Raw genomic sequence first — 144,179 nt, forward strand, 5'->3', positions numbered from 1 at the left:
ATTACAAAATGTGATAAAAAATCATTACGAATAAGGGACACATACTTTAAAGGAGAAAACAAGGTGCGTAATGATGAGTTGGAGAAAGTTTTTCTTTCTTTAGAAGAGGAATATAAAAAGAAAAAGAATAAGAAAAAAAATTTTTGAAGATGAAGATGTGATAAAGTTGGCACTTTTTTATTTTTTAGAGCATGTTTTATTTGGGAAAGAAGGAAAAAATTTAATAGATATGGAATGGGTTGCTTTGGTTGATAATTTGGAGGCTTTTAACAAGTATCCATGGGGAGGATTTGTTATGAGATGACACTATTTGGTTTGCAAAGAGCTTTGGAGAATCGGGTATCCAAACACTAATTGTTAGCACATTGATGTTGCCTTCTTTTTTTTCTGGAAGCGGCGAATAGAAAATCCTCATATTTTTTTCCCAAAAGTTTACCACAATGGATACTATGTTTTGGGTATGTGTAGTTTGAATTTTAGTTATCATTTTTAATTTTTTTTAATAATGAATCTTATGATCTTGGTTATTTATTTATGTATGTTAACTTTATTCTATGTAGCAAAATGCTCAAGCAAGATGGATTAAGCATGACAAGAAATGGAACCAATTCAAATTACCAGAGAATGACATTCTTATTGATTATGTCAATGGTTTGCAACCTCTTTATTCTGTCAAATGGCTTGATGTTGACATTGTGTATGTCTCCATCAATGTTCGAGCTAGTCATTGGGTATTAGGAGTTGTCCACCTTCATCGAAGGATTATATATGTATATGACTCATTGATGGGCATCAATAATAATGCAAGATTGCAAGTTGCCATTAAACCATTAGCCAAATTGTTGCCGCATATATTGAATGCAATAACATATTATGGGTTTCATGGTGACACAAAAGTTAACTACCAGGAATGGGAAATTGAGCGACTGCAAGATATTCCTCAACAGGAAAATGAGTAAGTGATCTTAAATTTACTTTCATATCTTATACAATTAATCCTTAATAATAGCCCTAACATTGATTATCTGTATACCATGTAGTGGTGATTGTGGCATGTTTGTTATCAAATATGTTGAATACTTAATGCACAACCATCCATTGGAGTCATTAACAAATGCTCGAATAGACTAGTTCGGCAAAAGATGGCAGCAAAGTTATTTTATATGAAATACTTGCCTATGTAATGAATTCATGTTGATATTTCATATTTTGATAATGTAGTTGGATGGTTTGTTATATGTAATTGGATAGCTTCATATATTTAGTTAGACATTTTGATAAATGTAGTTAGACAACTTGATATATATACTTGGATATTTTGATGAATGTTGTTCGATAGTTATGTATACAATTGACCTTTTAAACTAAACTTGACTGTTGTCAAGTTGTTATATGTACAAACTTGAAGGTAGTTAAGTCCACAGTCTTAATAGAACACCTGAACTTAACTACTATCAAGTTAACTGTGAACAAACTTGACAGATATTAAGTCAAAGTCTATTCCAGAATAACATATTTAATCTGGACTTAACAGGTATCAAGTTGATTTTCTATAGGCTCATAAGAAGTTGTGTCTACAGTTGCCATTTTAACCTGAACTTAACTATTGTCAAGTTGTTTTATGAACAAACTTGAAGGTAGTTAAGTCCACAGTCTTTAGACAAAACCTGAACTTAACCATTGTCAAGTTGTTTTATGTACCAACTTGAACGTAGTTAAGTCAACAGTCTTTAGAAAAAACCCGAACTTAACCATTGTCCAATTGTTTTATGTACAAACTTGAAGGTAGTTAAGTTTACAGTCTTCAGACAAAACCTAAACTTATCTATTGTCAAGTTCTTTATCAATAAACGTGAGAACAATTGAGTTCATAGTTTGAGAATAAACATGCAATTTTCATTCATACTTTATACATAACTCATCATAACATATATGTACAAAAGTAACAAATATCTCCATTTCCATGGGTATGCAAAAAAAAAGGGATCATTGTTACAATATTCATCTATGTGCTTATCCTATCACCTTATACAAAAAAAAAAAGTAACTTACATTTCCGTTCACATGGGTACTAAAAAAACAAAAAAGCTCACTATTACAATTTTCATTCCATGTAAGTTTATAAAGTGTCAAAGCTATCATGATATCAAGGGATTGGTCGTTTGCATGTTTTCTGATTATGCCCATATTGACCACATCGACTACAACGAGATATGCGCTTACCCTCTCCACCAAAAGGAATTCTTACTTTCATTGGTCTTCTTGTTGGGCATCTCGTTTTAGGTGGTAACACAACTTTGTCACGAATATGATTAGGCACTATCCAATCAATTTCATTTCCAGTTGGATAAATACACTCTGAACATGAAGATAACAATGCTTTAGTAGTAAAATACTTGGAGCACAAAGTGTAACATGAAATGTTGTAAAATCTACAAGCAGCAATAACATGTGCACATGGAATATGATCAAGATCAAATTGTCGACATGTGCATGAACGAGTGTCTAAATTCACTTGAGCACTAATGTCAGCATAGTTAACATTACACTCCTTGGAGTTGATAGGTTCCACTAGATATGTTGCTGACATATTATACCTCGAAGTTCTCCATCAGCCCACATGGTAAGTTCAGTTGACATTGACATTGCTTGTTGTTGACAAGTCACAAACCATTTTTGAAGTAAGTTTCTCAATTCTTCAACTAATTGCAAAACTGGAAGATCTCTAGCATTTTTCAACACAACATTAAGGCTTTCAACGATCCCTGTCGTCATGATATTATATATTTTTTCGGTAGAATATGAACGTGTCCATCGATCAACTCCTATATCCATTAAATATCTTGCTGCTCTTGGGTCAATCATCTTTAGTTGCCCAAATATAAAATTAAACTCTGAAACACGATAAGCATGGGCAGCATCATGGAACAACTTATGAATTGCAGGATTCTTGAACTTTGTCTTCAAATTTTGTCCAACGTGATAAGTGCAGACATCATGCCTCGCATGGGGAAATACTTTATGTACTGCTTTCTCAATGATACCATGTCGATCTGATATCAAAAACAAATCATCAATGTGTCCAAGTGCATCATCCAGTTTTTGTAAAAACCACTCCCATGAGGCATCATTTTCTTAATCACCAATCCTAAAGGCTGAAGGGTATATCTGATTGTTGCCATCTTTACACGATGCAATAAATAAAGTCCCTAAGTACTTTGCTTTCAAAAATGTCCCATCAACTGCAACCACATGCCTTATTGATGTGTGAAACCCAGTAAGAGATGCACCAATCGACATAAAAAAGTATTTGAATTGATTATCACAATCAATAACTATATCAGTAATAATACCAGGATTTTTTTGCTCTAAAACATAGCAATATGATAGTAAAGTGTTATAAGACTCCTCAGGTGATCCCCTAATAGAACCTAGAGCAAGTTCTCTGGCTCTCCACGCCTTATCATAGCCGATTTGAACGCCATACTACTTTCAAATGTCTGCTACAATGTCTTTTGGTCAAAATTCACAATCAACCCCTTGATATGTTTCTTTTATACTCTCACCAATCAACCAACTACTAGTATGTCGATTGTCACGAGACATCATATCTAACCGACAAGTGTGTGTTGAATAGAATTTCATTATTTGAAACATATTGGAAATCCCCAACTTGGTAGCAGGAACTCGCCACTTGCATTCTTTATCAAAACATTCAACAAGCAATAACTTAGTAGTGGATTAAGTTGTTTTGAACTCAAACTTCCTTTTTAGAGCCATCATATACAACTTCCTTTGTAATTCTTTCTTACTCGAGTATATTTGGTGCTCTTCTAGATGGTCATCACTAATTCCACTAATTATAGGTTGTTGCATCATGTTTTGTCTTTCATTTGCTACATCTTCAATTATAATGGGATTGTCATGTATGAAACCATCATTTGTATCAATCATGGTCAAGATTTCTGCACTTTGAGCTGAACTAGTTCTGCATGAGCCAATTTGGGTCAGTTTCTTATCATTAGTAAGGTTAGTATTCATCATATAATCCTCCTCATTAATTGCAGTCTCATTCATGTTCCAATCATGAACTCTATACCCTTCAAGTGACTCATTTTGAAATCTTGGTCCATTTTCACCATCAACAATAAGAATTTCAACTGAATCACAATGAATGTGTGTACTTTTATGCATCAACATTGAGTCCCCATTCAATTATTTATCAATCTCAGAAGGCATATGACATTCGGAATAAGAATTGCAAATTGATTTCTGATTATAATTATCAATTCTCTTTTCAACTGTGATGCACAATGGAACAGGTAGCTTACCATTTGTACAATTTAAACCAATAAAGAATTTCACATCCCCATCATCAGTTAGTTGTATAGGACTTGTGGGTATGTTGGCATTGAATACATACTTCATTGAAAGAAAACAATTCGTTGGATCTAGCTTCAGAATTTGATGGACAACCCCTAATAACTCTTTATATGATATAGTTTTCGGGATCTCAATGCCTTTACCTTTACTTCCTTTGAAATAGAAAGCATTTTCATCTCGTATCCATTCTCCTTCATATAAAAGCATTATTCATACTTCATCAACCACTGAAATAACAAATAATTCAATTAGTGGCATCAACAAACAATATTAGAATATTTTTTAGTTACATCATAGCATTAGCACCAATAAGTAGGTATTTATTTTAAAAAAACTCATTCATTATTAAATACATATTATTTCATTACACATATTTATTTTTTTAATAAACAACAAATAAGTAACATTATTAATCATCTTTACTACCTCAAATAATAACAATAATGCTATAGAAATACAATGTATATAGTTATTAAATAAATTCAGACATTGTAACTCTAAACTATTTTAAACAATAAAAATATATTTATTTACTAAAAGATTGGTTATGTTGTAATTCATTTAATGTCAAGGGTAATTTGCAAATGATTCAACTCAAATTGAGTACAATTAAATAAAATAATAAGAATATAATGTTACTATAAAATAACTATATACAATCTTAACTTACGTCAAGTTCAACTTAACACACGTCAAGTTCAACTTAATATCTATAAGGTTTTGGTATATAACTAAAAAAGATAACTTCATATATTATATCAAAACCCTATTAACACATATATTTACATCTATATAAAGAACAAATATGCAAACAATACCAAAACCATCATAAAATTCCATAAGTTTTATTACTTACCATCATTTGATTTTTCCATATTAACAATGTTTCTCCACACTACACTTTTTAAGCTGATTGTTTCCTTCTTTTAATCCCTTTTTTCATGGCTGTAAATGATATTAAAAATATTATAACAATTTCAAACTTATTTAAATATTTACTACATCTCATTAAATGTTTGAAAATATTCAATAAATAAAACATGAAAGAAAAAAATATGGAAAAATAAAAATAAACGTACACTATTTATCCAACCACAACTTAAAGTGCTTCAAGTTGAAGAAATCTGAAGAGAAACTATGTGAGACTTGAAGAAATGCACCGAAAAGAGAGAAACAGAATAACATGAGAAAATGAAAAAAAAAAAAAAAAAAAAAAAAAAAAGGAGAAAGTGGAAGAAAGAATAAAAAAAAGGTGAATGGAGGGAAATAAAATTAGAATGGAAGGGGAAAATGAGTTGATGTAGCTGAGGGGTATTTTTGTCCAGATTGGGTCATTTTGGAGGCTATTAAAAGTGGGGGGGGGGGGGGGGGGGGGGGGGGGGGTTAGTTTTACAATATTGAGGGATTTTTGTCCCTTTTGATCCGTTATCCCTTTATTTAATATGTATGTTCACAAAACAATATTATGTTAAAATTCTTCTGCAAATGACAAATGTAATATAAATTTGTTTTAGTGTGTTTGAAAACATGTCATAAAGTTTCCCTATTTTATTTTTGAAAACACATATACTTTATTTTTATTCCCCTTATTGGGCTTTAAGCTCACTCTTTTTACTAAAATGTTTTCAGGTACACCTAATTCTGACAATGGGTGACTTAGGTAGGAAGGGTTTTTAAAAGTCCATTCAGTTCTTAGTCATGAGATTAATCTCATGTTGACATTTTGCTATAGTAGCTTAATTTAATATTACTATTTTAGATAACTTGTCCTATTTGGTGTATGGATTTCGTGCGAAAGAATAATCTCTTATTAACATAGATGACTTTTTTAAGTTTTGCTTGTAAAATGACCTTGGTACTAAGCCTACGGATCAAGGATGTTACATTAGAATTACAAAGTATGACATTAATAATTTCAATGAAGTCCTATTTTTCCTTTCATTTACACAATTTTACTATGGTATGTATGCAACAGAAGTTTCATGAACAATTCCAACAAATTTACAAAAATTTGGAAAATGATATCACTTCCTTTATCATGTATGTTTTTTTTTTTTTTTTTTTTACCTCTATTTTATATAATTTAAACCTATCCAAAATTTCATCCTTAAAATATAATAAATACAAATATCAATAGTTTGGAAAATCTTAAATATTTTTTACCTCCTCTAGTAAGAGTACCATGTATATCACATACATCACCATCTATTAATTGCAATAAAGAAAATATTCTTCCAATTTTCAAAAAAGGTCTTTTTGTTGATTTTAATTAGTTTGTGCACACTCTTTTTTCATTGTTCATGCATGTCAAGCATGATCATGTATAGGCATTAATTCTAAATTAGCCATGGTTGCATGCAAAGATAAAAAGTCAACTATATATATATATATATAGACAATACAAGTTTGTTTAACTCAAATATTGATTTGAAGTCAAACTTTTTCAAATGCTAAAATTCTTCTAGAATAGTTAGAGTTTCCTTACACTTTGCCTCTTTCTTTGATCACTATAGTAGATGAGTTTCCCATGTAGTATAGTTCTATACTTCTATCGTCTACTGCTTTATATGAAATGAAATGAGAAGCTTTGATCTTTGTATACATGTTTCGTTGCACCCAAATCTATATCCACCATCCTTCATTATCTTCGTGAACATAAACCTCAAATATCATGACTATGAAATTTGATATAAATCCTTCATTTTGTTTCTTTTTTAAGATCACATTCTCTTCTATAATGACTAGTTTTCCAGATATGCACTCTTCTTCTTAGAGTTTTGATCCTTGCTAGAATAAAAATTTCTCCTTTGATTGCCTTTAATTGTTATGGTGATGAGGTTACTTAAACTCCTTTCCTTCTTATATCATATTAATCTCAAAGGACATTATGGTCCATTCCTCAATACTATTAAGTTTATACTCCTCAATGTCCTCTTCTTTATGCGTAAGACTTTTCTTTTAGTCTTTCTAGGAGGGAACGAGTTCATCAATAATAGAAGTTATAATAATTGACTCATCCATGTGCATATTATGTTGACAAAACTGACTAATAATATAAATGATCTCTTGATGAAATTATTCTATCACGCGCCTAGTGTCATCCATTTTATAGTTAAAAAAATTTAGAAGCCAAGAATTTTGTAACTTATGGTTTCCTCCATTAGATAATTATCTTCTAGAGGAATCTCATATCTCTTTGGTAGTTGCTTTATTCTGATATAGATCAAATAGAGAATCCATTGCAGCATTGCAAATGAGCAATGCAATCATCTTGCTCCCATATATGGTGTGCACAAGTGTCTATAGAAGTTTCCATATGGTTTATTTGACTGATGCGTAGAGGTGATTATTTCTTCTGCTAAATAGCATCAAATGGCCTACAGTGTAATTCAATGGGTGGAATGCCTCTGGGTCTTTTAAAAGGAATAGGATTTGGGTGATTTCTTGTGAGAGAATCAAGGGCTAACAAAGAGGACAGCCCAATTGAACACCCCACACTCTTGCGTGTAGATTGTTCCAAGTCTACGACCATACAATAAACTAGGACTATGACACATGCCCATGCCTAGTCTGAAACAGCTCATGGGGTAAACCCAATTGAGCCTATACAGCAAAAATAGAGAACGGTGGCGGAGAACACAAATTGATCTAAAGCTAGAGCATTAAGCATTCAACCCACTTATTTTCATCTAAAATTTTCAAGTTTTGAAACAAAATGAATGGAGGGTGGGAGGGGCATAGTGTTTGTTCCGGAGCAAGTCAATGGAAGTATAACTGCACAAGGTTCTTTGAGGAACATCATCTCCTGATTCTGCTCAACTCACAGCCATGAACCATCAATACAAGAGAAGAACTTCCATTATATTATAAGGAGGCTAAAACTCACAACACAAATCCAACCTGTTAGCAGTAAGGGCTCATTTGCAGTCACCCACCTATCTGATTTCTTTTAGGAATGGTTAATGAATACTGACTATTAACTGAGGATTTGGTTGGGTTTATCAATAATTCCTTTCTTATTTGGACCAGAGAGGTTCAGACCAAAATATGGAAAAAAACAAACCGACAATGTTTCTACAGATAAGCCATCAAAGAGTCTTCTACATCACTTCATTATTTCTCACAAATTGGAAATTAATGGGGATAGCAAGATTTACCCTTTTGATATTAAAAATGATGGCTCACCAACCAGATAGGCCAAGTGGATTCAGTCAAAACCTTCTTCAAAATGGAAGTTCAAAGAAATTAACCTTGTATTGTGATAGCTCGCCAAACAGAGGACCGACTCCAAGGAGAAAATTGTATTGGGCTTCCAAATCCAAGGCCATGTAAGTCATATTAGAGCTCTGTTGGCTCACACACCCCTAATCTGGAGCCATGAATTACAGGGTCCATAATCACTTCATTTCTTTCCCATATCAGGTGCAATACCACATAAATAACCTAAATGCCATCATTATTCCATCTGACCAAAATATCCTTGGTGTTCTTTTTGGCCTCCTTGCCCTTGCTTTTTGGAAGCTACTAACAGCTCTCTCTGACTCCTGCCCACCTTGCCTTTCCATTATAAAATAAATTAAAGCCCCTCAAAGAAAAAGCATTTTTAGGGTTTTCTACTGCAACCAGCACTGTTCAAGGCCAAGTGCAATTGGCTTCATTAATGGCCGGGCTTTCAAAAACTGAAGTCGGTAAGCTGCAATCTTGACACCTTCAAAGTCACCTTCCCCCCTTTTTTTTTCTTGCACAGCAATGACTTGGGTTTTCTGTCCAAGCAAATAAAAAGATGGTTTCTTTGGCACCAATTCTTTTTCCAAAACAGTAAACTATATTGCAATTTTGAGTCAAAAGTATGATTTCTTTCTGCACATTTATTTGGTAAACTATATTAAGTTTCTTTTAAATGCAAGCAAAAAAGTCTTGTCTTGCTTGTTCAGCTCAACAAAATGAGTTGGATTTGATCTCAATGCAAGCAAAGAAAATGGTTTCTTGAGCCTACATATAGTTAACACTGCGTTAGTCCTGGGAAAGTTGAGAAAAGTGATGGTTTTTTCAGCATACCCATTCCAGAAAATGACTTTGATTCAATCTCAAATCAAGCAAAAAGATGGTCTCTTGATCCACTCTCCTCTTTCTCCTCTGCTTTATTCCTCTTCCTCCCCTTCGGCTTTATCTTCCTATGATAGTAATTACCAGAAAGAATCAACCCCATCACCATCATCTGGTAGCAGAATAAGCCCAGCTGTGCTTTTCATCATAGTTATTCTAGCTGTTATATTTTTCATCTCTGGTCTCCTCCACTTGCTTGTTAGATTTCTCGTAAAGCATAGATCTTCTTCATCAATCTCTCAATCTAACAGATACCAGGAAACGTCTAGCTCTCATGCTTTCCAAAGACAGTTACAACAACTCTTCCATCTTCATGACTCAGGGCTAGATCAAGCTTTTATAGATGCTCTCCCCGTGTTCCTTTACAAAGATATAGTGGGTCTTAAAGAGCCATTTGATTGTGCTGTTTGCCTTTGTGAGTTCTCACAAGAAGATAAATTGAGATTGCTTCCCATGTGTAGTCATGCTTTTCACATTGAGTGCATAGACACATGGCTGTTATCAAATTCAACTTGCCCTCTTTGTAGAGGAACCCTCTTCAATCCTGGGCTTGCCATGGAAAATTCAGTATTTGATTTTGAAGATTCAAGGGAAGAAGGTGGCCTTTCAAGCAATGGAGATGGGGTTTCTTCTGCACAAAAACCACCTGAGGATGATATTGCTAGTGAAAAAAGGGTTTTTTCCGTGAGACTAGGCAAATTTAGAGGCTTAAATGGTGGTGGTGGAGGAGGAGGAGGAGGAGGAGAAGGAGAAGGAGAGAGAGAGAGAGGAGGGGGTGAGACAAGCTGTAGTAATTTGGATGCAAGGAGATGTTTCTCGATGGGTTCGTTCCAATATGTGGTTGCTAATTCGGACCTGCAGGTGGCCTTGTGCCCCAACAGAGCCGATGCTGGCAGTGATGCAGTTGTGAAGCTGATGAAAGGGAGAGGTGGGCACACTGGGAATTCCTCAACTGATGGCGATGTTGAAGGGAAGAAGATTAAGATTGGAAGCAAAGACGAAAGTTTTTCTGTTTCCAAAATCTGGCTCTGGCCTAAGAAGGGTAAATTTCCAAGTTCATCAGATACCCATATTGGTCCTTCTGTTAATGTTGGGTTCCCATGGACTGAGAGAACTCAGGCTTCATGAAGGTAGTTATGTTGCCTTGTACTTTCTTCATCGGTTACTTAATCCATTCATTAAAAAGCTCCCTCTCAGCTTTTACTTTTCTCTTTGCTTTAAATTTCTTTGGTGCCAAGCTCTGTGATCATGATTCTTTCGTATTAAACTTTATGGCAAATGGGTGCAATGTACTTCTATCTTTTCAGTTATTTTCTACACACTTGTAACTTTGAGAAATGCCTTTTTGTTTGCTAACCTTTAGACTTGTTTAACATTTTTGTAGTAGTCTTCATGTCTCAGTGCTGTGCATCCTGTAGAGGGCTAAACAAAATTGGGTGCTGGAGAATCAAAAAGGGTTGTATTGACCTAGAAATCCCAACACCTGATAAATGGGCGCCAAATTGTTTTTTCTATTTGGAATATGAGTGATTAGGTAGACCGGAAAGACATTTGAAAATGTCATTTTGAGTGAGATTTATTAAAGTGTGGAGTCTAAAAGCAAAATTTGCTTTTCTGGGTCTCTAGGCTTCTCTAGAACTTGTCCAGACAATGCTTAGGATGAATCCTTTACTTTTCAATCTTCTAATGGGGTACTACTGTCTCTGTCTCTGTCTGTGTCTCTTTTGGGATTGGAAAATTGTGGTGGGATCCGGGGAAAAGGCAGTGCGAGGGAGACTCCTATGGTGAGGAGCCATGATTTGAAACTTTGACATTAGCCACTGGATTGTGGGGGCGATGGACCGTTGTCCACCTCTTTGTAATGCCATCACACTCACACCACCAAGATTTCCATGAAGGACAATGCTTCCGACACTGCACTCACATTCTCTACAACCCAACCCAACACAAAGCAAAGGTGTGTCAAAGGCAGTAAGTGAGCAGATAACCAAGTGAATTCCCAGAGCTGCTGCACTTAAAAAATGAATTTTTTTTTTTTTTTTTTTATCTTCCTGGTATTCCAAAAACAAGAGAGTCTTGCCTGCAAGATCAAATAGAAGAGCCAACAATTGGCAGAGAAAACAATGATGGACACATGGTCTGAAGGGGGAGCCACATGTGAATCTGATACGGTAGATATGGGGTGAGTACAAATAGCAGATGGAGGGGGACATGAGCGGTTGGTGCATCACAATCATATATATAATACCAACTCCATAAGCCAGAGGCTCACAAAAGTCAAACTCAACGAAATCATGCTGTCCTTTCTTCTATGATGCATGCATGGTTATGTGTGCACAGAGAGACTAGTAGCGTGAGCTCGATGGAAGAATCCAAGGCCTTGCATGCTTGATTTCATTATTATATTAAACTGAAGTACAACTAAGATGGCCAGCTATCTTCTCATACAACTATACCAATTGCCCTCTTTTCTAAACACATATGTCATTCTGCGCCTCGCCTCTCCGGTTTGTCGTGAAAAAGAAAAAACACCTAATCTACTTGTTTCTTTTTTACTTTTTAGATTGAACAAGAGGTATGATGCAGGACTTTGACCAACCAATCCTTATTTAAGATTAAATGTTGAGAATTATCTTAACCCACTATTTTAGCCGAATGCGGAACATTTTTCTTTTTATGAAAAAGGGGAAAACAAAAAGATTTCTATTGTAAAGTTGATATTATTGTTATTAGTATTATTTGTTTTGCAATGTTGATGTCGCAACTCGCAACTTGCATGTAGGGCATATATGGAATTATAGGAGAGTGAAGTACCTGATGTAACGCTGGAAATTATCCAGTCGCTGTTAGGGAACAACACGAGGAGGAATATTGGGATATTTGAAAGGCCCCAATCCAGAACGACCGAGAGGGATGTGTCCATGTAAGGTCCAGTTTCAGGAATTTGTTTTCTGAATTTTCAATTTTTGTGTTGGCCTCTGTTTAAATGACCAGAATGGCCCCGAGGACCAAGACAACATCCAGAGAAAGACGCATAAATATACATACATACTAATACGCGTTACTTTCTATCCTTTGTCATCAAAGCAAAGGGCAGAAATACACATGCTGTGGAGGATATCACTTTGATTGTTTTCCGATTCCATCCTCAAAAGTACAGCGACTCCTGTGGACGTAACTACAGCATTCCCAATAATTGAGTTCAATTTTTTTACTTTTCATTGAGATTTCCATAATGGTATTCAAGCAAAATATAGGACCTGATTTAATTTTATATCTTGAAAAGGAAATTAATAAATCCAAGAATTTACAACTAGAATTGAACAAGCTACATTACTGATTTGCAATTCATTGTGGGGTTAATGAATTATGTGATCTGTAACAATAAAGCTAGCAGATGCAACTGGTCCAAGCTAAATACCAATAGCAATAGCTCAAATTTCCAGCAAATACCGTCTCCCTTCCATCTGCCTCAAATGCAAAATTCAATTTCCTCAATTTCCGTAAACAAATATTTTATCATAATGTACATTGAAACAGCTAAAGGATAGGATAGAATTGCTAAGCCATTTGGCAGACCCCAAAATTCAAGTCATACAAACGAAGTCCCAATTGCTATAGGACATACCACCCAAAAATATAAGAATTAAGCAACAGATTGCACTATGACTACAGACAACCAAAGAGACACTTCTCAGTTGAAAAAAGAAAAAGGAGAAAAAAGAGCCCATGCATCACAGCACCATCTTTACTATCTTTAAATCACCTTATAAGTCACGAGGGAAATTGTTGATTTGTCCTTCCTCCAAGACATCCTTGTTGTTCATCTTGTAAGCTATCCGTATGCGCATGACAAGAGGTTTCTGAAAGTGACAGGATTTTGTAACAATGAAGTATCTAACGAGCAAAAAAGGTTCTTAAAGAGATGAGTTTTTGCAGAGCAGAAATGACTCATGTGACTGATCCAAGAAATTAGTATAGGGTTTATTTGGTGTTACAAGATCAAGCAAACATGAAATAATTCACAGCCTATATATTGATCAGATTTATGTTAACTTCAACAGTGCATGTCAGATATTGCATTATAACTAAACAAGGCTGTTCAACCATTTGAGAAGAAAAAAGGCTCATGCAATTATTTTGTGTTCTCTAGGCAATGGCTCCTCTTTTTCCCTTGGGAATAGGGGAGAACCTGGCATACATAAGCTTGTGCCACAGCAGAGGTGGTTTCTGTGAAGTAGCATTAAACGGACTTCGAATTCTTGGAGTGACATATTGAATGAAAAGGAAGTTTCTGACCTTAAAACTGATAATTCCTACAGACAAGGTTATTCTCTCCTTCAATATCCACGAATATAATGCAAAACAACAGTCTCCCATCTGCTTCCCAACCTTTTTGTATGAGAGATGGCAGGGTAGAGGAGACTGGGAAGGGTTTAACGTTTCATGCAAAATACCAAGCACATGATGAGTGATAAAGCCACAGTGACAGGAAATATCACTTGGAAAATCCAGACACTTCAGCCACCACTGCATCATTTTATCCAATATTGTGGCATATATATCTGTATTAAATGATTTACCTCCATGAGCTTTTATTTTCTCATGCAATCCGCATATCCAACTTCCATGGCATATTTGAACCTCTTTTTCAAGTATGCCAATGCATAAATTAGAAGGCAATAACAAATGTAGACTTAGTTAGTTGTCCCTAGGATAAGCATTAACTAAAGCCTCTATCCCCACTTTCCAGTGGTTCCACTACCATGTGCCACCACATTAAGACGGAAATAATTTGCACCCTGCAGACTCATGGAGAATCAGATTTAAGGTGGTCATCTTGCAATTCAATATACAAGCCAAGCCATAAATATTATCGATTCACCCGATTCCATGTCTCAGAAGCACTTCAAGGATGCAGAATGCCATCTTAGGCACCTTAAGAATGAGACTTTGGTCAAATGATAATACATCATATTCCACTACTTTAAAAAACAAGAATTCTTTGATTTTGTTCATGCACAGATTGATGGCCTTCTACAATTTCTACTTTGTTCATGTTTGCCTTAACAGAAATTACTATCTTTTGTTTCAATGAATTGCTCTAATCAATGGGAAAATAAATTGCTAAGATATTATTTAATGAGCACATATATTAGAGAAAACACAACTCATGTACCTTCCCATGTAGGCTGTTAGTAACTCGCAAATTTTGTGTGATAGACCCATTTCCACTTGCAGGAAGTGTGTTGCCACTGGCTGAATCTAAGTGCAACTGAAGAAACTGTGACTCAAAAACACCAAAAGATATCTCAATAGCATGTATAAAAAATGTGACAATATCACATGAATTTAAATTCTCAGCATCAAACTTAACAAACTTCCAGCAATCAAAAATCAATATAGAATAGCACAAAAGCATAGCACTTGTTAAATTACATGAGATTCATGAAGACTGTAAGGTTAACTACCTGAACTCAAGCTTCTAGAACAGAAAAATGTAGGACCATGATGAGAAACCATGATTTTAGTCATACCAATTTTTTTCCACACGATTTGAAAATAAAGTGAGCAGAAAAAATTGAAACTGCAACTAGCTACCTGAAAACTACTTAATTCTTCACATAGAAACGTGAATATGCAAATTACTTTTTTGATTGGGAAAAACAGAAAGTAACATGAATTTTACTACTTGATGAAATTCTGGAAAAAGTACACATAGATGGGTCAAATTACAAATTGACATATTAACAGAAATATAAGTAATACAGTGAAGAAGAAACAGAGAGTTCAACAGATTGACAGTCATCTAGTGTTACCTTCGGGACTGCTGCCTGGAAAATAAAATCTGTAAAGATATTAGGTGACAAATTTGTAAAACTGGCCTGGACCAATGTTGTTTGCGGATTTGCAGGTGTCTTGGAGAAGTTGAATGTTAGCCTCAAGGCACTGCTCTCAAATGCGACTATAGATGGATAAACAGGACCATTGTCCTCTGTTTAAGAAGAAGATGGTAATCATTATCTTAAGAACAAACTTTACAGCCTAATAAATTTCAAGTGCTAATCAAGTGTTTACCAGGCAATGGTAGGTTGGGGGCAAAGCCATCCAACAAATCCATCATAGGAGCAGCCCCTGCAGGAGATGAGGCTTGAATGGATATTGAAGAAGGTGATGACAGTCTTTCTAATGTGGGAGCTGGCATCTTGTTATCTTGACTAGAAGATAAAATATCAGGTGTAGATAAGCTGCTTTGTGCCGGAGGAGGTGTTCCAATTGACAGAAGATCGAGGAGAACATCTGTACCAGCTTTTGGAACCTGAGTCATACCTGAAATGCAGGAGAGGGAGAGAGTCAGAATCAATATGCATTTAAGATTAAATAAGTTACCATAAAAAAATAAAATAAATAAAAAATAAAAAATGATAGAGAAAATGGAATCTTAAACAGAGCAATGAAAAATTTCAACTTCAAAACAAGCTATTACTAATTCCATAAAGGAAAATACAACCTAATAAATGGTTGTCCTCATATAGAACAAAGAAGTAGAATGCACTTTTACAAGCAGGAAAAAGCTACTCAAGCCTCTAGGATGGGCTGCAGAGGCCTTCAATATGTTGCATGAGAGCATTTGGTAGAAAGAACCACAATTGAGTTTCTGAGAGTACGTGGCAGAATCATTTTTCTTTTTTCCTCATTGTACTCCAAGAGTTCAAAGGGATAGAGTAACTAAAAAATATTAAACACCATTCATATTACAAGAGAGCAAAATATGATATCTGGCAGGCAGGCCTCATTGATTCGCATCCAATGCATTATTATTCACAGTTTTTAATATTTATACATGTGTTCATAGTAGTTTCTAATATATGTGGCTACTATTTCCAATGTGCAAGGTAGGGAGGGGCAAAATGGGGGTTGGGTTTGTTTCAACTTGGGTAGCTCTGTGGCCACATGGGGAATATCCCACACTAGGAAGTAGTAAAAGGAATAAATATAGTGATAAGTTGATCCTTCCTTGCTGTAGTAAGAAGCAAATATGAGGGAAAATAAAAAATTTTACTTCATCTTCACAAAAGAAAAGAAAAAGGTAGGAGCAATTAATTGTGACACGAAAATCATTAGTTACTTAGTCTAGTTAGTTACTAGTTTAGCTAGACTGAAGCTGAGCCACTGCCTGTTAAGATCATGAGAGTTTAAACACTTTATCTCATTAATTTAATGATCAAACAGATGAAATTTCGAAAATAGGGGCCTTAGACCAAGCCAGACTTTGGAAAATGTTAACACTTGCTTGAATGCAGCCAAAAAGAAAAAACAGAAAAAAAAAAAAAAGGCTAATACAAGTGGAAGGATAATGAATACAAAAACAGATGCATAGAGCTAGCATACATTGGAAAATAATGGGAAGAGATGCAATTTCTCAGGTGATCATGAGATATGAATCTCAAAAACTAACCTGACGATGATGAACCCACAGATAAGTCAACACCAAGAAGATCATGAAGGAAATCACCACCAGAAGAACTAGGTGCAGGGGTATCATCTAAACTTAGATCAAGTAAATCTACAAGAGGAGCAGCAGGGGGTTTGGCAACTCCATTTGGAAGATTAAGTGAAGCCCCACTTGACATTGAAACAGTTGCTGGCATAGAACCAGCCCTCCTTCCATTGTAAGTTGCCTCATCCAGAACTGGCATCCTTTCTACCAGCACAGGCCTGTAGTAGACATTCATCCAGAACTTCTTTAAAAGATGGATATGCTTTACATGTGGCAAATTTCTGGGGAAAAGACATCAAGCACTGAATGATACAAAATATTACAACTTTCAAATGCATACCTGATATTTTGATGCTTCCCAATAATGGAATTAAATTCAATGGATCTCTGCTGCAATTCAAGCACAAGGCTTCCTTTACACTGGACAATTATATCCCTTATCCTCCTATAATTAACATTTAAAGAACAATTAAAAAAAATCCATTAAAAAGTAGCTGAAGAAATTATAGTAAAATCATATGTTCGGCCTTTAACCCAACTAAGTTGACTTGATATACATAGCCAGCCCAATACCTCATGGTTTAAGCTGTTGGGTCGAATTGTTAGCATAACATGGTATCATGGCCTTGGTTTTTGGGAGGTCATAAGTTCAGACTTCAGTGCTTGTTAATTTCCAAAGAACATATGTAAGCACAAAGAAGGCCGTCAATGAGGTAGTGTATTGATGTTTTAGTCCAAGTCAGATTGATATACACTATCAGCCCATTACCTAACAACTTAAGCCTTTGGGTCATATTGGTAGCTTAACAAAGACATTGGACAAAAAAGTTGGACAAGAGATACATTAAAGGAGGTCAACATAGATAAAGATATGTACAACATATTTAACAAAGGGAGGAAAATATGATAGACTCTAAAGGTGACACAAACAAACCAGGTTTACTTTACTGAAAAATGGCAACAGCAGAAGACAAAGAAAAGGTTTCACAAATTTGACTTAGAGATGATATAAGTGGGACAACTATGAGAGATCACCACGTCCAATTAGTGGCTTGAATGTAAAAGAAAAGAGAAGGGAGCAAAAACAAAGGAATTGTAACAGGAAGCTCAGAGGATATTAAGAAAAGAGAACTGAAACTATTTTGCTTAAAAAGAAATGAAATTACTATAACTTAAGAGAAGAGAGGGCAAGAATTCATTTCTTAAAATAGATCCATCTTAAACCAGGCTATTTAAACCTTCAAAAATAGAACATGGTTAAGTGATCAATTCACTTTCAATAGAAGGCTCTGTACAGACCTGAAGTGAATCAAATTGAGAAGTAGACAAAGGACAATTTGGAAGATAAATTTCCAAATGATTTATTTGAAAATAACTAGGCCACAGTTATGAGAGTCAAGGCGCTATTGCCAGACACAAGTTCAAGCAAAATTGTCTAGAAAGAGTTTCTAAAAGAATCTATGGACCAATTAAAGGTAAGAAAAAGCCTCAGTTGCACAACTAAGCATCCAAATACACAGGAGAGCTATGACACAGGAATGAGAAAATAAACCATCTTAATAATGAAATGAAATCTATGAAGGGTAGATAGCCAAAATCAGAAAACCAACAGGATAGCCATAAACATTCCAAACTTATGCAATAGCTAGTTTGAAAACATTTACATAAGAGTCATTCACTTTCTGAAGTTTTACAAATGCTGTGCATATATTAAGGGTCAGTAGGGAAAAAGTTACATCAGGAAGATCATGGGAAATAGAACTTATAAACATTTAAATAGAAGAAAAGGCATAAACATACTCTGAACAAGATGGGAAACGACATGAAAGCTTTAAGAGAGCAATCAAAGCCATAGCTCGAGTTGTGAGATCTGAGGTATGGCGCTTAATGGCAATCTCAATGACATCCACAGCATCAGACTCTGTTACCTGCTTTACATATTCAGAAAATGATTGCTTAAAACAAGAAAATGATTACTTCAAACAAGAAAAGAAAATAAGAAATTATACATACACACACTAGCAAGTCCATGCATCCAACTTTTGCCACTAAATAGTGACATTCACATAAGATGCAGCAATGAGAACTTTTCCCACATTCATGCATGTTGGGCTGACCATTTTACAATGTTTTCAGAAAACTTATAAAAAGCAATAAAGATTTTAATAAGAAAAAAGAACCTAAAAAGGAAAACAGGAGAGAGTGACTGCTAGAGAAGACTGTATAGTCTACATCCAGCAATGGCGAAGAAAATCATCAAAGGAAGGCACAGTGAGGAATTAGAGAGGAAGGGAAGAAAACAAAGGTGAGCCCCTACAAGATGAACCCTTTTTCAAGTGGAGACTCTTAAGATGTTCAGGATTACAGTTTTAATGGAATCAACAATACACCAAGCTGGTAATAAAGTTTCAAATATTTTATGGTACAAATACATTTACGGGCATCAAAGAAAAAATTCCCTGAATTTACTTACCAGCATATTTTGAATGAAATTTTTAAATGCCAATAGCAAAATATATGTTACCGGTGTTAATGTCATTCCATTTATTGACAATTTATAATATAGTTGATTGTAAGCATTTATCTCTCTGACATATAAATGAAACACAAGGGTGAACCACCTTAGTTTATTACTGTAACCATGTAGCAGCATTTGATTTCTTAAACATTGAATACTTCAGCTGCACCCTTTCACTCTCCTTGGCATCCTTTAACAAATGTGACATTCTGATTATAAAAACCTTAGCAGAAGGTTTGAGTCAACTTCTATGATTGCAAACTTTCCATAGTGCATGCACATTCTCAAAATTTTATAATATTTCCAGCATTCTGTTGTAGACATTTACAAAAGAAACTGAACCATAGAAAATAGAAGGTGAACTCACAGTTATAGGTTCCTCTATATCAAGCATTCCAACATTATTGACTAACATTTCACCATATTCTCCAATGCACCAGACCGCCACTCGTACAAGGCATTCCTGATAAAAATATCAAAACAATCTTCTAAGAAAGAGTGAGAGAATAGATTATATGAACACTCATAGAGACTACTGGGTAGTGGAAATGGGAACAGATTTTTTTTAGAACCAAATATAAAAAAAGAAAAGAAAAATGAAAACTTAAAATGATCCAGAAAACATGTCTAATCACCCACTTTTAGAAACTGTTTTCAGAAATATCCTCCGAAAATGAATCTATCTTGGAAAACTTTAAAAACAGTTTTAATGTTCTGAAGCATGCAAACACACTAATAATTGCAAATGGTCTAAAATGAGCATGTCTTTTGCTTTTATTTTTGAAAATACATTGTTTCTGGAAAAAGAAAAAAGGCATTTACATTTCCACTACCAAATAGGCCCCTAGGTACTCAAGTATTAGGATTTCATATTAAACCTGCATACCTGTTCCACTGATGCTTGGAATGCTCTGTAAAGGGACCTTACTGTATATCCATGGAGGTCAGAAGCATTGCTTATTACAACAATAAGGGCATGCCAGACTTCATCTTTTACAAAATTTCCAGCCTATGAAGTGTAGCATAGAGATTAGTACTTTCTAGAAACAACATATAGTTTGTTATGTTAACAAATGCTCAAGAAAAAAGAAAATAGTTTCAAAGGTGACACAAATTAAAGACTAAAACAATTAGGATCAAAATGGTCCTATCTGAAAACATCATAAGAAAAAGGGAAGGTAGAGAACATGGACAAGAAGTTGCAAGGAAAAATATAACCTTTTACTCAATAGTAAATATTGCTGTAGAGTAAGCAAAACTGCCAAACACAATTTTCTTTATCTATCCCAAATATTTGATGCTTTTCCTGGCTAGAGATAAAACTAAGTGGCTATTTAATGAAAGAGCTAATCATGGAAAAATGAAAAAAAAAATGGCAGGTTTCACTTTTTAAATGTGTTTGATAACATAAATTTCATAGCACTTATCACTAAATTTTTGTCTAAAACTTAGATTTTTCAGTTAGAGCATAATGTAGTTTTTCGATTGCATTTTCATCTTTCAAAATTTATTTTAAATATTGACTCCTTTCTTAGCTTATCAATATTTTCTATGATTTTTTTCCCTGTTCTTATAAATATAAAAATAAATTATTAATATATTTTTTAAAAATTTAACTAGATTTAGTTTTTTACTTGTTCAAGTCTCCAACTATACTTAAACTCCTCTAGTTTATTCATATATTATATCAAATTAATAGCAATAACAACAACAAGAATATATCATTACTAATGTGCTACATAAATTATAAATTAAACATATATTATACTTGCAAACTAATTTTCATTCTAAATATTTATATGACAAAGGTTTTGATTTCAGTAGTTTATATAAATGCAAAATTAAAAGCACTTTATTAAAATTGAAACAATAATTTTATTGACATGTGCTCTGTTTTTCAGACAAAAAGAAAAAGATAAAAAAAAAACTTAAATAGTTATTCTAGGGACTTCATATGGATCGACTTAATATTATATTAAAATGATGCAACATTTGTTAAAATACATTACATACAAATTGATAATACTGTATTTTCCAAGTCCTATAATAAATTATTTTCAAACTTCAATCATATTTATGTTATCAAATAGTTAATTTAAATTTGCGAAGATAATTTGAGTTTTATTATGCACCCCAAGTTAATATTTCAAAAATTGAAATTCAAAAACAAGCTTCAAATATGCAATTTAGAATCAATAGATTGGACGAATTTCTGTCTTTAATGCATACCTCAGAAAGAACCTTGAGCATCTGATCAATGTACCATATTTTCTCAGGGGAAAACCTAAAACATGAATAGTAAACATTATTTGACAGAATATTACCAGAAAAAGAAAAGTTGGAAGACCAAAAGTAGTTCCAATCTTTTATTATGGTTCATTATGTCAACTAATTCTACAAATTTATGTACATTCAGATATGTGTGTAGCAAGTCATAAACTTAGTCTATACCCACAGTAGGAGAAGATATGAGGATTAAAATGAAACAAAGTGTAATCTACGTATAAGTCAGTACTAGATAATTGTGACAATCTACAGAATGCAACACACTGATAATTGACTGACCAAATTCCTAATGAATGTTGCTTTGCTAGGATGGAGGCATGGAGCATGCATCAACCCCAAAGTTTTAATAGGCAGGGAATGGTGTGTAAGAGTAGAGAGTGATGGATGTACACTACTTCAAGTCACCTACTATTTTTCCTATGCAGGGAACCATTATCAATCCAGAACCACATCAAGTTCTCATAGTAAGTAGCTTGATGCATTGAGACTACTCTTGCATATTACAGATCATACAACAAGCAGCAAGCAAACTGAAAATGCAACTTCTCAGACAAAGAAGGGTAAAAAACAACTTTAAATTAATGAACATTTTTGGTGTTTAACTTACTTTTCAACAATTGAGCAAATTTTGGCGGTCAGATCTCCCTTGAATTCTGGATCGCTTACTTCAAGATAATCAATTAGCTCTTTTGCCAAAGGCTTCACATTGCTGTCATTCACTAGAACATAAATAAGTTCAAGGGCCCTTTTCCGAATTGAAGCATCTGAATCCTGAAAGAGAATATTAAAGTTACAAGCTTTCTCTATGTATATTAGAAGTGGCTGTGGCAATTTTGACACAATCTGATAACACAACTAAAAAACTACATGAATTTTAGTAGGTTTGGGCTACGTGCAATCATGTTCATGTTATAATCATGTTGACTCATAATGATTCGTTTGATAAATGAGTCGTATTCGTGTTCGACCATTTAATCTATCTAACTCATTTAAGCTATTTGCTTAATTGTGTCAAAATGACCCATTTATGATCCAACCTGCTCATGACCCATTTAATCCATTTAATTTTTTTATTTTATATATTTTAAAAATTATAACAATTAGCACTATTTTTTTCAATTATAAATATCATATAGTTAAAAAAAAACTAAATATCTAAATAAAATTTTATAGATTTCATTATAAAGATTAAAAAATAATTTATAATTAAAACATTAAATAAAATAATAAAAAATATAAAATTAAATAATTAAATTAATTAAGATTATAAAAATTAAACCTTGAAAGTTAAATCAACTAAAAAGTATTTTTTTTAAATAAATTAAATTTTAAATTTTAAATAGATTAAATGGTTTATAATAGTGTTAATAGATTTAATAGATTAGAATTTTGTTAACGGGTTAGAATTGTGTTAACAAGTTATCTGTGTCAATTTATAACCAGTCTAACCCATTTATTAAATAGGCTAAAACAAAATGATTGTGTCTTGTTATTCATGTAATAGACAAGCTGTGTTCGTGTTAGGTTTTTTACATGATTATCAAACAGGTCGTATTTTGTTAAACTATATTCACAATATTTCTTATCTCAACATGACACGACCCATCGGTATCCCTGACTGGAAGACATACAAGAATGGGCATTTGATTTCGTGTACAAACTGCATCATGTAAAAATGTTTAAAATCATTCTATTTGATTTGATTCCAAGACATGTACTAATAACAGCTTACACTAATCAAAATGCAAGAAAATGAAAAAGTATAAAGAACGCTCATTTTGAAAAAAAAAACGGAGGAAAAAGGAAACAGAAAAAAAACCACAGATTCAATATGGGTAAAACAAAACTATTTGCTGCACTAGCAAGTGCACAGGAAGAAGTTTGCATCCCAAATTCCCAGTCAATGTTGGTCCAGGAATTACAGTATTTATTGAAGCACGAGAACATAGGCAGCCACACAATCATGTACAGTATAACTATCTTCAACTAATAATGTGTGTTTCAGTTGATAATAAACACTTTTCTTTTATAGGCCAGTCAAGAATGAAAAAAGTAAAACAAACTAAGAAAGCAGAAAAAAAGAAACTCTTTTAGAGTTTATCAATCAAGATTCCAGTAACTTGTTGAAGTGTTGATCCAGCAAGAAATTGGACATTGCCATACAATACCTTTACACATTCCAAAATTGTTGCCCGATGCCTCTGCACTGCTTGCGCATCTACTGTAATAGCCTTCATCAGCATATTCAATGCAACATATCTGACATACAACATTAGGTTCGCCCATATAAAATAGCAAAAGGGACAAGCCAATATGGAGATAGATAAGAGGAGGACAAAAATGCATGCATCCAGAATAACATTTAATGAAAAATAATCCAATCTAAGGGCTGGAATAACTATAGGGCCAAAGAATAACAGAGCATGCAATTAGTTTTAGGTTACCAAAGAATCCCTGAAAACAAATGAGAATGCAAAAATATCATTGATCAGATCATAATTTCACCTCCAACAGTGCAAACTTCGGTGGTAAAACAAATATAAGTCGACAATACCCATGCATCCACATGGTCAAATTTTAACCTAGGTGGCCATAGGTTGTTTTTCAAGCCTTATGTCAGCTATATGGCTAGAAGCAACTTTTGACTGTTACAAGCTTCAAGCTTACTTTGTTGTGACGCAATATCTCAGGGGAAAAAAGATCTCTTAACATGACATTTACAGCACAACACTATCAAGGATATTTGAACCAATCTTTAACAGGGAGAAATTATGTGCTCCTGTTCAAAAAATGTCAACCCAATGATAATAGCAACTTAGGAATCTAATCAACAAAAATAAATAGACCATATATTCATGCCTAGGTTGAACTCCAAAATAAAAAATAATGAAAATTTTACCTGATATTGTTGTCACGATTTGACAAGAATCTTCCCAAGATATTGATGGCAAGCACACGTAAGCCACTAGTATCTTCAATGCTCATAATAGTTTCAACACATTCATACAAAATGGCATTCCCAGCATTTTTGTTTGACTCAGTTTTTGTTGCTACCTAGAAAAGGAATGTAGCATGTCATGAAACCACAGTAAGTAAACTTTGTCCATCTATGCAGCGTATTTTTTTCTAGGTAAATAATAGCAACATGCACAAACACATGTAAGGTAATAAACTCTGTCCCTTTATGCAGTACATTTTTCATAGGCAAATAACAACAATCTACATGCCACACATGAAAAAAGGTGTCCAGCGAAAAGCGGGTGAACCATGGTGCACTGGGCCTCTACAAGGAAAACTAGAAGCCAAATGATTCAAAAAAGGTAGAGGGTGGGAGGTGGGGGTGGGGGTGCGGATGTGGGTGTTGGATGTAATTTTGATAGCCAATAAAGCTATAGATCCCAGAAAAAAAGGGATTGGGAGGGGTGCTTGCAAAATAGGCTGTGGGCATAAATGGATGGACTGGATTGAACTCTGCATTTCTACTATTTGATTCTATTTTTAGTGAATGAACCCAACATGTTTCTTTCAGATTTCCAGGGGCTTGAGGGAGGGTGACCCCCTTCCCCCTGTTTGTTTTAGTAATACAAGCATTTTTTTTTTTGTTTTTTGTCTTATTTCCAGCACAGTGCAGGACAGTTTTATCAGTTGGTTCAAGGCTTAGAATAGAGAAAAGAGGGTGGAGGTTTCCCATCTCCTCTTCATGAATGATATGCTACTCTTTTGTGAAGCTGGGAAAGAGCAATTAATGAACTGGAGATGGACTCTTATCTACTTTGACATAATTGCTGACCTGAAAGTCGATCTTCAGAAGAGTAAGCTTATACCAATGAGGGAGGTGCTTATTTTTGGAAGAAGGGAAGGAATTTGCTTGCTTTCTAATTGTGTCATCCATTAGGGGCTCCATTCAAGTCCTATGGTGCATGAGATCCATTAGAACAGCATTTTAAGTGGAGGCTTGCATCCTGGAAGAAGCATTACTGGTCCAAGGAGAGCTGACTGAGGTTCATCAAAGCATACTCTCTAGTTTGCTGACTAACTGTGTATCCCTTTTTTTTTTGGCTAGGGTAACGGTGTATCCCCATCTGCCATTCCTAAGACAACCATTGATCATGTCAAGAATGTTCAACACGACTTCTTGTGGGGATATCTTTTCCCCGAAGGCATCTAGTGAAGTGGATAACAGAACGTTTTTGTATAAGGGTAAAGGGGATAAGAAATAAGAAGCCTTTCTACCCTAAGTAGGACTTTACTCAAGTGGATAACAGTTTGTTTTTGTATAAGGATAAAGGGGGTAAGAAATTAGAAGCCTTTCTACCCTGAATAGGACCTAGTAAATGGTTGAGGAGGTTTGTAGCATAGCAGGATTGTCTATGGAGCTGCATTATTTTAGAAAAAATTAGGGAGATAGACAAGAGTTAGGGTTCCAAAGAGGTGGAGGAAGGGTATGGAGTGGATTTATAAAAAACTACTAGACGAAGTTGGGACGATTTCTAGCCTAGAACTAGTATTTATGTAAGGAATGGATCCAGAGCCAAGTTTTGGTTTGATGGGTGGTGTGGGGAGTATCCTCTAAAATATTGATTTTCTACGTTGCTCAGAATTGCTTTCTATTAATATGATAGGATTGTGAATATTTGGGTAGCAATGGAAGAAGAATGACATTGAAGTCCTATTGTTTTTTAGATCTTTCCATGATTAGGAGGTATAGATGGTGAATTTGCACATTCGCTCCTTGGTCACTCAAGGAATAGTGAGGACATTAGTATGGACATGTGTAAACAATGTGTGCTTTCAACTGCTCCAAAGCAGATAAAGAGTCCGCTGAACACTTGCTTCTCCACTGCTCCAAGGCAAAAATCTTGTGGCAACTAGTTTGTTCTCTATTTAGAATGGCTTGGGTGATGCAGTCCTCTATGAGAAGCAACCTCCTTAATTAGCATGATTCTTATCTTGGAGGGTCACTCCTGTGCACCTGTATTATTCGTTATGGAAAGAAAGGAGGGTGTTCAAAAACAACGAACTCAGCTTTATTTGGATGTTTTCAGGGGTACATGGGCCGGTCCAAATTAGGGAAAGAATTTTTTGACATTGTTGTGTCACATTAGAGGGATTTGGAATGACCCATGGTGATCAACGGTGATTTTAATGTAGCGAGTTTTCTAAGTAAAGGAGGAACTACCTAAGAACTGCAGTTGAAATGAGGCATTTTTCAAAAATCACTGAAGAGCTTGATTCCCTCTAGTAGGTGGAAATTTTACTGTGTGGTGATTTGAAGAATTAGTCATCATCTAGGTTGGACCACTTCCTTGTTTCTGAAGAATGTGAGAATCATTTCATTGGTCTGAACCAGAGTGTTCTGCCAAGATCAGTTTCTAATCACACTCCCATGTTACTAGATGGATGTGGGCTGAGGGATGGGTACAACGCCCTTCAAGTTTGAAAATATGTGGCTGAAAGAGAAAGGGTTTAAAGACCTAATTAGAAATTGGCGGGTGCACTACACTGTTAGGGATTCGTATAGCCACATCTAGGTAGCCAAGCTGAAACCCCTTAAGCATGATCTTTAAGCTTGGAAAAGAGAGGTATTTGCAAATGTCACTCCCAACAAAGCTGCAACTCTAAATCAGATTGGTTTTCAGGATGCAAAGGAAAGGGAACCATTCTTTCGAACAAGGCAATGAAGGAGTATTGCAAGTGGGCAGCAATGGAAGATGTCTCATAGAGGCAAAAAAACAAGAGAATTATGGCTTAAAAAGGAAGATTAAAATACAAAGTTCTTACATAAAATAGTCAATTATTTGGCTAAAATTAAGGCGAATGGAGTATTGTTGTTTGAGGATGCAAACATAAATGAGGGAGAGGTAAACACTTTTCATAGCCTTCTTTCTGAGTTGGAAGATTGGAGACCCAAGCATCAATGGAATGATTTTTGAAACTTTTGGTAGTGATGACTCAGAACATATAGAGACTCCATTTTCTTAGAAGGAGGTCTTTTCAGCACTCTCTAGGTTGTGTGTGTGTGTGTTGTGTTGTGGGGGGTAGGAGGATTTGTGCAAAGGAGAAGACAATATGGTTGATCACATCCTCCTTCACTGTTCAAAAGCAATCATGTTGTGACAGTCAAATTAGTTTGAGTCTACAAATCATTTTCGCATTCACTATGGTTGGGCCTATAATCTTTAGAAACTTTTGTTCTCCTTTAAGATTCAATGGGCATTCCCATGGTGGCTAGCACGTAAGAATTGTGGACAACCAAGGCCAGAAGATGTGAACGTGTAGGCACATCTTTATTTGGTGCATATAGAGACGGTGAAATGGCATAACTCCCAAAGAGTAAGAGCAAACTAATTAGTCATTGAAAGCCATTTTCCTCTATTCTCTTTCCAAAGGTTTAGCTTCAGGAATGCCAATATTGCACTTCTGAATTTCATTGATGGGACTGGGTAAGGGTCAAGGGTTAGCATTCTATCTTCTCTCCTTTTCTTTCTTTCTTCTTCACCCTTAAGCATTCCTAGTATTAATCCTAGGTACTTGGCACTCATCTACAAATAACTTAGACTCAGACCACAGAAAACAAACAAACTCCCTTTTCAGCTTTTGAAGAGAAAAAACCACATCACAGAAAGTAATGTTGTTCTTGGCCTTCCACACTGTTCAAAACAAACACAAAGGACTTACTTGTCAAACCTTCTTTCGCTTTTTGCCCACAAAAGAACCATGTCAACCCAGCAAAGTATCTTTAACAGACAAAGAAAGCACCCAAGACACCCCAAAAAGTACAAAAATCAGCTCCCATAAAACCCATGTCATTTCACAATGGAGTAGCAAATGATCAATAAATTCATCATGTCCAAGGCATAAAAAACACCTATTTGCTAAAGACCAACCTTTGACCCAAGGTTAAAACTTTACCCCACACTGCCTCCCAAGCAAAAAAATAAAATAAAATTTGACTGGACCCACAAAATCCAAATTCCACTCATTGTTTCTTTATTAGTGTGTGCTTTTTAGCTGCTTTCATCAGGTGAACGTATATTTTGTTTTCCTCTTAATAAAATTTCTTTATTTATAAAAGAAGATTGGAAAAACAATCAATGTTTCACTGGAATGCAGCTCATGATCATTGAGGTGAACAGACTTGCAAGCACAAATTGCCAATTACCAGAATACTATATCTCAAATAATAGAACAAAGTATGGTTGAAAGAGAAAGCATAGAAGCAACAGACCTGAGCAAGAATGTCATTCATACAGTCACTAGCATCTGCATCACCTTGGCCCAGCACCCGTAAAAGCCTAAGCAATCTGATATGGAGGAAAGGGTCTGTAATCCCAGCAATATCGTACTCAGGTGCATAAGGACTGTTCACAACATCCTTTAGAACTTTGACCAAAACCTCTGTGCACTTCTACAATAACAGAAAAATAACTTGTCACAACAGGAAAACCAATAGCATGTCAAAGCTTAGGTGGTGTTTGTTTTTTTACTTAACTCTAAATAGAACTTTAATGTTTAATAGTATTAAGTATTAGATTGTTTGTTTTAGTAATATTTTATTTCTATTAAACATTAAAAAGTAAAGAAAAATCAACATACTGCTTTTTCCATTTAGAAAAAGCCAAATATTTTGGCTTTTTCTATTCAGCAAAAAGTTTATAATAAGTTATGAAAAAGTAGAAAAACAAACAACCTAAAATCTGAAAACAAATTGCTTTCAGCAAAAATCTAAAAAAACAAACACCCTCTTAGCATCATTGGTCAGTTTCTTTCCTCAAGAAAAAATCACTAAATTTTGTAGCTAAATAAGAAACAATTCCATAGCTGATTACCAATACATGAAATAATTAAAAGATAAGCAATGAAAGAGGAAAAGGGTAGAATTTGGTATTCATTTTCAAAAAACACAAACTATGTAAAGACTCAATCTGCCCAAATAGGCATTATTGTACATCCATATATATTTTCTAAATTATAAACACAACGTTATTATTGTATATTTGTATTCAGAATGCAAGGTTAGCTAGTCTGCTGTACCCTCTTAACCTACTTCAAAACAGATGTTATCAGTTATAAGTTAAAACCAAAAAACTTTTACAGAAATGTATTTCTAGTTACACTATTAGCTGGAATGTCAAAGGTTTGTGAGATAGCAGGAAATTATGTATTTTAGGAGCATCATCAAAGAAGACTAGGCATTTCTTGTGAGAACCAAAGTGGAGGCCACAACTACTACTGTGATTGGAGACTTGTCAGAAGGAAATATGCCAATTTCTTCTATCCCAAGAAGCACTTGGTGGAATTTGTATGAAGTACGGATGTTCTTCAGCAAAGTCAGATGAAACTTCTGGAACACAAGATGGCTCTCATAGATAACTTAGGCCCAAAATGCAAATGAAATGAAAGGGACTAGAAATCTAGAATTTCCCAGCTACCACAAGCTTTATAGGAAGAAATTTCTAAATGGACAAGCACCTCAGTGAGGCATCTTAGACTTAGCCTAGTTGTTAGGAGCACAACCAAATAATTAGTAGGCTGGAGAAAATCTTAGTAGGGTAGCACAGGACAAAAATAATTCCCTTGAGTTTCAGATTAGATGCAACCAAAGGTCATCATCCTCCCAAGTGAGAATTCCCGGTGGGTAAATAATTAGTAGTTGTGGTAGAAACAAATGTGATTGCTTCCTTTTTCCTCTTTTTTTTTTTAATCTGATCAATTTCCATCCATTTTAGATTCCAATGATCAATGATTGGCAAAAAGTCTTGTCCCTTTTTCCTTCCTTAATTAAGTAATAATAAGTATTCATTCATGAATAAACAGTATACGATATGTCCATTGCAGAGAACAACATTGGCATGGATTGGGCATGAAAAGGGCTGGCCAGAAAGATATCAAATTGAAAACAAAGGATAGAAAATTAGCAAAAACAACCAAGTTCTATGAGAATCATTTACATACACTCATCAAAATTGATCCACACTGGAGCCTTAAAAAGCCATCATACTATCAATTATGTGCTCCAGTGCATAAAATTCATAGCTTCAACTGTTTGGATATCTCCTGATACAAACCTTTCCATGGATATCAAAAGGTTCTCTTTTTCTTTTCCATCTTCTTTCTTCTTTTTAATAGGCTACACTATAACTGTTTTCTGTAGAGATCAAAATGAATCTCATGAGAAAGAAAAAGGGGGGAAAAAAGGTTGCAGGTAGGCATAACCTCCAAATCCAAGCACCTTAGCCTTGGCATTTTTGGATAACCTTTGGCTGATAGACTGGGTAATATAATGAAGAAACTCTAATTATCTGTGCTCGGTTGTATGAAATGGAGTTCTTGTGCATTTTCACATGGACTTTGTTGCAGCATGACACCTCAAGCAGAACATAAGTAGCAGATATAGTCATCAATCATGTTGTCAAATGACCAACACATGGAAAGGGGAAAGGAGGGGGGAAATCAAGAGAATTTTTCCACACAATACAGGGCAGAAAGTTGCATATGATTCAATATGACAGAATGTTTGTTTCCAATATGCAGGCAACATACTGACTAGGACATGGTCAAGTTACCTTCCTAAAATGTTCAAGGGCTTCCACGCTGACTTTGCATATCTCTGTACAAAGCTGAACTCCAGTTATCAAAACTCCATGGTGCTTTTCTTTAAGTAAGTTGGTAGCAGGATGCATAAAATTTTCTGCCAGATCTGGAACTTTCCTTATAATCCTTATAGAGCATAATGCTGCCTAATTTTTACACAAAGTAGGTAATCAATTCAAAGTCAAGAAAGAATAAAGACATACAATAGACCAAATAAATAAAGAGAAACATTAAAGTATTAAACCCTAAAAAATATATATATATATATGGTTCAGGTATAATTTATTTTTTTTAAAAGCAACAACAAACATAAGAATTGCAACAAATTGACCAAAGCCTAAAGAAAATAAACCTAGCAAATAATAACAACGATGGATAGTAAATCTATCTTGAGTAGTCTAACAAAGAGTGATTGACCTTCTATTCAATGAGAGAATTATGATCTTTTTTATTTTCTTTTTTCCTATCGTGCTAAGATTGAAATTGTCAAAATACATTCTTCATAAAGCCTCCAAGAGAAAAACATAATGAAGAGGATAAAAAATCTCAATCCACTTCTAAAATGGACGAAAACGATAAGAGCACAAAAATGAGAAATAGATTGCCAATGGGCTAGTCATTCAACATTAGCAATAATATCTAAATATGAAAGTTTGTCTCCTAATAAGACCATTGGTGCCCTTCCTCCATAAGGAGGGCAAAAGGTTGACAAGTAAAAGTGAAGAATGGTTGACAAGCAACTTCATAGTCCTGATATACATCACATCCAAAAGAGGTAACTAGTCAACAAATTTAGTTATTTGAGTTGGTGAAAGGGAGACCATAGCTATGAACACGTGGATTGGGTTGGACCATGCACTAGATAGTAAGAGATTTCATACTAGATGGAGATCATGGATGAGGAGGCGTTTCTCATCAACAAGTTTTGCAATCTTGGTGAATGGAAATGACAAGGGACGATTTAAAGCAACCAGAGGATTTGGGCAAGGAGATTCTCTTTCTCCTTTCCTTTTCACCACTACAGTAGGCATTTTAAGTAGTATGCTAATACAAGTAGGGGAAAATGGTATTTTGGAAGGGTTCTTTATAAAGACTTGTTCCCAACCATGTAGATATTGTCCGCTTTGAACCCAAAAAGACCCTTACGACTTTAAAACGTGTCTACAAGGTTAAGAGGAGTCTATACTTATATAGCGTCAGGAACTTTCCCCCCTATCCGATGTGGGATGTCACAAACACCCCCCCTTCCAGACACAACATCTTTATTGTGTCCAATGGGATTGCAGGGCCAAACAGACAAACACCTCCTACGAAGCCAAACAAACCCCCATACCAAGATTGGAGATCAGCTTTGATACCATTTGTAACGACTCGCATCCAACCGTGTAGATATGATCTGCTCTGAACCCAAGGGGACCCTCACGGCTTTAAAACGCGTCTATAGGGTTAAGAGAAGTCCATAATTACATAGCATCAGGAACTTTTCCCCCTATCCAATGTGGGATGTCATATTATTAGTAGGGAGGAGTAAAACTAGAGTATTACATTTGCAATTTGCAGATGACACTATCTTTTTTTCTAATGCTAATGCAAGAGAGTTGCAAAATCTTAAGTTTCTCCTATTGATTTTTGGGCGCATTTCAATAATTAAGTTTAGGAATCAAAACAAGCCAAAATCAAATTAGTAGATTGGCTTTGTTGTTAGAATGTAAAGTTTCTAAATGACATTTACCCTATTTGGGTCTTCCACCAAAGGAGAAATCCTAAGGCTAGCATCTTAGGATTTCTCCTTTGGTGGGATATCACATTATTAGTAGGAAGGAGTAGAACAAGAGTGTTACATTTGCAATTTGCAGATAACACTATCTTTTTTTCTAATGCTAATGCAGAAGAGTTGCAAAATCTTAAGCTTCTCCTATTGATTTTTGGGCGCATTTCAAGAATTAAGTTTAGGAATCAATACAAGCCAAAATCGAATTTGTAGATTGGCTTTGTTGTTAAAATGTAAAGTTTCTAAATGACCTTTACCCTATTTGGGTCTTCCACCAAAGGAGAAATCCTTAGGCTAGCATCTTTTGGGATCCATTCATGGATAGAATTTCAAAAAAGTTGGATGAGTGTAAAAAAAGTATTTTGACTTTAGGCGGAAAAATAACTCTAATTCAATCATGTTTGTCTCACATCCCTACTTATTTCCTTTCGTTGTACAAGATCTCATCCTTAATGGCAACAAGCATTAAGAAAATGCGAAGGGGCTTTCTTTGATGAAGGTTTAGGGAGAGAAAGAAAGATCATCTTATTATTTGAATTCAAATATGCAGGCCTAAGAAGGAGGTTTAAGGTTTGGGAGAATATCTCTAAGGAATAAAGCCCTCTTAGGACTTACCCCTAGCTAGGGGGGTGTTTCACCCAGTGTGGTGGCCTGAACAACAAATACTCATCTAGGCTAGACCATTTCTTAGTCTCAGAAGAGTGGGAAAATCACTTTAATGGTCTCTCTCAGAAGTTGTTGCCTAGCCTATGTTTGATCATGCCCCCATTCTTCTAGACGAAGAAGGGAACAAGAGTTGTAAACCCCCCTTTCATTTTGAGAACATGTGTTGAGTCTCCATATATATACAACCATAAAAAAATTTAAAAAAAAAAAAAGGAATGGAAGTTAATAAGGCAATATAGTTGAGTCATCTATATAGCCCTTAAGGCCTCGCTCAGGTGGAAAAAGGTTGTGGGAGGTTCCAAATTCAAGTCCCAATAGGATAAAAATTTACTTATCAAAAAAAAAAAAAAAATTAGTTGAGTCATCTATATAAGTTTCTCCTCTTTGTTCTTTTCCAATCCTAGGTTTGCAAATATGTGGATTTTTTTTTTTTTTTTTTTTTTTTTGGGATAGGTAAGGTTTGCAAATATGTGGATTTAACCCTCTAGAATTAATATAATTATTAACGAGTTAACTAAAGTACACAAGCGATAACTCTTGAGTATTGCCAAGATCCAAATCCTATATTACTAAAGCGTCAAAGTCCTTGACTGAATATGCCCTTGAGACTTGGCTCAAGAGGCAAGGGGTGGGGTGGTAATGTGGAAGGTTCCAAGTTCAAGTCATGATAGGTACAAAAATATAAATGCTATCTATCAAAAATGAATTCTTATCCAAATGATAATAAAAGAAACCAATAGGGTCTTCTATCTACAAATAGGAGATTCTTTCAATATGTGGGTTAGGATATAGGTGGTGGGTATAGACATATGGTTGACTTCATAGATTGGTTGGGGCTTGGATGAGGGACAAAGCATTTGTTTGTGTTCTCTCTTTCCTATTTTTTTGCCAAGTGCACTTTGTATACATCCCATATACTCTTATATGCTTTTTGCGCCTTTTAATACATTCTCTTATCAAAAAAAAAAAAAGGGAATGCTTACTTTTTTCCGAATATTTGGATCTCGAAATTGCATCAATCTCTCCACTTCAGGTGCAAGATCACGAGCCATTTCTGCTGAACAAATATTTCCCAGAGCACAAAGAGCAAGTCCCACAATGTACTGGTTGTTATGATTGAGATCTCTAAATATAAGTTAAGGTTCCTGCAAAGGAGTGATGATTTTTTTTTTTTCTTTTCGACTTTGTAAGAATATCGTACCAACGATAATGTTTTTTTTTTTTTGATAGATCATACTAGTGATAAAGTTTATCTTGGTAAAGACAAGGACCAGCTGCCTGGTCTGAAATTAGTCAAGCAAATGAAAAATAAAACCTACTTAGAATTGGATACTGTTTTAATGAGTTTGTAACCAACATAAGAACTTCTTGCCTTTCATCAAGAAGCAACATGAGGCCAAGATATCCTATTCTCTTTTCCGGAAATCCAGCTGCTGCAATCAATTTCAGGCACTCCATTTGACCAAAATGTGTGGGGTAACCAAGCATGTGAATGAACATGAGCTTTGCTAGGTTACGGTGCCTATAGTCATGATCATTTTCACTGACTGATGCACGAATAGCAGCACATTCCTTTCTTACAACAGCACGTTCCTCTGCTGCGGTTTTGCAAGCACGGATAGCCCGAATCATGTCCCTACATCAAAATAGTAAACATATGTCACACGATGGATAAACATGCTCAATTTAAGAATTTTAGTTTATTAAGAATTAATATCCACTTAAGAAGAAAACATAGCAAATACATCAATAAACTGTTTGATGCAAGTAATAGCAAATATGGTTATAAACAACATGGATGGAAAATTTATGATGGAAACCATTTGAGGAGGGGAGTGGCAGGAATAGCTTTAATTTCCAATCACAACTTGTAAGAGAGGGAGAAATACTCATGCAGTGAGATTTATCACATGTTAATCCAATATGAACTACATCTATCGTAAAAGTAACTCATACTATGAAACATATCACTTTCTAGTTTATCCTCTCTCTAATACTTCATTGTAAAAGCAACATAATTAACAAATTCCAGATTCTAATTTAAATAAACTCCCTCTTGAACCTTTCAGAATCAAACAATTTCCTGAACATTGAAGATACATGAACCAGAGAAAGAGAAAGCAATTATTTTTGCAGAATTGCACTTAATGAAGATAAGTTATCTAACTGGTGTAAACAAGGAAAAAATTTCCACTGAATTCAGACTAAAAAACAGGTGTTCAAAGTGCAAATTGAAGATTCTGAAAAGATAAGCAAAATGGTGCACCAAAAATTACTTTATAATATTCAAATCCAGCTTTCATTTAATGAATGCCATGTCCTCACACCAAGCTTCCCATTATATATATTTTAATCAGATATGTATTGTTCAAGGATTAAAATTTTCGGTTCATCACTTCATCTTGCATTGATGGGAGAACTAAAAAGGTTTAGAGGAAATTCTTTTTTTTTTTTTTTGATAGGTAAATAAGATTAGTATTAAGAGAAAGAAAGTAAGGTTTAGAGGAAATTATTGTAGTTGGGAAGGGTCAATGATTTAAGTACCATTTAGATGACAGGAAGAGGCATGAGTGACAAAATCAAGCAGCCTCAAGTTGAATAAGTACTTGATCTTTTTGCATGCTAGCCTTCTAGAAAAGATCATAATAGCCTTGTGGAGGAGAGTATTAAGGTTAACTATGGCAATGTGAACTTTGTGGGAGAACATGCGACATGAACAAGGCTTATAACTTGCAGCCCTGTATAAGTACATAGGGATGTGAAAGGATGGAGTTAGAAAACTGCTCAGTATTTGATATTCCCCTTCTTATAGTCTTCCCGGTTTTTTTTCTCAAATGTTTTATTGAGATGTTGTCACTGAGTATTACGCACTACTTTTTGGAAACTAGAAATGGAGGGTGACCAATTGTCTAATTAAACTTTTTGCCACAGATTTATTGCAACTCCAATTTGGAGCACTATGAAACCTAATGTCTAATGAAAAAATAAAAAATAAATCTGAATAGCTGGGTTGCATATAAAAAAATTACTCTTAAGTTAGGCAATAACCTCCTGGCACTGAACCAATCCATACAACTTCATTCCTCTGGTTTTGTGGCACTGACACTTCCAAAGATAAACTATAACGACATCTGAGCCATGTCAAACACAATACTCTTCTGACACACTTGGCAGGCATCAGACAGACAAAACCCATAAAAAAACTAAAATATATTTTCTTGACATCCTATACATGCCCGACAGGATTCAAACACACCCAGGACCTCTCAGGAGAATCAGGACATGGCTATTTCATTGACAACAAAATATAATGGACATTGAGTCTTTGAAAATTTAAAAGCACTCAATCTGATTACTCAATTAATCAGATAAGATAACCAGATAGAGAATCTGGTTAGTAGTAGCGAATATGAAAAAATACACTCAATTAATCAATCTGAGCACTCCCACATCCTAGCCATATCCGTGTGGAGTCAGTAATGAAGATGTCAATCAATAACAGTCATTCACAATAATCCTTCAATGAGAAAACTGATGATCCTACCCAAAGCTACAAGCATTACACTAATTTATTACTGAAAAACGAAACCTATCACATCCTACAAATCGACTACCAATGAATCCAATAACGGAAAAAATGCACGTATCCACTAAGACTCGGACACAATCTTCTCCAATTTTGTGAATTCAAGCCGAAAACCATGTATTTCTTCAAATTCCCCAATCAAGGCGACCAAACAAACCGAAAACCAAGCAACCTCGCCACAACACACCTCAATTAAAGGGCATAACAACAAATTCCTCCTAAGTCTCACGCACTTGACCTGATAAAACAAGAAGATGAAGACCCGTGGCTCACCTCAGGCGCGTTCCGGACGAGAAGGGATTCATGATTGGGTCCGTCGTGAAGCTTCTCGCGAGCTCGATCGGATCCGGAATGGACGAGGAGCAGGGACCGGTAGATCAGAAAGGAATCGTATAAATAGATAATCTGAATGAGGGAATCGAGATCCGGATGCGTTAATTCGGAGATCTGAGGGATTTGGATCTGAGCGGATGAAACTTCTAACGAATAAATCTGCAAAGAGGCTCTCCCCTGCAATCACAACGAATTGCCTCTTCTTTCCTTTGTGAGCGTATTTTCGTTTTGTAAGCAAATGGAAACAAGAGCACCAGCTCCGGACTTCCACTGGGAAGGTGCGTCTATCACCTGCTGGGGACGCAGCTGGATCACTTCTTCAACGTGATTGGCCCATGTGAAATGAACCCGTGAGAAAAACGTTTCATTTTTGTTTCTGATTTTCCTTCAAGCGGGTGAAGGTGAAATTTTATTTGTTGGTGAGGTAAGGTAGATACCCTCTGCGCCACACGAACGAAAATGGGTTTTTTTATTTTTACTTGTTATTAAACGTGATCGTGACAATCAATTTGAAATTTCACAGGGGTACTTCTACAAATCGGAACTATATTATTGATAAGACTTCAAATGTCATAAAATAAATATTATTTCATATTATTACATTTTAGAAATTATACATATAAGTTTTTATTACTTGATTATACAAAGAATATTTAAACCATCTAAAAATCAACTATTAATAACAATTCCACCATTCTTTTCCCTTTCTATCATCCATCAATAACAAATATCATGTCACATAAGTTTCATCGAACCAGAAAGTGAAAAGAGGAAACAAAAAGTGAGTGGAGATTCGAGGTTTAGGGTGTAAATATAAGGAAGTAGGAAATATTTTCTATGGTATGGTTGTGGTATAATGGAAATATTATCTCTTATTCATGGATGTAGACATGATTGATCAAACCATGTTAATATCCATTATATTCATTGTTTTATTTTTGTATCTACTAGCACAACAATAACTTTAAAGTTTTAAACATTAAAAAAAAATTAAAATATAACTTTTAATTTTATTTACAATAAATATTCTTGAAGGAAATAATTATCGTCGTATCTCCCCTGTACTATTATTCTTACTATCTTATATTATAAATAATAAATAATAATTAATTACATTGAATAAATTATGATCATATACTTTATATTTAATTATCACCTATCATGTAAGTAAATGGTAAAAAAAAAAAAATTCATGATAAAAGTAATGATTTATTTAATTATTATCTATCAAAAGAATTATTTTCAAATATGAGAAAGATTAAAAATATTTTATAAAATCAATAACAAATAAATTTTAAATAATTGATAAATTCTTAAAATTATTTTTAAAAATTTTAAAAACCACTTGAATAGATTTCTGGATAATTATTTTTAAAATTTTATTTTTTATTATATAATATTTTATTAAAAAAAACTGTAAATATATATTTTTAAAGGTACACGTAAATATTATTTTCTAAAAATATTTCTAATAAAAATGGACATGATAAAAGCAGTGCCGATAAAACTCTAAAAACGTTGGTACGTGACCCCCGATTGACAATGCCGACGGTCGCCGGATAGGCCATCGATCTTCTCATTATCTTTATTATTCTAAAATAATTTTCCTTATGCCAGTGGTGTGACGAGGTTCGCATCTGCGGATGGCTCCACCTTGGGCACCCAACACTAAATCCTCGCATACTCCATTTTCCGAAGTCATTCATAGCTTGAATGACTTGGTGGATGAATGTCTTCCATCACATGTCGGTGTGACCCTTGGGTCCATTTAACTTCCCAGCTTGGAAGGCATAAAGATTTCTCAGTCAATGCGAGGAAAAGAATCAAACTTAGCCTAAGAGTATTTGTAGTTATTCTTGAAGGGTTGAAAGTGCATGTTAATGTTTAGCAAACACTTTCCTTATAAAAAATCAAGTCGAATAAAATCCCTTGAATTGATTTTTAACTTGACATTTAATAAATATCTTTTACAAAAGTTTTTTTTCTAATGTATGTTATTGCTGAAAATATTCTTATGATTTATATCTAAATTATCAATAAAAGTATTTCTAATAGAAATGTTATTAGGAAAACTACTATCGGTCAAATGAGTTGAAGACTTTAGTAATTATGTTTCAGGTTTGAATTTTAGTCCAAGTAACGGCAAATTCAACTTAAATTTAGTTGGATAGGATCTAAAAAGTGATCAAATAATTCTTGAAAATAACTCGAAGCTATCGAGTGAACTTCCAAAGTAAAAAAGAGAACCTAGGTAAATGCTTGAATATCCATCTAGAAGCTTGAATATCCATCTAGTGATTCTTGAGTAGGTATTTTTCTAGAGATTCTTGAGTAGATATTTTTCTCAACAAAGTTTTCCAAAAATTAAACAAAAAATGCAATTTTCTAAATATCAAGTTTCCTAAGTGTACTTGAATTATATAGTAGGTTTGCATATAGAAACAAAAAGAAAATAACATTTGTGGAGAGCCTCCGAAAAAGAATAAATTGCCATTGTTCTACCTCAAGATTTGAACTCTCTAAAGTGTTTCAAGAAGGCTCTTCAAAGTCCTTTTGGATAGAAACATAAGAGTTAGTATTTGACCGATTTGATCTATTGTACTAAAATGCTTAAGCCTTGTATGTAGCAATTTTAGTCTAAAAAAACTAGAGAAAAAGTTATTACAACTTCTATAGTATTTCGGGTATCATCCTCAGAGACTAGCTTATGAAATTTGTGTTAAATGAGTTGCTTTTATTTTTATCCTAAAGTACAAAACAATATATGAATTAATTTTTTATGAAGTGAAATTAAGTGAAAGAAAGTAAATTAATAATAAAGCGAATATTAATTTTTAATTCAATTGATTCAAGTTTGAAGTCTTTCACATTCCAACTTTAGGTATAGAAATTAAAGGGAATAAGAGTTTCTTAGATAGAGTGATCTTAGAGTTTTGGGATCCTTGGTCATTCGCACAATCAACCTAAGCTATGAACTCATAATTGCATCTAAAATCTTTTTTTTTTCTTTTTAAAATAGATTCTAAAACCATCAAATGAATTAGATTGATTACCGGTTCAAGTTTCAACTTTTTAACTTTTCTTACTTCTTATAACTTTGTTTTAGGACAGATAAAGATATGGAAAATTAGGATAACCAATGATTAAGAGTTACAAAACATCACTAGTATTGAGCAATAACTTACCATATCATTCCCTAAAATAATCACAAAGATAGGATTGAAAATTGATAAATTATAACCTAACCACTAATTAATCTCATCGTCACAATAATTCACCCAATGTCCCTATAAGTTTTCTAGCCCTTAAGTTTTCATACTTCAACCCCTAAGTTGGATTTTTAACCTTTCATAGAGGTGATATTAATTCACAATCCATAATGGAGTAAAAATTCATAATTTGAATAAAAAGAATTAAAAACAATAAATTAAATAAATAAATAAATAAACTGAAGATGTTGTTTTCTTTCACAATAAACGTCAATAACCCGAAAAACAGGGCAGCGGATAGACACTCGAGAAAAACAAGTTATTCAACAAGTTTCAAAAAGAGTTTTTTAACAAAGAAAAAAATTATTTAACACATACAAGATGACGAAAACACATCTGAAGGTTAGAAAACAATTTAGAATAAGCAAAAAAATCCAAAATTTTAAAAATATTTTGGCACTCAAAAACAAGGCAATAAAGAGTCAATGCTCAACAAACATGACATGTAGGCTTAAACATTAGCCTAAATTATCTTTCATGAACAAATCAACATTTCAACCCTCTAATGAGCATGACAAATGGTTCATAAGGGATGAATAATCTCATTAATTTCAAATTTGCAAGGATAGTTCATGTCACTAAAATTAAGAAAAATTGAAAATCAAATGTTTAAGGACACTACAAAAAAAAAGTTTCTTGACTTAAAAGAAGCATATGTTAATGATATATACTAAAATGGATAACCATGACATATAAAACTTAGATGAAACCAATAATGTCATATGTAAAATTGATTAAAAGCTATCATGACTTATAAAGATCCAAGCTTGACAGCAAAATTATAAGGTATAGTAAAATAATGGTGTAGTTGGAAGAATCGCTATGACTTACAATTTATATATCAAGGTTAGCCATATTTTCACATCATTCAAGGTTGATTATAGTATAAATAGAAATGCTTGACTTCATTCCTCTCCAAACCCGATATTTATATCTAAAGCAGATTAAACGAGAAACCCTTAGGCATCCGCTACCTTACTTGGCCACCATCAGCCACCATTGCCGATCACTACTTGTCATCATAGTCGGCCACCACTAGCCACTATAGTCAAGTCCTACAAGTCACCATAAAGGACCACTACCAATTATTATTCAATGACTACCAACCATAAATCTCATTGTGTCGGCTCACCATGACTTCAACAAAGGTCTTTCTCTCATTAGGGTTTTCATCTCGAAATAAGGTAGTTTTCTTTGATTGACATCTCACTTCAACTTCTGTGCTTTTTATTCTCGAGAAATTCTTTAACGATGAGTTCTTTGATGTTTGTCTAACTAGCATATTTCCATTATTGCACCACATTTCAAGGTGTTGTGCTCGTTATTTGGAATTTGGGCCTAATATCTTATTCAAATTGAAACCCAAACCAAGGGACTCAAAAGAATGAGCCTAAAATAAGTGTTAGAAATGGAATTAACAAATTTTGGGATTTATACTATATTTTTGGATTTTTAGAAATCATAACTTAAAAATATGATTTTGTTTGAATTTTTTTTAAAGGATTTTATCTTATTTTCAAGAGACAATTTTAGCTATATATATATATATATATATATATATATATATATATATATATATATATTTAGAAATCATCTCTTCAAGAAATGATTTTATTTTGTTTTGTTTTGTTTTTTTTTTAAAGAATTTTTATAAATTGTCTTTTTAAGAGATGAATTTGATCTATATTATTATTATTATTTTTAAATCATCTCTTCAAAAGATGATTTTTGTTTGAATCAATTTACCTGACAACCCTCATTTGTTGGTAAAAACTAATAGATTTGGAAATATTTTTTTACACTCATAGTTTATAAATTATTTTTTTAAACTACCTTGTAAACATAAAAAAACTTGTAGTTCTCTCATTGATTAGAGTGTTGCAATAACCATTTTCTTTTGTATCCATAACTTAAATTAATATCAATTTGATAGAAAGAATTACTTACCAAATAATTACTCATATTTATCATAACTCCCTTCAATAGGAAATATTATCATATCACAAGTAAACTACCTTTACCTTCAACTCTTATTTATTTTCCTATTTTTTTCTACAAATTTCATTAGGTTACATGGCCTTATGAAAGTTCCCCAAACTGCCTTACCCAATCTCTTCCAGCCACCTTGCAATCCCAAGTCATTTCCTATTGTCATTTATATTTTTAGTTTATATATATATATATATATATATATATATATATATATATTGATTGGAAACGACACAAAGATTTATTGATAGATAAAAATAAGTACAAAAGAAGGATGAGGAATTCTCCCGCCAAAGAAAGCTAAACTATAGAAAAATACACTGAAAAACAAGCGAACACTCTAAAAAGACCACTCCTTATGGAGTACACACTGCTATCCAATCAAGTTGTATCATATTAAGGGGAGTCCCCTTAAAAACCTTGGAACAATAAGCCCAAAGAGAAGTAAGGAAAACAATAGAGTCACAAAGATACTCTGAATTCCTTGTTTTATCCTCAAAAATCCTCGCATTTCTTTCCCACCACACAATCCGAATAAGAGCAATGTTTGTAGCTTGCCACAAGGCTATCCCCCTCTTAGACGAACCAAATCCATTAAATTTGATGGACATCATGTCAAGGATGCTCCTCGGGGGGACCCAATCCATCTTAGCTAACTGAAATAACATGTGCCACAACCCAATCGTTAAGGAGCAATGAAGAAAAATATGATCAGCTGATTCCCCATGCTTCATGCACAGAATACAAATATCAGGATTAAGGACTTTGTAGGGTCTTCTCACTTGTAACATGTCATTAGTATTCACCTTCTTGTGTGCCACTAATCAGACAAAGGACTTCACTTTGAAAGGAACTTGAGAATTCCAAACGAACTTAGAAGGAAAAACCTAAGGAGATCCAAAAAATTAGGATAAAGTTAGAAAGAAGGATTTAACTGAAAAAAGCCCTGAAGAATATAAAAGCCAAAATCTAGCATCTGGAACCGAAGGAGATAAATGCAATCCATCGAGAGATCGCATGAGGCCTTCTAAGTCCTCTATCTCAGAATCTGACAGGTTGCGACGGAAATTTAAATTCCAAGAGAAAGGACGAGTAGGACCGAGAACTGAAGAAATAGGTATGTTTTTATCCAAGACTACTCTAAATAGTCTTGGATATTGGGTTCCCAAAGGTTGGTCCCCCCACCACAAATCTTCCCAGAACCGAATTCTTTCCCCGTTTCCTACCACAAACCGAGTAAACGAGGAAAACTCCTGAAAGACTTGAGTAATAGCCTTCCAAGGACAGCGATGTGACCATCTGACTAATGTGTTAGCATCCCAACCATTGGAGTGTGAACCATAAATGCTTAGTATGACCTAATGCCATAGAGCTGAACCCTCTCTAGGGTACCTCCACAACCATTTCCCTAAAAGAGCGAGATTCCTCAGAGAAATATTCCCAAAACCCAAACCCCCTATTTCCTTCGGTTTACACACGACATCCCACCTGACTAAATGATCTCTTTTGCCTTCCTCAATCCCTGACCATAAAAAATCCCTTTGCAACCTCTCGATTTTTGCAGCGACTGAAGCGGGTAACTTAAATAAAGAAAGAAAGTAACAGGGCATATGGGTAAGGCAAGATTGGATGAGAGTTATCCTTCATTCGAAGGATAGGTATGCCTTTCGCCATCCATCTAATCTTCTTGAAATTCTCTCAATCACTGGATCTCAAAATCCACCTGCCTTGGGGTTCCCACCCAAAGGAAGACCCAGATAGAGTATAAGCCAGCCAAAAGCCTTGCATTCAAGCGTCTCAGCCAATCTTGAAATATGAACTTGATTCAAATTGATACCATAAATATTACTCTTTTCAAGATTGACCTTAAGCCCATAAATATGCCCAAATGCTAACAAAAGACTCTTGAGAGTCTGCAAGTCTTCCTCCCTAGTGTTAGAAAAGAAAATGGTGTCATCGGCAAATTGCAAATGAGATACCCTAGTTCTGTTTCTACCCACCCTGAAACCCTCCGACATATTTCTTTCATCTGCTCTCAAAAGCATCCTACTCAATACATCTACTACTAAAGTAAACAAAAAGGGGGATAAAGGGTCACATTGTCTTAATCCTCTCGATGCCTTAACCCAACCTTTAGCGTTACCATTCACCAATACTGCATAAGATACCGAGGACAAACATCGACTCATCCATTTCCTTCATTTAGGACTGAACCCCATCTTCTCCAACACTTGATCTAAAAAATCCCACCTTACGTGATCGTAAGCCTTTTCAAAGTCAATTTTGAAGATGACACCTTCCTCCCCTAATCGTCTTCTCTCATCCACTATCTCATTTGCTATGAGAACCGCATCCATTATTTGTCTCCCTTGAACAAAAACGCCTTGAGTAAAGTGGATGGTTTCATGTAAAACCCCTCTTAGACGCCCTGAGAGCACTTTGGCTATTATCTTATAGAGACTAGTGATCAAACTAATGGGTCTAAAATCTGAGATTTTCTTTGTCGTACTCTTTTTGGGCAGAAGAACAATGAAAGAGGCATTAGTGCTTTGATTGATAACTCCGCTCCTATGAAATTCTGCGAACACTCCCACTAGATCCTCTTTAATCACATCCCAATTGTCTTGGAATACTGCAATAGTAAAGCCATCAGGCCCCGGAGCCTTGTCCCTATCCATCTAAAAAATGGCCTTAGAAATCTCTTCTTCAGTGAAAGGGGCATCCAAACTTATCGCACTCTCTTCCGAAATAAGAGACCAATCTAATCCTTCAATACTCCAAGACTCTCCTATAGGACTCGCGTAGAGTTTTTCAAAGTAAAGTAAGATCTCCTCTGTGATTCTCTCGGCATTATTTAACACTAAACCCCTTTCATTTTCCAACGCCTTGATATATTTCCTATTTCGCCTGCCATTAGCCACTTTATGAAAATACTTAAGAGTTGCAATCCCCTTCCTTAACCCATTTCACCCTAGTTTTTTTGTCTCCAATGGATTTCCTCCCTCAAAATTAATTCCTCTAGCTCCCCTTTTCTTAAGGCTCTTTGATCTAACAATTCAGATGTGAGACCCCCATCCTGCTCAATGGCGTCAAAGTTAGCTAAATCATTGAGGATACTTTTTTTCTTTTCATTAAGCTCTCCAAAAGAAAGCTTATTACATTCCTTCAATTTGGCTTTAACAAATTGTAATCTCCTCATGAACTTGTGGTCTTCCCATCCGTTTCCTTGAAAACCCCTCCACCAATTTCTAAAGTTTTCCTTGAAACTAGGATGTTGCAGCCACATGTTCTCAAATCTAAAAGGTGTTGGGTTGGTATCCAAAGTAATTGGCCAATGATCCGAGGTCCTTCTGATAAGGGTTTCTTGAAGGCCTTGGGGAAAGAGCTACCCCCACTCATTTGAGTAAAGAAAACGGTCTAATCTCTTACACACGGGAGACTCTTGCATATTTGACCAAGTGAATGATGCGTTCCGAAGAGGTGGATCAAGCAATTCACATTCTCTAATAAAACTATCAAAGTCCCTCATGCTTGAAGTTAGCCTAGAGCCCCCCAATTTTTCTGAACTTCTCCTTATGACATTAAAATCACCGCCCACACACCATAACGGAAAAGTTAGACCATAAATGTCATAAAGTTCCACCCAAAAATCCTTCCTAAGTGAGAGACTATTTGAACCATAAACTACAGAAATCCAAAGAGGTCCACAGCCCTCCAAGGCGAACTTGACCGATATCGAGAAAGAGCCTAATACCACCTCCTCCTTGAACAACTTTTTTGAGTCCCAAATGAACAAAATCCCTCCTGAAGCCCCACACGCGGGGAGAATAACCCAATCCTTATTTCTGACCGTCTAGACACTGCCCACTAACCTTCTGTCACACTTCTTCTTTTTTGTTTCCTGAATCATCACAACATCTGGATTCTCTAACCTAAGGAAATCTTTAATCACCTTTCGCTTATTACTTGAACCCAAACCCCTGACATTCCAACTGATAATTTTCATGGAAAAACACTCAGGCCCTAACCCTCCAAACCAAATCCACCTGGATTCAATCGCCTATGGGCCTCTATTCTTCCTCTTAGAGTACACCTTGATGTCCAGAGAGCATAGAACCTCTCGCACTTTAGCCATTTTCCTAGGGGACAGGCCATCGATAAGAAAGTCTTCCAGTGGGGATGCCGCATTAACCCCCGGACTACCTAACATCAGGTTAGAAGACTTCCTAGGGGTAGATCTCTCGGATACCTGGTTAGAAACAACTCTCTGATTCTCCTCCTCAACACGGACAGGGATGCCAAAAAAATTTAAGGGGCCAACATCGCCTATTTCAGGAAAAATTTTAAATTTACCTTGATTTACCGAAGGAGACTGGGAAAGAAAATCTGAATTTGGGAGATAAGGACCAGAGGGACTCGGTAGATGCTTTTCCAGATTACAGAAAGGAGATGAATAAGGCTCAGGTGGCTGAGAAGAAAAAAACAGACTTTTTCCATGTTTTCCATTCTCGGAATTTCACAATTGCCTTCCAAAATGATTTCTTTACCTCTGGTTCTTGGAATAGAAGGTGAATCTGTGACTAAAGAACCACAAGGATCGTACCACGCTCGGCCCGTAAATCCTCCTTTGTCATCTTCGAGTTGGGATTTTCGCGAGTCCATCTCTCTTCTTGACGTCGAGGTCTCTTCCTTCGACCAGCTCTTGCATTTCCTTGACAGAAGAAAACGGAAAATGGGACTCTCTCTAATACCTCGTATCTGTTGAGATCCCATCCCGCCATCCACTTCTAGATTGCGGACTTCGTTAAATGGCGATGTGCTCCCTAGGGGAAGAGGCTCGCTGCTACTCCGTTGTCCATGACGGTGAGCCGCGCTTGGAAGGAAGAGGTTGGACCACATCTTCCTTGAATCCATCGTATTTTCCCCTTGCGTGAAGTCTCCCATCTGAACCATTGGAGCTTTCCCCTTTCTCGCTGCACTTTCTTCCTCTCGAGACCTACCTTTCATGCCAGAGGACTTCAATCCTCCTAGAAATTGGTCCAACCCCGACGGGCCTTTTGACTTACAACCTATAATTTGACGCCCGTAACTAACATCTTCTATCTCTGAAGGTGGGCTAGGGTTGGATAAAGTCTGGGCCTGTAACTCATCGGCCCGACTATCCTCTCCATGTATAACCTCAACGTCGGCCCTCTCATCGCCTGAACGAGGCTGCGTGGTCGCTTTTGCAGAGGAACCCACTCGCTGGAGAGATGAAGAGGATGCCGCTATGTCATGGGCTTGAGAGGCATCTGGGCCAGCGTGAAGCCCACGACTCATTCTCCCTCTTTGGGCCCTTACTGGATGGGCTTTAGTAGAAGTCTCAGGCTCTATGGGCCTAAGAATGTTTTCTTCTACTAGGCCCAATCTGCTCCCTTCCCATCATTTCTCCCTTTTGGCCGCCATACTTGTACTTGAGCACTGATAACGTGCCCGAGGAAGAAGCTCCCTACTATAGCACTCATTGCCCCTGATACTACCTCGTAGCCCCTCTGCAAATTTTGTCGTCTGAGAGACGCAATCCCCCTCTTTCAACCACTCGTACCTGCAGTGGGTTGTCTCGAACGTGACAGTGTCATCTTCACCCTCTTCTCCGATGACTGAAACTGCTACTGTATATTTCCAGGCCCCGTCTTCCACCTCAAGCAACACTGGAAGCACGACATTAGGATGCATCTCCACCCACAGCTTCACCTTCATTAAGTCCAACAGCTTCACGGCTTCCCTTGCTACCTCCGTCACCCTTCCCCACTTCTTTAAGATGAATTTCAGTTGGTCTTCCTCCCACAAATGAAAAGGAAGACCTTTCAACTCTAACCAACCCCTTCTGAATTTTCCGTGAATAATCATATTTTCTCTTGGCGACCATCTTCTTAGGAGAACAAACCTTTCTTTCACTAAAAGTCTTTCCTGCTCTTGGAACCATCTTGCTCTTCCTACTGAACTCACAAAGAAACACCCTTTGAAAGCGGAAATGGGATTTATAGACACCACACCTTTCACACCCATCATCCTCGCAATGGCCTTGCCTTCATGAGTCAAGTCTTAGACTTTTTCTTTACATTCACATATTACGGCTCTGACCCATTTTCCAGCTGATAATGGAACTCCACTCTTAAGTCCATCCTCTGCAACCACCTCTGCGTATGACCGACCACCTCTATATATGCTTTTACTCATCTGAGTATTGCCAAACGTCTTCTTCAACACTTCTCCGACTTGAACAGAATAATCTTGCACTGAAAGAATCGCCCTCCTAAGGACTTCCCATCCATTACCTTTAACACCCTCGGGAATGACAAGAAGTAAAGGTTTCCTTCTTGTAGCAATCTCGGTGATTTTCATGAATCGCCCTCTATTGTTGAAGCAAATCTCCAACAAGTGAATCTTATTCTCACCCCTGAACTTTCATGTAAATCCCCTGGTATCCTCCAACTCCACAGCTTTCTTCAAATGCTCCGTCAACCAATCCAACTCCTCATTTCCAAATCCTACTGATACAACAAAACCACGGCTCCTTTCTGTTACTAAAGTGCCACCATTCGATCCTTCGAACTTTACCTGAAAAGATTTTTTTTCCACTTCAAACTTTTCAACTTTGCACTTCATCATGCCTCAGTTCATCTCGTACTGTTACTCCCTCTATTCTTTATTCTTTCTTACATCCCAATTTGCCTCATAAATACTATATATTAATATCCATGAATAAAAATGCAAGTATAAATTATAAAAAAAACTTAAATTAAAAGAAAATTTTCGAATAGTTTTAAAGTTGTGCGAGTCTCGGGTTAGTACTCATTTAGTTTGAAAGAGTTGACCTTATTTGATCATAACAAATTTAGTAATCTATCAAAATTTGAGTTCAAAAATAAACTAATCGGATGTTTTCTATTATAAATTTTGAATATTATTTTTTAACCATAAAATAATTAATAGAGTATTTATATTAATTTAAAAATCAAGTTATTTTAAAAAATTTAACTTATTTTTAATTATTATATTATATTATTTTAAATTACTTTACTTCTAGTCAAGGTCACAATGAAAATAATTTATATAGAATTGTTAAATTAAACCTCCGGTTAATCAAGATGAACATCGAAAAGTGTGGTCCAGTAAGTGACATAAGATTTTAGATTCGGATCCTATCACCGATAATACCTTAAATTTATTGAATGTCATGGATGATACACTTAATTAATTTGGTGTTGAGTGTTAACTGCACCTCGAGACTTAATTATGGAAGGTTTTTAGTTATTAAAAATATAATTGTTAAATTAGGATGAATGTAGTTTTTTTTTTTTTTTTTTTTTCTATTTGAGGTTATCAATACTAATTAGTAATTTATTATTAACTTAAAATTATTTTAAATTAATTAAGATGTCATTTTGTAACTTTTTACTCTAGGTAAAAATTTAAGCCAATTTTTTATTTTTAAATAGTAATATTAATATTTCAAACAATTTCGTTAAATATGAATATAAAATAAAATATTACTCCTATGATAAATAATTCTTTTTATTTTTATATTAAATGCTTTTTTAAGTCATAAGTATTCTTAATAAAATTACTGAAATAGGCATGAAAAAAAAACTTTTATTAAGATTAAAAAGGAGCTTTGAAGTTATTAATTTACTTGATTAGGGTTAATTTGTCTAATGAAAATTAATTAATAAATAATTTTGTAATTATGTGAAAGTAATTTAAATATTATTTAAAGTTAGCATGATTGAATAAATGGTTAACAAAAATTGTAGAAAAGTAGCAGAGAATCCAAAACTTTAGGGAATAAAAAAAAAAAAAATCAAAAGCAAAGCAGCTGGTTGGTTGTGGAAAAGCTACCCACGACTTTCTCTGCGTCTCCATTTCACAAAAAGCAAAGCTTGCTTCCACCGCTGGCAATCTCTGCAGCTTGGCTCCATGGCTACATACTCGCAGTCACTCTCCCTCTTCATCGTCTTTACCATCGCTGCAATTCACGGTACTGTCAACATGTCCAAACGCACCCTTTTCTGTTTTTCCTAGTTCTATATCTAATAATTGCTGAAAACCCCCTCAATCTTCTCATATTTTCTCAGGTTCTGCCGACCTCGTTCTGGAAGATGGATATACAGTGCGTACAGTGTTCGATGGTCACAAGCTTGAGATAAACCCTCACTCCATCCTCCCTCGATACGGATCGTCGGATTTCATCATCCTCGATTCGTCCAAGAGTGTTTTCTACACTGTTACCTCTCCCCTATCCCAAGGTACCCATCCTGTTTTCGTTTTAATAAAGAGGTAACTGTGGCTCACTAGGGTTTTCCTAACTTCTTGTTTTTTTTTGTTTTTTTTTTTTTTTCAGAGAGTGAAATTAAGCGGTTATCCGGCAGTAGCGCCGGATTCTCGGATGGCGATTCGGCGTCGGCCATGTTCAGTAAGCCGCGAAGCTTTGCGGTTGATCTGAAAGGGAATGTTTATGTCGCCGATCAGAGCAATGGCGTTATTCGGAAGATCACCAACAGAGGTACTTTGTTTGTAAATGTGTTGTGAACGCGCATGTGCTTCAACTGATGATTTTTATTTTATTTTATTTAGGCGTGACTACCACAATTGCTGGAGGTTACGCGCAGAAGACGGGCAAAGTGGATGGGCCTGCACAGAATGCTTCCTTCTCTAAAGATTTTGAGCTGGTTTTTGTTCCTGAAAAATGCGCGGTGCTGGTCTCGGACCGTGGGAGTCAATTGGTTCGCCAGATTGATCTGAAGGTGGAGGATTGCCGTAGGAGCCCTCAATCTGGTAAGCTCTTGGATGTTATTGTAAGGTGCTTTTTTCTAGAGAAGATGCATTAGTTATTTTGCTTGCAAAACCTAGATGACTGTATGTGCAGAGATGCATAAGTCATTTTGCCTGGAAAATCAGGTATCTAGTAGGCTTTTGGTTTGACAATAGTTCTATTCAAAGTGCGTTTTGCAGCGATTATAGAAAGTGTTTCTAGCATTTTTAATTATTGAATGATGAACATTTCCTAGTGTTACAAAGATTAGAAACACTTCTTAGAATCACTATCAAACGCACTTTAAGAGTTCATTTGATAGTGATTCTAAGAAGCACTTTTAATGTTTTTAATACTTGATTTTTATCATTTAAGTGTTAGGAATGCTAGAAATGATTTTTTTAGAATCACTCCTAAACGCACTCTCAGAGTGCAATTGGTAGTGATTTTAGAAAACATTTAGAGTGTGTTTGAGAGTGATTCTAGAAAACGTTTATAGTATTTCTAACACTAAGAATGATACAAATTTTAAAGTGATAGAAAGTTTGGAAACACTTCCTAAAATAACTACCAAACAGGTTCTAAGAGCTCGTTTGGTAGTGATTCTAAAAAGCTTTCTAACATTTCTAATATTTGAAAATTTTTATCATTCAAGTGTTAAAAAAGCTAAAAACGTTTCTTGGAATCTCTACCAAACACACTCTAAAAGCCCGTTTGGTAGTGATTCTAAGAAACGATTCTAATATTTCTAGCACTTAAATTTTTTTTATTTTTCAAGTGTTAGAAGGGGTAGAAACACTTCCTAAAATTACTACCAAACAAGCTTAATAGTTCAAGGTTTCTTTGAACATGATTCTTATTTCTTTGTATGATCTCGTTTTTTATATCTGAATATCCTTTCTTTCTACCTTCATTCAATGTTCCAAATTTAACCATACACTTCAAAGGTATAGTTCATATTCAGTAACTTAGCATTTTCAACACGAGTCCTTTACCCAGCCCTGTGGGAATATAATAGTTTGTCATTCCATGATGCTTGGTTATGAGTCATGGTTTCCAATTTTTGGCAACAATGGATGAATTTACCGAATGAGAAAGCCAAAAAAAATAAGGGTACAGATGGCACTTGTTATCTTGAGGTTTATTCTATGAAGTCTATTATCTCAACTGGAGGGAACTAATTGTTATTTTTCATTTTTTGCAGTATTAGGAGGGGCCTTCCTTTGGGTTCTTCTGGGACTTGGAGTTTCATGTTTAGTTGGCTTTATTGTTGGGATCATAAGTCGTCCTTATGTAATTCCTCATGTAAGTGTCCCTATGGAATATATTCTATGTTAGTATTGAATTTCTTAAATCTTGTTAACCGAATTCTGTAGACAGGAAGTCTTCTGCCCACTCTTTTTCAGCAAGACGTGGAAGCATTGCCTAATCCATCTGGGGAAACAAGTACTGATGCTCTGCTTCGACATCAGAAGCGTAATTGCTAGCTCCATGTTTTATGCACTCCTAAGGAGGCTCATTTCGTTGAGCTTATCCCATCTTTCTCTCATGTTCAGAATAAATATATTAGAATCTCAGTTTTCACGGAAGGAATCTGTATCCTTGCTTGATTCTGATGACTCATGTATTAGTGAACCAACAATACCGCAAATGAAGGATTTGGCAAGCTTTGATAGAAGCTTGCAATTACCAGACACAAGCAGTAAAATATTCATGCAGAAAAAATCACATAGGTTTGCAGATCAATTGGAGGACTTGATGACTTTTAATGGAAGCTCAGAATTATCAAATGCGACTGACAGAATCTTCAAGGAAGGAGATGATGATCAAGGAAAGAGAGATATTTCACCTGAAACCTGTGGAAGGATAGAAAGCATGATAGAGGCTAATTTTATGGGTTTTGTGGAGCAGGCTAAAGTTACCACTCCTGTGGAGTTGTGTTCATCAGGCAATACAGGTTTAGTCAAGAGGAGATGAAAGTGGTTAAAGGCTTTGTCCATGTTGAATCCCTTTTCTCTACTTGTGTGAAGTGTTTTAATTTTCTGAACATGATTATGCTGCTTAAATGATATGTAAATAGTTGGATTTTCCGCCTGTTCCTTCTATTTTGTTCATTATTCAGGTAGGGGGTAGGAGGGGAATCTGGCTGAAACAGGAATGCATCATTGCAAAACAGCTGGGTCCTGGACTTATCACCCTCGTGTTTTCTGGGCAGATGCGGTATTACCCTATTATAATGGATGTTTGCCTGCTTGGGAAGCATGCAAGCCACTTCTGCATTAAGACATCCTAAGGCAGAGCAATAACTATGGACTTCATTATCTGTCAGGCCACGCCAAGAAGTTGATGAAACTTCGCTTCTGATTATATCTGGTGATTAATGGGAACAAATACGGATTCTACAAATCAAATGTTACACATTAATTTGCAAGATTATTCATTGCTGGAACGCATTTTTGGTTCAGTTCTTATCAATGCCACGGGAGGGTGAGCTCCATCAAGGGCACAGAGGCACTCAGTCACCATTGAATTGAAACAGGTGAATGACCGGACTGCTTCTTTCCCCTTGGGAGGTCGTGAGAGAGACAGCTAGCTAACCCTTACCCAAACATTACATGGTGCGTGTTTCATCCGAAATTTAGTCGTTTCCAGGGATAATTGAAATGTGAAAGGCTGAAATGCTCCTCTGACAAGGGACATTTCTTCATACAGTGGTGCTGAGAGGAAAATGTGACTGATGGTTTGTGCGGAGGTTTTAGGTTATTGCAACTTGTGCAACAGCGCCACGAACTTGAAAATCTTCTAGTCCAACTAATAAATGAAGACTAATGAAAAGCTCAGAAAACCCGGTGAGAAGATGCAACAGCCTATGGTTTAAAGGGTCGTCCATGCATCAAGCTGAGAGCTGAAAGGCCAAAAAGAATCATGAAAGACCCCCAAGGCCGCTTTTAAAACTTGTTTTCAATAAACACAGACAACACAAACTAAAGTTAAGGTATGTGGACTTAAAAAAGCAGTCAAGCTAGGATTACCCTACCTAATTGTCAGTATTTCAGTACAAAACAACAGTTGCAGCATCAACATTAATTCATGACCCATTGCCTTATTGTTTCTGTGCGTTTTAATTGCCAAGAAAAGGATCACTAGTTTTCTGAGACCCGTTAAAGCTTAAAATGAAAGAGCATTCCATATATCTTCAAACCATTTTTATAGGAGCAAACATTTCCAAACACAGGCTACAATGTTTTGGCAAGACAGAGTAAACCTTACATGGTGTTTTAAGTTGCTCCTTCATTCCATTCATCAAAAAGGAATCTTGATACCACCTATAACTAAATCCCCAGGGAGGCATATCGAAATGGAATGAGACTAGAATACTAAAATCTCATATGTATATATGATCAATAGCCCTGGGTGTAACCCTTTGAATGGATACGAGAGCGAATATTGTGATGATCATAGATGGGATCTCCATAGTTCACAGGCTTTATATCCACAGGTTCACGCCGGACTTGCTGCTCCTGAACAGCCCCAAAGACAATCTCATTGGTTTTCTCACAGGTCTGCTCATAATAAGTATGCGGGGTGGAAGAATAATGGCGATGATGATGTTGTTTCTGCTGTTGCTGGAAATCACCATCCCACCCACTTACAAAAGCACGGCTTTGTCTGATTTGATGCATCTTTTCTGCATCCTTGGACATGAATGGATAGGTTTTTCGCGGAGTAGGGGTCCTAGTATCAATAGAGGGGGGCTCATCCTCATCAGGTATCACAAAGCTCTCTTGCAATGGCCAAGCATTAGAATGTTTTTGTGGTTGCTGGTAATTTTGTTGGTTTTGGTATTGATAGCTGTGTGGCTTCTTCTTCAATCCTGGAATCATTCCTCCAAAGATTTCTGCAATACATGCCCCAGCATAGACAAAAAGCTTCCCAAGGGACCCAAAGAAGCCTTCTTCTTGCCTTTCCATCTCATCTTCAGTAGGGATTAGCGGTGGCCTGACTGATTTCAGAGGCTTTTGATATGTACTATGGGCAATACTTGGATTTGCCTGATCCTTCAAGAGCAAGAGATAAAATATAACATAAAACATGTCATGTGGTTGAAAAAGATGTTAGGAAACTTCTTGTATCCCTCATGGGGAGTATAAGCTGTATTCACACTTTGGACTAGTAGTTCTGTATCCACTTTCCCATTTTTTTTTATTTTGATAAGTGTACCACTTTCCCATTTTGAAACTCAGCTAAATCAAACTGCAACTTTGAGTAAAATCATGAAGAATCATAAATTCGAGCATAGATTATGTAATCTAGAAATTATCTGAGGCTGATACTACTGGATTATTAAGAAAACAAAAAGACTGAAAACAAGATGGGTACTCACATTTTCAGAGGACACAATTGTGCCCACTCTACGTTGCAGAAGTGCCAGCATGTAACCAAAAAACCCAGCAGCAATAAGCACTGCAATCCCTGCAATCATGGAGAACATTTCACATGGATTTGTCAAGATTGAGAAGTATCAAAGATCAATACTGGATGGATTGGTTTACCTAGAGGGAAACCACTTCCATATTGATAAGCACAGTCATCAAAATGAAGTTGGATCTCCCGAATTGCCTGGTTTCCTCTGTCTATGACAAGTAGGGAGCAACTGCTGCCAATGTACACCACATCAAAATCATTAGAAAACTTTGCATCTTCACTTGGCCCATCTACATGCCCCCCTCCACGGCCCAGCTTCCCCCCTGCAATTGTTGTAACCCCTGCAGGTAGAAAATTCAACAATATTAGCATTGAAGATCTCTCATTCTGTGATGTTTAACACAGAAGATCACAACTCTAAACTGTTACACTGGAAACAACCCCATATATACAACTTAGTCATATTATGTTTCCAATAAACAACAACATGATTGCCAAGGTTGTTGTGTGGCAATACCGTGTTTCTTTAGAGAGAAGGACACAAAAGTTGTTTTATAATAAACTAAATTTCATCTATACCATCATGAATGGGGAAAAGAGGATCCATTCCATTTTCATTTTCCTATACCTTAACTTAAGGGACATCAGTGAACAGGAAAATATTCTTCTGGGTACATATGCTCAAACAAAATACAGGCCTGCATTACTTATCCTCATTTGCATTTACCTGCATCACTTATCTTCCTGATGGCCATATTCAAGGTATCTGCAACATAAATGTTTCCTCTGTCATCCACAGTAAGCCCCTTTGGATGATTCATCCTTGCCTCTCTGAGCCTCCCATCTACATGTCCAGAGTATCCTTCAGCGGATCCAGTGACCAGCTTTGGTCTGGTATCTGCATGATTTCCAGTGAGAATTATTTCAAGAAACAAATATACACAAAAAAATTATAAGAGACCAAAACAATAACATGAGAATGAACTTCAATCATCATAGAAAACTTCAATATGAGATAAAGTGCTATCAAAGAAAATTATTGTAAAACACAATCAGAGTAAATAGATGTTCAATAAACATGAATGTCAATCTGAATAAAAATTGTTTTACATAAACAACATAACTCAAGGTTGCTATATGTATAGAGATAGAATCTGACTCAGTAAAAATAAATAAAGGAAATGGTTCTAATAAATCCAGCATATTTTTGTATTTTCAACACAATAAAGGTTTTTCATTGGTCTTCCGGAAAAAATGCTTGTGCCATATCTCACTTATAGCAAATAATACTAATAGGTAAGCTAACTAATATAATATAGAAAGTTATAACCACACAAAAATTATCGAATTTTTTATAATCTCCTAGCAAAATTGGATTTAAATTCTTGCAGAAGCTCTCCCATTGAGACAACTGGACTAAAAACGACATCAGAATTGTATATTAAATTTCCTTTAAACATTGAGAGGGATGTTCCAGAAGCTTAGCTAAATGGTGCATTGTAGTTCTGAAGTGGATTCTGCTACTACAGAAAAGCAAATTGATATCCTCAGCAAAAGCTAAAAGGTACATTGTCCTTATAATAATGAAGTTGAGTTCTACATTTACGCACAAAAAGATGGAAATAAGGACAAGATAGTTCAACAACATAGAGCCAAATTTTTGCATAAAAGAAAAAGGGGACTTGATCATAATGCAAAATCTTGTGGAAAGAAGCTGAAGCTATGTTTTTGGCCCTAACAAATGAAAACCAATAGATTTCTAGGCACCGGACTCAGGAACTTCACAAAAACACATCCTCAACGAGAATCTTAAACAAATTACAAACAAATGTTTCACAAAACAAGACCGAATCAAGCAAAGATTCCAAGTTATTACAATAAATCCACTTACATTGAGACAGTGAGGAAGAGATCTTGTACAGGTTACTGTTAGCAGAATCCAGAATCAGAAGTTCCCCACTGCCCAAAACCTCAATTGAGTAGGGTTCAATTCCAAGCTTGCTTCCATCAAACACGGTCTCAACTGTGTACCCACTCTCAAACTTCATCATCGACCGGCTAGAAATCGCTGCAAACAAAAATCCCAAGAACCGCACCGTAGCATCAACACTCCAGAATTCCCAATAACCAATACCCAGAAAAAGGAAATTCCAAATCCAAAAAAAAAAAAAAAAAAAAAAGGGAAGGAAGCAGCCAATGCGTGTAGTATCCAAGATCTCTACCTGTTTTGGTGGTAGCTTTAAGAGACCAGAGCCATTTCATCACAACAGGAACAGCATCTGAGACAAACCCAGTAACAATCTCTGCCCAATGTCGCCAACAAACACAGATTCAATCTCTAAAAACACAACCAGATCAAACTGAAAAATGCTTCCAAAAAGCTCATCTACACTTACTCGCAGGAGAAGCAGTAGCCGAAGCTGATGAGACCCCGCCAGACAAAACCACAAGAGTGAGAACCAACACCAAACCACTCTTACCCATCACTGCTGCACTCAAGAAAAAAGTCCCAAACAGTTCAATAACAAGTCAGAAGTGAAGACGAAATGCGTGCATTGGCCAAAAACCCTAATTCACATCTGGGCTTATGGCATTCATCAAAAGTAGAGTGTCTCCAAGAAGAGTGAGTGTGCAGTCCAGAGAAAAAAGTTGAAAGAGACAAACGAAAAAAGAGAGGAGGAAAGGGTAAAGCAAGAGTGGGGGTCAGTGGGGGCGCTCAGCATTAGGGAAGACAGAATCGGATGCTGTGATTATGTCTTAATACCCAAAAATCTTAATTCCATTCAGGTTTAACAATCCATGTCCTACATTTACTTCCTATGTCTGTCTTCTGCGCACCACATTCAAATGCCAGCTGTACGTTAAAAAATAATAATAATTATCAATTTTATTTACTCATTTCTACTATATATATTTCAATGTAATAACTTCAGCATTTTTGAAGGCTATAATTGTAAAAATACTAATAACAATGAGAGATGAAATTCATACTTATCCAATACAGCTGTACATGGCTCGGCTTCACATGGCTAGCAATTCGGGAATTTTTCAAATCTATCTACATTGACCCTCACTTGTCATTTTTTTGATTGAGGATGTTTGTTTGTGCTTTCCAAATGTTTAAACGGTTGAGTTGTGAAGTTGGTGGGATTCATCAAGTTTGAATGTGTGGTGACAGGTGAGGATTCGCCAAATAGAGCCTACTGTTAACATCAGCAGGCCTCAACGGTCTTCTAAGTTCTAACAGAAACGTAACAGAGATTATGCGAGTTGACACAAACCTTTGGACTTTACCCCATGCCCTTACTCCACACCTGACCCACCCACGTTCATATACTTTTTAAATCACAACCATAGATGCCTAATTCATACTAAATTTCATATTTTTTTAATTATCGTATTTCAAATATGCGATATTTAAACCGGTTCAATCATATTGCACAAATGATATTAGAATCCACCCCCAAGACTTCTGTGAAACTTTATTTGTCCAATTTAAAAAAAGAGTGACATATTTTCAAATTGTGATAGATTTATTGGGTCCAAAAAAAAAATAAAAAAATCTACATTTTTCTAAAAATTTGTTATAAAATATGTTTTTTCTCCTTGGTTTATTGGTCACCTGCTGCAAGGCACCCGGCCCAAACTTTGAATAAGGGTGAGCATTTTATAAGCCCGCAGTCCTAGAATGGGCCTGAACTAGGAGACCACGGGCCAAGAGAAGCTTGGAGCCTGTTCCGCCAGGTGATTTCAGAACTGTTTTTTAAAAATGTGTATAATTAATAATTGTAATCTGAAAATATTTTTAAGATAGGAAATAATTTTTTAAAAAATAAATAAAAGTTGTTTTCAGTTTTTCACAAAAATTTAAAAATAAAAAATAATTTTATTTTTCTTGAAATTCTTTTAACATTAAAAATGATTTTTTTTTTAATTCTTTTAACATAAAAATAATTTTAAAAACAAGTATATAAAAAAAACGTGGTAAAATCTAGGAGTTTTTGTGAATGTAAAGTGGAACTAAAACATAAATAAGGTAGAAGAAAATAAAAACCCTAAACCTCTCACCTCGAAAGGGGCTATAAAAAGTAAAAACTCCCAACTTCCGAAGCCGGGGTTTGACTAGCCTTAAAGTTTGCTGCTTTTGTCAGGGAAGGAGTTTGGACGCCTAAAAGATAGCATAAATTTCTGCCTAAATCTTCCTCTTCCCTCCGCCGCTCCACCACCACTCCTCTACCACCGCCGGCGCCGTCCATGGGAGGCGTACCTGATCCAAAATCGAAGCCCTCCCACTCTCACCCTAAGGATGACGAATATCTTAGTTGCGTCATTCCCAAGCGCATAGCCGTCTTCGAATCCATCAAAGCTCAACAAATCGCTCATCGCCAATCCATTTCCGGCGACTCCATCAAGTAATCTATCTATTTCTCTGTTTTATACATATATATGTTTTTTTATTTTTTTTTGGTATTGTTGGTTGATGTTTGATATATCTGTGGTCAAGGATAACTTTGCCGGACGGGACAGTGAAGGAAGGGAAGAAATGGGCGACTACACCTCTAGATATTGCCAGAGAGATATCAAAAGGTTTGGCCTCCAATGCGTTGATTTCTCAAGTGAATGGAGTTTTGTGGGACATGTCCAGGCCCCTGGAGGGCGACTGCGAGCTTAAGTTGTTCACATTCGATAGTGATGAAGGTCGGGACACTTTTTGGCATTCGAGTGCACACATTCTGGGACAGGTTCTAGCAGTTGCCTTTGTTCAATTTTGTTTTCGGAAAAAAATATTGTTTGGGTAATTGGATTGATAGCTCATGTAATGGTGCAGGCCCTTGAAGTGGCATATGGTTGCAAATTGTGCATTGGGCCCTGTACCACAAGAGGAGAGGTATGTTATAAGCATGTTTAGTTTTGGAAGCTAATCTGATTACCATTTTTTTTCATGTTATTTTAAATATTAATTTTTTGTTTAATTAATTTCACCTTCTTGTCACTTTTATTTAGTATTTGAATTTTGGTATAGTGGTAAATATATGCACCTTGGTCAGTTCTATTTGAATTGGGTGTTGGGTTTAGTGTATGTTTGGTTCTTTTCTCTCCAATGTTGCATTCTGTGATCATGATTGATCGACCATTTCTGCTTAATTTGAGTGGTATATGACAATAGTCATTAGTCACCTTACACTTCTTATACACTTACGTTATTTCATTTGGTTTGGTGTGTCTTTCCTATATATCTTTGTTAATCCTGCTGTGTAATATTTGGGTTTGTAGTTAGTAATATATGGGGATTGGATCAATTTTATGTGATGGGGCATTGAAGTTTTAGGTTTTGGTTTACTCATCAATGTTCTTCCCCATATAGCATGTTTGAGTTGGTTGCCATCATGAAAGTTCCTGATTGATTTGATTGGTATTTGTTGACAATCACACTACACTTGAAATGCAGGAATCAAGATTGCTAAACTATTATTAGGAATTTCCTCTTCCAATCTTCCCTTTGTCATAGATATACTTTTTGATAAGCAAAGATAATATTTTATAATATAAATAAACAAGCACCAAGAAACTGTGCTCCATCATACATAGGATGCATACAGTGAGTGTTAAAGGATGAACAAAAACACCCTGCCTTAGCTGGAGCCCAACCAATCAACAAAATCTATTAAAGACATGGTATTAGAACTATGTGCATCTTTACCCACAACAAATGATTACTAAGAACCTTCATTATAGATATCACTCTAGGATAGCAAAAAGGTCACTTTTTGGATCTATATTGGCCTTCAATTTTCTATTGAAGAAAGCCTCTATTATTAGGTTTTGATAGAGAAGCCTCTATTATTAGGTGTTGATAGGGAAAGTTGTTTTTCCTAAATAGAAGGTTGCTTCACAAACAGAAGGTTGTTTGACAAACATGGAAAACCTGGATTTTTTTTAATTTTTAAACTTTAATTTTCAAACTTTTTTCGTGCCCATGTGGGTAATTTTTTTATTTTTTATTTTTTTATATCTGAACTATTTGTGTATGTTGTTTAAATTTCAAGTCTAAAGTACCCTACCAAAAGGAATGTTGTGATAGATGATAAGTTTGCCTATGGATGTTGTAAAAGAGGGAAATGCTAAAAGTCGATTACTAGGGTTGAGAAAGAGGAAAGAGACTTGATATTTATCTTACACTAGGAAATAATTTGGCATTGCCATCCTGTTCTTTAATCATGAGCTTTGGTGCATGGTAAGGCAGATTAGGCCATTACGGGGTAGGGGGATTTGTTAAAAGTAAGAATCATGTGAACGCTCCTAGGTTATTCTTTTCCTATTCTATTTACAGTTTTTTTATAGGGAAATTGTGTATGCACACAATATCTTAGTACCTAGGAAGTGTACAAGGATCATTTAAGAACAGAAGGAGAAAGAAAGAAACAAGGGTTGATAGGCACAAGAATGGCCTTATTGCATGCTGTCAAAAAAATCTAGAAAAGACACATTCACAAACCTGGAAGGACCTCTCAATTGTGCAAATAGAGACCTTTTTTTTTTGGTAGGCAAAGGCAGAAATATATTAGAAAAGGGCACCAAGAGGAAAACCCAATAGCATACGGGGAGTATACAAAAGGCCCCTTAAGGCACACACAAAAGAAGAGAAAAAACAAACCCGACCCTCATCTAGCGCCTAGCCAATCAATAAAACTAGGTAAAGTAAGAGGACCTTCATTTACAATTGATTTTGTCCACACCCAAAGATTACAAACAAAAGAATTTTTCAACCTATGAACCGAAAAGTCCTCATTATCGAAAGCAATCCTGTTTCTTTCCAACCAAATCGCCCAAAAAAGGCACAACGGGGCTGGCTTCCACACCTTTCTATGCTTCTTGCCCAACATAAAGCCCCTCCATTCAATAAGGGTCTCTCTAGCCGAAGATGGGAGGACCCAACACACTCCAAAAAGGGCAAGCAGTAAATCCCATAAAGCTCTTGCCTTGGAGCAATGTATAAGAATGTGATCAATTGACTCCTCTTCCTCACAGCACATAAAACATCTGTTAGCAACAGCCCACCCCCTCTTTTTAAGCTGATCCATAGTGAGCACCTTACCCCAAGAAGCCTCCCAAGCAAAGAAGCTCACTTTGGAAGGCACACTAGGGTTCCATATCAAACCATGAGGGAAAAGACCAGCTCTTCTTGAGAAGATCATTATAGAGTGATTTAACTGAAAAAATCCATTCGAATTCACCTTCCACATTAATCTATCTTCCATAAGAGGACTAAGCCTTGCACCTCGGATTGCCAAAAGAAGCCTCTCCACCTCCTCCACCTCCCAATCATTGAATGTTTGAAACAATCAAAGGTAATTCGATTTCACTTGTCCAAACACTGCAGACAAACACAATGAGCTATTCTCCACACTTGCCTTCAACTCTTTCCAACAAAATTGTCATGCCAATTAGGTAATTCACTTTTGGAAAAATGGTGTACCATCCAACACACATTAAACAAAGATAAATGATGGAGCCCAAAAAATGTGCGCATGCTCAGAGGGGTAAGGGTATGGTTAATTTGTTATTCTATTTATTTATACAGGAAATGTCAATAAACAAGAGACATCCCATCTCACTAGGTGAGCAGTGTATGTTTTCTCTTGCACTTCCTTTGTCGCAACTATCCCCAACTCCCTAAGGACAGGGATTTGTAAAATGACTTCATAGATAAAGAATCTAAATCTTTGAGGTTTGCTGTTAACTTATTTTCTCTCCCCTACACAAGATAGTAGTTTAAATGTCATGTAGGTAAGACTTTGGAAACTCTAGCCCTAATTATGAATATCCTTTAGGAACCTTATATTCTAGTGCCCCTGACCATTCTTGTTTGCTATATATTAACCTTCCGATTGTGTTTTTGATTGTAGTATGTTTAGTAGGTTCAGCAAACAGCGTTTCAAAGGAAGCTCCCTACCCCAAACATGGTACCAAATTTCATTCTGAGTCCATTTCCCACAAAATGCTAGTGCAAGAGTGGAAAGCAACCCAACCATGCTTAATGACCTTCCAAAAGCATAACATATAAGCCTCCCTTCTCCCGTTATAGCACAAGCTGTCTTTCTCTTAGAAATTTCCCAAACTCAGCTGCTACAACAAATATTAAGTTTAATACCAACCTCTAAAATCACATTTTTTGGATAGGCAAATTAAAGAATAATATAAAAAGGTGTCTAATAAAACAAGAAGGTGCAAGCTAGGTATACATGAAAAACACAAGGGGCCAAAAGAAAGAAAAGCATGAACTAGCTGGTTCAACTCAAACAAAGCTTTTATTTATTATTTATTTAGTTTTTATTTTTTTAATTAACAAATCAAAAACAACAATTTATTTCAAAGCATGAAGTGAGGATACAAGGGAGGATAAATTGTCCTAAAAAGTATACAAAAATTGATCAAAAGATGGGAAACAAAATTTTAGCGGGGTTAAGAACCATAAACATGATCATAACAAGAAATGTCCTCACATTTACCTATTAAAAATAAAGGAAAAAAAAAAAAAAACAAGAAATGTTCTCACATTCATCAAAAACCAAACCAAAGACTAAGAAACAAGATGGTTAAGGTGGCATGGATTTGTCAAGAAGAATCTCTAAGCTAGAAATATTATGCTTAGCTATAGAATCTGCCTAGTGGTTAGAGAAGCATGAAATCTATTAAAAGGAGCAATTAATCTCAATGAACAAATTAGTACTTTGGTGTGCTCTCTTTTTGGTGCTTTTAATGCATTTTTTGTTTGCCTATTAAAAAAAAATAAAAAAAAATCCCAATGGACAAATTAAGCATCCTTTGCAACCAAAGTTTCTAAAGGTGAAAGTGTAAGGTGAGATGTTTTAGTGCCCTTGAGGCACTGTGTGAGCTTTGAGGTGTAAGCCTTTTGGAACTCTAATTTTCATAATTAATAAATATTTAAAAATAATTTAAAACATGCAAAAATAAAATAAAGACAAAATAAGTGATAGACATGATAAGAAGTCAATTTAAGTGGCAAAAAAATAATTGAATTGCATGAATATTTTGCTACATGAAAAAAAGAAAAATTAAATTGCATATTTTTTTTTTTTGTAATTTTTTTGTTACATGAAAAAGAAAGAGTAATTAAATTGCATAAATTTTTTGCTATGTGTAAAAAAAGAAAACAAAGTACCTATCAAAAAAAGAAAAAAAAAGAAAAGGAAAACAAAGAAGTTGGTGGACTAGAAAGAATTTCATGAATAGTATAGAAGAGAGTACCTAAATAAAAGCAAACTAATTAAATAAATAAAAATCTGAATGAAAAAAATGCATAAAACCTAAATGCTCGACTGAGTTGTGAGTGTGTGAGAGGAGGAGTTATGTGAATGTGTTGAGAAGAGGTGGGACTTATAAATCTAAATAAAAAGTTCAATTGTTTTTTGTTTTCAATAATTTCTAATTTAGTTTCTCCCTGTCTCTTCCAAAGCTAACTCTCTCATGGCTTCATCAAATAGTTGTCAATACCACCATCACTATTAAAAAAAAGAATTTTATTTTTGATTGGAACACACATTTTATTATCATGGATTAAGGAAATATAAAGAAGGATGAGAATTCCTTCCCCCAATTTTCAACACCACCATCACTATTAAAAAAAAGAATTTTATTTTTGATTGGAACACACATTTTATTATCATGGATTAAGGAAATATAAAGAAGGATGAGAATTCCTTCCCCCAATCAAAATCACTACATAGCTTTGGTCAAAAGTGAGAAAAATTTATCTACTCTAGATGATGGAAATGTACATCTAAAAGTAGTTACAAATACAAACTCATAAGCGTTGTTGGGGAAAGACAGAGGTGGGGGGTAGAAAATCCCTTACAAGAGAAATTAACTGATTGACATTTTTTTTTTGCTAACATATTTGCCACATGGTTAGCTGCCTGAGGAATCTAGCAAAATGAACACCTTAACTTTAGAGTAATATGGCACAACCATCCATCAAACCTCCACAAGCTTCTCTCCTTCTCATATACCTAGGATAGGACTACTGCAAAATCCCCCTCTACTCAAAGGTTGAATAGCAAGCTTAAGGCCTTCCAATAGTGCTAATATATTTGCCTCAATGGCTAGACCTGCTCCAGCATTCTTAGAGAAGACTTTCACTAATGTTTCATGATGATCCAGAAGCTCTAATTTCCAACTGGCTAGAGTTACCGAAAGAGCATTTGTCAAAATTCAACTTGATGTGCCCATTGGAGGAGGCATTCATATGGGGAGCATTTCCTCAACCATCCTAGTAGATTTGCTTACTAGGTTCCAATCTAGCGATATAATGGTCAAAATGGTGCATATGGTGCTCTAGTTAATGACTAAAGAGATGAGTTGCTAACAGTGCCTTAGCAAAGGGTGCACCAAAGAGTAGATTAGAGTGCTTCAAAGGCCAAATCTGTATAGCCAGGAAAGTGGATGGCAATTGTTTTTTTGGGCAAAAAATGGATATATAGTAATAGTGCCTAAGCAAGGGTGCACCAAAGTACACATGATGTGTAGGATAGGCATCAATAGACAAACAAAAAGAAGAGAGTGAATGATAAACACACAAGGGCTAGAGTTCCTATCATTAGAAATACACATGGGCTAAAGTTGACATAAGGAGAGTAAGTTTCTCAATTTGCTCGGTCAGAAAGGTTGTGCTGGAAATTGAAATTTGAAGACAAAATGAGAGGGGATGAGATCAAAGTGAAGAGACACAAGAATCTCTTGACCTCACTAATTTGAATGTTGGTGTTCCATCTAATGACCTTGTACCAAAGAACATTACACTCTCTTTGGGGTCTTCACAACAATTTTTTGTAAGGGCTTTATTTCTCAAGGAAACTCCACTAAAGCTTTGTCTCCCTTCACTTTTTGGCCTATAGATCTGCTTTCATCCTATCAAATTATCTTTCTTCCCTTCCTTCAGCTCAACTATAGAAATTCCAGTTGTGTTATCTCATGATGTCTATAAAGGAGAGATCAGCAACCATTACTTTTTTTTTTTTTTTTGATAAGTAAGTCAAATATGTATTAAAATAGAGGCCAATAGCCACACCGCATACAGGAGATATACAAGATAACTATAGCCTCTCTACAAAAAACAAAAGAGACCAAGAAGACCTCACCCCCCCTAAATGGAAGCTATCCACTCTAGAAAGCCTATAAGGGAGAGGGAGTCATCTCCAATATCCAATCTAGACCAACCCCACAAATTACATACAAAAAAATTCTTTAGCTTTTGAATATGTAGCACACCCCCCTTGAATGCTAATCTATTCCTCTCTTTCCAAACCGTCCAAAAAATACATAACGGAATGGACTTCCAAATCTTTTTCCTTTTTTTTCCCACAAAAGAACCTCTCCAGCTAAATAGGACCTCCTTTACAGTTTCTGGAAAGACCCACTTAACACCTACAAGCCCAAGGACTATCTCCCAAAGGGCTCTAACCACTATACAATGAATAAGAATATGATTTACAGATTCTTCTGCACACCCACACAAAAAACAACAATTAGGGAATTGCCATCCTCTTCTTTGGAGTTTGTCAAGCGTTAGCACCTTCCCCCACGTAGCCTCCCACGCAAAGAAAGCGACTTTGGTAGGAACACCATCCACCCAAATGCATTTTTCCGGAAAAACGGTGTCAATGGGATTGACTAAACAACTGTACGCTTTCTTGACTTTAAATTGACCATTTTTTCCTCCCTTCCAAGAGACTGAGTCTTCCTCCAAAGACGGCCTAAGCCCTCTTAGCTTAAGGAGCAGATCTCCTACCATGCCCACCTCCCAGTCATTAAAATTCCTCAAAAATCTTAGATTCCACCCTCCTTGATCAGAATTCTGGTCCCACATCTCCTCCACCGTAGCATTCCTGTTGGCAGCCAAGGCATAGAGGTGCGGGAAAGATTGGGACAGCGCTGTACCCGCACACCACATATCAGTCCAGAATCTGATTTTAGTGCCCTTCCCCACCATAAACTCTAAATTATCCCAATACCAATCAGATTCCTTCATGATCTCCTTCCACACCCCTACTCCAAACGCCCCATTCGGCTTTTTAGCCCTCCATCCATAATCTTCTTGCCCAAATTTTGCCAAAATCACCTGCTTCCAGAGATTCTCTCTATCACAAGCAAACCTCCATATCCATTTACCAAGCAAAGCTTTGTTCAGGATTCCCATCTTCCTCAACCCAAGCCCACCCCTCCCTTTGTCCCCACACACTATCTCCCATTTCACTAAGTGAACTTTCCTCTTCATATTTCCCCCTCCCCATAGGAAGTCTCTTTGCAATTTTTCTAGCCTTCTAACAACGATCTTAGGCATCCGGAAAAGAGACATTTGATAAATGGGTATACTGGCCAAAGTGCTTTTAACAAGAGTGATTCTACCATCTTTGGAGAGGAATTGCCTTTTCCAAAGCGCAAGTCTTCTCCTCATTCTTTCTTCCACCCCATCCCACACCGAAGAGGCCTTGTTAGGAGCCCCTAAAGGTAGTCCCAAATACTGAGACGGCAAAGATCCCACCCGACACCCTAACTCCACTGCCAACTCCTCAATATCATCCACCTCACCCACCGGGATGATTTCACTTTTGCCCAAATTAATCTTTAGCCCCGAAGCAGCTTCAAACCAGAAGAGGATCCAACTTAAATGACTTAGCTGCTCTTTATTAGCCTCACAGAAAATAATTGTATCATCAGCAAAAAATAAATGAGAGATGTTCAAAGCATTCCTTCCGCCCTCCCGAATACTACACCTTGATAGGAATCCCCCTTCAACAGCTCTCCTGATAAGGATACCCAACACTTCCATTCCCATGACAAAGAGGTAAGGAGATAGAGGGTCTCCTTGGCGAAGCCCCTTAGTACTCGGGAAAAAACCAGCAGGAACCCCATTTACTAGGACAGAAAATTTTGCTGAAGATATGCACCTCCACATCCAACCCAACCATTTTGTCCCAAAGCCCATTTTTTGGAGAACCTTCATTAAGAACTGCCAATTCAAGCTATCATAAGCTTTCTCAATGTCCAATTTGCAAATGACCCCCTTCTCTCTTCTTTTTTGCCACGAGTCTATCACCTCATTTGCAATTAGGGAGGCATCAAGAATCTGTCTGCCCATTACAAAAGCATTTTGAGCAGGGGAAACCACTTTCCCAATCATCAGCAACCATTACTAAAATTCTGGACTACAAAAACATGAGTTTGAATAAATGGTTTTTTCACAATCAACATTGATTGGTCAAATGCTTGTTCCTTCATTACAATATTGTCCAAAGAAAAGAGAAAGGAACCATTTTCCACTCCACTTTGCAGCTCTTTTCATTGAAATTGATGTGCCAATCCAGCAAAACATTTCTAGCTACCTGGGGAAGCATTTGAAGTGGCTTAAAAAGGAAAACCGACAAAGATCACAAAGTAGAAGCTCATTGAAGATGAATTAGAATATAATATGCCTTTTTCCTACTTTTGATTGCATAGATAATACCTTCTAGTCATAGTTCTAGAACCTCATAAGTGGATCAATTGTTAGGGCCCAATTCAGCAACAAAAGACTTCTGATCCAATCTATCCTTTGTTGGTAAGATCTAGAACAAAGAGTCAGCCACCTAAGCACATACGTTATATGACCTCCATTTTATGTTTTATCTAGCCATTATAAAACTTGCCATCAGAAGTTATGCCTGCGAATAGCTAAACAACTGAAATTACATTGACCAAAAGTCAATATTGTCCAAAAAAGAGGGTTCTTGTAAGAAAAATTTGATTATACAGATTTCTAAATTGACATAAAAATGACATGTAAGTGTGTGTTATTCAATAGTTCTAGTTTTGATGGAGATTCCTGACACTATTTTTTATTGCATTGTCCCATCTTTGCCCCTTCTATTCTGAAAGTATTTTCTCCTGTTAGCTATTAGTCTACTGGAGGTGCTCACTAGAAAACTTCTTGTGAAAAAATCGTGGTACATTTGGTAAAAGGTCCTTCATTTACCTATTAACTTCCCACCTGGAAGTGCACCATCAATATATAATCACTGAACTGACAATTAGGATCTGCAAATCTTTTCTTTATTTATTTATTTTTCTGTTTTGTATTTGTTTGTTTGTTTGTTTTTGTGTTTTTGTGTGTGTGTGTTTGGCATTTTGACTGTAAATGTAATTATCTGATTAGGTACCTTTGTACTTGTATTTGAGGTTGTATACATGTTCTGCCATTTCTCTATGTACGGAGAGATGTTTCTGAATGATATTATCATTGTCTTCTATTTGGTGCATGTGATATGTTGTAATGCTATATCTTTATTTATTTGATGTTTTAAGCTTAACTTTTGTGATGTAAAGAATTGTATGAGTTTCATTTCATCTAGTTCTTTACTTGTATGTATGTTATTGGTTATGAAGTCAAATTTAAGTTGGCATCTTGTGGTGTAGGGTTTCTATTATGATGCATTTTATGGTGAACTGGGCTTGAATGAAGATCACTTCAAAGAAATTGAATCAGGCGCATTGAAAGCTGTTGGGGTATTGTTCTCTTAGCACTTGACCTATTACCCCAAGTATGGAGATTGAGGCTTTCTTGAGTTTAGTATTAATAATGAAAATGATGGGCCATAGTAATGATATTCTAATAAATAGCATGACTTGCTTTTACAGTTTTCCTTTGTCATTTACCCATTTATTGTGAATCTTGTGATTGATGAATTTGCTAATTGTTGTCACACATTGAGATGTGAAAGGGATAGGTGAAGATTTTATTATAAATTTGTTAGTTACTTCTAAAAATTGAGAAACATCTTATAAATTTAAACTTCGGTAATCATGTTGATTTAGTTTAATTTAGGAATCAATCCCAACCTTGTTTGAACCCCTTGGATACATATGGTTTAGATCTTTGCCATTTTGGTATGAGATTTCTTATTGAGTGATCGACCTCTCTTTAAGTCTACATTTATAAGCTGGGAACCCAGGAATTTTATTCAATATATTAATAATGCCTAACAAGGGCCCGCACAAGATGCCAAAAGGCTACACAAAGAAAAAAGGGGGGGTGTAAAGTGGTACACAAAAACCGACTCCCCATATTACTTAGAGCTCAACCAATCTATAAAGTTCATCATGGACAAATAAAGTTCTCTTATCTATGCTCTAAAAAATTATAAATAAATGATCGTTTGATTGTATGGTCCTCTTTTTTGGTATTATCAAACTTTCTCTTATTTCTCTCCTTCAATATGGTCCAAAATAGGCATGAGAGAGCAGTTCCCTAGCTTTTCTCTCTCTCTCTCTCTCTCTTTTTTTTTTTTTTTTTTTGCAGCAAAGGATTCATGCAAGAGGGCATTCTTTATTGTGGTGTGCATTACCCACTCTATTCTAAAAAGAGCATAAATCGGCTGTCATAAGATGATGACTTTTGAGTAGTGGAGGAGGATGTGACTAACCATTTATTTTTCTCTTTTGTACATATAACATCCATTTGACATCTTCCATCCGGTTCTTTTGAGCTAATTTGACATCAATATCTTTCCCTCACAAGTTCCTAAGCTAAAAAACTGACTCCCAAAGGAATCCAAGGATTCCAAACAATATTGGATGGGAAACCTTTGTTCTTCCATTGGATAAAGAGTAGTAGAGAGCTTTAACTAAAAAAATTCCACACTTTGAGTTTAACCAAACTGTTTTATCTTTGTGTCCTTACAAATTGTTTTCGCTTGCAATCCCCTAAAAAAGACCTCCACCTCATTTACCTCCTAGTCATGGATTTGTTTTGAGAAACAATGGTTCCACAAGCCCCTTTCCCCTCCTGCTCTCACACCTCAACTACCCATGCATCTTTGGTGGTGGCTATGGAAAACAAAGCAAGAAAAGCTTCTCCTAGGGTAAGTCACCATACCAATCATCCTTCCTAAATTTCAACCTTTGCTTGTTGCCCACTGTGAAACTGATTCTACTATTAGAAGCCCCTCGCCTCCTTCTGATAGCTTGCAATACTCCTATCTTATACCTTTCCCTTACCTCTCTTGAGCACTATCCTCCCTCTTCCTCCTCATACTTCCTTGTAATAACCCTCTTTAAAAAAGAATGCCTCGCAATCGTAAATCTCCAATATCATTTGCCAAGAAGAGCCTTGTTAAGATTGGATAGACTTCAAAAACCTAAGTCCCCCTATCTCTTGTCCAAGCAAATTATTAACCAATTTACCATATGCGACCTTTTTACTAGAGTTCTTTCACTTAAAAGAAATCCTTTTGAATCTTTTTCAGCCTTAACCTCACCTTTCTTGGGATGACAAATAATGATATGAAGTAAATTTGCAAGATAGAAAAAGCGTTTTTTTATTAGAGTTATTTTTTCTCTTTTTGATAGGTGCTCTCTCTTCCATAAAATGAGTCGTTTCTGAAATATTTCCTTCACCACATTCCAAACCCCTGAAGATATGAACGGGGCTCCCAATGGAAGGCTTAAGTAATTGATGGGGAGGGTAACCACCCCCCTTTCCCTTTCCATTTCTCCCTTCCTTCAATTAAGATCAAGTTACTTTTCTCGAAATTGATTTTTAAACCTGAAATTTTGCTCAAATCACATGAATTACCAACTTAAATGCTTCATATGCTCCTTACTGGCATTGCATAGGATGAGCGTATCATCAACAAATAACAGGTAGGATAATTCCATTCCTTCACATCGTCTTCCACAAACTGAAATGTCCACTAAGAAGCCCCTTTCTATAGCCCTGTTTAGGATATGGGAGAGCGCTTCCATGACCATGATGAATAGGTATGGAGATAGTGGGTCTCCCCATCTCAAGTCTCTAGTACACTAGAAAAAACTGGTTGGGTTCCCATGAACAAAGATGGAGGAGTGTTTCATAAAATTGCACCACTTAATCTATCTAATCCACTTCAAACCTAAACCTATTTTTCCAAAGACTAACAACAAAACACTCTAATTAAGATGATCACATGCCTTCTTCATATCTAACTTACATAGGATCTTACTTTTGGTGCTCTTTAGCCTTGTGTTGATTGGTTCATTTGCTATGAAGAAAACAACAATGATTTGTTTACTCTCCACAAATGCATGCTGAGAAGCTGAAACCACTTTTTCCATCACTTCTTTTAGTCTATTTGCCCAACTTTTGCTAGAAGCTTGTATAGCTCACCCATGAAACTGATGGGTTTGAAGTCTTTTAAATCTTCTGCATCCTTTTTTTTTGGGACTAACATTATAAAAGTGACATTTAGGCTTCTTTTGAAAAAGCTTAGCTCAAAGAACTTTGCAAATAATACCATCACTTCACTTTTCACAAAGTCCTAACAAAACTACCAAAAGGCCTTGAAAAAGCCTGGGCTTTATCCCCACACAAACTTAAGAGGACTTAATAGCCTTTTCCTCAAAGAATAGAGTCTCCAAGGACTCAGAATCTTCTCTACTCAAAATTTCAAATGACATCCCATTGATATTGGGTCTCCACTCCGGGTCTCCACTCCATTGTCTTAGAAACAAGATTATGGAAAAAATTTGTCACTCCATCCTTTACATTTGTGTCCTCTGATAATGTTTCTCTATTCACCCTTATTTTAACCAAATAGTTTTTTCTTTTATGAGCATTGCCCATTTTATGGAAGAATTTTGTGTTTTTATCTCCCTTTTTTAGCCATAATTCTCTTGATTTCTGCCTTTAAGAGGCTCCTTCCATTGTTGTCTACTTTCTAAACTCATTTATTGCCTTCGTCCTAGCCCTAACCTCCTTAGCTAAAAAATGACTTCCCTTTCATTAGCATCCTAGGAATCCCTTGGAAACATTGAGACAAACTTGTCCTCATAGTTTTTGAATCGTTAAGAGATTGAAAATGCCCCCACTTGCATATCAATTAACTCCAACACCCTATTGTCCCAATAAAGCAAATCCCTCTTGCTTGATCCTTGGCTTCCATAGCACCCAAGAACCTTCCTACACCTAAACTCTTCACAATCTGCTTTGATATCTGTTGGACCTTTGTTTTTTGTAAACATACAAACTCTACCATTTGTGATTTGATTAGGGGATTTAATGACTATTTGCTTTCCCTCCTTATTGACCCTCTCTAGCCTCCCAACCTACTTTCTTTCTCTCTTTGTGATTCCCAAGAGAGTGTGTGCAAGGCTCGAAAAGATTCAAAGGGATTTCTTATGGGGTGGAGGCGCCTTAGAGAATAGACCTCACTTGGTGAGTTGGAAGATTATTTGTGTTGCTAAAAAGGATGGAAGCCTAGGCATCCGCAACCTAGCTGCCTTTAATAAGGCCTTACTTGGGAAGTGGTTGTGGAGATTTGCTAATGAGAATGATCCCCTATGGAAGCAAATTATCACCGGAAAGTACGACCTTCAAGAGGGGGGGTGGTGCTCCAAAGGTGTAAGAGACCGTTATGGTGTGGGGGTTTGGAAGGCCATAAAAAATGGTTGGGGGAACATTAGAACTCACTCCCGCTTCATCGTAGGGGATGGTACTAGAGTGAAATTTTGGAAGGACTTGTGGTGTGAAAATCAATCTCTGGAAGATGCTTTCCCAAACTTGTTTAATTTAGTAGTCAACAAAGAAGGATGGGTTGCTGAGACTTGGGAGGAGGATGGAGTTGGGGGCTACGTTTTAATAGACACCTAAATGATTGGGAGGTGGGGAAAGTAGAAAGCTTGTTAAGTAAGCTTCATCCTTTGACCATTAGATGAGGAGTGGATGACTTGCTTTGGTGGAGAGAGAACAAGAATGGGACTTTCTCAGTCAAGTCTTTTTATGACTCGTTCTCAAGGGACACTAGACCTCTTTTCCCAGCTAGAGTTATCTGGACGCCTTGGGTTCCAATTAGGGCTAGCTTCTTTGGTTGGGAGGTGGCTTGGAGCAGACTACTCACCATTGATTGCCTAAAGAGAAGTGGTTGGAACATCCCCAACAGGTGCTATCTGTGCAAAAATGAAGAGGAAACCACAAATCGCCTTCTTTTGTTTTGTGAGAAGGCTAGAATGTTATGACTTTTGATCTTCTCCCTTTTTGGGGTGCAATGGGTGATGCACTCCTCTGTTAGGAGGGACCTCTTGGGATGACATGGTTCTTTTGTGGGCAAAAAAAGGGAGAAAGCTTGGAGAGCTGTCCGCCTCTGCTTGTTGTGGACCATTTGGAAAGAAAGGAATAGGAGGGTCTTCGACGATGTTGAGAGGAATGACCAAGAAATTAAATCTATTTTTTTGTACACTTTTGTGAACTGGGCTAGGGTGTATATAGAGGAACACACTTTCTCTTTGATTGATTTTGTAGATTGGTTAGCTACCAAGTAAGGGACAGGCTTGTTGCCTTGTTGTTTTTTGTTCTTTTGTTCCTTGGTATACTTCGTGTATACTCTTTAGCCTCTTTGGCTTTTAATGAAATTTTCCTTTACCTATCAAAAAAATAAAAATAAAAATGTGAAGCTTCATCAGCTAATTGTGGTTATCTCCCAACTGCTTTTTCCATTCCTTCCTTTGCCTAAAGCAGAACTATAATGGATGGAGCACTTTGTCTTGTGGAGTTCTCTCTCAAATCTAGACCAAGAGGTGATTTCTTTTTAATCCCCATATCAGAGACTTGGCCCTTTCTCCTAAACTCCATTCTCATTGAGAGAGCGAAGATTTCTCCTTCAAATTTAGCAATTGGCATCCTTGTGAAGCTATTGAAAAGGGCAACCTTATTGAAGCATCCAAAGAGGTGTGGAAATCCCTTTTAGAACGTGGGTGGGAGGTTGCAATAGTCCCACCCTCTAACTACACTAATTCTGTGTCAACAATGCTTCTCATGACATTTTCCATGAACTTCATTGGCGACACTCAAATTGTGTAGAGGTCCATTTGCCACTCCATCGGGCTCAACAGAATGCACTCCAACTTGCTCCCTCCAACAAAACAGACTCCCCATTACCCCTTCATTTGGCTCTTTCCATTATAAAGAGAGGAAAAGGAGAGGACTGAGGAGGCCTTGCAAGCCAAGAAGGAAGGAGAGGGAGGAGCTATACCTGGGAAGTGTGACACTTCTACCACGGAAGCTCTGTTGATTGGAGTAGGTCTCTCTTACGTTGCTTTGCATTAGTCATCTTCTTTACTATGTGATAGTGACTACTCATAGTCCCCATTGTTGCACAATTGGTTGTTTGAGTTGCACCTTTTTGTGTGATGGCTAGGGCTTGTGGGGGTGAGCTTCTGAGAGTGGGTGGAGGACTCATTTGTTGCTTGAGAGGCCCAATTTGAAAGAACACCCCCCTAGGTTAGGATCTACCCCTTTTAAAATTGTAAGGCTTAAGCTCTTTTGGTCTAATCCTCCATTAAATCTTTTAAGGCCCAATCCTACATAACCCCCCTCCTCATGTTGGGCCATAATCTATAAGATTGGGCCTTTCTTACCCTTTCTCCCCGTAATCTCCCTCCTCCCCTCCCTTGGGCCTAAGACTTCTAACTCTTTTCTGGCCTCACTAAGGGTAAGGTCTAACATTCTCCTTAGGCTACATCCACCCATCTGGCCTGCACCACTCCTTCAGCATAATTCATTTTGTTTAGCCCAGATCCAATCTTCTGGTTTGTCAAATCTTCGGCTTCACCACACCGCACAACCTAAGCACCCCCTTCTGATATGTGTGCCCATTCCTGCTGCATGTAGGCTCGACAGAGCTTACCCATGCAGGGCACTTTATCGCTATGCACTGACATGTTATTCCCTAGCTTTTTCTGATGAAGAACCAAGGCCCTAACTCTCCATGGCAGGTGAAAGACCCACCAACTTGAGAAAGCCACAGTGGGATCTCCCGCGATAGTTAAATGGCAAAAGAAGAAAGTCCCACCACTACTTGCAGTTTTCTTGACACCCTAACCCTCGCTCATTGCAAATTGGGCCTCTTTGCACTATCTTTATCTACTATCATGAAGCCCTCAAATGCATCTCCCAATTGCTTAAAAAACTTATTTTCCCATAAGAAAACCAGCAGCGCCACAATTCTCACCCAAGTTCCTTTGCATGGACTCCTTTGAAACAACCTACCTCAAGGATCCACTTACCCAACTACTTTTTCTTAAAAATTCTGTGCTCCTCTTGAAGAACCCTCTCTGCTTCGATGACCTCTTCAAACTCAAACAGAATGAGAGATCCTCCCATCAATGCTAAATGGAGGTTTCTTTGTAATCACCAGTTAAACATAGCCCATGCCTTTAAGGAGGGCAAGAAGAGGGTGTGGTCTAAGAAGTTATCCCATCTACCCATTAGGCAACAATGTAGGGACTCCATCTTGCTGAAAGCATCGACCCCCCACCCCTCCAATCTGAATCCACGCTTCTCCCACCTCCAATGGGTCCTTTTTCACCATGGCTGCATAGGATTCTCCCACTTTTGAAACCTTTACCCCACTCCCCACACCAGAGAACATACAAACTAGAGCTGCCTCAGTGAGACATAGAGGATACACAACCCTAAGATGACTCAGTTCACATGAGATTTCTTATTGAGTAATAAACTGTTCTTTAGGCTCCACATACTTTTGCTGGGAATCTAGGAAATTTTCTCTTTTTTTCTTTCTTTCTCTTCTGTGTGCTAACATAGATCTAATGAAAGTCATTATGTTGGTTGTTTTTGGTCTTAAAATTAATTTTCTCATTCATGTTTTATCATCCGTTAGGTATTTCAGTGCTTGATCATGTTAATTTTTATTGCACTCGCCCCTTGTGCTTGGGACACCTACTTTCAACCTAATGAATCCTTTGCTGAATTTTTGTAATTTAGAATTCCTATAAAGGCAATTATGCAGATGAGCATTGCTATTCATAACAATCACAGTGCTCCTAAAATTTAATATCTCTTGAAATTGATATCAAGGGAAGTTTAGTATGGAAGAATACAATTTATTTCACAATGGAGTTGGAGCTGGGTATAGAATGGTGTGTTTTGCAATAATGGTAAGATAATAGTAATCAAGATTCAGATTAATTTGTAATTGAAAATAAAGCTAAAGGATTTCTTATGTAAAGGACTCAGTACTAGGACTGACACTTCTTAGTTTTAGATTTGGATTGTAAATTTGAGTCTGGAAAAATGCAAGACTTTTCAGAACCATGAAATAATACTGTCATTGGTCTCCTGTCTGTCCAATATTTGGCAGATTGATTTTCATGTTTGCTCTTAAAACATTTTCAGAAGAATGCTTTTCTGTGAAAATATGTTACTTGATATTTTTTTATATTTCAGGAAAAGCAACCTTTTGAGCGCATTGAAGTGTCAAGGAATCAGGCTCTTGAGTTGTTTTCTGAAAATAGTTTTAAGGTAAGTGAAGCTCCATTTTTATATCATCCACACCATTTGACCTATCTTTAGCCACTTCCTTATTTTCTTACTATTCTGATCCTCACTCATATGGGTTGTTTATCATCTCCCTTAATCAGATTGAAATCATCAATGACTTACCTGAAGACAAAACTATCACAGTATACAGATGTGGGCCATTGGTTGATCTGTGCCGTGGACCCCATATACCAAATACATCTTTTGTTAAAGCATTTGCCTGTTTGAAGGTTTGTTGCGTAAAGGACCTGTAGTTGGGAGTTAATTTCATTTGTGCTTGCAAATCTATTTTCTGTTTTACTTAGGCATCTGTAATTTCCAGGCTTCATCAGCTTACTGGAGAGGAAATAAAGATCGTGAGAGTTTGCAAAGAGTTTATGGGATATCTTATCCTGATTCAAAACGATTGAAGGTAATATCATTTTTGGCCTTTTTTTTGTATGTATGATTTATTTCTTCTGATTTGCTTTGTTAGTTGGTCAGTTGTCTTGTTGAACTGCTGGATATATAGATTTTTCATTTTCTTTTATTCAATTTGAAAGCCGCACGACATGTGGGGCTGGTTTAGATATTCTCCTTTGACAAGGAGGTAATCTTGTTTTCTATCAAGTTCAGATTTGGGTTTGACCAAGATAAGAACACTGAAATTTAAAGCCAGTTTGGTACTGTTTTATATTTTAGAATATCACTTTTAACCATGTTAAAAGAAAGATCAATTACGATGTAAAGCAACTAATCATTTGGTAAACTGCAGTCTCAAAATTGTAGTGAGTTTAAAAAATAACATTTAAGTGTTTGGTGAATGAAGTTGTTTGATCATTGTGAATATGTGTGGTAATTAAAAAAGGGACGTTCGAAATTTGATCAAAATAAGGATTTAAAAAATTTAACCATTTTGCTTTACTTTGTTATAAAAATCAACGTTTAATTAAAAAATCATTGCATCATGTAAAAAGCAATTCTTAGTATTTCCAACAATTATAAAAAATTAAAAAAACTTATCAAAAAAAAAAAAAACAATTCTTAGTATTTCCATTTTCTTTTTTATTTCTTGTAGTACTTTCATTTTTCTATTTTAACTGAATTTGAGCAAATATGTTTTTAATAATTATTTTTTCTTTTACATTTTAGGACAAATAGCATCAAGTATAAATCATAACAAATATTACACATCAATGATAACAATGTTTCAACTAACATTTAATATATGCACTCATTAAAGTTACAACGATATTATTCTTTTAATGATTTTCCTTTTTCTTATTAATATATTCTCTTCTGTGTTTACCCATCAAAAATGTTATTTTTTAAATGATTCATTTATTGTGATTGTAGATTATTAATAATTAAGTTTAGATAACAAAGATTTTGATCCCAAAAAAAAGAAAAAAATTATTGAGGAAAAAAGAAATAATAAGTTGTCTAATGGATAATCACACCTATTTCAGCTCATTTTTCTTCCATTCAACTTATATGCCTAAGTAATAAATGATATAAAAAATTGAATAAATCAAATAGTAGAATGAGAGAAAGAGACAATGACACCAAATTTTAATGTGGAAAATCTCTAAAGAGATGAAAAACCATGGGCCTACAACCAATCGAAAACATCCACTATGAAGAACAAAAACTGAATACAAGGTTTTACCTATTTCAAGTTTACCAATTTTTCCTAGACCACTTGACTAGGACCTTTTCACTTTCAACTTCACACCTTTTTCTTTTAGAGCACACTTGGAGTCCTCACCAAGTTCGATCTCGGCCTCTTCTTGAATCCACACAAGAAGAAAATGGGTTTTTGCCCAAAACCCAATTAACTGAGAAAATAAGAGATGAATGAATAGGAAGAATCAACCTATTTTTAAGAAAATTTGATGAAATCTGTGTGGAAATCAAAGGTTAAAGGGGATTTTCTTGGTTGCCAAACACCCCAAATTTGGTAAGAAAAGAGAGTTCAAGAGGGTAAGGAAAAAAATAGTTGCTAGTCTCTCCTCTCCAAAACAGGAAGCAATTTTGGGTTTTAAAAGGAAAGAAGCCCTTAATTCAATGGTTAAGAAAACATCAAGAAAAAACAACCTGAATCGATCTGACCCAAATTTGGATCGATCTTTGAACAGGGCAATTAAACACTTAAACAAAAAAAAAATGTTGTCCTAGCCTCCTCAGCTCTTTTTAGAAACAAATAGTCCAAGAAGAAAACAATTTGAAAAACTTGGTTGATTCCATTTCATCCATCTACAACCTCATGTACATACCTTGGTCTCTTAGCAAATTTAACATTTTGATCTTCATTAGGCAAGTAGTCTGAGGAAGGATTTGGAAAAACCAAGTTAGGAGACACTTAGAAATTTTGTTTGGAATTGTCAACCTAGCTAAACACTCACAAATAATATAATATAATATAATACCGATTTATTATATTCAATATTAAATAATAATATTATCAGTAAAGAAATAAAAAATAAATTATGATCTAATTGTTGATATTTTATCTAATACTCTACATTTGTCTTAAGTGTAAAGTTGATATTTCACAAATTATTTGAGGGTGTATTGGATAATTTAAAATATCATTAAGGAAAATATTCCAATTCTTGCAAAATCACTTTTAAAAAAATACCTCTTGCTTCTCAAAATAGTTGCCAAAGTAGATGATAGAGTCACTTTTCTTTATTTTACCAAACACATTAGCCATAAAAAGTATATGAAAAGTGATTCTAAGGGGTTTAAGATCAAACCCAAATGGGCCCTTAGTGTGAAAGGTTCCACTTGGTTCATGGTTGTATGCATCAGTGTTGGCCTTGCATTGGCAAAATGTTTTACAATACAGTACCAGCTGAAATTCAGTATATATGCATGTAGCAACTCTATGACAGTATAGCCAGGAGGTTGGTTATCTTGGCAATTCCACATGTTGCCAAACCATTGAACATTTGAAGCTTAAGCCTCAATTTACCCTAGACCGAGGCTATAGCCACAAGGCTAATTCATAGTCTTCCTCTAAACTGTAGGGTTTGAGTCTTGATAGCCTTTTAAAATACTGGTTAATATAGTGTTTGAGTTTTTCCTTTTATGGTTTTTTTGAGTGTATAGGATTGTGTAAGGCCTCTAAAGTGACTTTCCCATCCCTCTGACACTAGGAAACAATCTAATCTGGAGGACTGGTTGTTCTGCCCACCTCGCCATGTAAAAGGACCCCCTACCATCAGAAGATTCCTTAGTTCTAACTCATTGATGATTTCGGTGAATCTCCTCATTGACACAGTCAATCCAAAGCCCCTATATGCTCCGCAAGGAACCTTTTCCTTTGGGGATTAATTTTTTTTTTTGATGGATAAACACACAAGGATATATTAGATAAAGGGAGCTTGAAAGGTGACCCAGAGCATACAGGGAGTATACAATTGCCACATAAAAACAAAAAAATAAAAGGGAAGAACCCTCACCAGCCCTTAACAAGAACCCAATCAATCCACAAAGTTAAACAAAGTTAAGGGGCCTACAACTATAGAAGATTTAGCCCAAGAAAAGAGATTACAAATAAAGGAATTTTTCAATCTTTGAACCACCAGGACCTCATTATAAAAAACTATCCTATTTCTTTCCTTCCAAACCGTCCAAAATAAGCAAAGAGGAGCTGCCTGCCAAACCTTTCTATGCTTCTTGTCCTTAAATGTAATATGCCAACCTAAAAGCGTGTCTCTAGCCGTGAGTGGAAGGACCCAATTAACACCAAAAAGAGAAATCACGAGATCCCACAAAATCTTCGCCTTAGAGCAATGGATAAGAATGTGGTTTATGGTCTTCTCTTCAGCACAACACAAGGAACATCTGTTAGCTAAATACCAGCCCCTCCTCTTGAGCTGGTCTTGGGTAAGAACCTTCCCCCATGAAGCTTCCCAAGCAAAAAAACCCACCTTTGTAGGAACATACGGACACCAAATAATCTTCCACGGAAACAAGACTGCACTGCTCTGATCAAGAGAGTTGTAAAGGGACATTACAGTGAAATTTTCATTTTTCGTCTCTTTCTACACCATCCTATCCTCCACATCAGCAATCAGCCTCTTTCCCTGAATGGTCGAAAGGAATCTTTTCCTTTGGGGATTATTTGGAATTCCTAGGTTCCTTCTAAGGTGAGTTTCTTTGCTTGGGAAGCTTGTTGGGCGAAAGTGTTGACTTTGGACCAACTCCAAAGAAGAGGTTGGTTGTTAGTCAACATGTGTGCTATTTGCGAAGAGGAGTTGGAATCCATTGACCACATTTTTCTTCATTGTGCTATGGCAAGGATCATATGGTCGTTGGTGTTTTCTTTATTTGGGATCTCTTGGGTTATTTCTGCCTCAGTATGGGACACCCTACTAGGGTGGCAAGGTTCTTTTGTGGGAAGAAAGCATAGGAAAGCTTGGAGAGTGGCCCCTTTATGTAATTTTTGGACTATATGGAAGGAAAGAAATGGAAAAGTGTTTGAATTTTTTTTTTTTGATAAACCAAGAGAAAAATCATATTAAAACACACCAAAACAGGGGGCGCTCCCTAAGTACACCGATAGTATACAAAGAAGGCCTAACCCAAGGCAACAAAGGAGAAAAACAAAAACCTAGAAAAGCCAAATAAGACCAACAAGTCAACCACCCAACAAATTCATAAAAGAGAAATAGTCCACGTCCATGAATTGTTGAGACCATTCAAGAAGAGCCCGAAGGAAGAAATTCTTCAAACTCATATCTGACTTCTCTTCTTCTTGAAGCATTCTTCTATTCCGCTCTCCCCAAATACACCAAAACAAACATATAGGTGCCATTTTCCAAACTACACTCCTCTTCTTTTCTAGGCCCTTAATCAGAAAAGTGTTTGAAGATGAGGAGATGCCAGGTCAAAGTCTTAAAAGTTATTTCCTTAAAAATCTTGCTTTGTGGATTCGGGTGTACATTAATGGGAGATCTTTGTCCTTAATTGATTGTGTAGATTGGTTAGGTTCTTGTTGAGGGAGGGAGTAGTTTTTTTGTTTACCCCATTTTTTTGTTATGTTTTTTTTTTAACTCTTTGTATACACCTTGTGTACTCTTGTGTGCTTTTATGTACTTTTAATACATTTTCTTACTTATCAAAAATAAAATGTTTTGTGCATCCTTTACATATTATTTGTTTTGTAGGTGCTACTTCTAGAAGGCCTTAGTGAGACTAGTTTTTTTTTTTTTTTTAATCTCTTCCTTCAATATTTTCTCTTTCTTATGTTAGTGCCATATATGTCTGTTTCAAATGATATTGTGTACTTATTAGTACTTAATGATTGTCATCTTGGTCAGGAATATATTGCTCGAATTGAAGAAGCAAAGAAATATGACCACAGATTGTTGGGTGTAAAACAGGAGCTTTTCTTCTGTCACCCACTTAGGTATAAGAAAGCTGGTTAAGTTAATATTATATTCACATGATTATATTGTAAATGATATTCATTTTATATATGAATTTCAGCCCAGGAAGTTGGTTCTTCCTTCCACATGGGGGTCGAATTTACAACAAGTTGATGGAGTTTATAAAAGCTCAATACAAGGAAAGAGGTTACCATGAGGTTAATGGACTAACTCTGTAGTTGTTGTAATGCCAGAATATTTATAATGAAAAAATTTCTAATATTACTTGCTTTGGCAGGTTTTCTCACCAACTATGTATAATATGCAACTTTGGGAAACATCTGGTCATGCTGCTAATTACAAGGAGAATATGTTTGTATTTGAGGTGTGGTTTTTCAACAAAATCTTTTCTAGAATAGTCATATTTCTTTACATTGTTGTCTTCAATGGCCAGAAAACCAATTTCTTGTGAAAGTGAAAGTAGGAGGATGGAGAGACTTTAATATATTCCATCCCTCTTTTTTTTTTTTGATAGGCAAATAAGATCCCTCTTTCTCTATATGTCCTATATGTCATATATCTATATACCTATATATATATATATATATCCCTAGTTTTTTTCTTTCTAAGTGAATGCAGGAGAAAGAAATTTTAGTTCAAAAATAGATTTTATCTTTTTGGGATTTGAATTAGAAAGAGGGAGGGAAATTTTCATGATGTGGAGTGCATGTGCTAGGTGTAGGCCTGTTGCTTTTAATAGAAGTATACTATTATAAGTATTCCAATCCTTGCATTGGAGGGTATGTATTTTATGGTTTTTGTTGTTATCGTTAATGCATCATTACTATTGTTGTTTAAAAGAAATCAGTGAAGTGGTTTAGGGTTTTAGAAGGTGAAGGAGTATGTATATACCAAGATCTATTTCTTAAACATTTATCTCATCCTTGGAGAAGTATTTCTTTATATCTTATGTTCCTGGATCATGTTTACTTTGTTATGAAACTGCATCTAGTTTTTGGTGTAGGTTGAAAAACAAGAGTTTGGGCTTAAGCCAATGAATTGCCCAGGGCACTGTTTGATGTTTGAACATAGAGTTCGTTCATATAGAGGTGAGTGCATTTGGTTCCTTATATATTTATCTTAAATAGCATAACATGGTGCTTGTTTGCTCTTCAAGGCTCCATCCTAGATTGAGGCAAACTAAAATTTTTTTGAAGCTAGGCTACTTTTGATCCATAGTGATTCAAAAGGTTGGAAGCAGGTGTTCAAAACCTAAATTACCCTGATCTTGATGTACTTCAATATGTTTATAATTAGTTATACAGATTAAAATTGTTCTCTGCTGCAATTTTTAGTTATCTTAACTTGTATGGATTTTCTTTTACCTTTGCAGTTTGAATAAAGAAAAAAGATATAGCAATTGTTAGAAGTGCTTCTCTTGTTTTAGTAGTTTTAGTAGTTTTCCTATGGGTTTCTTTAGGGACTGAACTATGTATGCTTTGATCTCTGAGGGTGCTGTGGCTTGTGTTTTACTTTGAATAAAGGTGGTACATAACTTTTAGCTAATTAATTCCATATGTTGATTTACTTTTTAAAAGTAAACCTCACCCCAAATAAGCCTTTCTTTATACAAGGCTACCTTGTCTGCTGATTTATAAAGCGTATGTCTTATCCTATTATGGAACCATTCTTGTTTTTTCCATGCCTGTAAATTTGACCATGTTTTGCCTTACTGGTGTCATCTGTTTGTTGTGGACGCAGCTTATTTGACATGATAATGCAGCTGTAAATTATCATCCTCCACCAAGAAAGATAACGACGAAGTGTAGTTATTTTTATTTGTTTGTGTCTAAATCTAGGTTTAGACAATGAGACAATGAGCCTATGTACAATTTCTCAGGAGTTATGAGTTTGTGAATTTTTATAAATCCTGGTCGATCTCTCTAGTTCTTTATATCATCCAATTGTAAATAATATTCCTTTGGCATCCTTTCATCCCCACATGATGGTTTTTCAGAACTTCCTCTTCGGCTAGCCGATTTTGGGGTGTTGCATCGAAATGAAGCCAGTGGTGCACTTACTGGATTAACTCGTGTCAGGAGGTTTCAACAGGTATTCTTTTGGTTTGTTGTAGTTTATTGATATCAGAATTTGGTGAAAATTATATTGTGCTGGCTCCCTCTATGTTATTTTGGAGCCTTCCTGTACTCTGCCCTCACATAGCTATTAACTTTGGTTGCTGGCTATCTTATGTGCCTTAACTTTTATGGTTTTCTTGGGTCTGAAGTGCCATATGTTGTGCAAAGTCCCATATAATTTTGATATGGCTGAGAATTATAACACTGAAAGTTCATAATTTATATCTTTAGAAGCTACTTTTTTTTCCAACCATATTTGGTCCCTGTTTTGATGCAGGATGATGCGCATATCTTCTGCAGGGAATCCCAGGTGATTTTAGAATTAATGATATGTAGCTAAATGTTGGTGTTTACTCTCTTTTTGTTTTCTGCACCTTGGCTGATTGTTTTTACTTAAAATTTTCAGATAAAGGATGAAGTCATGGGCGTCTTGGAGTTCATCAATTATGCCTATAACATATTTGGGTTCACTTATGAGCTGAAGCTATCAACAGTATGCATCTGAACCTTGTTTCTGCTTAAAATATTGAGCCTTTTGACTTTCATGTTTATTTCTAGAATCTATTAATGGTGATTCTCCTCATTGATCAACAAATGTGAATTTATTTATTTTTTGATAGGCTCAACAAATGTGAATTTATGATGGTGCTGGTTTTCACATATTGATGTCCACTCCAATATAATTACATGAAATTTATTTATTTATTTTGATAGGTAAGATCAGTGAATATATAAATAAAAAAGGATGCATCAAAACAGCATCTCCAAGTATACATGAATACATCGGCCACCCAGTAGCTTACCCAAAAGGGAGAGGGAGAGAAACAAAAAACATCACCTGCCCTCACTTAGAACCAAGCCAATCAATAAAGCTAACAAGGGAAATATATCCCATATTTACAGACGCCCTAGACCAAGACCACAAGTTACATAAAAAAGAATATTTCATTCTATGGATCAAAATCTCTGCATTTTCAAATGCTAGCAAGTTCCTTTCTTTCCACACTATCCAAAAAATACATAGGGGAGCCACCTTCCATGCCTTCTTGCGGGCTTTACCCACAAGGAACCATGCCACCCAAGGAGTGTCTCCTTAACCAAGGAGGAGATAACCCAAGCCAGACCAAAGAGAGAAAAGAGCAGCTGCCATAGGATCCAACACTTTGCACAGTGAGGAAGAATGTGATCAACAGTTTCTCCTTCAGTGGCAAAGAAAACATCTATTCGCCAATAAAAAACCCCTTCCTTTGGGCCTGATCCAAAGCTAGGATTCTCCCCCCAAGTATCCTCCCACGCAAAAAAAGCCACCTTAGGTGGTGCACCAGATCTCCAAATGATGCTTCTTGGGAATTCAAGAGGGTTACCGGGCTCCAAAGCATGGAAGAGAGATCCATAAAATAACAATAATTTCGATGCTTTATTTTTTATTATCAGCTGTAGATCATTATGCAGTTGCTTTTCAAATTCCTAGCTTCTAGGGCCATTAGGGAAGCCGTCGATGATTACCCTAGGAAAACTGGACTGATTGCCTGTGTGAACACAAAGGTTAAATGTTCAGTTTGGGGTGCATATTCTTTTTTGGGGTAAAATTGGAACTGTCTCAAGATATCTGTTGGCAAAGATGGCTTAAGTGTGCTATCATTTCTTGTTTATAATTAGTTTATCCCCTAATTAGGGTGGTACCTAAAGTTTAAAGTTTTGAAACCCTTTTCTGAAATAGTCTCAGGTCTTTGTTAACACAGATGGGTAGAAATTAGAAGCATAGTATTATTTTTGAGTGATTATAAATTTGTCCCCTAATTAGGTGGTGCCTGAAACTTAAAATTTTGAAACTCTTTTCTGAAAGAAATGATAGATAGAATATGTAAAGTAATTGAATCTAGTAGGAAAGACAATTAAACTCTCTAATATAATTTAAATTGTGGTTTACATTAATTCTTTTCTGGAATGAAATTTGGATACTTCTTTCCTTGTAGAAGATGAAAAAGAACAGGGATATCAAAGATGACATGCACATTCCTTGCAATTAATTTTTTTGTATTGACTCATGGAGCATCCATTTATACAGGTTTGTCTTGATGCTTGGTTCATGTTGCAAGGGGTTGGCCTGGGTAGTGGGGAGGTTCTAGGTTTGATTTTGTGTAATGGCCCCACACAGAAAACAAGGGGGAAAGAAAGCAAAAAAAGAAACATAAATTGAGAAGGTTGTCTTCAAGTTGAGGATCAGTAAGAAAAATAACTACAAAAATTGATGGGTCATACTTGGTCCATAAGTGGACCAAATACTTGAGATAATGCATGATGGTTCTGATTTATACAGAAGAAACATCTGAGCCCAAGTTACTTTGAATCTTTGGATACTTCAATGTCTGGATAAAGGGAAGTCCCTTGCTGGCTTTTGGGGATATGGTCTTACTGTTTCCTTTCTTCTCAACTAGAATAATATTTTGATTTTGTTAGTAAGTTGGAATGCTTTCTGTGATTTTGACTAACATTTTTTGGGCAGTTGGTGTCAGTTGCTTCTCAAAATGTTTGGCACATGGTTTTATTTTACATATTATTATAATATTTTGATTGTCCTAATTGTTCCTCTATTCTATAACAGAATTTTATAATAGACCTGTTTCTAACTTAGTTAAGCAATTTTGAGGTCATTTTGAGCTTGAAAGGAATAAGCTATCAAACCTTGTAAAGCTGTAAACTGTAATAACTGATTCCAGTTGCATCTACTCTGATGAGCTTCCAGCTTACGACTACAAGGGTGGTTTAAGGCCTGTTTCAACCTCCTTTCCTCCCTCTACTTGCCCTTCCTTTCCTACAGCATAACTTAACGGAAGTTTCTTTACCAGTTTACCCATAGTAGTTATGTTTAATATCCACAACATTTTGTATAGTTAGTCAATAAAGGGTCAACTGATCATGTTTCCTTTTAGAGATTGTAATTGAGTTGATTTCTATACATCCCTGGATGGTTATAGAATGTCTACTTTTAAAGACGTGGGGATGGTTGGAAAAGGGATGATAGGATCCTTTATTTTGGTTCCATATATGATGCCGATTCTTTAGAAATATAATGTGGAGTGAGTAATATTGTCATTCCATGTTTAGCAATGTCCATTAGGACTTTGAAGAGATGTAAAACCCTGATTTAATGATGTCCTGATATTTTGTGTTCCAGTGTGTGCTTTTTAAAGGCTTCTTATGCACAATTGCTTTGTTTCATACCCATACTTTTGTTTAGTTAGCGAATAAAGGGGTCCAATGATCATGTTTCCTTGTATAGCTTGTAACTTGAGTTTGATCTTACACGGATGGTTACACAACATGTACTTTTGAAAATTTACATATTGTTGGACTAATAGAATTCTTTATTCTTGTTCTATGTATCATGCTATCTTTTAGATTATAATGTGGAGGAGTGAGGAATATTTCATCATTCTGTGTAACACTTTTTTTGTAATGTAGAGGCCAGAGAAATACCTTGGAGATTTAGAAACATGGGAAAAAGCTGAGGCTGCACTCACGGAAGCTTTGAATCAGAGTGGGAAGCCGTGGGAGGTAATATTGCAATAAATTATCCTGTACCATTTCCATATTTGATGTTCTCTTGCTTATTATCTGAGTCATGCTGTACAGATAAATGAAGGGGATGGTGCCTTTTATGGACCAAAGATAGACATTAGTGTTTCTGATGCATTAAGTAGGAAATTCCAGTGTGCAACATTACAGGTTTATCATGTTCACTTGCTCTTGTTCATTCTTTAGCGTGCTGCTACACTTGTGCCTTCTTGTGCAGAATTAGGTTTTAATTGTTGGATAATGTGCTTGCAGCTGGACTTTCAGCTTCCTTCTCGTTTTGATTTATCTTACTCAGCTGAGGATGAAGCTAAGAGGGAGAGACCTGTCATGATACACCGAGCCATCCTAGGGTCTGTTGAGCGTATGTTTGCTATACTTTTGGAGCACTACAAGGGGAAATGGCCCTTCTGGCTTAGTCCACGTCAGGCGATTGTTTGCCCTGTGTCAGAGAAATCTCAGCCATATGCACTTAAGGTAGTTTTGCTGTATGCAAATTTAGCAATTTCTGGTAATGTCTATAATATTTTATAATTTGATTGCTCACTCTAAACTTTCTGGAAATCTATGCTGATGCATACACATGCCATGGGACTAGGTAAATTTGACCTTTTTTTTAAAAAAAAAATTTAAAACATAGTGAATTTTTTGTTTCCTATATGTTGGATGTATTCATTTAGATATTTGCACAAGTCCTTCTGATGCAGTTGCATTATTCTCTTCTCAATAATGGTTGTGCCTTGTCTGCTTCTTCAGATTATGAAATGATATTACAATCCTTTTCTGCTTATTTCCCCAATAACTTGCTCCATTTTTCATTTATTTATGTTGGTTGGGTCATTTGAGGTATTCACCTACCTCAGAGGAATGGTTCTAAGAAACAGTGGTGAAATATGATGATTACAATATGTTTTTTACTTGTTGAGTAAGAGTATGGTGTGGAGCAGACATTTAAAAAATTGTTACCTTATCAGTCCTGTCTCTTCCCATATGCACAATTAAAAAGTCAAAGGATATAATTTTTCCTCATTTTTGCTGCATTCTCATAGGTAAGGGATCAGATTCATCAAGCTGGTTATTATGTTGATGTCGATACAACTGATAGAAAGATCCAGAAAAAGGTGTGTTTACCACTTTCCTCATCATTGAAATTCCATACTGAAAATGATCTTAATATGCTTTAGTGATCTTACTTATTTAAGACATGTTTATTAAATATTAATGGAAGGGTATACTTGGTTTTACAAAATTATATACTCTTTCTTTCCTCTGGAATTATAGCTTCTGCTTTAATTGTTGTTTAAAAGCTTCATTCAAGATTTCAATTTCTAGTGTCTTAGAAGAGGGGTTCATGAAGAATTTCTGAATTCCTTTTATTGATTCTTTAGGTACACACCATACACATATATATACACAACTGACTGAATAAGAAAAAATCAATCTAGCTTGATTCTCTCCTAAAATTAGGAAACTGAATCATCCTAAATGATCTCTCCTTCTTTATTCCTAAAATACTTTCCTAAATTAAAAAACCCTAACTTTGAATGCCAAATTTCAACACTCCCCCTCAAGCTGGAGAATATATATCATATAATCCCAGCTTGCAAGTTAAGTCTTCAAAGTTAGGCCTAGGTAAAGCTTTGGTGAGGATGTCTGCGGTTTGGTGCTTGGTAGGAACATAGTTCAATCTAACCGTCTCACTAGTCACCTTCTCTGTGATGAAGTGTCTGTCAATCTCAATGTGCTTGGTCCTGTCATGATGCACGGGGTTCTTTGCTATGCTTATAGCTGCCTGATTATCACACATCATCAGAATTGGAGATGAACTGTAACGTTTGCCCCAGTTCACTAAGAACCCTTTTATCCAAATCCCTTCACAGATTCCCTGTGCAAGAGCTCTGTACTCAGCTTCTGCACTACTTCTGGCTACAACTGATTGCTTCTTACTCCTCCAGGTAACAAGATTTCCCCAGACAAAAGAACAATATCCAGAAGTAGACCGCCTGTCAATGATGTTTCCTGCCCAATCCGCATCTGAGTATACTTCAGTGTCACGGTTCTCTGTCTTTCTGAAGAATAGACCTTTCCCTGGTGTCATTTTTAAATATCTAAGAATCCTGTAGACTGCTTCCATGTGTTCCTCAGTGGGGCTGTGCATGAATTGACTTACAGCACTCACTGCAAAGCCAATATCTGGCCGAGTGTGTGAGAGATAAATCAAGCGCCCGACAAGCCGCTGATATCTCCCCCTATCTACCGGTGTACTTTCTTTCTCGATACCAAGTTTCTTCTGACTATCCATAGGAGTATCAATTGGTTTGCATCCAAGCATACCGGTCTCCTTAAGAAGATCGAGTATGTATTTTCTTTGAGAGACTACGATTCCCTTCCTTGATCTAGCCACTTCCATACCAAGGAAATATTTCAAATTTCCAAGGTCTTTAACTTCAAACTCCTCTGACAAATACTTCTTCAAATTCTGTAATTCCTCCATATCATTCCCAGATAGAATAATATCATCAACATAGACTATCAATATGGCCATTTTCCCGGCATGAGACTTCTTGACAAATAGAGTATGATCAGCCTGACCTTGTTTATAGCCCAGCTTCAGGACTGCTTTTGTGAATCTATCAAACCAGGCTCGGGGAGATTGTTTAAGGCCGTACAAGGATTTTTGGAGTTTGCAAACCTGATTCTTTGCCATACTTCCTTCGAAACCAGGTGGTATTTCCATGTAGACTTCCTCTTCTAGGTCACCATTTAGAAACGCATTTTTTATGTCCAGTTGTTGCAAGCACCAATCTTGATTGACAGCCAATGAGAGAAGAATCCTGATAGTGTTCAGTTTTGCAACAGGAGCAAAAGTCTCCTGATAGTCTATCCCATAGGATTGCGTAAACCCTCTAGCTACCAAACGAGCCTTGAATCTCTCGACTGATCCATCTGCTTTGTATTTTATGGTGAAAATCCACTTGCACCCCACGGGCCTCTTCCCAACCGGCAAATCTGTGATAGTCCACGTCCCATTCTTCTCAAGTGCATCAATCTCATCTTGTACTGCCTTCTTCCATTCTGAAATTTTTAATGCCTCTTGTATTGTGTTGGGAACCTGAGTATCATCAAGAGAAGTAGCAAATGCTCTGTAAGATGGTGATAGCCCTTCATATGTAACATAATTCCCAATTGGGTGATCTGTACATCTCCTAACACCCTTCCTCAATGCAATCGGCAGAGTAGAATCATCAATGCTGGGAATTAACACCTCTCCAGCCCTATCCTCACCTATGTTCTCTTCAGGAAGACTTGAATTGGAGTCAATATATTGGCCACATGTTGACTGTGATCCGTGCTCTAATTCCTGTCTTTTCCTCCTCCTGATGTAAACTTGTAAGTTCTCATTAGCAAGTTGTGGGGCTATAGGTTGAATAGGCATGGGAGACTGGATGGTCACAGGAGATGGCTGGACTGATGACGGTATGGGTGTGGACAACTCAGTGGGCACGAATTGAAGAGGATTTGGTGACTCTGAGTGAAAAGAAGGTACACCCTCAAGAAGAGACTCCCAAACTTGATGTTCATTCATGCTCTCCCCCTGAACATGAGATTTGGGATAGAAGAAGACATGTTCAAAGAAAGAGACGTCCATGGTGGTGTAAAATCTTTTGTTGGTTGGAGAATAGCATTTGTACCCTTTTTGGGTTGGAGAATACCCTAGGAAAATGCACTTATTCGCTCGAGGAGCAAATTTGCTACGATTTTGAGGATACACATGAACGAATGCCGTGCAACCAAATACTTTGAGTGGTAAATCAGAAGAGGCTGCACGGGTGTGAGGAAATTGTTTTAAGAAAAGTTGACGTGGGGATTGAAAGGTAAGCACCCTGGATGGCATACGGTTAATCAAATAAGTAGCTGTGAGAATAGCTTCCCCCAGAAATAGTTTGGAACATTAGAGGAAAACATAAGGCACCGGGCAACCTCCAAGAGATGTCTATTCTTGCGTTCAGCCACCCCATTTTGTTGTGGGGTGTCAACGCAAGAACTTATGTGGATAATGCCGTGATTTTGAAGATAAGTACTGAGACTACTAGTAAAGTATTCCTTTGCATTATCTGACTTGAGGACTTGAATTTTGGAATTGAATTGATTTTGAACCATAAGATGGAAGGTTTGAAAAATGTGCCCGACCTCTGACTTTTCTTTCATAAGGAAAACCCATGTTACCCGTGTATGATCATCAACGAATGTCACAAACCATCGAGTGCCAGAAATATTTTTTATCCGGGAGGGACCCCACACATCACTATGTACTAGAGAGAAAACAGTCGAAGGTTTGTATGGGATTTGAGGATAGACTGTTCGAGTATGCTTTGCAAACTGACAAATTTCACAGTGATAAGATGCTGGATTTTTATTGATAAATAATTTGGGAAACAATTTTGCAAGGTAAACAAAGCTAGGATGACCAAGGCGATAGTGTAACATTATAATCTCACTATCTTTATTGACCTTAGAATTTGACACAGAATTGAAAGACTCTAACATACTCTGAGACTGTACGCAACTTGCTTGAGAGACTTGGTTTGAGAATTGGCCACATGAGAGGAGGTAGAGCCCGGAACACAGTTCAGCACTGCCAATCATCTTCCCCGATTTCAAGTCCTGAAAAACACACAAGTTTGGATAAAATTTAGTAACACATTGGAGATCACGGGCCAATTTGCTAATGGACAAAAGATTACAATCCAAGTTTGGAACATGGAGAACAGAGTCAAGATATAAGTCTTTAGTAAGTTTTATAGAACCTGTCCCGGCAATTTTTGACTTTGAACCATCAGCAATATGGACGGATGAATGACCATTACTTGGCTTGTAATTTTGAAGAATGGTAGCATCTCCTGTCATGTGATCAGAAGCACCTGTGTCCACTATCCACGACTTCATTCCTCCTCGATTAGCAGTGAAGGCTACACCGGTAGTACTGCCACTGCCAACTTGGCTTAATAGTTTCTGTAGCATCTCCATCTGCTCTTTGTTGAATGGACTCGGCTCGGGAACAGAGGTGCTCTCAGAGTTGGCAGCCACGTGTGCTCTGCCATCTCTGTCAGACCGTGGCTTTGGTTTCCAATCAGCCGGTTTGCCATGAAGCTTCCAGCAAGTCTCCTTATAATGGCCTGGTTTCTTACAATAATCACACCAAGGCCTATCCCGTTTCTGACGATCTCCACCACTACTATTAAATGACCGAGTCGCAAGGGCAGAGGCATCCAATGTTGGGGCAGGTTGCTCTTTGGATCCCATCATCACTTTCTTTCTACTTTCTTCACGCCTAACCTCTGAAAAAGCCTCCCTGAGACTGGGCAGGGGTTTAATGCCCATGATTCGGCCTCTAACATCATCCAATTCCCTGTTTAGTCCTAGGAAAAACTTGAACAGTCTCTTTTGTTCCACAATTTTCCTGTATGTTGCTGCATCATCAGGACATTCCATGAGTGAGTCTCGAATAAGTCAAGGTGCTGCCAATACCTTGTGAGTGTGTTGTAATACTGAGTAACTGTCTGCTCTCCTTGGCGGAAGTCATGTAGGGCTGATTCAACCTGAAAAAGTTCTGAAATATTTTCAGAACTTGAGTAAGTTTCTTTGGCTGCATCCCATATGTCCTTTGCAGTCCTAAACAACAAGAAATTTTCACCTATGTCATTATTCATGGAATTGATAAGCCATGACATGATCATGCTATTTTCAATCTTCCACTTCCTGAAACCCGGTTCTGTAGTTTCTGGCATGACTGCTTCTCCAGTGAGGTACTCATCCTTTCCTTTACCGCAAATGAACAGCAACACAGATTGTGACCACTGTAAGTAGTTATGGCCATTTAATTTGTGTCCTGTGATGAGAATAGGAGAGGAATCACTACCACCAAGGTTTGGAATTTCAGATCTGCCTCCTAATTCTGGTGACGTGACGCTGGATACTTGTGATGATGCCATTCCGTATTTCGTCATGGACCGGAAAGGTAGAAGAACACTTCCCAAGGCACGTGCAGGGATTGGAGTTGAGGAAAAATAGCCGGAGGACGTCGGAAAAGCTGATCGGAGGGCTCGCGGAGGCAAAAAGACCCCAAAAGAGGCACGTGCAGGGCTTGGATGGCAGAAACAGGTACGTAGGGTGGCTGGTCGGCGTCAGGCGAGCTTGGAGTAGGAAGCGCGTCGCCGGAAAGTGGCTCACGCGCCCTCACGCGCCGGCGCGTGAGATGCAGTCGCCGGCCGGAAAAACGCGCGTGGGAGGCGCGTGGATGGTTTTTTGGCTCTGGTGTTTTTGGAAAAGTTGTAGATCTCTTCCAGACGCTCCTTGTGGTGTGAAAAAAACCGTCGCCGGAAAAGTTCGCCGGAAAAGTTCGCCAGCGGTGAATGTTTTTCTGACGACGATTCGACCGACCGGAAAGCGTTTTCCCCCTTGGCTCTGAGAACAGGGACTGATGACCGGAATGAGAGATGGTCGGATTGAGAGATGGCCAGAGAGATTTGGCCGGAATGAATGATGGCCTGAATACGAGGTGGCCAGAAGGGATTAGGGTTTCAGAAAACTGGCTCTGATACCATGAAGAATTTCTGAATTCCTTTTATTGATTCTTTAGGTACACACCATACACATATATATACACAACTGACTGAATAAGAAAAAATCAATCTAGCTTGATTCTCTCCTAAAATTAGGAAACTGAATCATCCTAAATGATCTCTCCTTCTTTATTCCTAAAATACTTTCCTAAATTAAAAAACCCTAACTTTGAATGCCAAATTTCAACAGTTCAGTATTGTGCTAATAACTTCTGCTAAAACTGCATACATTGTAAAATGAAAGTACTAATGTAAATTGGCATTGAGGGATTGTAATACTTCTCAAATAACTAAAATTTCAAGCTTGAAGTATCACTAATTACTTCTGATAAAAAAAAAAAAGGTTATTTCTAATTACTGCAAATATAACTCTTGGAAAGGAAACTGTTCCACTGATTGGATAATAAATGCCATAATACCTGTTTCTCTGTTGTTCTCTTTGATGGAAGTTGGCATATTCATATCCTGGTAATGGATATAACCTTTTTAGTTGATCACTTATATAAAGTATTGTAGACAGCAAAGGAACTAGATGATACTTGTGAATGACATATTGAGCATGGTATATTGTGGGGGAAGCCTGTAATTTTCACTTTGTATCAAGCTCTGTAGTTTGTCCAAATCCCACTAATTCACTGACAAGACCTAATAAATACCTTCTTACACTTGTTTGAATCCCCTTCTATCATTTATTGTGTTCACATTGATGTTCATGGTAATTATTAGGCTATGTTGCATGGGTTCGGGTGCTGTCTGATATGGGTTTATGTGCAGGTGTCTTTTTCTTCATACTTTAAATTTTTAAGATACATGGAGTTGACTAAAAAAGATTTAAATAATGGGTATAAACACTTGGATACTATATAATAGAAAGAAAAAAAAAGAAGAGAAACTTTAATTAAAAATCAATTAAAAATAGAGAGATCGTTATAAGTACCGCCACATTTTTTTTTTTAGTTTTTTGTCCCCATTTTTTTTTTTTTTAAATTTTTTATCTCAAAATATTTTTATAAAAGTCCAATTGCCAACAAACTTTGATCGATTAAAAATAGGGATCTTTAAACTCTCTCCTTTTTTAAAAAAATAAAAAGAATATATCTAATCTGCTAAGACCACATTTTAAGCAAAGTATGACCATCCCATAAAGATCTCACACTCAAACTTGTGTCATGTCACATAGTTAAACGTGATGAAGTTGGATAGTCTGGGTATAGTTTTAAAACTTAAAATTGCTTCAGCATTAGTTTATTTTGCCAAAATAAACTTTAAATGAAAAATCCTAGTTCTTTACATAATATCTCCAACATTTAAATATCTTGAATCATCATTTTTTTGGTCACACATGCCTGTTGAAAGTTGCTTTTTTATTGTTTAATAATAATAGATAAGATCTACTCATTACTTACTTTGGCTACCTACAGGTACGAGAAGCTCAGTTGGCCCAGTACAACTATATATTGGTTGTTGGCGAGGAGGAAGCCAATACGGGACAGGTTTGACATATCATAATTGAATTCATATAGTTTAGGTGCCTTTTGATGCATTGCTGAATTTTTATACAATTTAGCTATTAAATTTGAGACAGTTTGCACCTTTCTGTTGCATGGGTGTGTATGAGTTGGTCAACTCATTCTTGATCTGTGGTGAGCTCTGAGCCATGTTGTCTTGGCACAGTGCATGGATATAGAGTGTCTAGGTGCCCCAAGTATATAGGATGTTTAAACTTCCCATATCTTTGTATGATGACCTTGGCATATACAAATTTGTCAGATGCATACATTACCCTTAGCCCTAAACTCACTAGATAATTGATGAGAAATATTATATAGAAAGCTTGATTTATGAACAACTTGGAAAGCATTCAATTATGTTATACTTAAGATTAATTTTATGCTTGATGTAAGCAAAGGACGGAAGCGTGCTCCAAGATGGGAGTTAGGTCACCAACCATTTAATGATGGCCATTCATGAATTAAAACCAAGTATAAATTGATTTATATATCCTTCTCCCATAAGACTTTGATGTAATTGAACCGTATATTTATCCCAAAATGTGAGTGTTTTGTAAGTTCCTCACAGGTGTTTGGACATATTTTTTGTGCTCTGTATCTTAATTAGTTTGATAACCACCCCAACCCTCCAATCCCGAACCCCACTCCAATTGATGAGGTTTAGACATGTACTCTTTTCCATTTTTAGATTGATGGTGGGAAGGGATATTAAGAACCTTTATCTTATTCCCATAAGGATGGCATTAGAGGTATAGGGATACTTAATTTTTCCAGGTATGTCTAGTAGCCAATGCTGCTGGAAACTCTAGTTTTCCTGTGTCACCTTATGAGTTATGTGATTTCTGGTTCCAAGTATTCTGGATATTATATTTTTAGCTTCTTTGTGAGGTAGAACCCTTCTCATAAATATGTTTGGAATATACCTTTTATCACCTGGTTGCTGATTTTTGCTAATAGTTCCCCTTGTCCTTTTCTATGCATACTTTGTATCATCTAAGATGGTTGTGGATGTCTGAATATTCTGAATCTTGGAATTAATTTTTTATTTTCTCCATTATCCTTATTATTCCCAGGTGAGTGTCCGGGTAAGAGATAAGGGAGACCATTCGGTTATGAGCATGGAAAACCTCCTCAGTTACTTCAAGAGTGAAATTGCAGCTTTTCATTAGGTTCTCATGGAAAGGAAATGGGTTCAGAAAAGATGGATCAATATGCAAGTGATTTTAAGAATTCAGCCTACAGATCAGACGGGCTTATTGTTTATCTGAATATTACTACCTTCTTGTATTTTGATTTGCCATTTATTTATAATTAACAACTGTTTTGTGCTATGTGATATTTGGTTTAACATTAGTATTTTGGTTCACCTTGTATTGGCAAATAAAAGTTGTTTCTTGCTATGAGAACTTGGCAATTATTTTTTTTAATTTTTATTTATTTTTAGTTAATATTGCTTTTGTCGATAAGCAACAGTTGTGCAATGACATGACCCATCAGTGAACTTGAACCCAATTTGGATTCAGGCTCTTAAAAATGTTAAGCTGTATTGAGAGAGAGCATCATCTCTCAAATCTCTTTATGATATATGCTGTGTGTACATTTAAAAATGAAAAAACAAAACAGAGAAAGAATGCAGACGATCTTTCCACCTTGTTAAACCCCCAGTTGGGATGTGACTATTAAGCCTGTGCTTCTACGCAAACAGAAATGTGGAATTTAAGCTCCAGAAGTTTTTTAAGATTAAGTACTCTGCAGAAGATGAAAAAGCTTCCCATGAGCTCATCTTGGACAAATTCATGGGTTATTCTCTAAAATCATAATCCTCCGCATGGCAATGCTATAAAATCCAAAGTCATTAAATGAAACAAAGCAAATTTCATTTTACTGATCTATATATTGGGTCCTCAGTTTCATTTGCTGGAAGCCTGGTGCTGATGCCCACTCAGACCACATCAAGATGAGAGGTTTGTGTTGTGGTCAATGGTCATATCATATGCTAACAAAACTGTTACAACATGCATCGCCCCTCGTCCCTCCTTCTCTTGGCCCAAGAGTGATTCTTCCTTCAGAACTCTCCTGAACCATCCCTGGTTCCTGGATCAAAATTCTCTGAGCCTAGCTTTTGCTCCCTATCATATGCCACTTGCCAGGGCCTCCTTAGATGACCGGATATATACTAGGCAGTCTCATCAAAAGTTGCTCCTCTGTGTGCGGCTCCGCCCATAACCTAGTCAATAAAAAAAGCCATTTTTCATCCTAAGACTAATAGATGCGCAAAATTTTTTTACTGCTACAGTGGTATGCTTCAGAGACTAAGTTCCGTTCCAATTGTTTATTATTGGGGAATATTATCCTAGTTGTAACGTTGCAGTAATTAGTATTTGTAAACATCAAATATAGTCACCCCATTGACCACAAACTTCTCTCTATTCGATTAGAGAAAAAAAAACATTAAACATGGTTGTCTATACTTATATTGGAACTGAACTGGGAGATTCATTATCACACCCTACGATAGAGAGAGCTCTTCCACAGCAAGGAAAGCTACAAATTACGCCCACTGAGGCTGAAACAAAGATGACATTAGCTACAACGTTAGAAATCAATCTCTGACTCCTTCAATCTAATACTTGTGTTACTAGTTATATTCAGATGTGATGATGATGAAAATGGTGCTGGTGACGATAAGCTGATATGGAACTGCTGCTCTCACCCACATCCTTTTCATGTCTGTACTCCTGATCGTCGATCTCTTCCTTGGTTACCTTCTCCATTCCCAGCAGTTCCAAAGGCCTCTGAGATGATAGAAACTGTGGCTGTGATTCACAGTAGCCTGATGTTGGCTGTGATGAGACTGGCACAACAGAAGGGAGTTTTGATAGAAGGGCTTCAAGGCTACTCATGGAAGGGGTTATCTTCATTGGCTGATTGAAGTGGTCATAGAATTCTGGTGCAGGAGCAGGAGTTCCTTGGAAGTGCCATGCGTCCGGTGCACCGTACCCATCGACTTTGAATGGGAAAGGCGAAGGTGATGGGTGTGGCAACAGCACTCCTGGGATGCTTTCAATGTAACCAAACTTCTTTCTTAGTAGAACGACATAACTCAGGTCTTCAATCACCTTGAATTCCATGAATGAGAGAAAATAAATGGCAAAATGGTACTTGTAAGTACTTGATGGAGAGAGAGGGAGAGTACTGAGAAGAGAGAGAGAGAGAGAGAGTACTGAGTAGAGAGAGAGAGAGAGAGAGAGGACCTTGTGAACAGCTCCTAATTGAATGACACCTTCTCTAACTGCAATCAGCGCAATCGTCTGCAAAATGTTTGAATCAAACCAGGAAAGCACGTCTCTAACTATCAATCTTTGGATGTGATGCTTAATTCTAATGCTATACCTTTACCCCAGACTGGAATTGAGCTTCCCATGTCCTTGGATACTGTTAAGAAACATTACTTAGTATGAAGCTGACAGACCTTCTGCGAGTAAATATAGAACATAAAATTACGAACCAGTGTAAGCAAGGATAAGAGAAATACTAACCGAATCTGCTGAGTTGTGCCATGCAGACAAGAAGTTGATTTCTTGTTCATTTGGTTCTTTGTAGACCCACTTATGACTCTGATCTGCAGCCACTTTTCCGATCAAACTGTTGACAGGATTGAATCTTCTTCGATTACTTGTGAAATCACTAGCAGGGCGAATGATCAATCAACATCTATATAGAAGAAAAATGAAGTGGCGATTCTTTATTACCCTTCCCCATAGTTGTAGATTTCATGGGACATCTTGAAGAAGAGCTCTGGTTGGAGTCCTTGAAAGTGTTGAAATTCACAGTTGCCATAGACTGATGAGCCCACACAGTCGCTGGAGTTGATCTCGGCTGTTGAGGCAGCAAAGTTGCAGAAACCATCCTCCCAGACTAATATCCTGTCATGTATATAGTATGAGATCATCAACAAGATGCAAAATGCATGGTTTATTTTTTGCCTAAAGAAATATACCAGTTCCTCCTATTTCCTCTTGACCTATCATAGGCTCCTGCTTGGCCATCCCATCTAATAGAGAGAGAAAGAAATAGTTCATATATTAGAAAAATATGGTTAAAATAAGGAACAAAAGGATATATGCTTTCTAGAATGAACTTAGATTTGTGGGATTCTTTTCTAAAACAGATATTTCCCCAAAATTCTTTTTCTTTCTTCTCACTTGGGTGGTGGATAGTTTCTAGGCAAGATCCTCCAAAAGACTGCATAAACCCATTGAGAGTTTTCGTGAATACACAAGCTTCTCAGAGTGTGTTGAAGGAGATGAGTAACAGCTAATGGGCCGAGATGTTCTTCCATCAATCCCTAAAATCTTCTCTTGATCTCCTTTCCCAGCTGTATCTTTACAAGGAGGAAAATCACAACATCCTAACCTCCCCTTTATATAATGCTAGAGCAACAAGAAAATCCCCCATTTATACCTCTCTCTCTCTCTCTCTCTCTTCCTCCCTCTCTCTCTCTATTGTATTTATTATTTAATCTTGCTTTAAATTTTACCAAAAATGATTTCCTGAGGGCCACCCTTTTCCTTCCCGGTTCCCAACGGTCTCTTTTTCAATCCTCCATTCAAAACTACACTACTTTTTAGCTCCCCTCCATCATCCCTGTCATGAATTATCAGAATGACCAAACCTTATTATTTCTGAGTTTAGATCCTCTCCTCTCCTCTTCATATCTTTGAAGAGTCCAACCTCACTGCTTTAATTTCTTTACTAGTCATTTCAGTCTCAGGTTAGCTTCCCACCACCGCATTCATTTATTCAATCTCTCTTTATGAGATGACTCCACCGCCCGTTGATTTTTCCGGAGATCTTCATTAATTATTTGAACTTCAACTAAATTCACGACCATATACGTCATCAGGTTGTTTTATATACTTATGCTGGTATGCAGCCAAGATGCCAATAGTCCAAGTGTCGGTGTGATTAGTTTTTGGCTACAATCTAGCCCTGGATCGTACTAAAACAACAGTTGATAGACAAATTCTTTGGAAATAACTAACTCCTCTGATCATAGTAGTTCTTGATGGTTTTACATTAAATTTTTTTTGTATGGAATACGGGTGGATATGTGTATCATGTGTTATTTTACCTAACATGCATGTGATCATAGGTAAATCTATTGAGTCTGCCTAACTTGAGGCTGGGGATCAGAGTTGACTGATCGATCAAGTCTTCTAATTATTAATCTTGGAAATTTTGTTACCTATAGTTTTAATTATAAGTATAGGTTTTGTGTGTATATAAATATTGGTGAAATTTTCTGCCAAGAAAAGCTATAAACCACCTACAGGGGAGTCACTCATTTGAGTCCAAACTCTATTATTGGCTTGCCCTCTCTCACTCCTTTTGTTTCACTGTATTGTAATCTTATAAACAGCACCAACAGTTGACGCAATTGTTTTTTTGTTCTCTTTTTTGAGTACTTTACCAAATGGTAGATGAATGTTGGAGTTTAACACACGAGTTGTGAATTCAAATGTCACACATGGTTGGGTCACAAACCACTGGGGAAGAGGAAGATTGTCCACTATTCTAGTGGTGGAAAGTGGGAAGTCTCCAACCTGGTGGTTTTCTAGAAACCCAGATCGAACAAGTAATACAAAGTCCAAACCTACCATCAAGGAAAGTCCTCAGAATTCTGACATGTAGATACGAGCATATACAAGGTGGGATGTTATGATCCACCACCCACCAACACCAACCTTATCATTTTCTAAATACATCCACCATGTTCTCACTTGTCCTCATAGATTGTACACCGCCATTGATAGATTCAGTGCACAAAAATCACATGATGCTACATCTCTTTGTGTGTGTTTTGTTGACCACAGTAATTTCTCTTTAGACTAGCTAGCTCAGCCAAGAAATGTGGCATTGATCATATGAAAACCTAAAGTTTTTTGGATGTTAGAAATTAGAATTTCATGCCAGACAATGTTGACCTGCAGCTATATATCATCATCCTTGTTTACAATTTTATACATCACTTGCTTTCATTCGCAAATGTACGTAGATGCAGATACGCAAATATACGAATGGCAGGACGCCAACCGACGCCAATTTACCAGAGGTACCACGCTAGAAGAGAAATTGAAGGCTAAGGGAGGAGATAGAAGAAAGATGACTCGTGAGTTTCAGGAAAATCTCTCTCTCTCTCTCTCTCTCTCTCTCTCTCTCTCTCTCTCCTCTCTGTGAATTACATGATTACTAAAAGAAGCTTTCAGTGCTTTCATTTCTCTTCCCTGACACCAAGAAAGCTTGGCAGACCATTACACTATCTTTGACCGCGCGTCCATTAACAAGAAACTATATATGCTCCCATTACCGATCCCATTTTTTTTTTTTTAAAAAAAAAGAAGAGAAGAAAAGGAAATAATTTAGAATGAGACCCAGCATTTGTGTCCTGCATTGGCTGACAGTGACAGACATTGCTATCTTCATAATTTTCTCTTTGGCTTCTTCCTAGGAACGCAACTCCATTTGTTAGAGAGAGAGAGAGAGATGGGTTCTGTCATTCTTGTTTTTAAATTGTGTTGTGCATGAATGTACGACCCCTTATGCAGAGCGAAATAGTAGAGTTGGCGACAGAGTCTGATGCGATGATGTATGCAAAAGAGGGGGGTGTAATTGAATGGAGTTTGGATTTATTGGTTGGTAGTGATGGCCGGGTCGAATTGTAGTGGCAGTGGCACATATATAATATATAGGGGGTTGTTCTTATTCAATGAGGCACAAACAATTTTATATTGCATGGAATTGTTGAAGTTGGTATGGGAGGAGAGGACTGGCAGAAGAGTCTTTGGTCAAGATAACAGGTGTGGGAGCGCCCCATCCTTTTCCTCCATTAAGCAAGTGGAATCTCTGCTCTTCCCATCCCTCCCATTCTCCCCATTTCATATTTTAAATACTCAACTCCCTCATCAACTCAATAAAATAATTGAAAAATGGATACATCATTAGCAGACAATACAACATAACGCCCACTCAAAAGGCAGGCAAATCTCCCTCTCCCTCCCCCAATTCCTGCATAATTTTCTTTAATAAAAACCTACTCTCTTTTTGTAATGTTGGGTATTATTTTATAGTATATGAAGGGTAGGGCTAGCTTTCCTTTTTTGTATCAAGAAACAGGAGCACTCAGTGCTGCTTTAGTTAATTGGTTTTGTTTGAAAAGGTTGGTAATTAGGTGTTGGTGAGTGATGTCCAAAACCATCTAAATTTCAGTGTTGGTCGGGTTGATGGCAATGTCTTTATCCTTGAAACAAATTGCCGTATTTTCATCCATATATAAAATGGAATCTACGATTTCCAACATGGGTCTCTGGGATTCACATGGAATTAACTTCATATATGATATTTACTTGTGCGTGCAGGAGGATTGAATGTTCATGCATGTGCATGCATGTGATGATGTAACAATGTCTCCTGTGACATCCTACTCTATGCACCTTCCTAAACCCAACCCCCCCCTCTTCCCAACAACCCCCACAAATCCAAAAAAAAAAAAAAAAAAATTTAATATAATTTTTACTTTTTATTCCCCTCCTCACAATTTCCATGACCCAAACGTAGCATAAAGGGAATTAAACGATAAAATAATCAAATCTCTCACATAAAATAAATGTAGATGTAAGACATATTATGTATGTTATTAATTTATTAAATATTAAATACTATTATTTCAAAGTTAAAACTCCTGTTTTCGAGTAAAATAAATTTAAAATATTTGTTTCGATCCAATGAAACTGTGGTTTAAGTAGTGGTTGAATAAAAGATATAAATGAAAATACTAAAAATTGGTTATATAATGCATTTAATATTATTTTTATTTCGTGCATTTTTTATAAAAATTTAGTTAAATTACTATTATTTTATCATTAAATGAACAATTTTAATAAAATGGTGTTGCACAAATAATTGCAATAATATAAACGTGCAAGAAATTAGAATCTTAGGCATTATAAAGCCTTAAAAACAGTTTTATATTTAAAAATAGAAAACTAATTTTAAAAATCAAAATGGTTTTTAGAGCCAAAATGAAATGAAGAACAATTTTTAGAGAATAAATATAAATTTTTTTTATCAATTTTTTTAGAGGAAAATATTGAGAAATCAAATAAACTCTAAATTAAGCAAGACTCAAAGGCAAATAAATTTAAAATTAAGTAAGACTTAATACATCATATTTATTGATAAGTTTATTAATTTTTAAAAATAATTTAAAACTCAAATAGTGAACCAATTAATACATAAAATTATATGGATAAAAATTGGTTTAAAATGGCTCTATAGTTTCTCTAATAATTATTTTTCAAAACTTAATGTTTTGAATTTATTACCGAGTATAGTAATATTAAAAAATAATTTAAAATTTAAATAATAAGCCTATGAAGACTAAAAATTTATGAATAAAAATTGGTTTAGAAGGACTCTATTGTTTCTCTTTCACAAAAAAAATCATTAATTTTCAATTAAATAAAACTTAATGCATTGGATGCATTAACAAATTTAGTAATTTTTAAAAATAACTTAAAACTTAAATACTAAACCAATTAATACAAAAAATTTATGGACAAAAATTGGTTTGAAATAACTTTATTATTTCTCTTCTATATAAAATCATTAAATGTTAAATTAAATAAGACTTAATGTGTTTGATTTATTAACAAGTTTAGTAATTTTTAGAAATAATTTGAAACTCAAATAATAAACTTATTAATACAAAAAATTTATGGATAAAAATTAGTTTATAATGACTTTATTATTACTAGTTTGCACATAAATATATTTTTATAAATTTTCTTACTAGAAAAATAAACTTCAAATTAAGTGATACTTTGTATTAAATATATTAATAGATATAACAATTTTTAAAAATAATTTGGAACTAAAAAATTATATCTATTCATTAAAAAAAAAAAAAGAGACGAAAACTGATATATTGTGAGTCATGACTTTATTGTTACTCCTATATATACAACTATATTTTTTTGAATCTAGATAAATGGATTATAAATTAAGAAATAATTAATAATTTAAAATTTTCATGAATTTTTAAATTTTTAAGAATAATTTGGGAACTTAAAAAATCGATCTAATTAATTACAGATTAAATTAAAACATTATAAAACATTATGTTAGTAATTTAGTACTAAATTTGTATATGAAATGAAAAACTTCACTCATATACATGTTAAAATGATTAAACTTTATTCCTTATTCATTTTAAATAAAATATTATTAAAAAATATTATTTTACATTGTTATTATTCATTTTTAACAAAACAAATTTACAAAGATGTTAATATTCTTATGTTTCTAACATATACTAAAATAGTATTTTTTTTAAAAAAAAAAACATAATTTATGATTTTATTATAATAATATTATTCATGTTTTACTAAAAAAATATTTATTTTTTAATTTATTTGTTATTATAATTATTTTAAATAAGACTTGAATTAAATTTAAGTAATATTATATAAATTGAATTTGCAATGTTATTACCAAATAAAAAAAAGAAAAAAAAATAAAAACAGTTTATTCAAATAAGTTTTTTGTTTCTCATATTTAAAAATTGTTTTTAAAACCAACTTACCAAACACCCTTATTTTTATAAAACACAAAAATCTTTTTTTTTTTTTTTTAATTTAAAAACAAGTTTTAGAAAATATGGTGAAATAAACCCTTAATTTTTTTTATATATATAATTAACTATAATGTTTTGAATATTACTTTTACTTTATGCATTTGTTATATGAAAGTAAATTACTATTTTATTTTATATTAAATCAATAATCTTAACAAACAAACTTAAATAACATAAAAGTATAAGAATAATGTATAAAAACTATGGGTTTGTTTGATAACTATTTTAAAAAATAATTCTAAAAAACAACTTTTAATAATAATTTTTTAAAAATGATTCCTTAATGTTTTATAGAACAAAAGCATGTTTGAGAATTTAAAATATTTTTAATGTTTTTAAATATATTTTAAAAATAATTTTTATATTTAACATCTTATTTTTAATCATTCATATGTTTGTATGATTATTTTTTTTTAAAACAATATCAAGAAAAAAAAAAGTAAAAACAATTAAAAAATGTTCTTTAATTTTTTTTTTTTTTTTAAGAACAAAAAATAGAAAACAGGTTTCTGATTCCTTATTTTTTTTTTGAGAACAAAAAACTGTTTTAAAAAATAGTTGTTAAACAAAGCCTACAAGTCAATGATGATAAATTTTAAGTTAAACTTTTAATTATTTTCAAGATCAGAATTTGTTTGGGAACTCAATTAGGATGGTACATTTACGAATAATACCTCAGAATGTTATGCCATAAAAATACTTAAAATTCATTTAAAAATAATATTAATAGTAAATTTAAACGAAAATAAAGTTCATAAAAAAGCTAATATTCAAGCTATAAATGTAATGCTTGGAATATCCATTTGTACTGAAGCCATGATTTTTAGATGTGGTTTCTAAATATATTCCGAAATGACAGTTTTTTTCTTTGTAAAAATAAAAAATAAAAAACCCATTACGGTTTTAATTTAAGTTTTTTAAAAATAATAAAATAATTTTGTTGCTTTTGTTTGGAGTATTTGGAGGCCAACTTTTTGAACAAAAACATCAGAATTGTTAATGATTTTGGTGGCCAAAATGGCATTTTGACTGGAAACTCCAGAGCCTTATAATCCCGGTACCTCATCATTTCCTCAGTATTTATCATCATCATCATCAGCATATTAAATTACAAACAAACCCATCTCCCTTCATTCTGTCTGCATCTTTGGTTGTACACAACTGGATTTGATTTGAATATCAACTCTTGTGGGACTTGAAGTCCATTTGGATTTCTGAATGTAGGGAAAATAGCATATGGAGAAGGGTACTTCCTTTATCCTAATTTCCAAGTTGCATGTCAGAGACACAAGTGGGAGACTTTGTTTGCCAATAATCATGGTTTTAGTGGAATGACAATTTTGAGGGAGCTGGACACCATATCATACACCATGAATCTAGCTAGCTCTCACCAATTACAAGGTGTGGGGTATGAGGGGAGGAAATGGAAAATATTGGAGGTAGAAGCAGAGGAGGGGGTACCCTTTAAAATTGATGAGGCAAAGATGTTGAAAAAGAGGGGTTTGGTGTGGTCAAAATGCATCCACACGCTGCCAATTCTAACTTTCCCCCACTGGGAAAAACTCCAAGTCATCACGTGAAGGCATTGGAGGTCACAATCTTGGCCTATTAAAAAAAAATAAAAATTGAAAGGCTTTGTGTGGTGTGCACCCATCCAAACACCCAAAAGAAAAGAGAAGAAAAAAAAGAAAGAAAAGAAAGATAGTCAGTCACCTTTTCTCTAGCCTTTTCATTGCTGTAAAACAAGACTTTCTTTTAAACAACTCCAGTAATCCTTGACTTGCCTCATCCCCCACTCCCACCCTTTCCATATCATCAATGTTATTAAAAAGACCCCTTTCCCTGGTACTTCAACGGTGGGCATAAAATCTAACCCACCATAAAAGGACTTTTTTTAAGTACCACTCCCTCTTTAATCTACGCCGTCCAACCAGCTGACGACTCTCTTCCTCGTGATGATGATCATGTGCATTTATTTGATCAAATTAGTCCCATTCTTTTATTTGTTTATTTTGTTTCTAAAGGACAACTAGAAAGCGATCTATCAAACTTTGATGATCACCCACCAATGCAGTCTATCTATTGGACGCTCCAGATGAGGGTCCGCTTACCCTCGTTGCATAACAGAGATATGGAACACAAAAATCCACTCATAGGTTTAGAGAAGATTTTTGCCTTCTCTTATTATCTGTATAACCTCGCCCTTTGCCTTCATCATCATAAACTATCAACGTCAACTCAATAAAAGCAACCTAGAGAATCAAGACACAACTGATTAATAATATTGATCCCACTTCTATGCCATAATCATATATGCCTGTATGCCTGTACGGTTCCACGAGTCTGGCCATGTGGTTAGGCCGACGTGCTTCACTAAATCAGGACACCTGGGTGCCAAACCCCATAAATCTTGATGACTTGATACTCGATTACTTTAGTCGTAAACATGAAAACAACACATACTTAAAAGGCAGAATGCAAAACGGCCCCTTAATTTGTAGCATGAAGTTGAGTTTGTCAATTGAATTAGGGTAGAAATCATTGTTTAGAAAGAGTTTGGTTTTGAAGCAAGATTGCTATGATTGCACCACTTGAATGTGGGGCACATTGATGATGCTAGCTTGTTTAGCCAACAGAGTAGTGAAAGGGACTCACAATCATAGAGAGATGGAATAGGCATCTAAGCTCTGTGATCGAGGACAACATGACTGAGATATGTGGGGTTCAAGAGAGGGACATTAGATCAATCACCCAAAAAGTGCTCCCCCCTTCCCTCTCCTTCTTTTCTCCTTATGCACTCAGGGCCTACCCTGCAGCTCCAAGGAGGAAGAGAGGGAGAGAGAGAGAGAGATGCGACCCCGTTTGGGAGACCTCAAAAGGGGCATTACAAATCAAAGGCACCTTACATCTTCTCCCTAACTACCAACCATAGTATGTCTGAAAACCTCACTCTAGGATGTCTCCAACTATATGTCATTTCATGTCAATAAAATGGCACCAGTGCTATGTTTTTCTCCTTTTAATTTTTTAATTAGCTTTCTGTCACTTTACAGAAGGGATGGCACATGGAAGCATGGTCATAGTGTAGTTGAGATGCTCTTTGTTCTCCAACACTCGAAAGGAAATTTGAATATATGGGGGGAGTTGGTTTGGGAGTGGGTATATTCCCCCTCCCCCATGTTCACACCCATTTCTCTGGTGGTGCTTGATTAGATTCTCTCTCAATCAGGCCCAGTGATTTGGGCCCTTACAATGTCCTTAATTACGTGTGGAACATGGTACCATGAGTACCATGCTTAACTAGTAAGGAGGAGTGATGGCTACAGACCCACCTCTTTAATGGGCCACGGCCCAAATTCACGACCCCACACTTGCAATCTTCAAATCCGATGGTTGTGAAGACTGAGGAATAATCTAGTGTAGTGCAGCTAGAATGGGACCAATCTAAGGGCCTGTGGGGGCCCAGTAGTACAATGGTGCCACTTTTCTAATGGTTTAAGAGAGAGGGGTGGGGTAAAGTACTTGGGTACTAGAGCCAATGGGAAGCACTGAGTGGTCTCTGTCTTCTCTGTCAGCTAACCACGTCAATCAGAGTGGATCAACCAGTACTTCTAAGGACTCCTTTTGTGGCCAGACAGTAGCATCCCCGCTCCACACTCTCCCTCTTTCATCACATGTGACTTCCACGTGTTTGACATTGACTTCTGCCACTTGGCATCCTTCCTTCCGTTACCCACCCAACTGCAACCCTACTCTTGTTCCCTGGCTGCCATTCTCCATTTCCCATGCCAGTTATTCACCTCATTATCTCAAGTTTACTCGTTTTCCACTGGGTTTAAGGTCATCATAATTTAACTTAAAAAGAACGGTTTCAACTTTGAATTTTCCCTGCAACATGTGGCTTCCTGTGCGATGGAGTTCAGTAGTTAGTCACATTAAGATATATCATTGACTTTGAATGTGGGTGGATGAGGTTTAGAATGACTTCATGATCAGTTACTAAACATTGGACTTGATACTTCGTTGAGGTTGTTTTTATCAGCCAATAACATCTGGAAGTTCGAAGTAAAAGTAGTTTTAAACCTGGAAAAAAAGTAGCTAGAGATATGACTGTTGTGGAATCTAGGCAGCATTCTTATCATATTATAGTGGAAGTGTTCCTATCAGATCATCATTCTTCATCTATTGGACGGACAACTGGGCCTCGGGACATGCTGCTATTGTCCAGTACAACCAATCATCTTGGGGACAATATTAAAAATAATGGTAGAGTAGTTGCTGGATTTGATTCTTGCGACAAAATAGAATGATGCAGTTTAATTCATTTTTTGTGCTCTCTCTTGCCTTCTTGCCTTCTTGCCTTCTTGCCTTCATGTATATGTAATATCAAATTCTCTGCTTAAATCAGCAAAAATCTAATTTACCTGATCAGGAAGGTGGTCTTAATCCCAGATAATCTAGATACTAGCTCTGACACTTTCGAGGCAGACCTGATGAATTAAAAGAGCCTAGAAAAGATAAAAAATAAAGATCAAGTGATATGTCAATAATGTAACACCATGAGATCGGCCACACAAATTGTGAGCATGTGTGTGCCAAGGTCCATGACTGATGAGTTCCAGCAGATGAGTGGATTGAGGAAATGGCATGACGTTTACAGCTGTCTGGAGATAAGCATGCATGTCAATGTTAAGCTGCTTGAGTCAAGCTCAAAAAAAAAAAAAATATGTGAATCAACTTAGCATCATTTGGTAACACTATGTGTCTCCTTAGTTGCTTATGCTGATGAGGATCCAGCTGTAAGGGAAACTTGCTTATGGATTTCACAACGAAAAAGTTAAGTGAAAAGGGTAACTTTTAATGCCGACTGATGTTGAATTTTTACCTGAACAAACTAAGTGGAGGAAATCAAGGCTGACACCAATAAAATTGGCTTCTTAGCGAAGTGGGGGCCAATCTGCTCCTCAAGACATTAAGCCAAAGACAGCTAAGCACCATTTGCTTGCTCAACACCAACATACACAAAGTCTGTAATTTTACTTTTTGTAATGCAAATAATTCAGAGGCGCCACTTACATCTCTTCTAATCTTTCGATCAATGTTCGGATACCCTCACAAGGACTTTTCATTATCATCTCGTCCTCCCTATTGCAGACTGCTTTGAATTTAATTTCATTTCCAGGCTATGTAAAGTGTAAACTAGCTAAATGATATCTCAGAGGAAACCCCAGAGATGAAGGGGAGGGCAAGTATGCAGATTGGTCATTGTACCTTGCCCATGTAAAGCTGATCTGAGGCCACCACTAGCAGGAAATTGCCAATTGATACCCAAAAGAATGGTACTCCATAAAGTCATTCAGACCTTTGGACCACATTGAACAGATAAAAGATATGATGGTCCAAACCCTAAGCCCCCTAAAACTGACACGTGCATTAAAGCCAAACATGATTTACTTCCATAAAGCAATTCATGCCCATGAACATATATATCAAATTTCAAACTTTCAATGTATGTGTCAACAACAATTCCAATTAAATTCCTTTCTCAAATATGATGGTTTCCGCTATCTGACACATGCATTAATGCCCCTTTTGTTCTACTGCAGCGGCATCTGATGTCTACATAGCTCTAACTACTGTAGATTTGCTCCACAGGAAGCCTTTTACGTACTTGTAAGACATTAAAACAAATTCTACAACCATCTAACATGAAGGCAAGTAGGGTCATTCGTTTATTATTTAGATGTAACATTCACCCCAGGTTGTGCCTATACTTCAATGCACAATAACAACACGGAGAATGATTAGGATATAGACCTCTGTCAATAGCATTGATACTCTTCCTTGCTTTCCTTCTTGATCTCCCATGTAAAGGAGAAAATTAACCAGATTATGACCATCCAAAAACTAGCCAGAACAGATATCATATCACTGTATTCAATCACTTTCAAAAGTTTCCTTTTATATTTACTTTTACCAACCCCTATTGTGCTTACCCTCGATACCATCACATACACTATAATCCTGTCAATGTTGGGGTAAAGTAGATATGATCTCCTGCAAAAGGGAGTTGGAAATTCCACAAAATTCTTGTGCATGCATCAGAATCACAAAAAAATAAAATAAAATTTGTTGTAATCTATGCTGCTTTCTCAGAAGGATGAAGACAGTTCATTAATTCCACGCTCCTGTTGTAATCTAAAGAGATTAGATAGGGCCAAGAAGTCAGCATTTCAGAAAGATTTGTTGCATAAATTTTCTGATGAAATATTTCCACATCGATCCTCCACCTTTTCCTCTCCAGAATTTAATTATTAAAGCATTTACCTTTTGCCTACTATGAAAAAAGTTTCTGATACAGTCATATCACCGCCAGAAAGGATAGAGTAGGAGCTAGGGAGATTCCACCAAGACACAATGTAGGTGATAGGAAAATGAGTAGAAAACAATGGAAATCCCATATAAGGTTCTTGTTATAACAAAGACCATCATTTTCTGTGCATGTTTATGAGCTAGCATATATACTAGCGTTCACAATCTGTTCCTTCTTCTCTGCTCATGGCTGCAAAAACTTACATTTCTCCGTTTTCTCTATGTTTATGAGTCCGCTATCCTATGGGCTCAAGGCTCACAAACTTGGGCCAGGTATGCTACAAACTACAACACCCCCAAGTGGCTCCTCTTGAACTCAATTTGTTTCTGGAGAGCCTCTCCCTTCAATCAAACTCTCATAAGCTTCGGCCCAGTTGAATGTCTACATCAATTTGTCTGAGCTGGGCCTGGAGAAGCTAAACTAGAACACCCGGCCGGAGCCAGTTCAAACAACGTGCCTATAAGCGACGTATGGAGAAGAGAGACGAAACTAACAGAGAAGAAAATTGCGGAAAGTTTCTCTGTTTGTTTTCTGTATATCCTCATACATTCTTTATCACATCTGAGCCCTAACTAACTTACACACTCAGCTTTATTTCCTACACATCTGTTGTAAGATGATAATCAACTCAGTTAGGCCGTTAGATTAGTTGGTAGAATACTTAGATTCTGTTAGATTGTTAGAACCACTGTAACTATCTTCCCAATATCTTCTCATGTATTCTTGAATCATATAAATAAAGGAAAAGCTCTGTTGAGGTTTTTCATGAACAGAGCATTAGATCCTCACCTCTTCTCTTATATGTCTCATGGTATCAAAGCTCTAAACCTTACAATGGTTGAAAACACTTCTCCTTCCTCCACAACTTCTTCAAATCCACTTGAATCAAATCCTTCCCAATATTCTAATTAGATCTTGCCTTGACTGAATCACACCTTATCAGTGAAACTCAATCGAAACAATTATCTGCTATGAAGAGAGCAGATGCTAAATGTGATCATATCAAGTGGTCTAGAAGACTTGATTGATGACGCACGATCTTGTCCTGAGAAGAATCTTCCTAGATCTATGGTGGTGAATCTGGAGGACACTCTTTGGCAAAGACAAAACAGGTTGCTGATGGGTTGGATTTACTCAACATTGACTGAATCCATCATGTCTCAAATTATTGGAATCACCACAGCACAATCAGTTTGGAACTCTCTTGAAAGGATGTCCACTGCAATTAATCGTGCTCGATTAATGGAGCTTCGATTCATGCTTCAAACTGTTATTATGGAATTATCACAAATGTATGGTCAAATAATTATGTATAATAAATAAACGAGAAGGTAAGTAAATATTGAATCTTACTAACGGTTGATCGATGCTAGAGTTTGACTCTATGCCCTTAAGGCGAATTTGTTCCGCACTTGTGCTTACGGTTTGTTGACAATCGTCTCCCAGGATAAAAACTCCAAATCACAAGAAACAACGAATCACTTGATGACTTGAACTCTATTGAATACCAAGAACTTGGAAGAAAAGAGAAGAAATGGAGAGAATTGATGATGAAATGAATGAGAAATGCATGGGGGGGGGGGGGGGGGGGTTTTGGTGACTCTTAGAAATGATGTGTCTTGAATACTTGTCATTTCCTTTGACACAAGTTGTGTCTAATTGAAACGGTATGTCTTAATTTCCATTCACCTATAAATATTCCAACAATCCCCCACATGAATGGAAATTGACTTAAAAAAGGCAAATGGAAAACTAAACAATCAAGAGAGTACAAAATTGGAAAGTGATTGCACCAGGATAGGTAGTTTGTGGCTTTGAACTTTCCTTAGTGAAATATTATCGAATTTACTAGCTAATCAATGAATGTGATGTCTTGAACTGTTCAGCTATTGATGTAAATCAAGATAATAGTATTCACACAATTCCTTTTCGGATCACCATTGATTCTCACGGTTGTGTTCATTCTGGCCTTGAACAATTCCCGGTTTCATGAGTGCTTTAGAGAATTTTAGCCTTAAAAATTCTCATAGAAATGACCCCATTTCACACTCACATAGGTGATTCCTTTGGCAAGTATTCTACTATACTCCACTTGAACTCTTTCAAATGATTAGAATCATTAAAAGCATAGATTATTCTAAACACATCTTGTATAGCACTAGTTCATCATAGGAATGGGTAGGAATTTATTTTTCCCTAGTGCTCTTCACAGAGTATTTCATAATTTAGTTGTCCTCATTGAACCTAGATCTTGGGATCTCCAGTCAGTTAGGTTAGGTTTTCATTATGAAACTCTTTCGTGATAGGCCTTAATTTAATTCCCCTCGATGAGCAATTTACTTGATCTTTAGAGGATCCTTTAGTTAGTGGATCCGCCAGGTTGTCCTTTGACTTAACATAATCAATGGAAATAATTCCATTTGCAAGTAACTGCCTTATAGGATTATGTCTGCAACGGATGTGTCGAGACTTACCATTGTATATGCTACTTTGTGCCCTTCCAATCGCTGATTGGCTATCACAATGTATTCATATTGCAGACACTGGTTTTGGCCAGCATGGAATGTCTTCTAGAAAATTATGAAGCCATTCTACTTATTCCCCTATTTTATCTAAAGCAATAAATTCAGATTCCATCGTTGATATTGCAATACATGTTTGTTTAGATGACTTCCATCGCAGCGCCACCAATTGTGAATACATATCCATTAGTGGACTTTGAGTCTTTTGTATCAGATATCCAATTTGCATCACTATATCCTTCTAGTACGACTAGATACCTTAAATAATGAAGTTCATAATTTAGGGTGTATCTTAGATATCTAAGAACCCTAACCAATGCCTTCTAATGGTCTTTTCCCGGATTATTAGTGAACCTACTTAGTTTATTAACTGCGTAGACTATGTCTGGACGCGTGCAATTCATGACATACATTAAACTACCAATGATACGAGAATATTCCAACTGGTCAATTGCTGGACCATTATTTTTAGCTAAATGTAGATTTAAATCTATTGGTGTCTTAATTGGACTATCATCATATTGGTTAAACCGTTTAAGAATTTTCTCAATGTAATGACATTGAGATAATATTAGTCCACTAGATGTCTTGACCATTTTTATACCTAAGATCATGTCTACGACACCCATGTCTTTCATATCAAAATAACTGGTCAGCATTTTCTTGGTAGCTTTAATGACATCATTATTGCTACCAATAATTAACATATCATCCATGTACAAGCACACAATGACATACTCACTTTGTGTATTCTTTGTATATACACATTTATTACATTCATTAATTTTAAAATCATTTGACAACATTACTTTGTCAAATTTCTCATGCCATTGTTTTGGTGCTTGTTTTTATGCCATATAAGGACTTTATTAGGTTACACACCTTCTTTTCTTGTCCAGGAGCAACAAAACCTTCAGGTTGTTCCATTTATATTTCTTTTTCTAACTCGCCATTTAAAAAGGCTGTCTTCACATCCATTTGATGAATTTCCAAATTATGCAATACTACGATTGTAATTAACACTCTAATAAATGTTATTCTCGTAACTAGTGAATATGTATCAAAGATATCAAGGCCTTCCTTTTGTTTAAATCCTTTGGCTACCAATCTAGCCTTGTACTTATCTATTGTTCCATCAGGCTTCATATTTTTCTTGAAGATCCATTTGTAACCCAAAAGTTTATTTCCTGGTGGTAAATCCACCAATTTCCATGTGTGGTTATGCATGATGGATTCAATTTCACTATTGATAGCCTCTTTCCAAAATGGGGCTTTTGGTGTTGACATTGCTTCTTTGAATGTCTTGGGTTCGTTATCTAACATGTAAGTTAGATAATCTAGGCCAAAAGACTTTGTCTTCTTGGCTCTCTTATTGTGTCTTGGTTCTTTCTCATTTTGATGATTACCATTTGCAGTATCATAAGTTCTCTTATTTGACCTTACTTATTGTTTTTCTTTACAAGGAAAAATATTCTAAAAAATGACGCATTCCTAGACTCAATAATTGTATCTTCATGTATATCAGGAATGCCATACTTATGTATAAGAAAACAATATGCACTACTATTGTTTGCATATCCAATAAATATACAATCAATAGTTTTAGGCTTAATTTTAACTTGTTTAGGTTTTGGCACTCCTACTTTAGCCAAACACTCCAACACTTTCAAATATTTGTAAGAGGGTTTGTGACCCTTCCATAACTCATATGAAGTTACATCCTTATTTTTGCGTGGTATCTTGTTAATAATGTGGTTTGCAGAAAGAATTGCTTTTCCCCATAAGTTTTGGGGTAGACCCGAACTTATCAACATAGCATTCACCATTTCCTTTAATGTACGGTTCTTGCTCTCAACAACACCGTTCGATTGAGGTGAATAAGGAGCAATAGTTTGGTGGATTATTCCATGTTTTGAACAAAATTCTCCAAAAAGAGCTTCATACTCTCCACCTCTATCACTTCTTACTGCCTTAATCTTTCTGCTAAGTTGATTTTCAACCTCATTCTTGTAGTGTTTAAACACATCTAAGGTCTCATCTTTGCTTCTTAGAAAATACACATAACAGTATATTGTACAATCATCTATAAAGGTAATAAAATACTTTTTCCCTCATCTTATTTGTACAAACTTTAAGTCACAAATGTCACTATGAATTAAATCCAGAGGTTCTGTGTTCCTTTCAATTGAATGAAACAGAGGCTTAGCCATCTTGGCTTCCACACACACTTCACATTTATGTTTAAAATCAATGCTATAAGAAGGCAACAAAATCATGTTAATCAACATTTTTAAAGTTTTATTGTTAATATGTCCTAAACTATCATGCCACAAAGTAAAATACTCAATCAAGTAAACATAAGTACTTGCTTTATTATTATTGAAATCACGCTTAACAATCATTACATTCATCTTAAACAAGCCATTGGTCATATACCCCTTGCTCATGTACATCCCATTTTTCATGAATACAAATTTGTCAGACTTGAAAACTAACTTGAACCCATTTTTGCTAAGCATAGAACCAGAAACAAGATTCTTGCGAATATCAGGCACATGTAGCACATCTATGAGAACAAGTTCTTTTCCAGAAGTCATCTTTAGTACCACTTTTCCAATTCCCACAACCCTAGATGTGACAGAATTTCCCATGATCAAATTTCTACCATTGACTGGTACATATGTAGAGAACATGTTTCTTTCTCCACAATGATGGGTGACACCTGTGTCAACCCACCATTTGTTTGGGTTATCTACCATGTTGGCTTCAAACAGTACTAATGCAGAAAACATGTTTGCCAACTCCTCTTCCTCGGTCACATGTGCTTTATTTTTCGTACTTTGTTATTTCAAGCGACAATCCTTGGCCATATGGCCTTGCTTATTGCAAATGTAACACTTCCTAGCAAACTTCTTGTATTTGTTCTTCCTTTGACTTGGACCTTCACCAAAGTGCTTTTTATTTTTATTTGCCTTTGGTTCCATCAAGTTTGCCTTGGACTCCATGGGATGTTTTCCCACTTTCTTCTCAGAGACACGATTATCTTCCTCAATTTTCAGTTTCATAATCAAGTCCCCAAACCCTATTTTCTTGCGCCTGTGTTTCAGATAATTCTTGAAGTCCTTCCAAGATGGTGGTAGCTTTTCAACAATTTCTGCAACTTGAAAGGACTTACTTAATTCCATCTTTTCAGCATGTAATTCATGCAGAATTATTTGAAGCTCTTGGACTTGGCTTGTCATTGTCTTGGAGTAAACCATTTTGTAATCTAGAAATCTGCTAACTATGAATTTTTTCATGCAAGCATCTTCAGTCTTGTATTTCTTCTCTAAAGACCCCCACAGCTCCTTGGTTGTCTTCACTTGACTATACACATTATACATCGTGTTGTCAAGTCCATTAAGGATGTAATTTTTGCATAGAAAATCTGAATGTTTCCATGCTTCAACTGCTGCCACAATTTGCTTGTCAGTTTCTCCTTATTTTAAGGTAAGTGCATCTTCATGAAACACTTTGGCCAAGTTAAGTGTTGTGAGATAAAACATCTTTTGTTACCACCGCTTGAAGTCCAACCTAGTGAATTTATCTGGTTTCTCACCATGGGTAGTAGTAGGTGTAACAACAAGGGTATCAATAATATTTGTAAATGTCATGTTAATAATTGTATTAAAAACACATATATAAACAAAAGATTAAAAAGAAATTCATCTTAAGATTGTTATTCTGGAATTATCACAAATGTATGGTCAAATAATTATGTATAATAAATAAACGAGTAGGTAAGTAAATATTGAATCTTACAAACGATTGATCGAGGCTAGAGTTTGACTCTATGCCCTTAAGACGAATTTGTCCCGCACTGGTGCTTACGGTTTGCTGACAATCATCTCCTAGGATACAACGATCACTTTCTTGTGATAGTAGCACTCCAAATCACAAGAAATAACGAATCACTTGATGACTTGAACTTTCTTGAATACCAAGAACTTGGAAGAAAGGAGAAGAAGTTGAAAGAATTGATGATGGAATGAATGAGAAATGCCATGGGGGGAGGGAGGCTATTTATAGGTTTTTTGGTGACTCTTAGAAGAGACGTGTCTTAAATACTTGACATATCCTTTGACACAAATTGTGTCCATTAGGAAGAGTTGTGTCTAATTGAAATGGTAGGTCTTAATTTCCATTCACCTATAAATATCCCAACACAAACAACCAAGAAAGGAAACATGAAGATGATGGATTACATCTTAACGATCCAAGGCATAATAGGTAATCTTGTTGCTACTGGTGAGAATTTCTGACACTAATCATATCTTGTATCTTTTAGGTAGATTAGGTGCAAAATATAATTCCTTTGTTGTGACTATGACTACAAGACCTGATGACATTAGTCTTGAACAAATTCACATTATGTTACTTACCTATGAAAATAGGTAGATTAGATCAACAAAATTCCATTAATGACAACAACTTGATTCAAGTAAAAACTGCTACCTATCATAGTAGTAACAGAAAGAAAAGAAAATTCCAGCAACCTTTCTATGGCCATTTTCATCAATCATATGGTCAAGGAAATCAACAACCTAACACCTTATCTGGCCATTTTGGATAAAACCCTGTTAATATGAAGTTCTAGCAGTATGCCAACACATAAAATGCTAACATGACATCTTACCAGTCCAAAGCAACACCTCTTAAGGCAAGCCTTAATGTTAGGTTTGCAAGAAATTCGGACATGAAGAATTAGACTGCTGCCATCGCTTTGATAACAACTATAGCTCCCTAAGAAACTCACAGATGATTGTTCTTGCAACCCCAAACATAACAGCTGACAATTACAATTCTTGGTATATGGATTCTGGTACTACTCATCACATCACTCATGATCTAACCAGCTTGAACAACACCAATCCATTTTCTGGAGCAGACAAAGTCTTAGTTAGCAATGGTAAAACTCTAGAAATTTCCAATACTACCCAATTTATCATTCCATCTAAGATTTATCCTATTACTTTAAATAAAGTCTTAAATGTCCCACAAATCTCAACAAATCTTTTTAAGGTTAATAAACTTTGCTATGATAACAATGTTTTTGTTAAATTTTATGCCAACTCTTTCTTTGTCAAGGATCTATCGTCGAAATAGGTATTTCTTCAATGCCAGCTTGATCGAGGTCTTTACAAGGTTTCCTCATCAAATTCTACAGCCTTTAGTTCAGGTCCTCTATTTTTCATTTTAATTAATCCATCTGCTTTCATTGTTTGGAAAAAGAATTGCCATCTTTGGCATTCTTATTTGGGCCATCTTGTTGATCCCATTGTTAGTCGTGTTTTACAACTCTTTAATGAGCCTCCTATTATTTCAAATTTAGTTTGTGAAACTTGTCAAACGGCCAAGAGTCATCGGTTACCCTTTGTTGTATCTAATTCTAGAGCAATAAAATCATTTTCTTTAGTGCACATTGATCTTTGGGTCCTTCTCTAGTAGAATCTATAGATGGTGCTCACCATTTCTTATTGTTTGTTGATGATCATACTTACTTCTCTTGGCTCTATTTATTGAAAACTAAAGATGAGGCTTTCACCCATTTTCTACACTTTCAAGCTATGGTTGAAAAACAATTTGAGGCAAGAGATTAGGGCCTTTACAAATCACCTACTCAATCATGGTATTACTCATAGAGTTTCATGCTCTTATATACCATAACAGAATAGTAGAGTTGAGAGAAAAAATAAACATGTAGTTAAGATGCGACTTAGCTTGCTGGCTCATTTTAAAATGCCTTTATCATATTGACCTTATGCTTTTCAAACTATTTCTAACGTTTCTTCCTGTCAAACATTGTATGTTGTACCAAATTATTCTTTTTTAAAAGTCTTTGGTTGTTCTAATTTTCCTTTCCTTAGGCCCTATAATCAACACAAGTTACAATTTCGGTTAGTTAAGTGTGTTTTCCTAGGTTGTAACTCCAAACATAAGGGTTATTTGTGTTTGGATATACTTTTTGGTAAAATTTACATTTCCAGACACGTTATTTTTTTACGAAGTTTTTCCATTTTCTGATGCTCCTATTGCTTTATCTGGTTCATCTCCACCTAATATTTTCCCCCCTACACATTCTTCTTTACTGTCTCTTCCTATTTCACCCACTGTTCTAGCTTCCATAACAATTCCCTGTCCTAATTCTATTGCTTTGCATCTATCTTTTGGTTCACCTTTTCTTCCAGATTTAACTCATCTAACTGAATTAGTTTCTCCATCTAGCTCAGAACCAACAAATCTATCTCCAATTTCTCATTCTATGTTTCACAATACTCATCCAATGGTCACCCGCTCTAAGAATGGTATTCCTAAACCTAAAGTTTTCCTAACTACTCATCTTTCTGTTTTTTCACCTTCCACTTATAAACAAGTTGTAACTAAGAATTGGGTTCAAGCTATGCAAGTTGAGTATGATGCTTTACAAAAACACAATACCTGGACATTGGTTCCACCCATTTCTAATCACAATATTATTAGATGTAAATAGGTTTATAAGCTTAAATATAAAGTTGATGGTAACATCGAGAAGTACAAAGCTCATCTTGTGGCCAAGGGTTTTCATCAAACTCAAGGAATTGACTATGTTGAGACATTTAGCCTCATTGTCAAGCCTCTTACTATTCAAATTATTCTAATCTTAGCATTGTCCAAGGGTTGGCTCATTCATCAGTTGGATGTGAATAATGCATTCCTTAATGGTGATCTTGATGAAGTTGTTTTTATGTCACAACCACAAGGATTTGAATGTTCTATCTATCCTCATTATGTTTGTCAATTAAACAAAGCTCTCTATGGCCTTAAATAGGGCCAAGAGCTTGGTTTACTATGTTAAGTAGATTTTTATTAGAGCAAGGCTTTCATAACTCTAAGTTAGATTCCTTTATGTTTCTTTATACTAGTGATTGTGCTATGATTGTGTTGCTCATATATGTTGATGACATTCTTGTTACTGACATACTAGTGATTCAACCTTGGTGCATAGCCTAATTAATGACTTGAATTCCAAATTTGCCTTAAAATATCTTGGTTGTGACATTCCACATCGGATAAGAGGGAAAGTTCTTGACATTATATAAGTATGGATTCTTCTTAACCCTATAGAGGTCCTTTTGAGCATAGAATAGATAATATTTACACAACTGGATGCGAGTCTTTATAGAATGATATTAGAGTTGATCATCGACTCTGATATGAGGGATTGTTTGGCCCCATGAGGGGTATTTGTTTGTTTGACTTAATAATCCCGTGAGACACAACAAGGATGCTATGTTTGCATGACAAGGTGTTTATAATGTTGCATATCGGATAGGGGGGAAGTTACTAAGGTTATATATGTATACACTTCTTTTAACTTTGTAAATGTGTTTTAAAATCATGAAAACTCATTTGGGCTTAGAGCTAACAATATTTATACGATTAGGTATAGGTCATTTTGTAATGACCTGCATCAAATTGAACATCTCATATAACTTATACCATTTCTTATCGTATGGATAACAAATTAAAACACAATAAGAGATTTTTGTATCAAACTTGGTTTTTGCAGCACTAGTATTGGTTGATAAACACACACAACCAAACACTCTCAAATGATTATAAGAGGAATGGATCCAAAAAGCAACTCATAAGGTGTTTTTCTTGAAAGGAGAGGGGTAGGAGTTCTATTATCATGTATTTGATAGTCAAAACATGCTCACTCCAAAAATGAATTGGGAGGTTAGCTTGAAAATGCAAGGCTCTAGCAATATTTAAACCATGTTTGCTCTCCACGACTCCATTTTGTTGAGGGTTGTTAGTGCAAGTTGTTTCATGGATAATTCCCTTATTTTGATAAAACTCTTTCATGTCAAATTCGAACTCATTATTGGAACGAATAATTTTAATTTTCCTACAAAATTGAGTTTCAACATAAGCATGAAATGTAAAGTAGGCTAGTTTTCAAGTACCCCTTGTATAATTATCCATAATAGTAAGAAACTCATGAGCCCTACTAGAAGAAGTTGCATAGTGTTTTCCCAAAATATCGCAATGAAGAAAACTAGGGTGTCCTAAATGTTGATGCCACAAGGTAGGATTTGAAGAAAATGTGACTTGAGAACATTTGTGTGTATTAGGGAATGGCTTCACAACAAATAAACCATCATCTAATCTACCCACTCTAATTGTCTTCTTCAAGGACCAAGCTTGTATAAGATAAGAATTAGCGTAAAAAACAACCACATAATTAACATCTCGGATAATTTTTGCAACAAATATCAAGTTGACATTAAAACTTGGCACACACAGCACATTTTTTTAAAACAATATTGGAAGTCAAATGAACGATTCCAATGTGAGTTATGGATGATTTTGAACCATTTGGTAGTTGAACATTTTTAGAGTAATGTGAGGTGATATGAGAAAGTAATGAAGGAGAAGACACTATGTGTTTAGTTTCACTTAAATCAATAATCCAAAAAATGGAGTGTGAAGAGGAGATGACATTTAAAGCAATACCTAAAATAGATTACTTTATGGAAAGGTGTTACAGACGAAGTTTGAACTTGGTTGTGAACCAATTAAGGTCAAAATTTGTTGGCATTGCTCTGGAGTGAAGGGAAAAGCTTGAGGGGTGGACATGGTAGTAGAAAAGGACTAGTTTTCTTAGTTTGGTCCCTTGTAGAGCTTGTGGCTTGGCGAAAAATAGGAATCCTAAATATTTCTTACCAATTAGTAAAAGTACATAGAGAAACTTTATTTGGGACGTTTCACTCTAACGAAAAAAAGATAGAAAAAATTTGGGGAGAGATGGAAAATAAGGAGGAAAAAATAGCAAATATAAGGTTTGTAGGTTTTTGTAAGCGATTTATTATTATTATTATTAAGTCATGTGGCAAATATCTAGCTACTTGGTAAATACAAATGCATGTGGAAGGTTTAATTGACAAGATGAAGAGTAAAATGGTAATCGAAAACACAAGCTAGTTAAAAGTGCATAAAACACGCAATATTTTGGAATTACATTACGAACTTTGAAATATGAAAAAATAGGTGTTAGAAATATTAGGCTAATCCAACCTATGGTAATCATCCTAGGGGGAGAGGGGGGTGAATAGGGTGATGGTCTCTTTTTGCAAATTTAAACAAATGAATGCAAGAGACAATTATATGCAAGTATATAATAAGCAATATATAGACAATTGCATATAAATTAAAGAATAGGGAAGAGAGAATGCAAACACAAGAGTTTATAGTGGTTTGGCGCAAATCGACCTACATCCACTCTCCTCTAACTTCAATCCCGAGCTTGAGGTTCCACTAATTCAAGGCTTCCAAACCAAGCCTTCAAGTAATACAATTGGATTATGGTTCCAATTCACCATCTTATACTTTTGGCTCCAAGTACCCTTTACACTTCTCAAGAGATATCCCACTCTTGAACAACCCCTCAAGTGATACCCCACACTTGAGAAACTTCCTCTCAAAGATTTACAAATAAAAGATCTAAAAAAAAATCCTAGCACAAGAACTTTAAGTTTAAATGATACAAGAAAACTAGGATTGAAAGGTGCACTAAGGATATGCAAGTTGTAGAACAATGGTACACTAAAAAACACTTTTCCAAGGCTCAAATATAATCAAGAAAGGTTTGGGAAGGTTAAACTATAGAAACAATGAAGATTGAAGCCTTTTTATAGAAGAAAAAAGCCAAACTAGTTGTTGGGGGTTCGACCGGTCGAGCTAGGGGTCGACCGGTTGACTAGTCGTTAGCATTTAATGCTTGGTAGGTGACCGTTGGGCCTCAATCGAACCTCAATCGGTTGAGGTTCAACCTTGATCGGTTGAACAACCCTTCTGGAAGAAAGAGAAAGTTTTTTGCACCCTCGACCGATTGAACTGGGGGTCTACCCGGGCCTCGACCGATTGAACTGTGGGTCGACCCGGACCTTGACCGGTTGAGCTGGGGGTTGACCCAGACCTCGACCGGTTGAGCTTGCGGTCGATTGGTTCCTCACCCGGTTTAACCAGTTGAGCCATTTTTTGGTTTAACAACCAACTTTTTCAACTTAAAACCTTTTAAAACAAGTTTGAAAGATATTTAACACAAGGTTTTAGTTGAAAACATGAAATCATCCAATTCTTAAGATATTTAAAACAATATTACTTTTGGATGATTTTGGTGCATAAATAAAGAATGAAATGCATGAAAGTCCTAGTGCATCAACAACCTTACAAAGAGATCTTATGAAGTTTGGGTCTTGAAAAACACTTCTCTTTGAGGTGGTCTTCTTCTTTATGATTTCTTCTTGGCTTGATTTGTCTTTGTGATTGCCACTTTGAAAATCGTCTTGCCTAATCACTCTTGAAATATAGTCATTAGTTCTAAACCTTGTTTTGTTATCATCAAAATCAACATTAACCAAACCTTGGTTTCACAATAGGTTATCATTTTTCTAATATTTTGGTACCATCATATGAAAACATATACATTTTTCCCAAATTCTATTCTTGTCCAAGATATCATCTTCTTGACATAGTCACAAAAGATCAAGAAAAACCCTTCAAAGAGTCTTCCACCAGGGTCAAAGGAAACCTGCCTTGATAGACATATGTGAAAAAAAGAAAGAAATTGTGAGCCTCGAAAGGATCGAGATCCTCACACATGCATGTAAAGTCCGTGAAGCAATATATCTATAAATATATATACACCAAGAAATCAAGAACAACTCAACTCAAACTTCACCCAAGAAATTTGCATATTGAACAAGCATATTGATCACCAGATGCAAATTGCATAAAAAAAATTACATCATTCAATTAAGGTGTAATGTTTTGTGGACATGAGTTGTATAATCTATCATAGGCATTCCTAAAGGGCTTAGATTGGGCATAACTGAAGGAGTCAAATTAGTCAACTTTCCTTAGACATTTTTCTAGGCAAATTAAGATTGTAAATGTGTTATACATTGAGTTCCTTTGTACTTTTTTAAAACAACAATTGTGTATACAGATTCCATATATACAAATTTTTCCTTTCTCGTCAACATGGTATCAAAACAGGTTTGTTTTTGCTCTTTGGTATCAATTTCTTGATTCTACCCAACCCCGACAACCTAACAACGACCCAAAAAAATGTCTAAATCAAACTCTTAGACAAAAATGTCTCCACTAACAACAACCTCTATTTTATCAGAACTCACCATGAAGATGGCTGAGGTGCTGAGCAAGGCCAAAGCAGCGGCAGATACTGTCTCTATCAGCATAAAACTCGATGGATCGAATTATGCACTATGGTCCCAAGTTGTGGAGATGTTTATCTCTGGGAGAGACAAATTAGGGTACATTAACGGTGATTTACCCCAACCTGATCTGACTAATCCATTATTCCGACGATGGAGAACCAAAAACGCAGTCGTTAAAGGCTGGCTCATTAACACCATGGATTCATCCCTTGGTAGCATGTTCATCCGATATCCCACTACGAAAGAGGTTTGGGACACCATTGCTATCACTTTCTTCGACGGGAGTGACATTGCTCAGGTGTACGAGCTTTGACGATGGGTGAGTAGGCTACGACAAAATGGTGGATTTTTGAAGAAATTTTATAACGAGGTGCAAGGCTTGTGAAAGGAAATAGATTTTTGGTGACCAAACCCCATAGAGTGCCCTAAGGATGTGCAACGGTACACCGCAATTCTCTAGGAAGAAAGGGTTTATGTGTTCCTCGATGGCCTTGATGATCGACTCGACCAAGTCAGGAGCACTGTGCTACAGATGCAACCATTTCCAACAATTGAGCAAGCTTGCGCGTGAGTCTGGCGGGAAATGGTGCGACAGACAGTGTTAGGGAATGGTTCTGATGAAGGGATGAGAATTGGGTTGGCTTTCAACGGGCTGAAAACTGGTCCCAACCCATTTGGCAAAGATGGAGTTCTAGTACTCAATAAATCTAATCCCACTGGTCTAAATTCAAAGCAACGGACAAAAGACTTAAAGTGCTCCCATTGTGGAAATTCGAAACACACACGGGACACTTGCTTTAAGCTCCATGGATACCCAGACTGGTGGCATGAGCTCCAAGCTAAAAAGAAACGTAATGGCACCAATATTGAGCCCGATACTGGTAAAACGATAATAGAAGCAGCAGAACCCCAATTGTCTCTAATTCCTACTGACTCTACTAGCAACACGCTAGGTATAACATCTCTTAGATTTATTAGAAGCAGTGAATGCAACTTGTGGATCTTGGATTCCGGAGCCATGGATCATATGACATTTGATGCACAGGACTTTTGTTAGCATACCGCTCCTAGGCGGACTAGCATTGTGAATGCTAATGACATTATTTCATTGGTACAAGGGGTTGGAACTGTGATGCAATCACCAGCCCTGTCACTCTCCAATACATTATTTGTGCCATCCATATCTCATAAACTGCTTTCTTTTAGTCAACTTACTAAGGACTTAAATTGTACAGCACTGATGTACCCTGATTTTTGCCTTATCCAAGATATTCTCACGAAGAAAATTATTGGATGTGGTACTAAGAAAGAGGGACTTTACTATATGGAGGACTTCAAAATGGGACAGACACATCATGTGGGACAATTGGGTAATTCCATAATAGAATAGATTTGGCTTTAGCATCGATGACTCGACCATCCGTCATTTGGATATTTGAAGCATTTACTACCTAGTTTATTTTCTTATTTCTCCATCTCAGATTTTCAATGTGAAACCTGTATTTTGGCCAAAAGTCACCGGACAATTTTTTCTTTACATAACAATAAGAGTGATGTACCTTTTAGCTTAATTCATTATGATGTGTGGGGGCCATCCCCAAAATCTACTCTATCGGGTTATCGTTGGTTTGTTTTATTTGTTGATGATTGTACTCGAATGATGTGACTCTACCTAATGAAAAATAAAGATGAGGTTTTTATTGTTTTCTGCTCTTTTCACACAATGATTCAAACCCAATTTTCTGCCAAACTCAGAGTCCTTCGCTTTGATAATGGTGGTGAATACATGAATCGACAATTCTTGGAGTACTTCGACCAGCATGGGTTGATACATCAAACCTCGTGTCCTTATACTCCATAGCAAAACAGTGTAGTAGAATGTAAGAATCGTCATATTCTTGAGACCACATGTGCCCTCTTATTAGGTGCACAGTTCTCACTGGCATGATGCGGTTACAACTACCGTGCATCTCAGCAATAGAATGTCATCTCGGATTCTGGGTTTCAAAACACCTCTATAGGCCTTAACCGTGAGTATATGAGTACTTTTGGCTACAACGCTTCCTTCCCGAACCTTTGGATGCATTGTCTATGTTCATCTTCACCGCAACCAACGCACTAAACTCGACCTTTGTGCTCGTCGTTGTCTCTTTCAGGCTATGCCACCAATTAGAAAGGTTACCAGTGCTATGATCCAACAAACATGTGGCTCTATGTTACTATGGATGTAACCTTCCTCGAGTTCGAGATGTTCTATCATCCATCCAATTCTTTTCTTCAAGGTAAGACACACGATGAAGAGTTGAATTGGTTCAATGACATCCCAGACATCCCATTGACTACAGAGCTACCAACTATCATGGGTATGGAATAGACTATAGAGCCATCGACTACCATGGGTATGGAACAAATTACAGAGCCACCAATGTTGACTACTGAGACACCGACTTCGATTGCTGAGACACCCCCTCATTCTACAGTACCTCATGACCCAACTTTTGAGAATATTCCTGAAGAGATTCCTGAGGTAAGTTCTCCTTTTGTCACAAAACATTTAACTGACCATGGTTATCAGTTACCTCCCAAGCACAATCGTGGCAAACCACCAAAATGCTACTCTCCAGATATTGAGATACACAAATCAAAGTACCCAATTGCCAATTACGTCTCAATAGAGAAGCTCTCAAAATCCTTAAAGAGTTTTTCTAATGCATTATCGACGCATCACATTCCTACATGAGTAGAGGAGGCTCTACAAGACCCTAAGTGGGTCCAAGTGATGAAGGAAGAGACGAAAGCATTGTTGAAAAAAAAAGACATGGATTCTTGTCTCTTTACCAGAAGGCCACAAGACAGTGAGGTGCAAATGGGTATTTTCCATCAAATACAAGGCGGATGGGTCGATTGAGCGCTACAAAGTGAGACTTGTAGCAAAAAGATATACGCAGACTTACGAAGTTGACTATGTGGAGACCTTCTCACTTGTAGCCAAGTTGAACACTGTAAGAGTCCTTTTATCCCTTGCAGCGAACCTTGATTGGCCGCTACTGCAATTTGATGTAAAGAATGCGTTCTTCCACGGTGACCTCGAGGAAGAAATTTATATGGATATTCCCCCTAGGTACATTGAAACGTTTGGTAAGACGGTGTGTAAATTGCAACGCACCCTGCACGGCTTGAAACAATCTCTACGAGCTTGGTTTGGACGCCTCAACCTAGCAATGAGAAAGTATGGGTTTCAACAGAGCAATTTTGATCACACACTATTTCTAAAGTGTCGACAAGGTAAGATAACAACACTAATAGTGTATGTAGATGATATGATCATCACAAGAAATGATACCGAGGAAGTTGTGAAACTTCAAAAACAATTGGCAGCAAAGTTTGAAATGAAGAGTTTGGGTGGGTTGAATACTTTCTAGGAATTGTGGTAGCTTAATCTAAACGAGGTATCTTTCTTTCCCAATGAAAGTATACTCTCGATCTATTATCAGAAGTTGGATTGCTAGACTATAAACCTGCAGATGTTCCAATACAACAAGATCACAGGCTTGGAGAATACCCTGACCAGTGTCCCGCTGATAAAGACAGATATCAGAGATTGGTTGGAAAACTAATTTATTTTTCACATACTTGACCTGATATTATCTATGCGGTCAGTGTAGTGAGTCAGCTCATGCATTGCCCTAGTGAAGATCATATGAATGCAATGACTCAAATTTTGAGATACCTTAAAGGAACCTCATGGAAGGGAATTATGTTCTCAAAGAATGAGCCTTTGGAAATTACGGGGTACACCTATGCTGATTGGGCAGGAAATATCTCCGACAGGAAATCCACATCAGGCTACTTCACATTTGTTGGAGGAAACTTGGTAACATGGAGAAGTAAAAAATAGAAAGTCGTAGCACTATCTAGTGCAGAGGCGAAGTTTCGAGGAATGGCTAAGGGGTTGTGTGAGTTACTCTGGTTGAGAAGATTGTTGACAGAAATTGGCTTTCCCTCCTAGTTGCGAGATGAACTTGTTTTGTGATGACAAGGCAGCCATTGATATTGCTCATAACCCAGTCCAACATGATCGAACTAAGCATGTGGAAGTAAACCGACATTTTATCAAGTAGAACTTAGAAGCTAAGATAATCCGATTCTCACTTGTCAAATCATAAGACCAACTAGCAGACATCCTCACTAAGGCTGTATGCAGTAAAGTCTTTCACAACTCACTTGACAAGTTGGGCATCAGCGACATCTATGCACCAACTTGAGGGGGAGTGTGGACATGAGTTGAATAATCCGTTACAAGCATAACTGAAGGGATCAGATTAGTCAACTTTCCTTAGACATTTTTCTAGGCAAATTAAGATCGTAAATGTGTTATATATTGATCTCCTTTGTACTTTTTTAAAACAACAATTGTGTATACAGATTCCATATATACAAAATTTTCCTTTCTCGTCAACATGTTCCACCATTTTGGTGACACGCCCCATCTTGAAAGCTCCTAGATAATATTTCAACCCTCCATAGAATAAAGCATAAGATCTGAAAATTTTAGTATTAATTTGAATTAGTAATAATGAGATCAAGGAGAAACACATGAATAAGCGTCTACTGGGCAAAATGCCAAATTTTTGCCTTACAAGTTCAAAGAAAAATGGAGGGCTACAGAGAAAGGAACGTGTGTAACCCTCCAACGCAAAAGAGTGATAAGGAATAAAACAGAAACCCACCAGATAGTGAAGGCAAGGGAGGAAAGCTGGCTTGATGCCTTGTAACTCTATCTTTTACCAAGTGACGTGGAACTTAATTTGAGGGCCACCGAAAAGACTTAGAACCACTGTGGATTGCAAAAAAATATCCACCTCGAACTTAGACTAGAGGTGCTTCAACTCTCTCTCTCAGTTACTCCACACACCTTGATAAAAATCCAGTAATTTAATTATGGCCAATTCCTTTGTAAAAAGCAATACCAATCACTCTATACCTTTACTCTTTGAAAGCAAATTCCATATATGTATGCTACGGTGGATGGATTAAGAGCAGAAGAGAGAAACTAGAGAGATGTGGAGTTCAGATCTTATGGCACTCATGTTGATAATAGAGTGCTTGGAGGTTGGCTTAAGCACATTAAGCAAAGCAGCCATGAGGAGAGGAATGAGTGACTTCGTCTTTGTGGTTTACTCTAACGCCCTTTCTGTTCCTATCCTTCTGTTTTGCTGTCTTCTGTTTCACAGGTTCCTTTTCTTCTTCTTCTTCTTCGTCTTCTTCTTCCTTATGTAGATTTCTCTTTTCCAACCAACACTTTCTCATGCATAAACAGAAGAAGACTCCCTCCTCCACTCACGCTTTCGATCCTTTGTAGAATCTTTATTTTGGGCTTCATCAGGTAATTTTAGCTTTCAAATTATCAACTGGGTCTTTTTTCTGAATTTATCATACAAACAATTAATTCGTGGTCTTTTTTAAGTTCTAATTAATTGTGTATATGTGCAAAGTTGTTCAACACAGATGTTTTTGTTTATTGGAATAAGATATAGCTCTCCTACTTTAGCCTCAGCCATGACTGATCTTGTCCCTGCTTTTACCTTCATACTCGCCATCATTTCCAGGTATGTGTTTGTATGTATATAAATAGTTCTGGACCAAATGGTAGAATTTGTCATATGGGTTTGCACCATAAATTTACATTTCTTACTTAAGACTGAGTGAAGATGCTCATCCTTCCACGAATTCTGAGTATAATTCAGAATTTTTAACTTCAAGCCAGTTAGATTACTGCACTTTCAGAAAATAAAAGGGGAAAAATATACTTGTGATCAACTCATCCTGCACCATAATTACCACTTTGATTGGATTTGTCCATCCTCTTTCATCAACAGCTACAGCAGTCACTTTCCTTGGGATTCACTCAATCTGAGTTACTTTCCTTTGGACGCATTCAACCGCGCCAGCTCATACTCCCATTACAGTGTCTAGCCAGGCCCACTTGAAAGGACTTTTGTTTGGAAAATGGCAACATATATATTTTCAACTTTCAAAGATGCTTACATTTTTTATTTTGAGCTAGACTTTTTCCTCCCTGTCTCAATTAACCCATCAACTTCATCTTGTAAGAAGATTTTAATTTCAGTTTTGTGACCATCATCATGATGTTAATCTAGTTGCATTAAAAAAAATAGAACATAGTAGAGAAAACCCAAGTCAGTCTCCCCAAATTTCTGAAAAATCTTAATGCGACTTAAAATTTTAAGTTGATATAGGTAATACTCCTTGTTCGCAAGTGCTGATAACTAATCTTGAATCAAATGGATGGTGATTATTAGGATGGAAAAGTTAGACTTGAAAGCTGGAAGCTGTCGTGCCAAATGTATTGGTACCATAGTATCAATCATAGGGGCGCTCATCGTGACTATATACAAAGGCCCCCAAATTGCTTTTGCATCATCCGCTTTTAAAATACTGGATGAGAATCTTAGGTCGCAGATATCAAACTGGGTCATTGGAGGGTTTCTCCTTGCAATTTCTGCCATCTCGATTGCACTCTTTTATGTTGTTCAGGTAAACCTTACCAAAGCATTCAAAACTCCTGTTATCTGAAAAACCTAACCCTTTTCTATTTACATTTTCAGACCTCCATCATTAGAGACTACCCTGCAGAGCTGATGTTAACATTCATTTGTCACATCTTTGTGACCATGCAATCTTCCATTGTCTCTCTGATTGCAGAAAGAGATCCAAGTGCTTGGAGATTAAAGCCTGATGTGGAGTTGATAGCTGTTGGATACTCAGTAAGCATATATATATATATATATATATATATATGAAGAAGCTTAATTAACTTGTCTGTGCCATCATAAATTTTCTTCACTTGGATCCATATGCGGTTGTTCTTTATTCCCCTTTATTTTTTCCAACATAGATATTCTCTTCCGCGGGATCTGTAAATTGTAGTAACTTGACATGTTGTTAATCCTTAGGCAGTACTGGTGCTTGCATTTCGTGGTACTGCTTACGCATGGGTTCTGCACAAAAAGGGGCCTGTCTTTGTAGCCATGTTTAAGCCAGTCGCGATCGTTATTGCAGTTGTCATGGGGGTTACTTTTCTCGGGGATGTTCTCCATCTTGGCAGGTACAATTCTTTATCTTCAATTCTAGGTGGGTGTGTATATAATGGAATTGGGGTTGATAAGCATGAAACCCTTCACTAAACACGTGGTCCGTCTTTGGAGAACCAGTGATTGAAGTATGAAGGTATCTGAACTGAAAAGGCCATGGTTTAATTAAAATGTACGCTTTGCAGTGTAATTGGAGCTGCCATAATAGCTTTTGGGTTTTATACTGTGATGTGGGGGAAAGCCAAAGAAGAGATTGAAGACATGACAACCAGTGGCATTGACTCATCCTCCCATAAAGATCCTCTTCTACAAAACAAGAGCACCCAAGTGTAGAGTTATTATTAGAAAGACAAATCGAAACCATCTTTGTATTGGTAAATTTTTATTTAAATTAGTTTTTGTTGGAAGGTGTCCACATTTTTAATTAGTGTTGTAGATAATATTGTACATAATACTTTTTAAGTTGATATATTATTGTAATATTAGATTTCCTTATAAAATAAGAAAAGTTGTTGCAAATATCTTATTAAACATTTAAGAAAGAAGTTATGAGATGAAGGTTTGTTTGTACATACTATTAGGTGGACAAATGTGTGAAGAACAATGAGAGACATCCCATAGAGTGAGGGGTTCATGGTTCAAGGTGTAGGGAAATATGAAATATTTTGGAAATCTAATAGTTAGTTGTAACTTGTTCAAAATGTAAAAAAAAAAAAAAAAAAGAAATTAGAGAGAAAAATAGAAGGAAAGAAAAAAAAAAAAATAGGTTTAAATTTAATAAATTATTTTTATACATTTCTTCAAACTCATCTTACTTATTTATTTATATTATAGCAAGATTAAATAATTATAAAATATATAAATTTCAAAGTAATTTTAATTATGTTTGATTTTTTTATTTTATATAGTGAAATCAAACATAAAAAAACCATTTTCTTTAATATTTTTTTTTCTTTCTCTAATAATACTTTCCGGAAACCAAATATAACCTAATTTTTATTTCACACATTTAATTATATTTTCACTTTCAAGCAACCAGGATGTATTGTGTGCAATACAACATCATTCCATTAGCACAATAAAATGTCAATTAGCATACCTCAACACAATAAAACAGTCTCAATCAAAATGTCACTAATAAGCAATAACAATATAAAAATTTTATATACAAATTTAATAATTATTTTTACAATTTAACTCAATCTTTCTAGTATATAATTTATACAAATTATATCCATTAACAATAATAAATGTTGAACAAAATATTTTGAGAAATAATTACAACATCAAAATACCCACAAACAATCACACTATATACAAACAATACTAAATCAACATGTAGAGTAGTTAAAATACCAAAGCAAAATTTATTACAATGAGAATATATATAAAACATACCACTCTTCCCGAAGAATTTAGAACAAATTGCTGAAAAGGGAATTTTTCTTTTTTTCTTTTTTATTAAAAAAAAAAAGGCAAATAAGAGATTATGTTCTAACTTAGAAATGTCTATTTGAAGAGTTGGATTGATAGTACTTTCTAAAAATGCTTCTAGTATACAAAATACTTTTGAAGAAATGATTTGATAAAATTTAGAAAATCCTTTTAAAAAATTAAAAAATCACTTATAATGTTTTTTGAAAAAACACTAAAGAGAAGATAATTTGAAAAATGTATATTTTTTTATAAAAAAGAAAAAAAGAAAAATTATTTTCACTGAATGAAAACATTGTTAAATGTATTTAAAATAGTTGGAAGATTAAAATAAAGACTAAAAAGGATATTAGTCATGTTATAGAAAGTATGACATCCTTCCTTCCCAAAAGATGGAGATGAGACTCTGTTGGTCATGATGAAGGGACATGAGTGATCAACTAAGACACTCGAGCTTGCCATTTTTATATTTTTATTTTATTATTCTTTTATTTTTATTTTTATTTTTTATCTTGCGGTACCTACCCACATTTGACCCCACTAATAAGATGTCATGTGTAAAGTGCATGTCATTAAAAAAACTTATCAAAACAGTAAAGGTAAGCAATTGGTGAGAAAGAATCACATGCATCTCATACATATCTATATATTATAATTTATTATTTAATGAAATACCTAACATTTATCTAGAATAAGAAAATCCTACCAACTACCCTTATACTCTCATTATTCAAATATACAAAAAGAGATACCAATTTAATATGAAAATTAAATAGCTTCTATTACCATATTGAAAAACCTGTGGGATGTATTTTGATAAATCGAATTTGAAGATTAAGTTTGAAATTTATTGAGGAAGGAAATAAAAAAAAAAAATTGTATTTCATAAAGAATATGAAGAATTTCAAATGATTATAAGTGCTAAAGATAATATTTGATATCTTTTTATTTAAATATAAATTTGTAGGTAGGAATGTCATGTTAAATAACATTTGAATATGTAATGATTTATAAAATTTAGATTTTAGAATTTTTTGTTATCAAATTGTTATCAATTTTTTTTTGTGTTCATAGATTAAATTTGAAGATTAAGTTTTATGTCTTGAATAAGGGAAACAAGAATTTTTGTTTCTTAAGAAGATATTATATAAAGGATTTCAAGTGATTACAAGTAATAAAGGTAACATTTGACTTTTTTTTATTTAAATATAAATTTTGTAGGTAGAAATGTCATGTTAAATAATATTTGAATATGTAATTATTTATAAGATTTAGATTTTAGAATTTTTTTTATGAGTTATTATTAATCAAATTGAGATAATTTAGTCATTTGTTATGACATTGGTATCAATATTTGTATATCATTTTTTTTTTGTGTTCATAGATCAAATTTGAACATGAAGTTTTATACGTCTTGAAGAAGGAGAACAAGAATTTTGGTTTCTTAAGAAGATATTATATAAATGATTTCAAGTGATTAAAAGTGTTAAAGGTAATATTTTATTTTATTTTATTTAAATATAAATTTTTTAGGTAGAAATGTCATGTTAAATAGCATTTGAATATGTAATGATTTATGTATAAGATTTGGATTTTAGAATTTTTTTTTATGGCTTGTTATTAATGAAATTTAGATAATTTAGTCATTTGTTATCAAATAGTTTTCAACATGTGAAAGAGGGTATGCAAAATGTGAGAAAGTGTACAAATAATGTAAATAGCGGTAAATGTGAAATGGTATATGAATAATATGAGAGGAGGTACAAATAATATAAGAGGATATACGAACAATATAAGGGGGAGTACGAAGAATATGAGAGGAAGTACCAACAATGTGAGAGAGGGTACGAATAACATGAGAAATGATATAAACAATGTGAGAGGAAGTATGAATAATGTGAGAGATGGTACGAATAATGTGAGAGATATGATACAAACAATGTGAGGTGAGATACAAATAATGCGAGAGAAGATATGAACAATGTGAGATAAGGTATTGACAATATGAGAAAATGAATGAAAAATGTGAGAAGTGGTACAGAAAATATGAGAAATGGTGCGAACAATGTGAGAAAATGGTATGAATAATGTGAGAAATGGTATAAAAAAGTGAGAGATGGTATAAACAAATTTGAGATGGGGTACAACCAATGTTAGAGATGGTACAAATAATGTGAGAAAGTGTATGAATAATGTGAGAGAGGGTATGAATAATGTGAAAGAGAGTACCAACAATGTGAGAGATTATATAAATAATTACCTTAGGTTGGGATGGTTAGAATCCTAATACATGTAATACAAGATTTGTAGCAATGAAAAATATGAGATGAGATACTAATAATGTGAGAAATGGTACGAATAATGTGAGACAGGACATGAACAATATGAGAAGGGGTATAAACAATGTGAGATGAGGTACAAACAGTGTGAGAAATGGTATGAGCAATGTGAGAAGTGGTATGAACAATATGAAAAAGTATACGAACAATGTGAAAGATGGTACGAACAATGTGAGAGAGGGTACAAAAAAAGTGAGAGACAATATGAAAAATGTGAGACAAGGTATGAACAATATGAAAAATGGTACGAATAATATGAAAGATGGTACGAACAATGTGAAAGAATGCATAGATAATGTGAAAAAGGGTGCGAACAATGTAAAAAGGAGTACAAACAATGTGATAGAGGGTATGAACAACGTAAGAGGGAGTGCAAAGAATGTGATGGGGACTATGAGGAATGTGAGAGATGGTACAAACAATGTGAGAGAATGTACGGATGATGTGAGAAATGACATGAGTAATGTGATATAGGGTATGGAAAATGTGAGAAATGACATGGAGGGTACGAACAATGTGAGAGATGGTACAAATAATGTGAAAAAATGTACAAAAAAATATAAGAAATGGTATGAACAATGTGAGAAATGATACAAACAATGTGAGAAGATGTACAAATAATGTGAAAGAGGGTATGAATAATTACCTTAGGTTGATATGGCTAGAATCCTAACATATGCAATACAAGATTTATAGTAAATTGTAGTGTACTTACATTCTCACACCAAACCATAGGTATTTTAGTTTTAGCTACCTTTAACTTCTCAAGCAAAGAAGTTAATCGAGTTAATTCTAACACAATGTTAGTAAAACTTTTATATTCAAGCTCTGTAGATGAATAAGAAATATCATGCTACTTTTTTTACATGACACCAAGTTTTACCAAGAAACACACAATAACTTGATATAGTTAGACTTCTTGTCATTTGGATTTGTGGCTCAATCAACATCATAAAATCTTTCTAAGCCAAGCTGATCTTTTAAGGTATAGGCCATAATCCAAAGTTCCACCCAAGCATCTTAGTATCCTCTTAATTGACTTCCATTGAGATTCAAGTGAATTTTGCATGAACTGACACACCCTATTGACACAATAAGAGATTTTTGGTCTAGTAATGGTTACATATTGCAAGGCTCTAACTATACTTTGATATAATTGCCAATTCTTCATAAGATCACTTCCATAAGCAAATAATTTGAGGTCAGTTATCATTGGTGTACTATCCCAGGTTCAAGTTAGGTGAATGAATTTTTTCCTTAAGTCTCTAGATCTAAGCAATAGAAGCAAAAAAGACACTTTTTAACACAAAAGGATCTAAATCAATGCTTTAGAAAACATTGCTTTTGATTTGGATGTTCCCAAATCAATTCCTTATGGTGAAGGTTAAGCTTGAAGTCTCTAATAGTCTTATACACCTAAGATCTTTTGTTTGATAACTCTCCATTTTCCTTAGCACAAATAGTGGCGGGTTTAAGATGGTGGAAGTTAGGATTCTCTCTTTGAATGGTGGAAGACTAAAAAAAAAAAAAAAATAGAAACCCTAACCCCTAAAAGGGGTATTTATATGGTTTCCTATTGGGTTTAAGTAACTTGAATCCAATAATGGCTTGAATCACTTAATCTATCCCAAAAAAAGGTCCTAATTAATTTATTAACTCAATAGGATCAGATCATCCAATAAATCAATTAACCCAATCTAGAAATATTGTTAACTAACCCTGTGCAACCTTGAAAATTACCAAAATGCCCTTATGCACATAAGTGAACCAAGAATCGATCCAATGCTTTAAAATAATCCTAACAAGGTATATGAGGTCAAATGAGGACCACTAGGACCCATAAGACAATATTAACTCTCTTAGAATCCAATTATGAAGTTGATTCAATATCCCACTATAAAGAATCAACTACATTCCAGTACTCTATGTAAATGATAATGGACACTAAGTTCTCAGGTCTATGACCTCCAATCAGTTGCTTACAATTTCCCCATGAATTGGTGTCCATAGCCTAATGAGGTGACAACTATCAACCTTTCAAGACTACTTCTACTACCCTTAAGTTATAAATCATCCTATTGTGTGATCAATTGATAGGTCTTAACTCACAAAGAACTTACGTCAAATTCCACTTAAGAAACTATAATTATTATAGTTTACATTAACACGCCTCCTTAGGATCACCCAAAAAGACACTTTATCTCAATCCTATGTGATATCATAGTGCCTTTAGAATACCTATTGCATATATACATATATAATCACTTTAAGATCTCATCCATTGGTCAAAGCCACTGTAATTTTAGCATAATGTCCCAGACTTAGTCTTTTCCTAAGATTGTGAGGGACTTAGACAAACCAAACTCTTGATCTTGCTAAGTCAGCCTTACTCCTGATGCTTAGCTTCCTAAGCTAAGATGCTCACGACTTGGAAACTTTAGAAGATGTAGTAGGTAACTTTTAAAGAATGGAAGCTTTTATTGCTCAAATGAGGCTTTACAAGTGCTTTGGAGCTCACTTGCTTGGCTGGTTAGGTTCTTAGGTGGTGCCTTGGCCAAATGAGACCTTAACCTATTTATAGGCACCTTAGGAAGTCTCTAGAACCTTGAAGGGTTCCTTACAAATTAAGAATAATCTAGAAGCTCTTACACTAGTCTATGTACAAGGGTATGTACAAGATGACTTTCAAAGATTTTAGAACATCCCACACTATTCCAATGCTCTCTTAGCCAAGTGTAAAGATGCATGGACATCTCTAGCCCTTTCTAGAAGTTTCCATACTCTTCCACTTTATAGCTAAGTGTAGATGTCTCTAGGGGTTTCTAGAAGCTTCTCACCTCCTATATAAGCCCGTAGGGAGGGTCATTTGAAGCATCTCGTGACAATAAGCTCAATATTTTATTTTTTTTAAAGTTGAGAGACAACACAATGAAACAACTTGATGAAGTCATGACTACTTGATAGTCTTATATCATAACTTATCGTAGACCTTATCCAATGTGAACTATACACATTAGTGCAACTCATCTTGGAAGCCTATCCCAATGGCCAGGAGTAGTCATCCCTCAAATTATGAAGTAGTGAATTACAACCTTTAATGGGTTGCTTAAGCCCATGAACTAACTATGGACAATTCATTAACTTATAAAGAACTTGTGAATTAGATCTTCCATACAACTACTAATGCACCTAAATCACATATAATGTAAGAGGTGTAGACCAGAATGCTCATAAGGTACAATGTATGGAATGAAGATAGATGAAAGTGAAATTGAAACTTTATAAAAAAAAATAAAAATAAATTTCACATTCATTATATCATGTCATGCTTTTAAGGGTTTTATTCTTAAAAAAAGAAAAAAAAGAAAAAAAAGAAAAAAGAATATGCAATTGTATAATATATTTAATACTAATGCCAAATGGGTATAAAAAGACGCTTCTAACACTAATAATTTTATTATAAATTTCATGTACGATACAAATGCATCACATTTATTGTATAATTATATCAACATTAGGATGCACTACAACATGACTTAATTAGGAATATGATCAAACCCAAAATTTCAAGATTGAATTAAAACAAAGTTACAACATAAAGATGATGCTGGAACAATATTGAAATATAAGACCTAGACTCACATCAGTAAATGTAAAAAATAAATAGACTCATTAAATTGTCAAAACAAAGTTAGGGATCTTCTGCAAGTTTTTTTTTCAAGTCTATCGTTCTTATTCCTAATGGGACAAGTTTAGGATGAAAATTAATGAGTTAATAATAGGTTTAGAATTTTTTGAAACCGGGGATGGTTTGATTATTGTATTGTCAAGCCTTGCTCTATCTTGCTCGGGCCCACTTTACCCTAACCCAATTATATATAAATTAAATTAAATTAAAATTTAAAATTAAATTTTCAGTATTTTTCCATTTTTAACATATAAAATAATTGAAACACTACTTTTTAAAAAAATCATAAAATTTTTAAATATTTTATTTATTTATAAAATATTTATTTTTAATGTAAAATTTTTTTAAAAAAAAAATTCGCGTGCTTGCCTCATTGTGTTTAAAATTTTTATTGAGTCGAGAATGATAATAGGTTTACATAAAAGGGATGGGGTGAAAATTCGAAGAGTTTCATACAAACGGAGCATGGTGAATGCGGCATATTGCCATCCTTAGTTGAATAATGTTGAATGGGTCTGACCCGAGTAACAGCTCGACCCGCTGGCTGCTTGGGGGCGTCCCAGCCACGTGTCCTTCTAATGGAATGGCCCCTTCACAAAAGCTATTTTCCGAGAAGGTCGAGACTCCTAACGGGTCCATGCTAAAATGTATTCCTATAATTAATAATTGCCTGAGAAATGGTGACAAAAGCTTTCCATTTAATTATTAATTTTGTGAGACTTTTAATGATAAGTGCCAAATAATCATTAATTTTAATGAAAAAAAAAAAAGAGAAGATAGTACGAGATAGTGGAAGTAGGGGCAACTCTCTACAAACAAAATAATGAATTCTACGTAGAACAGAAATCCCAATCCATAATGGTAGCAGCCACACAAGGATGGCATTTTCTTTGGTGTCTTTGGTGCCATCTAACATGATCTTGACCCCGAGGTGACATAGGACCGTGAGGGGGAGCACCCCCAGAATCAATCTGCCTTGGAACAAAATATCTTTTATATCCAACTGCTTCAGTATTAATTCTCTTAAAAGTTAAAACTAGTTCCATTGCATCACTGGGGGACAATCAAATCGTTGATCTTACTTTGATTAAAATTTAGTTACGGGCTTACAACCAATTACCCCTCTCCCATCTCTCCCATCTCCCCCATCTTTCAATTGTTTTGGTGTATGCCATAAGAGAGAAAGATGTGGAGTTCAGAACTCACGGCAGTGATATTGTTGACGATAGAGTGCTTGGATGTGGGTTTAATCACGTTGAGCAAAGCAGCCATGAGGAGAGGAATGAGTGACTACGTTTTTGTTGTCTACTCAAATGCCCTTGCCGTTCCAGTGCTCTTTCTCTGTAGCCTCCTCTTTCACAGGTTCATGTCTACTTCTTCTTCTTCTTGATTACCGTTTCTTTTTAATTATGGCTTTCTCATGGTGATGGATAACAGGAGAAGGTCTCCTCCTCCACTCACACCTTCCATCCTGTGTAGAATCTTTCTTCTCGGCCTGGTCAGGTAATTTGAGTTGCAAATTGTTAGTGGGTGGGGCCTCTTTTCATTTTCAAAGTTAAAATTAATGGTAAATATGTGTGTAAAGCTGTTCATTACAGATGCTCAAGTTTATAGGGATAGGGTATAGCTCTCCAACTCTTGCCTCCGCCATGACTAATCTCATCCCTGCTTTTACCTACGTACTTGCCATCGTCACCAGGTATTCATATTTGCACACCCTCTCCTCTTTTTCAGCTCTGATTAATCTCTTTACAACAACTATACATCTGCCAATTTCAATTCATGCAATGTCCAAGTCCTGGATCAAATGGTAGAATTTGAATTATAATTTGATGTGCTTGTATGATTTATATGATTTGAATCATATATGTATTAGTATTTTTAATATTACTTATTTATTATTATTAAACTATTATCAACAGTTGCATTGATATTATCATTTTTAATAATAATATTGC

General features: G+C 35.8%; 8 protein-coding genes across 13 annotated transcripts in view; 5 read left to right on the top strand and 3 right to left on the bottom strand.

Annotated features, from left to right (window-relative positions):
* Nucleotides 1–8,994: 8,994 nt before the first annotated feature.
* Nucleotides 8,995–10,781, top strand: LOC117922031 (RING-H2 finger protein ATL46-like). Its single transcript, XM_034840399.1, has one exon. The coding sequence runs from the start codon at nucleotides 9,424–9,426 to the stop codon at nucleotides 10,615–10,617; it is 1,194 nt and encodes a 397-aa protein (XP_034696290.1). The 5' UTR covers nucleotides 8,995–9,423; the 3' UTR covers nucleotides 10,618–10,781.
* Nucleotides 10,782–12,928: 2,147 nt separating this feature from the next.
* Nucleotides 12,929–38,061, bottom strand: LOC117920677 (AP-1 complex subunit gamma-2-like). Of its 2 annotated transcripts, XM_034838657.1 has the most exons (18): nucleotides 37,685–38,061; nucleotides 35,159–35,461; nucleotides 34,809–34,950; nucleotides 31,361–31,534; nucleotides 29,023–29,202; nucleotides 24,694–24,848; nucleotides 23,963–24,053; nucleotides 22,402–22,565; nucleotides 21,738–21,792; nucleotides 20,395–20,517; nucleotides 19,876–19,971; nucleotides 18,791–18,918; nucleotides 17,331–17,435; nucleotides 16,949–17,208; nucleotides 15,568–15,819; nucleotides 15,309–15,484; nucleotides 14,669–14,773; nucleotides 12,929–13,352 (listed from the first exon to the last, which is right to left on the bottom strand). In XM_034838657.1, the coding sequence occupies exons 1-18, from the start codon at nucleotides 37,714–37,716 to the stop codon at nucleotides 13,257–13,259; spliced, it is 2,637 nt and encodes an 878-aa protein (XP_034694548.1). In that variant the 5' UTR covers nucleotides 37,717–38,061; the 3' UTR covers nucleotides 12,929–13,256. The 2 variants fall into 2 exon arrangements, with proteins under 2 accessions (XP_034694548.1, XP_034695269.1); XM_034839378.1 differs by lacking the exon at nucleotides 31,361–31,534.
* Nucleotides 38,062–50,858: 12,797 nt separating this feature from the next.
* LOC117916946 lies at nucleotides 50,859–53,898 on the top strand. Of its 3 annotated transcripts, XM_034833197.1 has the most exons (7): nucleotides 50,859–51,022; nucleotides 51,120–51,290; nucleotides 51,386–51,547; nucleotides 51,619–51,819; nucleotides 53,001–53,101; nucleotides 53,177–53,444; nucleotides 53,490–53,898. In XM_034833197.1, exons 1-7 carry the CDS (start codon nucleotides 50,962–50,964, stop codon nucleotides 53,771–53,773), a joined length of 1,248 nt encoding a protein of 415 aa, XP_034689088.1. In that variant the 5' UTR covers nucleotides 50,859–50,961; the 3' UTR covers nucleotides 53,774–53,898. The 3 variants fall into 3 exon arrangements, with proteins under 3 accessions (XP_034689088.1, XP_034689083.1, XP_034689091.1); XM_034833192.1 differs by having other exon boundaries at nucleotides 53,177–53,898; XM_034833200.1 differs by lacking the exon at nucleotides 53,490–53,898 and having other exon boundaries at nucleotides 53,173–53,374.
* A 1,059-nt stretch (nucleotides 53,899–54,957) lies between these two features.
* On the bottom strand, nucleotides 54,958–58,949 carry LOC117916932. 2 transcript variants are annotated; one of them, XM_034833182.1, is made up of 7 exons: nucleotides 58,618–58,949; nucleotides 58,444–58,524; nucleotides 58,113–58,289; nucleotides 56,949–57,119; nucleotides 56,350–56,562; nucleotides 56,181–56,269; nucleotides 54,958–55,848 (listed from the first exon to the last, which is right to left on the bottom strand). In XM_034833182.1, exons 1-7 carry the CDS (start codon nucleotides 58,703–58,705, stop codon nucleotides 55,198–55,200), a joined length of 1,470 nt encoding a protein of 489 aa, XP_034689073.1. In that variant the 5' UTR covers nucleotides 58,706–58,949; the 3' UTR covers nucleotides 54,958–55,197. The 2 variants fall into 2 exon arrangements, with proteins under 2 accessions (XP_034689073.1, XP_034689067.1); XM_034833176.1 differs by having other exon boundaries at nucleotides 54,958–55,854; nucleotides 58,618–58,948.
* A 1,387-nt stretch (nucleotides 58,950–60,336) lies between these two features.
* Nucleotides 60,337–99,204, top strand: LOC117913223 (threonine--tRNA ligase, mitochondrial 1-like). Its single transcript, XM_034828185.1, has 21 exons — nucleotides 60,337–60,633; nucleotides 60,726–60,963; nucleotides 61,050–61,109; nucleotides 70,694–70,783; nucleotides 78,495–78,569; nucleotides 78,689–78,817; nucleotides 78,910–78,999; nucleotides 83,897–83,985; nucleotides 84,066–84,162; nucleotides 84,243–84,329; nucleotides 84,969–85,053; nucleotides 85,962–86,056; nucleotides 86,360–86,392; nucleotides 86,489–86,575; nucleotides 89,548–89,640; nucleotides 89,719–89,811; nucleotides 89,914–90,135; nucleotides 90,708–90,779; nucleotides 97,703–97,774; nucleotides 98,866–99,027; nucleotides 99,065–99,204. Exons 1-20 carry the CDS (start codon nucleotides 60,476–60,478, stop codon nucleotides 98,959–98,961), a joined length of 2,061 nt encoding a protein of 686 aa, XP_034684076.1. The 5' UTR covers nucleotides 60,337–60,475; the 3' UTR covers nucleotides 98,962–99,027; nucleotides 99,065–99,204.
* Nucleotides 99,205–100,200: 996 nt separating this feature from the next.
* LOC117927846 (protein RICE SALT SENSITIVE 3) lies at nucleotides 100,201–102,242 on the bottom strand. The gene is made up of 7 exons (XM_034847579.1): nucleotides 101,998–102,242; nucleotides 101,793–101,846; nucleotides 101,545–101,718; nucleotides 101,332–101,437; nucleotides 101,186–101,227; nucleotides 101,047–101,103; nucleotides 100,201–100,911 (listed from the first exon to the last, which is right to left on the bottom strand). The coding sequence occupies exons 1-7, from the start codon at nucleotides 102,132–102,134 to the stop codon at nucleotides 100,441–100,443; spliced, it is 1,041 nt and encodes a 346-aa protein (XP_034703470.1). The 5' UTR covers nucleotides 102,135–102,242; the 3' UTR covers nucleotides 100,201–100,440.
* Nucleotides 102,243–132,511: 30,269 nt separating this feature from the next.
* LOC117926118 (WAT1-related protein At5g40240-like) lies at nucleotides 132,512–135,281 on the top strand. 2 transcript variants are annotated; one of them, XM_034845198.1, is made up of 7 exons: nucleotides 132,512–132,879; nucleotides 132,966–133,031; nucleotides 133,141–133,254; nucleotides 133,969–134,203; nucleotides 134,275–134,433; nucleotides 134,623–134,774; nucleotides 134,946–135,281. In XM_034845198.1, exons 1-7 carry the CDS (start codon nucleotides 132,707–132,709, stop codon nucleotides 135,091–135,093), a joined length of 1,047 nt encoding a protein of 348 aa, XP_034701089.1. In that variant the 5' UTR covers nucleotides 132,512–132,706; the 3' UTR covers nucleotides 135,094–135,281. The 2 variants fall into 2 exon arrangements, with proteins under 2 accessions (XP_034701089.1, XP_034701094.1); XM_034845203.1 differs by lacking the exon at nucleotides 132,512–132,879 and having other exon boundaries at nucleotides 133,154–133,254.
* An 8,009-nt stretch (nucleotides 135,282–143,290) lies between these two features.
* LOC117920089 (WAT1-related protein At5g40240-like) overlaps nucleotides 143,291–144,179 on the top strand; it is a 3,392-nt gene continuing 2,503 nt past the window's right edge. Inside the window, exons 1-3 of the mRNA XM_034837448.1 lie at nucleotides 143,291–143,583; nucleotides 143,659–143,724; nucleotides 143,807–143,920. Coding sequence (XP_034693339.1) covers nucleotides 143,408–143,583; nucleotides 143,659–143,724; nucleotides 143,807–143,920 — 356 coding nt within the window. The 5' untranslated portion in view covers nucleotides 143,291–143,407. The remainder of the gene's footprint in view (nucleotides 143,584–143,658; nucleotides 143,725–143,806; nucleotides 143,921–144,179) is intronic.

The sequence above is a fragment of the Vitis riparia genome, chromosome 1 (genome assembly GCF_004353265.1).
Source record: "Vitis riparia cultivar Riparia Gloire de Montpellier isolate 1030 chromosome 1, EGFV_Vit.rip_1.0, whole genome shotgun sequence".
In the NCBI taxonomy this organism is placed as follows: Eukaryota; Viridiplantae; Streptophyta; class Magnoliopsida; order Vitales; family Vitaceae; genus Vitis; species Vitis riparia.

Excerpts from the sequence above, each read along its gene's own strand:
- LOC117922031 (XM_034840399.1), top strand. The coding sequence starts at position 9,424 with ATGGTTTTTTCAGCATACCCATTCCAGAAAATGACTTTGATTCAATCT.
- LOC117920677 (XM_034838657.1), bottom strand. The coding sequence starts at position 37,716 with ATGAATCCCTTCTCGTCCGGAACGCGCCTGAG. Across the intron at positions 35,462-37,684 it reads TCGTCCGGAACGCGCCTGAG|GGACATGATTCGGGCTATCC; the intron begins GTGAGCCACGGG and ends ATTTTGATGTAG. Across the intron at positions 21,793-22,401 it reads ATTTGCTCAATTGTTGAAAA|GTTTTCCCCTGAGAAAATAT; the intron begins GTAAGTTAAACA and ends TTCATGTTTTAG.
- LOC117916946 (XM_034833192.1), top strand. The coding sequence starts at position 50,962 with ATGGCTACATACTCGCAGTCACTCTCCCTCTTCATCGTCTTTACCATC. Across the intron at positions 51,291-51,385 it reads TACCTCTCCCCTATCCCAAG|AGAGTGAAATTAAGCGGTTA; the intron begins GTACCCATCCTG and ends TTTTTTTTTCAG. Across the intron at positions 51,548-51,618 it reads TCGGAAGATCACCAACAGAG|GCGTGACTACCACAATTGCT; the intron begins GTACTTTGTTTG and ends TATTTTATTTAG.
- LOC117916932 (XM_034833176.1), bottom strand. The coding sequence starts at position 58,705 with ATGGGTAAGAGTGGTTTGGTGTTGGTTCTCACTCTTGTGGTTTTGTCT. Across the intron at positions 56,270-56,349 it reads TGGAAGTGGTTTCCCTCTAG|GGATTGCAGTGCTTATTGCT; the intron begins GTAAACCAATCC and ends CCATGATTGCAG. Across the intron at positions 55,855-56,180 it reads CAATTGTGTCCTCTGAAAAT|GATCAGGCAAATCCAAGTAT; the intron begins GTGAGTACCCAT and ends TTGCTCTTGAAG.
- LOC117913223 (XM_034828185.1), top strand. The coding sequence starts at position 60,476 with ATGGGAGGCGTACCTGATCCAAAATCGAAGCCCTCCCACTCTCACCCT. Across the intron at positions 86,576-89,547 it reads ATGAGCTGAAGCTATCAACA|AGGCCAGAGAAATACCTTGG; the intron begins GTATGCATCTGA and ends TTTGTAATGTAG. Across the intron at positions 97,775-98,865 it reads AGGAAGCCAATACGGGACAG|GTGAGTGTCCGGGTAAGAGA; the intron begins GTTTGACATATC and ends TATTATTCCCAG.
- LOC117927846 (XM_034847579.1), bottom strand. The coding sequence starts at position 102,134 with ATGGAAGAACATCTCGGCCCATTAGCTGTTACTCATCTCCTTCAACAC. Across the intron at positions 101,847-101,997 it reads AGAAACTATCCACCACCCAA|ATGGGATGGCCAAGCAGGAG; the intron begins GTGAGAAGAAAG and ends TCTCTCTATTAG. Across the intron at positions 101,228-101,331 it reads GGCACAACTCAGCAGATTCG|TATCCAAGGACATGGGAAGC; the intron begins GTTAGTATTTCT and ends GTTTCTTAACAG.
- LOC117926118 (XM_034845198.1), top strand. The coding sequence starts at position 132,707 with ATGTGGAGTTCAGATCTTATGGCACTCATGTTGATAATAGAGTGCTTG. Across the intron at positions 133,255-133,968 it reads ATACTCGCCATCATTTCCAG|GATGGAAAAGTTAGACTTGA; the intron begins GTATGTGTTTGT and ends GGTGATTATTAG. Across the intron at positions 134,204-134,274 it reads CACTCTTTTATGTTGTTCAG|ACCTCCATCATTAGAGACTA; the intron begins GTAAACCTTACC and ends TTACATTTTCAG.